Source organism: Lichenostomus cassidix, chromosome 1 (assembly GCF_008360975.1).
Source record: "Lichenostomus cassidix isolate B80296 chromosome 1, HeHo_3.0, whole genome shotgun sequence".
In the NCBI taxonomy this organism is placed as follows: Eukaryota; Metazoa; Chordata; class Aves; order Passeriformes; family Meliphagidae; genus Lichenostomus; species Lichenostomus cassidix.
The window spans coordinates 115,204,218-115,338,192 of record NC_139479.1 but is presented as its reverse complement, the minus strand read 5'-3'; the positions used below and the strand labels follow the sequence as shown (position 1 = coordinate 115,338,192).

Here is a 133,975-nt window from a genome sequence, read left to right as displayed (position 1 = left end):
ACTGTAAAGTGCCCGGGACTCCAGAGCACCGGCTCTGGGCCCCGAGGCCTGCGGAGGGGGCTCCTTCTCCTCTCCGCTTCCGGGGGGCTAACCCCCCCCTAGGCTGCCGGCTGAGGGAGCACCGAGGCTCCCAGACACGCAAGCCTGCTTACAGGCCGGTCGACACCCGGGGGGCCACGGAGCTCGGCCTTCCCCCACGGTGACAGGAACGGATACTCGACACTCGACACTCGACACTTGTCAGTTAAGCCAGTCCAAGAACACGGCCTAAGGCCCAGGGGCCGGGAGCCCAGCCCCGAGGACGGGGAGGGCACACGCCCGGCCCCCCGTGACTCCTGGCCCCAGGCCCCTAAAAGGCCGGGGCCAGGGATACCCGCCTGATTACAGGGGGTCCCTCCGACCGCCCGCCGAGGCCCGGGGACGCACAGAACCCCACTTACGGGGCCGTCCCCCGTGGCCCGGCACTCCCAACACAGCGCCACGGAGCGCTCTCGTTCCTGTCACCTGCCTAGAGCAGCCTCTCCAGCCCTGAGTTACAGGGACCCGGGGCCGCTCCTGGGGACAAAGGGGCTCCACAAAATCGTGACACGTGCCCCGACTACGGGGCCGTGGCATTCCAGCAGGTCGGTAGCACCTGCAAGACGGCCAGCCGTGCAGCGCAGGCAGAGACTCGGGCCCCGGCTACAGGCGGGTCAGCGTGCCCACGCTACCACTAAGCGGCTCGGTGCCGTCAGGACTGGCAGCCGCGCAGCGCGGGCAGAGACCCGGGCCCTGGCTACAGGCGGGTCAGCGTGCCCACGCCGCCATTAAGCGGCTTGGTGCCGCCCTCGGCAAGCAGGGCCAAGGCCTGAGACTTTCCCCCCCCGCCCGGCCATGGCGAGGGTTCCTTCAGCCAAGTGCCTGCACACAGCTCCTCTTTCCCTCCTGGGACGTCTAAGCTAGGCTGGCCTATTTCTAAAGGGGGTCTAAAGCGCAGCCACACTCGCTCACGCACGCCAACTACACACTGGAGGACACGGGGGGGGGGGGGGGGGGGGGGGGAACGCAGTCCCGGAAGGGGGAGCAAGCTCTGTGCAGCCACCGGACCAAAGGAACCGTCCCCACAGCCGACCGGAAGGCGAAAGCCTCGGGTCTCGCCCCTGCTCTTCGGGGACGACACGCAGGGGCCTCGCCACCCTGAGCCTACTCAGGGGTGGCACGGGGTCAGAGGCCGTGACGCGCCCCGAGTACGGGGGGGTAACGCTGGCCAGGGGCCAGCAGACTAGGCAGAAAGCTGCCGGGCTCGGGGAGAAGCCCTGCGCCCTGCTTACAGGGTGGGCTGGGGGGCCGGGAGAGCTCCGTGTCCCCGACGCGGGTGCGGTGAGAGGGGCTCTGACCCTGCTTACAAGGCGGCCCCTCTCTCCGGGCAGCCAAAGGAGCACAACGTTGGCAAAACACCAACAACAAAGACCTTGCCCCTCTCACTTACAGGGGAGGTCGCCCAGCACGGAGCTATGGCCTTTACCCAGAGGGCCTCTCGTGCCCCCTACTTCGCCTCCAGGCCGCCGCTGCGCTCGCCTTGCCTCGCCGTTCTGCTCTTGAGCTCGCCGCTCTAACTCTTGAGCTCGCCGCTGCAGCTCTCGCCTCGTCGTCCCACGGCTTCTGCCGACAGACGACGAGACACTCAGCACCGAAAGGCTCCGGCTCCCACGCCCGAGGGGAACGGCCACCCAGCTGCCCCACGGGGAGATCCTCGAGCCGCCACCCACAGACACCAGCCCCCCGCCCCAGCTCCACAAAGGCCCCCCAGCTTCAGCTCGGCTCACCATCGCGACGTCCGGCGCAGTCCCATCCGGCGCTGGGAGCGAGGCCCTCTGGGCAAATGACGCTGGGCACGCACAGCAGCGGCCAAAGAGGCTGCTAGCCCTGCTTACAGGGGCCTCCGGCCGCTGCCTGGACTGTAAAGTGCCCGGGACTCCAGAGCACCGGCTCTGGGCCCCGAGGCCTGCGGAGGGGGCTCCTTCTCCTCTCCGGTTCCGGGGGGCTAACCCCCCCCTAGGCTGCCGGCTGACGGAGCACCGAGGCTCCCAGACACGCAAGCCTGCTTACAGGCCGGTCGACACCCGGGGGGCCACGGAGCTCGGCCTTCCCCCACGGTGACAGGAACGGATACTCGACACTCGACACTTGTCAGTTAAGCCAGTCCAAGAACACGGCCTAAGGCCCAGGGGCCGGGAGCCCAGCCCCGAGGACAGGGAGGGCACACGCCCGGCCCCCCCGTGACTCCTGGCCCCAGGCCCCTAAAAGGCCGGGGCCAGGGATACCCGCCTGATTACAGGGGGTCCCTCCGACCGCCCGCCGAGGCCCGGGGACGCACAGAACCCCACTTACGGGGCCGTCCCCCGTGGCCCGGCACTCCCAACAAAGCGCCACGGAGCGCTCTCGTTCCTGTCACCTGCCTAGAGCAGCCTCTCCAGCCCTGAGTTACAGGGACCCGGGCCGCTCCTGGGGACAAAGGGGCTCCACACAATCGTGACACGTGCCCCGACTACGGGGCCGTGGCGTGCCAGCAGGTCGGTAGCACCTGCAGGACGGCCGGCCGTGCAGCGCGGGCAGAGACCCGGGCCCTGGCTACAGGCGGGTCAGCGTGCCCACGCTACCACTAAGCGGCTCGGTGCCGTCAGGACTGGCAGCCGCGCAGCGCGGGCAGAGACCCGGGCCCTGGCTACAGGCGGGTCAGCGTGCCCACGCCGCCATTAAGCGGCTTGGTGCCGCCCTCGGCAAGCAGGGCCAAGGCCTGAGACTTTCCCCCCCCGCCCGGCCATGGCGAGGGTTCCTTCAGCCAAGTGCCTGCACACAGCTCCTCTTTCCCTCCTGGGACGTCTAAGCTAGGCTGGCCTATTTCTAAAGGGGGTCTAAAGCGCAGCCACACTCGCTCACGCACGCCAACTACACACTGGGGGACACGGGGGAGGGAGGGGGGGATGGAGGGGGAACGCAGTCCCGGAAGGGGGAGCAAGCTCTGTGCAGCCACCGGACCAAAGGAACCGTCCCCACAGCCGACCGGAAGGCGAAAGCCTCGGGTCTCGCCCCTGCTCTTCGGGGACGACACGCAGGGGCCTCGCCACCCTGAGCCTACTCAGGGGTGGCACGGGGTCAGAGGCCGTGACGCGCCCCGAGTACGGGGGGGTCACGCTGGCCAGGGGCCAGCAGACTAGGCAGAAAGCTGCCGGGCTCGGGGAGAAGCCCTGCGCCCTGCTTACAGGGTGGGCTGGGGGGCCGGGAGAGCTCCGTGTCCCCGACGCGGGTGCGGAGAGAGGGGCTCCGACCCTGCTTACAAGGCGGCCCCTCTCTCCGGGCAGCCAAAGGAGCACAACGTTGGCAAAACACCAACAACACAGACCTTGCCCCTCTCACTTACAGGGGAGGTCGCCCAGCACGGAGCTATGGCCTTTACCCAGAGGGCCTCTCGTGCCCCCTTCTTCGCCTCCAGGCCGCCGCTGCGCTCGCCTTGCCTCGCCGTTCTGCTCTTGAGCTCGCCGCTCTACCTCTTGACCGCTCCTCTCTCGCTGGCTCCTCTCACCTTGTCATCTTGCTGCTTCTGCCAATGGACGACAACAAGGTGAGACCTGAAGAACCCTCACCTCCTGTCCCTTAAGCTGACGGCGACCCAACAGCCCCATGGCGACGTCCTCGAACCACCCCTTTCCTAACTGTAATAGCGTGACATAACGACGAGAGGGAACTCACGGCAGTCTCAATGTGAGATATAAGCAAGCTCCATTTTATTTCACCAAACAAGAGACTTATATACTGTTACAGATGTTACTAACTATAGTTACACACATATCTGCAGTTTGTTCTCACACACTCAGGGATCCTCCTGGTGACTCCCTTATTCTTTCTCATAACACTTCTGACTTCCTATTCTTTCCCATGACATTCTTCTCACAGAACATTCTCAGAAAAACAAGCTACTGTAGCTTGTTAAGATTTTAATTAAGGTCTGAGTATGCTGAGGCCCTGCTCAGGTGTCTTCAGTTAGCATAAGTTTTGCTGGAAAACTGCGTTTTCCAACAATAGTGGGTCTTCTAATATACTTTTTTCATAGAATGTGTATTTCAAAATCCCTCCCTGACTGGGGACAGGACTTTGTTATTTCTCAGGTGTATTTGAAGGATACTTTCCCTCTTCATCAGTATAGCTAAGTAACATTAACTCCTACAATTATTTTTTTCACCGTTTTATATTATTGCCTCAATACTTCTTCAAAATAATGTGTTACACTGCACTAGTTTTTTCGATTCTGCCCTCTGTACTGAATACACCTGATTAAAACTTTGTTGTCTAATCATTATCATAACAAGTGACATGAATTTCTATGAAGATACTTGGTTTGCAATCTCTTCTTCCAAAAAACAAAATGTTGTACATGTTTCTTTATGCTTATAAAATCTTCTGAGCATAAAGCTTTCACAAAGTCCATAGTTAAAAACAGTTTTAGCCACACTTAATTTCCCTGCTGAGTTTAGAAACAAGGGCACCATTTTGCACATCACAACTCAAAAGACTTCTCTAAACTGCTTTTTTCTTCAGCTCCCCACTCTGGCCACGCCAGTGCTCTTCTAAAGTACCTCAGTTTTTCTGCTAAAAATGTCACCTATGTCCAGATGCCTATATAAATTGCGTGAGAGTTACAAGATAGCTTCCTCATTCGAATCACAGTGCACTAGAGCCTCAGAGCCCTAAGCGCAGCCAGCTATAGCAATAGAACCCCAAGTGCAGCTCACTGTAGCTACAGAACCTCAACCACAGGCTGCTGTATCTTCAGAACCCCAAGCACAGCTTGCTATAGCAACATAATTTAAACAAAAACTTTCTATAGCAATATGAACCAAAACTCTGTAAATACTAATATAACTTGAATTGTAAATTTTTCATGTAATGCCTAATCTATGGGTAACTAGTGGTTTATCACTGCATAGACAAAAAAGACCCAAATGAACAAAAAGCAAAAACAAGGAAAAAAAGAAACCTAAAACCAAAGAACTGATCAAGTGCAAACCCCGCCCAAAAAAATTAAAAAAAAAAAAAAAACCCTCCTCAAAAGAACCCAAAAACCCTCACAACACAAAAAGCACCCGCAAAACACAGAACAGCCAAAAAAAGCAAAAAACCAAAAAAACCAAGAAAAAACCAAACACAAAACAAAGCAAAAAAACAAACCAAACCCCCCCCAGAAAACCCTAAAAAAGCTGCCAAGCCACCCCCCAAAACCCCCCCAAATAAATCTCCTCCCCCTAAACAACCTCCAAAAAAAAGATTCCCCCCAAAAAACCAACCAAAAAAACCCCAGAAAAACACACAAACAAACAAACAAACAATAAACAAACACCCAGCTCACCAAGTGCAGAGCTTCAAAGATTGACAAGTATAGTATTAATTAGCAACTGGCAAATGCAAAGCCATTTGGCTACAAAACACAGAATTTATGCCAGTCACAACCAGAGAGAACAAGAAACACCATAAAGGTTCATCTCTGAAGACAAAGTCAAAAAGCTCAGATGCAAAGAACACCTTGAATCTTGATCACAACAAGACCCTCAGGACCACCAAACGGGGGAGGCGCAAGTGCAGTGCAAAAGATTTATAACCATCAGATCATCTTATGTAAATTCCTTGCACTGGTATACAGTGACACAGTAACATCAATATATACTACAGCATTAATATATTCTATAACATAGTGACATTAAGCAATATTTACTGTATAAATAAAGCAGAGCACTTGAAAAAGGCAGGTGAGTTAGGTGGAGAAATCCCCCTCACCTCCAGTGCTGCAATAAAGAAATACCTGCTCTATAGGGCTTTATTTTCAGCCTAGCTTTTTGGGCATCATCCTTCCTTGTTATCTCAGATATTCTGTCAAAGATGCTACCTCTGCTTTCTGTCCCACAACAGACTTTCCCTCAAAAATGCTCATTTTTCCTCTCTAAATGACATTAAATTCACCCCAAAAAATTCATATCAAAAAAAGCTAATTTCTTTGCTCTACCTTATACAAGGTTTTCTTATAAAAACATGACATTTTACCCCCTGCAAAGTACCTCAAGTTTTCTCTCCAAAACGTCCCCTACAGGTTGTCTCAGCTTATGCACCAAAAAACCCATCCTGTCCCCCTGAGACTTCTTCACATTTCCCTTCCAAAATGTTCCTTGTGCTCCGCAAAAATTATCTCAGGTTTTATCACAAATTTTTCTCTGCCTTTTCATCCTCAGCTGATGCTATTTCCCCGCCGCAGCTCTGAGGGGAGCGGCAGGCTGAGCCCGAACCGGCGAGGACCAATTTTTCCCACCCTTTTTCCCTCCCTCAGAGAGCCTCGGTGCCCTCAGAGACACTGCAAACCCGCATCGCCCTCACTGACAGCTGGCTGCAGCAACAGGAGCCGAACCACAGCTTGCTCCAGCAGAAGAGCCAGAACCGCAGCTCAGTATAAGATCCAGAACCCCAATCGCAGCTTGCTATTACTTTAGAACCCGAATCACAGTTTTCTACAGTGATATATAATCTAAACCGTAACTTTCTATATACAAATATAACTCGAATTATAACTTCCTATGCAATGTAATGGCTAAATTATGTTTAACAAGTTGCCTAACACTGAATAGAAAAAAACCACCCCAACAAAAAACCAAAAAAACAAACTGCAAAAAACCACCTCCCCCCTCAAAAAAAAACACCAACCCCACCCAAAACAAACCAAACACCACCAAACCCCCTAAAACAACGAACCAAAGAAGCCTAAAAACCCCCAAACCCCGCCGCAAAAAAAGCCAAAAAAACCCAACCAAACACCACACATGCAAAAAACCAAACAAAAAATATAAAGAGCCCCAAAAAACATCCCCAAACCCCAGAAAAGGAAACAAAAGACCCAAAAAGGAGCAAAAAAACAAAAGGAAAAAAGGACCAAAGAAGAAGGGAGAAGAAAGAAGGGAGCAAGAAGGAGGAAGAAGGGAGCAAGAAGGGAAAAAAAAGGACTCAAAACCAAAAAAACTTCTAAATCTAAAATATCCCCAAAACAACAAAAAAAACCTGAAAAAAAAGCCAAGAGGAAAAAACCCCCAAAATAAAAAAAAACACAAATAACACTGAAAAACCAAAAATGACCCAAAAATAAAAACAAAAAAAAAATTCCCCAAAACCAAAAAACATAAAAATCTCCACATACACCGCAAAAAACACCCCAAAAATTTAAACCACCAAAACAAAAAAAAAAGATAAAAACCAGAAAAAAAATTAAAAAATTAAAACCATAAAACACCTAAAAAACCCCAAACCCCAAAAGAGAAAACCCCAAAAACCCCAAAAAATACCAACCAGAAACAAGCAATAAAAACAAACAAAACTAAGAAACACCAAAGCCCCCAAACAAACAGAAACACACAAAAATCACCAATTCACCAGGTAGACAGCATCAAAAATCACAACTATAGCAGTAATGAGAAATTCGAGGTAAAGCCAGTGTAAAGCCAAAAAAAATTAAAGCTACTCGGCCACAAAATACAGAATTCATACCAGTTACAACCAGAGAGAACAAGAAACACCATAATGGTTCATCTTCGAGGAAAAAGTCGAAAAGCTTTCATCACAAGACCCTCAGGACCACCAAACTGGGGAGGCGCAAGTGGAGTGCAAGAGAACTATTTAAAAGTATCAGCTTATCTCATGCAAATTCCTTGAGGCGCATATACGACGACACAGTAACATCAATATGTGCTATAACGTTAATACATGCTATAATAACATAGTAACATTAAGCGATATTGACTGTATAAATGAAGCAGACCACTTGACAAAGGCAGCTGAGTTAGGTAGAGAAACCCCCCTCACCTCCAGTGCTACAATAAATAAACACCTGCTCTATAGGGATTTATTTTCAGCCTAGCTTTCCAGGCATCATCCTCCTCTGTTATTCCAGATTTTCTGTCAAAGATGCTTCTTCTGCCCCGCAAAAATTACCTCAGATTTTATCACAAATTTTCCTCTGCCTTTGCTCCACAAATTACCTCAGACTTGTTCCCATTTTTCTCAGCTACAGGGTTTCCCTCAGGTTTTCCCACCAACAAGGTCCACTGCACATGTCCTCCACAGATTACTGCAGCTTTTGTTCCGACACTGCTCAATTTTGCTCCAAAATGCTCATCCTGCAGCCTACAGGTGCATGCCAGGGAACTCTAACATTCCTGCCCTGTGGAAGCTGGTGCCCTACCCTCACAGTTCTCACAGTTTCCCCTCACGAAGTGAAACAGTGATGGAGCTGTCTCTTCCCCGTGGGGCTCCCCTGAGGCGATTCCCACAGCGCTTATCTATCCCTCCCCGTGCCTCGCCGACAGGGGCGGGCAGAGCCGGTTCGACCTCCAGCACTCCCCTCCCTATGTACTGCTCGCTGTACCCTCCCTCACCTCCGCTTTTCCCCTCACAACCTGGAAGGCTCTGGAGTTCTGCGATGATGCCGCCCCTCCTTCCTCGGTGCCACAGGTCGGGGTCTGCCCGAGGGCGAACTCCCGGGCGGCTTATGTGTGCCCCGCAGCGCCTCCCTCACAAGCACGCACCGGCAGCTGTGAGGGGAGAGGCGGGCTCAGCTCGAGCCGGCGCCGACCGGATTTTCCCACCCTTTTTCCCCTCTCTCAGCGCGCTCCTCTCAGAGAGCCTCCGAGCCCTCAGAGCCCCAGGGCAGCCGCAGCGCCTGACTGACAGCTGGCTGTACAACTGGAGCTGAGCCACAGCTTGCAAAAAAACCTACCTCTCCAAAAATAAAAAAAACTCTTAACCCCCCCAAAAACAATCCAAAATGCCCAAAAACCCCCAAGCCCCCCCGAAAAAACCAACGAAACACCACATACAGACCCAAACACACAAAAAGCCAGAAACAAAACCCAAAAAATTAAACTAAAAATAAAAAGTGCCCCAAATCCCGCCCCAAAAAACCCCCAAAAATAAAAAGCAAAAAAAAATTAAAATCCAAGAAAAAAACAAAAAAAACCCATTAAAAACAAAAAAGAACTAAAAATAAAGAAAAAAATGCCCAAAAGCGAAATCCATAAAAAACTCCTTAAACTCCTCCAAAAAACACCCCAAAAATTTTAACCCCCAAAACCTAAAAAACCCCAAAACCAAAATAAAACAAAAAATAGCCCTGAAAAAATGAAACAAAACCCAAAAAAATTTAAAAACCCAAAAAAACTACAAAACAAAGCCAAAACCGAAAAAGCCCTGAAAAAACAAAAAAAGAAACAAAAATTAAAAAACAAACAAAAAATTCCCCCCACAGTATTTTAAAAAACCATAAAATCCCCAAAAACACCCAAAAAATTTTAAACACCCCAAAAACAACCCCCCAAAAGATAAACAAAACCCCCAAACAACGAAAAACCTCTAACCCCAAAACCAGCCCCAAAACGCCAAAAAAACCCCCACCAACCAGAAACAAGCAATAAAAAGAAACAAAACTAAATAACACCAAAACCACCAAATAAACAGAAACACACAAAAATCACCAATTCACCAGGTAGCATCAAAGATCACAACTATAGCAGTAATGAGAAATTCAATGTAAAGCCAGTGTAAAGCCAAAAAAATGTAAAGCTACTCGGCCACAAAATACAAAATTCATACCAGTTACAACCAGACAGAACAAGAAACACCATAATGGTTCATCTGCGAGGAAAAAGTCAAAAAGCTTTCATCACAAGACCCTCAGGACCACCAAACTGGGGAGGCGCAAGTGGAGTGCAAAAGAACTGCACCTAAAACCATCAGATCATCTTATGTAAATTCGTAGCACTGGCATATAGGGACACAGTAACATCAATATATACTATAACTATATATTTACTATATACTATAACTATATATTTAACACATGCTATAATAACATAGTAACATTAAGCGATATTGACTGTATAAATGAAGCAGACCACTTGACAAAGGCAGCTGAGTTAGGAGGAGAAATCCCCCTCACCTCCAGTGCTGCAATAAATAAATAAATAAATACCTGCTCTATAGGGCTTTATTTTCAGCCTAGCTTTCCAGGCATCACCCTTGTTATTCCAGATTTTCTGTCAAAGACGCTTCTTCTGCCCCGCAAAAATTACCTCAGATTTTATCACACATTTTCCTCTGCCTTTGCTCCACAAATTACCTCAGACTTGTCCCGTTTTTCTCAGCTACAGGGTTTCCCTCAGGTTTTCCCGCCAATAATGTCCACTACATGTCCTCCACAGATTACTGCAGCTTTTTTTCCCACACTGCTCAATTTTGCTCCAAAATGCTCATCCCGCAGCCTACAGCCAGGGAGCTCTAACATTCCTGCCTATGAAGCTGGTGCTCTGCCCTCACAGGTCCCACAGTTTCCCCTCACGAAGTGAAACATTGTATCGAAGCTGTCTCTTCTCCGTGGTTGTCTCAGCTCAGGGGCTGCCCTGGCGATCCCCACAGCGCTTATCCATTTCCCCCCCCACCCCGCCCCCTGCCCGGTGCCTCGCCGACACGGGCGGGCAGAGCCGGTTCGACCTCCAGCACTCCCCTCCCTATGTACTGCTCGCTGTACCCTCACTCACCTCCGCTTTTCCCCTCACAAAATGGAAGGCTCTGGAGTTCTGCGATGATGCCGCCCCTCCTTCCTCGGTGCCACAGGTCGGGGTCTGCCCGAGGGCGAACTCCCGGGCGGCTTATGTGTGCCCCGCAGCGCCTCCCCCACAAGCACGCACCGGCAGCTGTGAGGGGAGAGGCGGGCTCAGCTCGAGCCGGCGCCGACCGGATTTTCCCGCCCTTTTTCCCCTCTCTCAGCGCGCTCCTCTCAGCCTCCGAGCCCTCAGAGCCCCAGGGCAGCCGCAGCGCCTGACTGACAGCTGGCTGTACAACTTGGAGCTGAGCCACAGCTTGCAAAAAACCTGCCTCCCCAAAAAGAAAAACTCTTAATCCCCCCGAAAACAAACCGAAAACTCACATCCCCCCAAAACAATGAGCAAAAAAAGCCCAAAAGCCCCCAATCCACCCCAAAAAACCAACAGAGCACCACGCACAGAACCAAACACACACAAAAACATAAACAAAACGCAAACAAACAAACAAACAAACAAAAAAAAAGCCCCCCAGAAACCTCCCCGACCCCCCCAACCCCCTGAAAAAATTGAGACAAAAATCCAAAAAGAAATTTAAAAACCCAAAAGCCAAAAAACCCAGAAAAACCGAAAAGAAACAACAAAAAAACCCACAAAAAGAAAAAATAACCCCCCCCAAATAAACAAAAACCCCAAAAAGAAACCAAAAAATGCCAACACCCCCCCAAATATTAAAAACCTCCAATGTAAACATATAAATGCAAACATGTAAATACAAAATACAAACAAAAAACCCAAAAACACAGCAACCAAACAAACCCTCCCCCCCAAAAAAAAAAAAAAGAAAAGGAGAAACAATTAGGTTTCATTAACATACCTAGTTAGATAGGAAACTGAATTGTGGATGGCCTAAATCACGAGTTTATTGTTAAAACATGTTGTACACTGTAGATTGGAGTCTCAGAAGGAATAACTGGTCTTACCGTCTTCATATGGGTAGAACAGCATTCTTTTAAATTAGCTAGGAACTTGGCCATGTTTAAAAGTGATTGAAGCCTTTGGCTTGCATTCATAAATCAGCAGGAAGTTGTTTGTTCTGTGGCAAACTCTTTAATGAGGGAATTAACAAGTACACAAGGTCCCAGCTTTAACTGTGCAATGGAGATACTCAGTGTCTGGGATAGGGAATAGTATAGGAGGTGCAACACTCTACAGAAACTGTAGACAGAACATTCTGTTTCCATCTAGAGCTCAGGAAACACATTTTAAATATCAGTTACTCAGTTAACATCTAGAGAATGATCAAAGAGATGTTTTTCAAATTCATGTATAGGTAGTCCTAGCATATAGGTAGCAGACCTGTCAAAATGGAGCTAAACCTAGGTAAATTTGGGTTTTTCTTATTGTTAAGTATTTTCATTTTATTACAGTTGCAGAATTGGTAACAGCAATAGAAGTTATCTCTGCATTTCCATCTCTTATCAAAGCTCTTGCAATTTCAAAATATTTGCCTTAAAACAGTGATTCTCAAACTGGGATTGCAATCCTGGGGAAAACATTAATTTGTCTGAGGTATGTGAAATTATATAGGGAATACGCAGGATTGCTCAGAATTATCAGCTGTAATTGTAGTTACAGTATTAGTCACAGGGATTGAGCTGCAGGTAGAAACAGTCAAAGGGAACCATAGATTTATGGTCTAGTGTTGCTCAGGCTGGCTTTTTTTCTGTCTGAAGGCTAAATGTTCCAGGGAAATTTTACGGGGAAGTGTTTGAAGCATTTTTTTCCTTAGGATAGAGCAGCAAATATGTTTGGCTTGTTGATCGTACTTGAATCTCCCGAGAACAGTTGCACTGTTGAGCCAGGTGACAGCTGTGGGATGGCTCAAGAGGTGAGGAGACCTGGGGGTTGTGGGGCTGTTGAAGGGGGAAATGGCCTCCCCCAGCTGTCAGCTCCTCTGACCCACTGTCAGCAGCCACCTTCAGCTGCCAGCTTGCCTAGTTTAGATCCTGCCTTGGCACTTTTCTGCTGTTTGGGCAGCGCTGTGCTCTCTCCTCTTCTTCAGCTGGTCCTGCATTCTTGGATTGCATCTGTCCTGAGAGTCTCAGATTTCCTTGTCTGCAGAGCAGCATTGGCAAGAGTCCTTCTACTGACTTCGTGGAAGACCCACATTGGTTAGAATTCCAGAAAGAACTTTTAGGAGGTAGTCAGGCAGACAGGGCTGTTAGATACAGCAAAGTCAATGGCTGGAAGGAAACAGAAACCGTACGCTCAACTCCAGGCCAGTAGATGTCATTAAAGAAGAATGAATTACTGAAAATCTATGCAGCTCTAGGGCCGCGGTGGACTTCGGGAGTGGGATTTATTTGGGTAAGTATAGACATAGCCTTTGCATTAATTTATATGTGAGCTAGTCACTCTCAGCTCCCTTCATAATTGAGAGATGAAGTTGGTGCAGGCAGTGGTGGTCGGGGCATGGTTCTCCTCGTACAGAAGTGATTGTTTAAAAGAATATAGATTAAAAACACCCTTAAAAATGCCTATTTCTCTCCACTGTGTAAGCCTGAGACAGACAGTTGTGGGCATAAACATCATTTTAAGACTGAGACGATTTTCATCGCAAAGCTTGAACCAGGGTCTCCTGACTGAAAGAGGGATGGGATTCATCTCACGAGCAAAGCTCCTACTCCAGGTCCTGGCACCACAGACAGTACTTTGGTCTCCCCCGAACCAGAGCCTGTCATCCAGGGACTGTCACTCTTTTGCAGTGAGCTGGTGTGGGACATGCAGTTTACCAGACTTGTGTATAGTTGCAGTTTCCAAACAAAATTATCTGCTCCCAGGTTCTCAATCTTTAGGTTAAAAACAAGTAGTAACATCAGAATATCATCATAATGTCACTCTCTCTTGTTTTGTGAATTGAGATTCTTTCCCTACTTTCAGGTGTTAAGGTGACTGAGGAATTGACATCGGATTGTTGCCAGAAAGCAATTTGTATTTTTACTGAAACACCTGTCTTGTGGCATAATTTTATGTGTTCTGCTTTTTGCATTGTGAGATGGAAAATGCAAGCACCTAATCTTCTTTAATCAGTCAATGTTTTAAACATGTTTTTCAGGTTCTTTAATGTTCTCTTTTCTCAGATAAAAAATTCATTTCTCCCAATCACTGTAGAAGAAAAATTTTCAGTGCACCTGGCTTCTCCTTACCTGTCATTATATGACCCTTCATTCTCTCCTGAGAAAGTACAGTCTACAACTACCAAATAAGCTGCTACAGCTGATTTTGTAGACTACTGTGCATACTAATGTCCATTTTATTCCTCTGTAGCATTCATTTCACCTCTTTTTGAATTTTGTTGTTGTTGTTTATGCTTTTTTAGAACTCTCTACAAACGTTTTCCATGTGTCGGTACAATTTTGAACTCACTAATTATTGTCTTGTTCCTTTTATTCATGATACTCGTGTAGTCTACCAAGCCACTGATTTTTTTGCTTTGGGTTGGCCATTTTAAAGTTCTTGTCCATTTTTTTTCAGGAGTTACTTACTAATTTTGTTTCCTCTACAAGTTTTGACAAATCTTGCTACTGCTCTGAGTTACAGATGCCTCTGTATTCCAGTTCTGATACAGGCACTCTCTGAGTCTTTTATAATGGTCAGACAGTGGTCATTGTTTTTTCTGTCTCCTGATTTTTAGTCTCCATGCTACCACTGTTCATTTTGCTTCCTAAAAAGTTTTTTTTTCTGTGAGACCAGGAAACAGTTACTCTATATGCAAAGGCAGAAACACAGATTTTAATCTTTTCTGTGCTTTCTGCTTGAGGTTTTTATGCTGTGTTGAGGTTCACAGAAATTCACTGTTAAGATATACTTAGAGAGGTCTTAACACAACACTGCTTGTAAGAATGGCTGACAGATTTTCTCGAGTCAGTGAGCAATAGACTATCTGCTAATAACTTTGTTCTTTTCTTTGAAATGCTGAGCACAACCTCCGTGGAAGCATCCTGGAGGTTTTGTGTCTAGCCTGAGAGTTCAACGAAGGAAACTTCAACTTCAGCAGTTGGTGGAGATTTGTCTGGGGGATAGCACACAGATCCTGGGATCATCAGTTCCTTACTTCCTGATTTGATTTGTTAGGGATTCAATACTAATGGAAACTTTAAAAAAAAAAAAAAAAAAAAAAAGTAACACTGTAAACCAGGGTAAGTTTTCTGAAGGATTTGACAGATTTCCAGCATTTCACCCATTTGCTTGAACTTAAAGCAGTATTGATTTGTGTGAAGTGACATTGGAGAACTTGGAGAAAGAGCAAGGTGTAGCTGTGCTGCTCCACCATTCCTGTCAACCTCCCGTTCAGATCTATTTGATTTCACGTGAAGTCTCCCAGCAGCTGTGCTGAGACCTTTGCAGGGCTTCATTGCTGACATGACCACTCATCTGTCCCATATGATTATTTTTTTCCTTTTCATTTTCTCAAGGAGAAATTGTAAGTGAAAGACAATGGTTTTAGGGGAAAGCTTTTCATTTTAATACGACTTCTATTTAAAGTCCCTTTTGCTGAAGCCAAGTCAAAGACCTGTATCTTACTCTTGGGGAACAAGGAGATCAAGCACTTACTGGTTTTCGGACAAGAGATTATTTGATTGGCAATGTTGATCGAGTCTCTGTGAAGTTCCCCCTTCTTAGCTTTACCTTTGTGGGTGGTAAAGTTCCGGTGTGTCGGAAGAGATGAAGTGTCATGCTTTCCCTTTGTCCTAGAGGTATAAGTCATCTCTTCAGTTTTTGCCCCCAGCTCCTGGGAATCCTTTGGTTGGTTGCTCACCTGTTCTCTGAGAATCTACCATACAGAGAGGAGAACAGATTTGAAGTCTGTGTGATAAAGTGCATGGCTGAAAATTTGCAGAATTTATTAAGGGGCAGTGGCTTCTTGCCACTGCTTTATTTAAGCTGCACAGCAATCAAGTTGCACATAACTTTTATCGTTTCTGCTTGGATGAGACGGAGTTCCTCAACTGGAGATGGAAGGCTATGTCATTCCGAGAGCCTTCAGGATATGAACTTGACATTATTGTGGAATACAGGGGTACTGAAAGGGAACCAAATACAGTGATTTTGGGTGTGTGTCATCAGCCAAAGAGACTTTACCGTCTGCATGGTGACACTAAAACCCCATCCGGCTCCATGTTAGTGTTTTTCTTCCTTGAGTTCAGTTTTGACTGCCTATCTCATCTCTGAACTGGCATCTTACAAGACTGGACATCCTTATGACAGCAGTGTAGCTGTGCATGCTGGAGCTGTTACTCACCGGATAGATCCCTTCAGGTAGGATTCAGACTATACTCTTGGGTCTCTGCCAGGGTCTTGCTTCACAGGCTCGATGGTAGTTTGGATCAGCTGCCAGGAGAATAGTCATGGTAGGAGAGAAGGAGCTTGAGAGTCCAATGTAACTGTTCCTGTCTGTAGAGCCATGGTTCTGAAATTTTGCTAGGGATTTCTAAATTTATTTTCTTTAAATGTTATTGCACAAAGTGTGCATTACCACTGTTGGTGATAAGTGTATGTAGGACAAGTTCAAGTGCTGTTGTCTAGTTCCTGGACCTGGGAGAGGAGACAGTCAGCCTCCCAAAATGTCTGGGAGCAGAACCATTCCCAGGGAGCTCTTACAAGGAGCCAGGGGTGCTGGCAACACTGGACACGTAAAGAAGAGGTGGTGGTAATTCTGGAAAGGGCAGGGAAAAAAAGGAAAATGGAGCAGCAGCAGGGAAACATGAGAAGAAATGGAGGAGCGGCAGGAATCAAACAAGATGTGGACGTGATGGCAGCAGCTTCAGAAGGGTAGTTGAGGCTTGGATGTGTCTGGGTCAGTACAGTGCTGTACAGAGCATGTTGGGCTGTTGAAGCAGTGGTCATGGACAGATGCCTCTTTCACAATTTTTTATATTGCTTGCCAGAACATCTCTGGCAGGTCTGGCTGACTCTGCAGGTCATGCCTAAACCCTGGAAGTCACAGAATTGCTGGAATAAGAGCAAACCTGAAGAAATGAACGATTTTCAAGGAATGTGAGCAGAGAAAATTTGCTTTACGTATTTTTTTTAAACTTTATGTTAGCCAGCAGATGTCGTTTTCCCTTTTTTATGTTCCCTTATTCTATTTGGTGTTCTAATAAAGATTTTGATTAGACTTAAAGCCCATTTGGTGTTGGAGTATTCTCGCAGCTGTGTAGTTGCCCTACCTGACTGATTTCTTGAGGAGTCAGAAGCAAGGATCTTTCTGTGGTTGCATTTAAGAGGTTTTCAGTGCCTTAATAGTGTTGCGAATTTTCAGTTGCGAAATTTCAGCGAATTTTCTTTTGGGCCAAAATCTGAAGAGAGCCCCCAGGGTGCAAGTTGCACATTTTGTTGTCAGATAGAATGTCTCTGCCCAGCAGAGGCTGGAGGCACAGCATGCCACAGTACAGACAGGTTGTCAGTACTGTCTGTGTCACGTTGGAGTCTAAGGCTAAATGGTTTTTGATGGAAAAGCAAGATACATAAGAAGTCAGATAAAAGATAATTTTAGAGATAGCCATTACGTGGCATTTTTAGTCACAGTTATTCTAGGTTCCTTTCTGATGTGGAAGTCAGATCATTTAAAGACGTCACAGTCAGGAAAGAATTAAATCCAAGAAAGAGAATTGGTTGTGTAAAACCAGACACTGTAAATTGAAGAGAGAGATGCAGGGGAAACAACCAAATGATTTGCAGACTTAGACTTTGGCAGAGCAGGGAAAGTATAGGGAAGCCAGCAGGAGACCAGTTCTGAAACATAAGCTGCATCCAGCTTGTGCATGACTTGAAAGAGGAGTGCTAAGGGGCTATCAAAGGGAAAGAATGAAAGCATGGAGAATCTCAATACTTCACAGTTGAGTTGGGTGCTGTTACTGGCTTGGTTTTAGGTGGACTGGACAAGAGAGAAAGGGAGACATCTGAAATACTCAGATTTGAATGAGGATGTTATGGCAGAGGATGATCTCAGTGACGAAGTGTCAGACTTCTGAGGAAACAGATGCACTTCCTATCTGGATATGGGGAGATATGAGGAGAGAAGGAGTTTCCGGGATAAATGTGAGAATGAAGATACTGTCTTTGGAAATAGAAAGAAGAAGAAATGGAATCAGTTATACGAGCCTGAAATCTCAGGAGAGTATCTACGAGGAACTATTAAGTAAAAGCCTGCTTGTGTGTGTCGGTATGATTCTGCAAGTAATCCAGGTGGGGATAAAATTTAGGGATGGTGCATAAAACGTGCAGGGTAATTAGAAGAGTTGTGAATTTAGAAATGTGAAGTCCTTCACAAGTCTGCCACACCATATAGAGATTTTGGGTCATTAAAATAATTGCATTATGAAAGAGCACTTTGGCAACAGAAATCCTGTGGGAAAGGATGGAGAAAGAACATGGATTCACAGGAATATTTTCTGCCTATCTGCCTATTCTTACCTGTGTAAACCTGTCATTTTCTGGACCGATGGCACTTTGGAAAATCCTGTTCCCTGTCAGAGCCTACTATTGACACTTCATTTCTATCAAACCTTTCTGTCACCGTCTTCTCCAGATTTGGCAAAATGTACTAATTTTCCTGTTCCTCTTCAGCCATACATCTCTGCCTTCCCCATTCTTCTGTGACAGATTATGCTCTATAGCCTGCTGTGTGTAACTTCCTTCTCTCCTCTGTGTAAATGTGAAAGCTTTACAATACTGCTCTTTATTTTTTGTTGTGCCTGCATTAACTTGACGACTGTAGCCTTTTTTTCATTGTATTATACATAGGTATTGGAGATTAGAGTCCCAAAGTAATTGTTGGTAGTAATCTTTTCTGGAATCCGTGCATCAGACTCAAAGGCTGTGTTTTCCACATCGTGCACGGAAGGAAGGGTGCTGAGAAATGACACAGCCACGAGCCACTGCAGTGATTGGGAAACCTCGCGCGCTCTGTAAAAATAACAATTGTATCTCTGACAGACTTGAGCACCTTGGGTCAGGAATGAAGCAGGGTGCCCTCCTGCACTCAGCTCTCCTAGCAAGGTGGAGCTGCAGCATCTTTGATGGGAGTGAAGGCAGGTGGGGCGAACGGGAGCGTAAGGCAGCCGGTGTGTGTGTGTCGGTGTGTTGAGGTGTGTCTGCAGGAGATTATTACCAGGTACTGCATGATGGTAGAATGCAGATGGGCAGAGATGTGCCTGGCAGGTAGTTTGCAGCGTGAGCTGTATTTTTGACTGCCATTTATAAATCTGAACTGATGCAACGACGAAAAATACTTACGTCGCAATAGACTTGTAGCTGAGTTTTAGCAATCTAGCTAGGCTGAAGCCAGCAAGGACATAATAGCTTGCTTTTCTTATAGTGATTTCTCTAATATCTAATCCAGAAATACAAGATGTATCACCACTCAGGCTTGGCAATCTCCCATCTTCCTCCCTTTACAGTAAATTTTAGCATATATAGCCAAGAATTTTTGAAAGGAATTTTTAGATTCAGCTCTTCAGTGTATTTTCTTACATGTAACAGAATCTTAAATTCTAATATAACTGGGTGCAACTGTACAGAACATGGAGATTCTCTACTAAGTGCATCATTACTTCAGATCTTGAACTTAAACTGGATATGTACTTCCCCCTTCTCTGTGTTTATAACAGCAAAAGCAGAAACTGAGACTTTACATCTCCAACACATTTAATCCTGCGAAATCAGATGCTGACGACTCTGATGGCAGCATTGCTTCGTGGGAGCTGCGTGTGGAGGGAAAGCTCCTGGATGATGTATGACTGATCTCTTCCCCAAAGATTCTTTATTGGAACAAAATGGCTTTTCAAGTATTAGCATTTTTAAATAAAATACTTTCTGCATTAAATACGAAGAAATAAATGGGAATCATATAGCCTATATTCTGTGGAGAGTCAGATTAGGTAATCATAGACCTTCCAGTTTTTAATGTACACAGTATAAGCTGTGTAGTAAAGAACGAATAGTGATAATTACATGGAAGGACAAAATGTAAAATGAAATAGTTCTACTTAGTGTAGGACTTAGCATTCATTTAGTGATGAATTAGCATTCATCAAAAAGCTCCAGGCTCTTAAAATGAAAGCTGTAGAGGCCTTAGGATCAGAGAACGGTTTGGGTTGGAAGGGACCTTCAAGACCATCTCGTTCCATCCCACTGCCATGGACAGGGGCACGTTCCACTTGCCTGGGTTGCTCAAAGCCCCACCCAACCTGGCCTGGAACCCTTTCAGGGATAGGGTAGCCACAGCTTCTATGGCTTTCAGGGATAGGGTAGCCACAGCTTCTGTGGGCAGCCTGTGCCAGGGCCTCACCACCCCTCTGAGTAAAAAATGTCTTTCTTATGACCAGTCCAAAACTACTGTCTTTCATTTTAAAACCATTGCTCCTCACTTTGTCACTACAGATCTTGGTTAAAAGTGTCCCTCAATCTTTCTTACAAGCCCCCTTTAAATACTCCCTGGAGGCTGCTTTTCTCTGGGCTGAACAACTCCAGCTCTCTTAGCCTGTCCTCACAGGAGGGGTGCTCCAGTCCTCAGATGATTTTCACGGCTGTTCTCTGGACCTTTCTCATGGGTGCCACATTCACCTTACAAGCCAGTCCTTTCCAGCAACATTAAGGGTCAAGGAAATCGTCCCTAAAGTATGCACTGTTCCACCACTGTTGAGGTTTTTGCATCTTACCCTGCATTTGTCAGAGGGAGAACTCAAGTTAGATTGGTCACACTTGTGGCTTACAGGAGACTGAACGTTCAAGACAGAGAGACTGAGAAGGAAATCTAGGACACAAGCTTATATATGGAGCCTTGTACATGCCTGATTCTTCTGCTTGCACAGCTCAGCAAACAGAAATGGAAGTTTTCATCTTTTCTTAAGAGTTTGGTTATTGAACTGGACAAAGATCTTTATGGACCTGACAATCATCTTGTGGAGGTGAGAAGGTTGTGCACCCTTTGCATACAAACCAGTTACTGGCACAGATAAGCACCCAGTGCCTGTTGCCTCCTTTGTTTAAGGGACCTTGCATTACTTATCTAATTTATGGTATTTTCAAAGTTTTCAAAATTACATTCTTCTTAAGAATGTTTGCTAAAGAAATCTACTTTAAAAACAATAGATGTATTAGTGATGTTGTGCACATCTTAGAACAGAATGTATGAAAAGATGGAAAAATTGTGGACATTTTTCCTAACAAGTAAAGCATGCTAGCAGCAGAGCAGATTCTTCACTAAAGCTGAATTGAAATGACTGGGGGTGTGAAGGGATGTTGTGGTTCCGTTTGGTTGTTGTCGGGTCTCTTTTTTAAATTGCCAGATGTTCAGAAAGCTTATACTTGTCTGATCCTGGCATGGTGTACTGTGCAAGTTGCACCTCCATGGACATCAGTGAAAAAATGACCAACCATTTTGCTTTTCCCTTTGTCAGTGGCACAGAACTGCCACGACCCAGGAAAGAGATGGCTTGCAGGTGAAGAGACCCGGGGATGTCGGCGTGCGACGCACATTACTCCTCACGTTGGACTACCAGGTCAGTGCACTGCTTTCAGCATGGAAAATACAGCCATTGGCACCTAGTGCAACAGAGCAAATTCATCTTGTCACATACATCAAAACCCAGTATACTTGGACTTGCAATGTCACGTGGTCCGTTGAAGTTAGGAATGATAGCAAACTGACATTATTTAAAATTTAAAGGGGACAAATCAAGTGAGTTTCTAATATAGTTTCACAAAAAATTGGTCTTGACATTATGGTAATCAGTATTTTTATTGCTCACCTGCAGAAAAAATAGGCATTTCCTTCTCCAGCTTCTTAGAGAATAGTCAGATAAGTTGCACACAAGTTAAGCGTGTGGTTCTTTAAAAAATTTCAAAGGAGTAGCTTTTGCTAATGTAAAAGCAAAAAAAAACCAGCTGTGTAGCTGTGGCAGCCTTAGCTTGGTACAAATGATGGACACTGCAGTTGTGGAGCTCACTAATCTGACTGAAACCGTCCCCAGAAGAAATGTTGCTGCGTTAAGGAAACTGTTAATGCACCGCTGCAAGTGGATGGGATCCCCCTTTCCTATGACAGTTCAGGCTCAGATGCATTTTGATGGTACAACTTTAAGAACTTGTTCTCTGCCACCTTCTTTCCCCTCCACGCAAATAGCATCTATTCAGGATAAAAGCACTCCATTAGCAAAGAGAAAATTTATTAATTTTAGGGAGCATATGGACTAACTGAAATACTGATATAGGCAGTGAGAATTTTTACTGTTAAGACAATAGAATGATGTTTGCTATGCTCACCGTTATTATAAATTTATGCTTTAAAATAGATGTTCTTTGATCCTTAAATTTTGATTTGCTGTAAAGCTAGCTTTGGGTGACCTGGCACCCATCAGAGTAATCCTTGCCTAATAATGTGGCAAACACTAAACTTGAGTAAGAGTACACACTTAAAGAAGCATCAAATTGCAAATTATCCAAGGAATTTGTATTACTAGAGATGCCGAACAGGGAAGTTGAATTGTATCATGGAGGTCAGGAAAAGAAATATATTCCATTGACTGGTTGTGGTTCGGTAAATGTTCTGGCAAAGGTAGTAGCAGAGGTGACCTGAGGGTCAGTGGAGCATGGGAGAAATTACAGAATATCTGCTTTGTTTTTTCTGTCAGATTCATGAGACGATTGAGTCCATAAATCAGCTAAAAATACAACGTGATTTCACGCTGAGTTTATCCAAGGATCCCAAAGGATACATCCAAGACCTCCTCTGGTCCCAAAGTAGGGATCTTAAGGTGAGCAAAGGTTTGGAAAAGAATGAATAGTGGAACCACAATGGAATAATTTTATCTAAACGTACATAGAGTGGACAGCCAAGGATGGATCATTGGTGGAAGACAGACATTGAGTGGACTACCATAATCCAGAGTAGACAGTATGCAGGAAAGACAGATTAGGTTGTATTCCAGCTGCCGTGGAGCAGTGGTGCTTCATGCCAGTGCTAGGTCAGTTTGTGGCCAGACAGTAAGATCGAAATGCAGGGGTTTGCTGATGTAGTCTGTAAAATCAAAGCTGTGTAAAACTCAGCAGGAGCATCCCACACTACAAGAACACGATTGTGTTTTGTTGGTTCGTAATTGAATTTTATTTGCCGTCCTTGAACTTATCTTCGAGATAGGCAAGGAATGGAATATAAAGAAGCTTGGTTGGTTGCTAGCAGAAATGAATAATTTGTTCTCCATAAAGTTTCACATTTTCTGTCTTTAACTGAGATGCCTCAAAATCAGTTGTATTAATGAATCCATGAAATTATTTTAATAAAATCATTGCTTGTTTCTTACATAAATGCCTAGTTTAAGTCAACAGTCTTCCAAAAATTTACTGTTAAGAGTATGGTTATTCTTCTTTATGTTGTATTCAAAGAGGACAGGCATCTGAAAAATGTTTAAATAAAGCAGACTTTGACTTGAGCAACTTATAACCAAGGGTGTTGTGGAGCTTCTCTAACTATATAGATGGAGTAGTTGTTCAGAGTTTTCCCTGACTGACAACTACTCCCATAAGAGCCTTTTCTATAGTGTTCTGCCCTGCTGGCATCAGAGTTGTGATTCCACGTCACTGCTTTGCTAAATATATCAATAACTATATTTACCTGTGCTTCTGTGATGCTGGAGACATAGTCATTAGAATTCTATTTTTTTATAGAATGGTTCCAACCCCCAGCTGCCCTGTCCCTGGAGGCAGATTGGACAGGGCTTGGAGCAACCTGTTTTATTGGAAAGCGTCCCTGCCCACGGCAAGGGGTGGAACTGGATGAGCTTAAAGGTTCCCTCCAATGCAAACCATTTGATTATTTTGTGATCCTGTTTTCCCAGTAAGCACACATTGTCCATTTGCTTTGAGCTTTGAGAACAGTTCTGAACATTTTTATGTGTAATGTAGATAAATTTTCACGCTGGGTAAATCTGAAAGTTTCTATATTTGGTAGAAGAGCTACGGTGAAAAACGTTTTTTTGTCACAGGTGATGACTGATGTGGTTGGAAACCCAGAGGAAGAAAGCAGAGCTGAATTTTATCACGAGGTCTCAAGAAGCTGTGAGCAGATATTTCTACTGCAAGGTATGAAAGAAATACCTGCAGTGTTGACTTACAAACACATCTCCTGTCAGTGAGTAATTGAATCTGCTGAACTGTACAGTGTGTCTTTTTCTTTCAGATCCAGCAGCGCCGACAGGAATCGGAACAATCTCTGGGAGTGGGTAACACATAAGTACTGCTCCCAAGATTCCATTGGCACCATGACCACCAAACCAGTGGACTTTCCAGTGTCACTTAGCTAACTGTTACACTTGGACCTGCTTCCTGACCAAACGAGAATGTACCATCAGCACACCAATCAGAACACCAGCTTTAGAGTGACCCTTGAAAATCTTGCCCATGACGGGCGTCTCAAACCATTCCAAGGCAGAGAGAGCACCATACAAGCATCAGTGTAAAAGATGTCTAAAGGTTCGCTCATCAACACACACTGTTAAGTCTTAGTGGAAAGTTAGACACTAAATCAGCAAATCCTAATGGGCTATCCTTAGTCATGGGTGGCACTGAATGGGGGAGGCTGAAATAGGTGTTCTAGGAGACTACAGATTTAGAGAAATAAATGCAGTTCTTACCCTATGGTACCCAGGAGTCTCAAACAGTAAATTCTCTGGAATTAGACTAGATAAGATAGTCTTTCTTATAAATGTGGAATGCTTTATACTCCTGAATACTGTTTTTATTCCAGCCAGACCAATGCAAGAAGCTACCTCACCGTCGGAAAGAACAAACTAGGAAGATTTTCCTCCTGGAATGCAGAGCCCATTTGGAAGAAAGACATATAGTCAGGACATCTCCTCTGCAGATGCAAACCATTTCTCTACCCTTTGTCCCAGCCGTGAAAGGTAGATTGAATCACTTATCACTAGATGGCTATGATCCATGTACTGTACAGAGAGAAAGAGAATCATCCCTGGGATAAAAGCTTCTTATGCTTCCTTAATATCTGTGGTATTAGCAACATATGAGGCATTGTGAGAAAATGAAAATAATGTAATGGTGCTTTGCTGATGCCTGCCTTTAACACAGCAGATATTAACAGTAAGCACGTATGTAAAATAGCAGATTACTTAAGTGTTTCTCCATGTGCCTGTAGGGTTTATCACTGGAAAGAACTTCCTAATTCTTGGTGCAGAATCCAAGGAGCTTAACTTCACATAACATGGTAGTTTGTTTCTTTACTTCAGGATGTTAACAGAGTCTCTGCCTTGGTCTCACATTTTGATCATAGGTGAGCTGCCCCTTCCTGTGAATTATTTAGCTCTCCCATACACAATATGTGGTGGTTATGTTGGATACTGTTGAACCATAAAGCACTATCAGCCTTAAACAGCACAGAGAACATATCCCTTGGAAATCATCTTCTTTGTAAATGTACGACAAATTCAGACTACGGGAATTGATTGGACAATTACTTGGGAGCAGGGACATCTTGCTTAAATCCTTCCCCTCCTCATTTTTTGTAGTGCACAGATGAGATGTAATTGAAGGCCCAACATGATTTCCAGTCCAAAAAGCAGCTGCCAAGGTATATTTGATGTGGCACTCAGAATCCTTTTCACCTCCTTTCTTTCACTTCCTTCAAAAAAGAATCAAATTCACATGTGATTTAGAAGGAAGGCAGCTCTTCTGAATAAATGCTTTTTTTTTCTCTAGTATTGTGTTTTCTGCTGTCTTTGCCAATTTCAGTCTTAGTTTAACTTGGAAGTTGTTTCTGTTCAGTCACAGCAGAGATAGTCTTCTCCTTACCCCTCTATTTAATATCTTTGTTTTCACATTAAGAGTGCCATGGCTTTTACTCTGTCCATTGCATTCTGAGATGTCCATCTTGGAAAATTTACTTTTTATTGCATTTACGTGGTGATGGCAAAACTCCACGCAAAACTTTTTCTCACACCGACAGGTAAGGCAGTACCTCGTTGCCTGAGGAATGCCTTGTACTGGGAATGGCTTCATTAGGAATTTGTCCCTTTAGTGTAAAAACCTCTTTTCCCAGAAAAACGTGAAATCCTGCAGTCTTAAACTGGTTGTACTGAGTGCTGTGAGGTCGGGTAGATGGGGAGCGGGTAGAAAAGCCGGGTAGATGGGGAGCAGGTAAAAAAGCGTCCCATCTACAGCGCCTTTTTACCCGAACCAGCGCCGTCCCATCGCCGCCGCTTTTTTACCCGCACTAGCAGCTTCCCATCTACGCCGCTTTTTTACCCGCACCAGCGGCGTCCCATCTACGCCGCCTTTTTTACCCGCTTCTTATCTTCCCCAATTTTTTATCCGCACCACCCGCTTTCTCTTTCCCCTTTTTACCCGCACTAGCAGCTTCCTACCTTTACCACTTTTTAACCCGCAATACCATCTTCCTATGTAGTCCACTTTTTACCCGCACTAACAGCTTCCCATCTACTCTGCTTATGATGGACACCTGGGTTACCAAATGATGGAGTAATGTGCTGTTACTGTGAGGGGGGCATGCATTTATGCGCCTTAGAACACATAAGTGCACCTGCTGCTCGTGGGGAAAAGTCTTACGGGGCCCCTCAATGGACACTATTTCCCACTGTGCTGCCTTCAACCCCTCACCCCACCCCCCTGTAATTCCTAACCTAGTGCCCTGCTCTCTCTCCTTCTTCCTGTAATGATCCTCACCTTACTTTCTGGAAGCCTCAGCTTTGGATGTCATCTTTGACAAGAGGCTGGTCTCTTTTTTGACACAATGAATCTAAAGAAAAAGTTTCCAGCATCACCCTTAACACAATCAGGAATTTTAGTAAGCTCCAATGCTCCTTAAAGAATAAAAACCAAAACAGAAACACAAATTCTGTTAAATTACAAAACACAAAAGCCTCTTACTGACTCTGAACATACAACCCAAAATAACAAACTTAAATACTCACTGCATTCAATGCTTTCTTCCTCATGGTGTCTTCAAAGTCTCTCTTGCTTTAGATGCCAAAAGCACCTGCTGGAAAAAAAAGCTGAGATGAGCTGAAAAAGCCCCTTACCTGGAAATGAGAGGACAGCTCTGAGTCCAGTGAATCCCAGAGAGAAAACAAACCCCTTGGCCAAAGGCTGGGGTTAATATACCCCTGGCTGGGCCCGCCTCTCGTTCCCAGCATGCCTGAGAAAAGGGAGGAGGCAAATACCATTGGGTATAAAAGCCCTCAGAGGAGCTGTAGCTCTTTGGCTCCTCAGACTTACCTTTATGGTGAGTGAAGGGCTTGTCTGAGAAGAAAACTCTTTATGGGAATTACTGTCTTTTTTTTTTTTTTTTTTAAATGCAGCTGCATCAAGCAAAAAGGCTGAAACCAGGTGAGAAATAAAACTTTGTGTTTTGGCAGCATGCCTTTGTTATTTGAGTAATTTGTTGTTAATTTGCAGGGTTATTCCTTGACAATTGCTAAGTAGTATTCCACATTTGACTAAGTAGGGTGGGGAAGATTAGTAATGATATCAATGTGTGACTCATTGGGACTCATGTGACTGTTATTGGCACCTTTAATTAGGGTGCTATGCATTATAAATAAAAGTGAGAAAAGCAACAACTTTTGTATGGCTTTGGGGTTAAGAATGTGCAAGGCTTGCTCCTGTATGAGGCTTTTGGTACCAGGGTACAGGTAGAAGCTCTTGGTGCTCCTTGGAGCGGGGTGGGTCAGGTGGAGAAAAGTCTTGCTGCTTGTTCCTGCCCATTCACAGCCTCTTGTCTGCCCCTAAAACACCAGGGTGCCAGGCTTTCTTTTCTGTGGAAAAGAACCAGCCTTCTCCCCTTCTCTTTTGAAATAGAATTCTTTTGGCGTTTTGGAACTTGGTGTCCTGGTACTTCAGAACTGGCGTTTTGCAAACTGTTTTTCTGATGTTTTGAAATTTGTTTTTCTGTTATTTTGAAACTAGCTTATTCTGGTATTTTGGAATCAGATTCTGTTTGGGGGGGGTTTGGTGTTTTGGAACCTAGTTTTTGTAGGCTGGTTTTTGGTATTTCTGTAGCCTGCTTTCTTTATTATTTTCAGGGGGGGCAGTTGTGGGTGTTTGTGTAAGTTTAGGGCTTTATTTGATTTTGGTTTTTCTTGGCTTTTTTTTGAGTTTGGTTTTTGTGGCTTTTTTTGTTTTGGATTTCGTTGTTTGGGAGTTTTGGAGGATTTTTTTGTTTGGTTGGCTTTAGTTTGGGCTTGGTTTTGGGGTTTTTTTTGGTTTTGTTTTTGTGGTTTTTTGGAGGAGGGGGGTTTGGGCAGACTATTCAATGAGACACACTTAGTGAGCAGGGGCACGAAGGGGCTGCTGGGAAGGGTGGCTATGGATATTTTCGGGACTCGAGGGGATCAGTGCTTGATACTCCTAACAGCAGGGAAAAGCAGGCTTTCCTTCCGTTTAACCAATAAAATAGCAGGGGAAGGGGATTCCCCATCCTTTGAATGCAGACAATTATGGAAAGAGAGATTTTTCTCTAAGCTTAAACCCCTCCCTTTTCTCAGGCATGCTGGGAATGAGAGGAGGGCCCAGCCAGGGGTATATTCACCCCAGCCTTTGGCCAAGGGGTTGATTTTCTCTGTGGGGTCTGCTGGAGACAGAGCTGTCCTCTCATTTCAAGGAAGGGGCATTTTCAGCTCATCTCAGCTTTTTTCCAGCAGGTGCTTTTGGCATCTAAAGCAAGAGAGGCTTCGAAGATACTGTGAGGAAGATAGCATTGAACGCTGTGAGTATTTAAGTTCATTATTTTGGGTTGTATGTTTAGAGTTGTTAAGGTGCTTCTGTAACTTTGTGGTTTAATGAATTGTAGGATTTGTTGTTGTTCTTGGTTTGGTTTTTTTTTCAGAAGCATTACAACTTACTGAAATTCCCAATTGTGTAGAGTGTGATGCTTGAAGTTTTTTCAGCGGGTTCATCATGTCACAAGAGGTACCTGCTTCACATCAAAGATGCCATCCAAAAGTGAGGCTTCCTGTAAGGAAGGTGGGGATCACGCCAGGGAGAGGGAGTGTGAGCAGGGTACTGGGCTGGAAATTACAGGGGGGTGGGGTTGAAGGCAGCACAGTGGGAAGTAGGGGGTCCCTGAATGGACACTGAGACTTTTCCTCTAGAGTAGGAGGTACACGTACATGTCCTAAGGAAAATGAATACATTCCCCCCTGGAACACTGTGTAACTCTGTCTCTTGCTGATGCAGGTGTCCATCAAAATGACAGCCACAGCCTTCAAGCGGGGATGAAGCTGGAGACTCAAGGGCCAAGGTGCACTTAGGAGACAGCAAGTAGCCGGATTGTGGGGATTTGTGCCACGTGCCACTAAACTCGTGCATTGATTTTGGTTTTCTTTATCACAGCCTACCATGGAGCTAGCCGGCCATCACGGGGCCTTCCGACAGGACTGAGGCAGACTCATTTCGTGTCCAATGTGGTTTCACACTGCCAGTCATCAAAAAGATAAGTGTGGGGTCACGACACAGAGATGAGATGATAGCAGGGTAGCGGGTTGGAAATTCCTGGGACAGATCTAAAAATTAGCATGGGGCAAGAGATGTCTTCTAAGGGACCTCTTAGTAGAGCCAGAGGCAGCAGCAGCTTTACTTTGGTTGGAGCCATAAGGGCGCACAGCGCAGAGCAGTTCCAGTCCGTCTTGTCTTGTCTGGTGTCTTTTGTTGTCTGCCGTGTGTGTCTTTGGGACGTCTCGGATCACTTGCCTCTGCCTTTTGCCCTCAAGGGCCTTATCGTAAGCGCCGCCTGTCATCTCTAAGTTCTCGAACGTTCGTGCTTCTCGGCCTGATGCCGACATCATTTGTTCTTATTCCGGTCGTCTTGGCCGTGTCTTGGAATCGCGTGTTAGAAGTATGGAGTCAGATGTCTTTTGAGGTCTTGTTCCTGGCTGTATTGCCATCCATCCTTTCCAGATGTGAGTTGTAAGGTCTTAGGGCTTTTAAGGATACGTGGAGCATTCTGAACGTGGCGTTATCTCGCAGCCTTCTTGATCGTTGTGACTGACTATTCTTGTAACAGGTTGCTCTGTTACAATCTTTTCTTTGGCTCCTTAGAGCCTCCTCCGTCCACCATCGCCGTACCATGTGTCATCTGTTTTGGCGTCGTCTCGATCCTTGCCTTCTTTCTTCTTGCCGAGAGGTTTTTCCTTTTATCATCCTTGCGCCGCACTGTAGCATGTGTTGTTTGTGTCAGTGTTTAGCCTGGAACTGCTCTGCCCTGTGCAATAGACTGGGGGGTAGGTGGAGTAGAGAGAAGGTTTGCCAAGTAATCTGTCGTTTTGCTTGGCCACCCGAGCCACGCCTGAGGCAGAGCAACCGTGGCCGGTCTATGCACAGGGTTTGGGGGAGATGGCAGGGAGTGGTACAGCAGCGTCTTGCAGTTTGTTAGTAGTTTGTCTTAACGCATGCTGTTGTGGGATCCTAGGCATTTTGCATTGAGAAATGAGAATTTTGGAAGGGTTAAGCTTTCCCTGTGTGTCTGGGTGACTTTGACAAATAATTCTTTTGCAGAGGTGGGGGAATAGGATGTATACCCCACACGAATGGAGGAGAGTATTGATTCCTGAGCAGAACTAGGTACTACCGGAGTTGTGGTGGTGATGGTTTTTTTTGTTGCAGGTGATGATTTTTGTTTTACAGGTGGTGTGCAGCACTCAAACCGCTTGTCCAATACAACAGAGACCCCAGTGGAAAGTGGTCACGGTCACTTGATTTCAGATGGAAACAACCGCAGAAACGTGATGCTCTTGGACTGTACGTCAGGATGCGCTTTTCCATTTTCTTCTGCCCTTTCTCCCCCAGGAGGGCCTTTTTGGGGGTGGTGTAACTGGTGGCTCTGTTAAAGCATTTTTCTTTGCTTGTATTTTTAGGAAGTAATGCTAGATGTCAGCAGTCAAGGCCAATGGAGTGAGGTGAGCAGTGACCAGCAGACAAGAATTCGTTAGTGTTGCTTGGTTCTCAATTTCTGGCACAGCTCCAGGCATCCATTGTCATTTGTGCATTTTTAGGTGGTCTACTTGCAAGATGTCCTGGCCCAGGATAACAGAGACCAACCGGGTGCACAGTGAAGGTATAGATGTGATGTATTTCAGTTGGAGTAGAGAGGGTGTCATTTTTCAGTGTTTCAATGTGGAGTTTTTGTCTTTGTTTCTTTGCAGGTGCTGCTGCTACCCTGGGCATGCCAAGGAATAGAGGCGACTTGGGTGACTGGGTGTTTGGATGGGGTAACTATTAGGTGAGTGCTACGTGGCAGTGTGCTAAGCTCTAAGCGTCCATTGTTGTTTGTTTGTTTTAGGCAGTCCAGTTGTATTACACCTCTCAGGGCTGAAGGCCCTCGCTGACAAGCCGGTGGACTGGGTTAGGCAACAGGTGAGGATTTGCGGTGAGTTTGGGAGGTAGGGAGGAGGAGGGAGGTTCCACTCGGGTTTCATCAATGCCACATCACTTTGTCTCTTCTTAACCCAGGTATACCCCACGATGGCAGCATCAGCCTCCGAGCGCGGCCGGAGCCTGCGTCCTCCGGAGCCAGGCGTTCCTAGGAGACGGCAAGTAGCGGGATTGTCGGGTTTTGGTTGATGTGCTATTAAGCTCACACATGGATGTTTGGCTTTCTTTATTGTAGCCAACTGAGAGAGAGCAGCTCGGTGACAGCAGGGACTTACACGACGGCAAGGACGCATACTTTGTCACTGGACACGGATTCACATCCCTGCATGTCCAAGAGATAAGTCGAGGGCTATGACCCCCAGAGGGGATGGAAGCTGGGTGCCGGGCTGGGACTCACGGGGAGGGATTTTTGTATTAGCTTTGGCAATGGGGATGTCCCAAAAAGGGTCCCTTAGGTCACGTAAAGGGAGAGCCTGACTTTTGATGACAACGCAGAGGGGCGTAGGGCAGAGCAGGCCCGGTGCATGTTGTGTCACCTGTCTACTGTGTGTTCCCCGTCTTTTGTGTCTTGCGTTGCATATCTTTTGCCTTACCCCTTTGAGGGGATTATCAAAAATGCCAGGCCATCCTTATCTCTGATCTCTGTGTTCCTCGGCTTGGCGCCGATATCTTTGAACCTTCAAATCCCGAGTTCGGGTGCGCATCGGAATCTCTGCATCTCTTTGGAAGCATCGAGTCAGATGCCTTTTACGGTCTTGTTCTGAGCTGTATCAACAGCTGTACGTGGCAGTGATCCATTATAGCAGGCTAGGACTTATAAGGATGTGCAGTCGGAATCTTCTCCCTATCTTTGCGATTCCCGGGCATCCATCTTTGCCATTTTGGCGAGCTTGTCTTAAGGTGATTGTGTTAGCATCTTGTGGCAGGGTTCTTTGGGCCTGGTTGGCTCACCATCAGTCTCACCCGGGTCATCTCATTCCGCATCCTCTTGATCATTGCAGTCATCTCACTGAGAGTTTTCTCTCATTGTCGTGTCCCCTTGTTGCGTGTCCTGTCTAATGTGTCTGTGTGTTTGTGTGTGTGTCTTTGGCCCGGAGCTGCTCTGCCCTGCTGCGGGGTCTGCTGTGTAGGTGTAACAGGACTAAGGCTGTACTGTTAATTTGTTGAGAGGCTGAGCCAGTGGAGCCTACAGATTGCAACCATCCCAAATGCCCCAGTCACTGGCCTTATGTGTGTGATCTGTGGGAGAGTTGCCCCCCAGGGGACTTGAAATTTGTGCTGTAGGGTGTAGTTAGAGTGTATGTGGTATCTGTAGATTGCCAAGAGATGTTGTTACCTTGTCACGCTTTGACTTTTGTAATGAATTTCTTTCAGATGCAGATGGATTGAAACAGTGCCCCATACTGCGAGGGTCTCAGTGGGTCCCCACAGGAAGGTCAGTCAGTGTTTGTTGTGGCAGGGGGAGGTGAAATGGTGACTTTTTTACAGGGTTATTCTTTGCCTTCTTTTTTTATTCCTTTGGAAGTATTGCCAGCTGTCAGCAGTCAAGGTTAGGTGTGAAGTGAGTGGTGACTGGCAGACAGAATGAGTTATTATTGTTTGAGTGAGAATTTCTGGTGCAGCTCTTGCAGCCATAGTCAATTTTGCATTGTAGGCTGTCTGCTGGCAAGATATCCCAGCCCAGGATGCCAGAGGCCAGTGGGTATCTGAAGGTATAGATGTGATGTACTTCAATCGCAGTGTAGTTTGTAGTAGGTTGTAGGTTTGTAGGTTGTAGTTTCTCAGTGTTTCAATGTGTTTTTGGCACTGGAGAAACAATTCACCAAAGATCACCATCGGCATCTGTGCTGGGGATGGTGGAACTGTGGTGTTCCCAGTTATAGCGTGGGTGGCTGTTGTGGGGACGCCAGGTGAAGCATGTTCCATGGCTGCTAAGCACGGTAGGAAGCCACCTTTTGCACAGATCTTAAAAATTTTTATGTCTTGCAGCAAACCTGTTTGCTACCTGTGCGAGTGGACCTTTTGTGCCAATGCACAAATAAATTTGCAATGCAATATACCTGGCTCCAACTATGCCTCGTTTCATTATTAGGGAAATCAAGGGATACAGTGGAGGGAGGTTAAAAATACAGGTGCAATGAGAAGCTAAAACTCCCAAGGCTCTCCAAAATCACAGAAAACTAGATAAATAAAAATGAAGAGATAACATTGAACAATATAGTACTTCTAGTTATGCAACACAGAGAATTAGCCTGTGCCTAGGTGATCGTGCCTGTAAAAGAGGGTTGTGCATGAGCAAAGAAATAAGGTGGTGTTGGAAGGAATTCTAAGCAAGCGGAGTGGACATGAAAATAGACCTGCCTAATGAATTGTAATAAAATGCGTGAAGTTCTCTCTGAAGTGCTAATGGTAAGAAAAAGGGACAGGGCTTTTCTCTTTTGTGCTTGAAATTAGAAGCGTCTCCATTAGCGAGAGGAAAACAGAGCAGCTGAGTGTTTAAATGGCACATAGAGATGTGTCACAGAATGTGAAGCGTGGCACGTTTGTAGCAATGTAGCCGTGCAAAGAGATGGACTGAGGGAGCAGCCACAGGTGCGGAGTGCAACAGGAGCCACTGCTGTCCGTTTGCAGCTCCCGCAAGGAGAGCGAGGGGGGAGCGGATGCAGCTCGCAGCAGAGGGAGCATCCTTTAGTGTAAGGCGCCCCTCGCTGCCCCCTCACCCCGCCCTGTCCCTGACGTCATCCCGCTCTTGCCCTGCCCTCTGCCCGCCCCGTCCCTGACGTCACTCACCCGGCCACAGCCACGCCCCTCGGCGCCCATTTGCTCCGCCCACAGCCACGCCCCCACACCACCTATCACCACGGCAACGATGGAAGCTTTTTCGGCACGTTCTCAGCACTTTATTTAGAGTTTCTCCGTCATTTTTACAGCTGTCTTGAGACAGGGGATTTTCAGGGGATTTTTACATGTTTTGAAACCTTTTCTTACCACCACATATCATTTCTTAAAAGGCTCTTTGGGCTCTTTTCCACTTTTTGCTAATATTTTTTTAGGGTTCTTCACAAGTATCTGAACAGCTTTTCCTCAGCAATGTACAGCTTTCCCTGGCTGAATGTTACCCTAAAACGTCTAAGGAATTAAAACTGCTCTTAATACATGAATGTATCTTTTCCTTTTCCTCTGCTCTTTTGCCCCCTCAGCCAAATCTGTACCCAAGTTTTCTACCCGAGTGCCCTATACCCAACTTTTCTACCCTCGAGTTTTTTTCACCTGTGGTTTTTTTTTTAATTGGTTGCACTCTAAGTAAAAAAAGCTTCAGGGGTGTAATAGAATAAGGTTCAGGGGTTTTTTTTTGTTGCATTCTATAATAATTTTCTAAGCAAAAGGAATGAGGATCTGCTTTAATCAAAGCCTGATAAAAGCAGGTAGATGATGGAAGTTACCAGTTTCTGAGGTTTTGCCTTGCTCCCATTGGGGATGGATTGTGTTCGCTTGTCTTGTGAAAGCTAAATGTCAGGAGTGGTGGTCAGGACAAGGGAAAAACCTTTGTGATCACAGGAGGCAATCTGAAGTTAGCTTAGAGGAGAGGACTGTAGGGGGAGAGGTTCCTCGGAAGTAAAGGGAGAGGTTTTCTCCTCAGCATCAGCTGAGCCTTTGCTGGGCAGGGCAGGGAAGCTCCGAGCCACGTCCCCGTTCTTGTGAGCTTTTTGTCATCGGCTTTCTTTGAGTCTAGATGTGATCCTTAGAGGCAGGAGCGATTGCCACAGTCATCTGGTGTTCATTGCCTCCTTCTCTAGGCCTGCTGAGCTTCTTGAGCATCCTTTTAATAGCTTTGGAAGTAACTTGGTGTCAGGATTTGCTTTTCATTATCATGTGCTATTTCTGTGGAGGCTTCAGCATCATCAGCTTCTGGGTCGTCTTGCACTGGGAATCTTGCTGGGCAGTTTCAGCTTGTGTCTGGGCTACGCTGCTTGCGCCCGCCGCGGCTACGCTGCTTGCGCCCGCCGCGGCTACGCTGCTTGCGCCCGCCGCGGCTACGCTGCTTGCGCCCGCCGCGGCTACGCTGCTTGCGCCCGCCGCGGCTACGCTGCTTGCGCCCGCCGCGGCTACGCTGCTTGCGCCCGCCGCGGCTACGCTGCTTGCGCCCGCCGCGGCTACGCTGCTTGCGCCCGCCGCGGCTACGCTGCTTGCGCCCGCCGCGGCTACGCTGCTTGCGCCCGCCGCGGCTACGCTGCTTGCGCCCGCCGCGGCTACGCTGCTTGCGCCCGCCGCGGCTACGCTGCTTGCGCCCGCCGCGGCTACGCTGCTTGCGCCCGCCGCGGCTACGCGCTTGCGCCCGCCGCGGCTACGCTGCGCGCCCGCCGCGCTACGCGTTGCTTGCGCCCGCCGCGGCTACGCTGCTTGCGCCCGCCGCGGCTACGCTGCTGCGCCCGCCGCGGCTACGCTGCTTGCGCCCGCCGCGGCTACGCTGCTTGCGCCCGCCGCGGCTACGCTGCTTGCGCCCGCCGCGGCTACGCTGCTTGCGCCCGCCGCGTCTCATAGGGTTTTGCTCTGTCGTGATGCTTTCTCAGCATTGCTCTGAGCCGTATCGGCAGCAGGGGTCTCTACTTGCGTACTTGCCCAGGTGGGGCTCATTCTGGCATCTTGACACTTTTACTTTTTGAGATCAGCAGGTGTTGTCATCCATGTTGCTTCTCAGCTTTGGTAGTACCTTCTTTTCATGTCCAATTTCCTTGGAGTTCTGTATGAAGGGCATTCTCAGCTGCCAGACTGTGCTCAGAGAAATCCCAAAGACCTGGAATACGTTCCTCCTATTAGTTTAACATGCAAAAATAAAAGAGTTGCCCCAAGCATACTGTGAGTGGGAGGTGGTCACAGGACAACCTGTGTCTTAAGGCATTATCCACACCCTGAAAACTGTGGATACACATAGTCTTTGGGATCAGCTGAGCTGTGGCTCCATTGAAAAACCTGTGTTCTTTGGGTCCTAAAATTTCTCGGGTTTGGATGGGTTTTTCCCCAAAATGCCTCGCAGCCCCGTCACCTTTGCTTTTCAAACCCCTGAATCATTTTAATTAGCCATCCCGGGCTCTTCCCTGATGGAATCACACCATGGTGTTATTGCCTCATCCCTACATCATGTCCTGTCCCTCAGTGATTAGGGCATTTTTTTTCCTTCCAGGAGCAAGAGAGCAGTCCCGGTCCTTGGTCACATGTTGGTGCTGCAGAAGCCTCTGCTTGGGACTGCCTGGGTCCCGGGTGACCCGGGACAGCCGCCTAGGGATGCCACGAAGGTGCCGATGGAGACGCCGGCCACCAACCCCCCAGATGAATTTGGCTCCAGCAGGTGCCAGCAGCAGGCTCTCCAGAGCCAGAACTTCCCAGGACTGCGGGAGTGTGATTCTGGCTGTTCCCAAACCAGTATGTAATGCTACTACTCCCAGAGCTCTACAAAAGAAGAGTGACATTTAGTATGGTTTTGGTTTCACTGGGTTTTTATTCAACTTGAAAGCTGGATTTCTAGTCGTGTTCAGAGCTTTCAGAGTCTCATCCTACTCACTGGATCTTCCTCGCAGCTCCGGAGAGGAAGCTGTGCAGACACGAAAAGCTAGAGGAAACTTTAAAATACTAAACAAAAAATATCCTTGAAACTGCCTTTAGGGACTCCAAGAGAAACAAACATGTCACGAGTGCAGCGTTCCAGCTGCTTTAAAGATCACCCTTCATGGGCTAATTCCCAGACTCTGCACAGCCTCCCAGGCGTTTCCAACAGAAGCCTGGAAATTAGCAGTGGAAATGCCTTCAGGCAAGCTAAATCCTGTTTTTTTCATCTCTGCCGGAATAGCCAGCGCCTGCAGAAGGAGGAGCCGGGAGCAACCTCGCGTCCCAGGCGCTGATCAGCTGAACGCAGTGAATTTCAGGCGAACCGAGCCGAGTTCAAGCGAGTTCTGAGGCACCGAAGCGACTCGAGCCGAGCCGAGCGCAGCCGAGTTCACACGAGCCCGGCCGCGTTCAGCCGAGCCCAGCCGCACCGCAGCGAGCCAGACGAGCTCCGCCGAACCGAACTCAGTGCAGCCGAACCCAACCGCACCGAGCCCGGCTCAGGCGCACGGAAATTCAGCTGCGCTCGCATTCCCGCCTGGCTACAGTGTCGAGGAATCTGCTGAATTCCGACACACGAGCAAGAACGAGAGCAAATGCTCCACATGAGGTTCATTCACCTCCTCGGAACCGCCACAGATTTAAAAATGGTCTTTCCTCCCCCTCCTCACTTTCTCCTTCCAGGAGGGTGCAGGTGCTACTCCCCTGAGGCAAGAAAACTGCCTTTCAATTCAATACACAACCTGCCGCAAAAAAACCCAGGCCACCGGTAGCCAGCAGTAATTCCTTAGTGCTTTTGCTCACAGCTATTTTCCTTCCGCTTTTCTTCACAGGGGCTTTTCTGCTAAAGTCATTCCTGTGTTATTTTGAGCCCGACAGATGTTTTTTGGTACAGATTCGCTGGAACTTAACCTCGTAAAAATTATCTGGCAAGACTTAACCTAGACCCCGCAGTTCAGTGCAGCATTGCGCAGCTGGGACTGCAAGCAGAGCACAAGCCGTGAGCAGGAGCGACATCTCCAGCCCCTCACGGGTAACCGAGCCGCACTCCTCAGCCGGCGCCGGGGGTCCTCGGCAGCAGCGCCAGGCGCGGCGGGGCTGCACAGAGGCGGCTCGCTTGTGCCTGCACCGCCCGCCCGCCTCCCGCCCGCTCCCCGCGCCGCTGGCCCCACCACCCGTGTCCGCACACCGGGAAACGCCGCGGGAAACCGCGCTGGAGGCGTGGGATCGGTGTCGGAGCCGGGTTCGGGCAGCCTAAGGACGCCTAAAGCGCGGGGTACTTCTGGGTACCACACCAAAGATGGCGGCTCGGGCGGGTGTGGGTTGTGCCAGCAGCGAAGATGGCGATAAAGCCCCGCAGTCACATGATTCGGAAGGACAATTGGCAGATTGAGCAGCCAGATTGATTCTGCCAGCAGCCGAGGGGCTGGGGGTGCGCCGGTCACCTCCTGCTGCCCCCCGCCCGCCGGAGCCGGGGCGCAGAACAGAGATCGCTGTCCTTCGGCCGCCCTGCTCCTGCCGTGCTAGCTAGGGCAGCTGCGCCAGGAAGGACACCCTCAGCTGTCCTGAGCCAGGGATGGGGAAAATCCGCTTGGCTCGGGCAGCTGTGCAGTCTGCTTCCGAAACTCTGCACTCTTCACTAAGGCCGTGTTGAGTCACACGAGCGGCTGAGGGTACTGGGCCTGCTCAGCTGGAGCAGAGATTGAGTGGAAAACGCCCTGCAGCTCCTGTCGAGGGACAGCTCAGATCTCTGCTCTCTGTGGTAGTGACAGGTCCCGAGCGAGCAGCTGCAGCCGTGCCAGGGTAGGTTTAGGTTGGATATCAGGAGAAAGCTCCTCCCTCAGAGGGTGCTGGCACTGCCCAGGCTGCCCAGGGACTGGGCATAGCCTGAGGCTGCCAGAGCTCCAGGAGCGTTTGGACAGCACTGCCAGGGATGCACAGGGTGGCATTGCTGGGCTGTCTGTGCAGGCTGTCTGGATGATCCCTGTGGGTCCCTTCCACCTCGGGATATTCTACGGTTCTATTCTACGACTGCTGTCGGGAGGACACCGACTTTAGCCGGGATTCTGTGCTCCCACCCGAGCCGAGGCGCTGCGAGTATCGCAGCCCTTTGCCCAGCGCGGTGACTTAGTGCTGGCTCAGTCCGCACGGCTGCTCCCGAGCCCGTCCCTTGGCTTTTGCTCCCCGCAACACTCCCCCAGCGGGACTGCGCTCGACACGCGGCTCGGCTCGTTCAAAGCACAGCCCAGTCCCCACGGCCCCAGCGCCCGCCCGCTGTCCCCTCCCTTCCGGGGCGGGCGGCGCAGTGCGGAAGGACGCGGGCTCGGCAGGAAGCGGATCCCGCCGGTCCGCGGCACCGGGCGGGGCGGGCGGACGGTGAGCGGGCGGCACCGGGGGCCCGGGACTGGGGCCCGGGACTGGGGCGCGGGGGGATCGTGCGGGCTCGGGCGCCAGGCGAGGCGGAGCAGGCGCTGCCGGGCAGCTCCCGCCGCTCTGGAACGTGCCGCCCGGAGGCGGGAGCCCCGCGGCTTGGCCGTGCCCTGAGCCCGCCGGGAGAGGCCGGGGCGGGAAGGGCTGTCCGCTCTGGAGGTCAGCGAGGGCCGGGAGGGAGGGCGGACAGCCCCGCTCCGCGCGTTCCGGAGCTGTCCCCCTTCGCTGCGTTCTCCCGAGCCTTAGCACGAAAAATTTCGGCTGCTCTCGCGTTTGTTTATGGCTTGTTGCGGTGTTCGAGTTTTGTGGGTTTTTATTAAGATCTTACCCGTGTGTGACTGACGGGCAGCGTCACCAGTACGGCACTGCGATGTTTCAGCCGCCGCAGGGCAGGGTTTACATCCAAACCAAACCCTGCTTTCCTTAAAAAAAAAAAAAAAAAAAAAAAGGGAAAAAGGAAAAAAAAATCAGCTGAAAATAGCTTGACGTTTTTCATTCTTGTACGATCTTTTAAAATGCTTTGACAGCTTCAGGGTTTGAAGTATACTGTCCTTTTGTACAAGGTCAGAATTAGTAAAATAGATCTACAAATTATTTTGGTACTAGTTTGCCAGTAAAGTGGTTGTTTCTCTTCGATATTGCTGGTAGCTGGAAAATCTGCTTTTCCTTTTTTTAAAAATTTCCTTGAGAAGAATTCCTATTTATTAAGTATTGAGAAAGAAATTGCTTCAAACTAAAAGAGAGTAGCTTTAGATATAACTATATTCCCCGCAAAAGTGGGGAGGCCTGGCACAGGGTGCCCGGAGAAGCTGTGGCTGCCCCTGGATCCCTGGCAGTGTCCAAGGCCAGGCTGGACAGGGGTTGGAGCAACCTGGGATAGTGAAATGTGTCCCCGCCCCTGGCAGGGGCTGGAACTAGATGGCCTTTAAGGTCCCTTCCAATACAAACCAGTCTGGGATTCTGTAAAATTCTAATTGTCTCCAAGAAGCTTTTAGAAAAATCTGTATTTTAAAAGGTGTTTCTCTGGGTAGTTCTGGTTTTGAAACATTGTTATGTCATCTTTAGATAATCCCTGTGTTTATTTTGGAACTGATAAAATAAGTCTCATGAGGTAGAAAGAGCAAGCAGGGGTTTTTGTTGTTTTGGGGTTTTTTTCTGTACAGTCCCTAGGAAAGGACACGGGTCAACCCTGCTTTGCAGGAGGTGTCTGGAAGCACAGGGACATTTCACTAACATCATCTTGTGTTGGACAGGGCTGCCCGTGATCGAGGCAAAATGGCTTTCAGTAAAGGATATCGTGTCTATCACAAGCTGGAGCCACTTCCCTTCAGTGTGATTGTGGAAACCAGGAACAGAGAAGAATGTCTCATGTTTGAGTCTGGAGCTGTGGCTGTCCTCTGTAAGTTGATCTCTTTTGATAACTACTGTGTAGAAAGGTGTCAGACTTGACATTTTTTGAGTCATTTATTTGTGGGATGTAAAGAAGAAACTGCTGGGTTTTCCTATTTGCTGATGGAGAGGCTTCTGAGAAATGAGAATTTAAATGAGATAAGAAAAAGAGACATTTTCTTATCTTTATCTGTTGAGAGAATTTGACACATTTAATTACATTTCATTATGCATGTCTATTCTCATGTCCACTAAATTTTCTTAAAATTGTTTCCAACATCGTCTTATTTCTTTGGTTCTGAACAACTCTATTTTGAACACATGATAACTCATTGACAAGCTAAGCCTCTGTGTTCCATTTCATAACTATAAATTCTATATTCTAAAATGTTATATCATAATTGGTTTGAGATTTTTGATTTTTTTTAATTTTTGGCTTTATTTTGTCCCTGTATTTTTAACTTCCTCGAGACTCTGTATTGATTTGTCTTGTCATAAAATGAGTAATATTTGGAGCAAGATGTCTTGCATTGCAGAGTTGTTTTTATGTGTTTTAAGTGAAAAATACATGAGATATTTACCTAAAATCTTGCCCTCTTTTTTTTCCTTTGTTGGAGGATACTAAAATGAGAAGTGCAGAGGAGAACCATAAGGCCTATACATAGGCTTTAAAAATACCTAAATTATAAAATGTTTGTGTTCTTGAGGAAGTCAAAGCACCTGGTTGTACAGCATTCCTAGGCTTGATTTTGACTCTTTTGTAGAAAGCTTTCATACCATGGAAGTAGTTTTCTCTAGACAGCACCTGTTAGAGGCCTGGCAGTGACTGATGTGGTTGCCACAGCTGTATGATGGTCCAGGTGAACAGTGGATGCTTTTCTCCTATTTTTGATTTTTTTTTTCTGGTACAGTTTCTTCTTACTATGTGTTTAAGTAATCTGCTTGACTTTTGTAGCAGTATTCACAAGGCACTGTGTAGTGTGGATTGGGAATAAGTGTGCAGTCAATAAGGTAGTGAACAGGTTTAGTGCCACACATAAAACCTTTTGAAGATTTGTGGAAAAGGTTGTTTTAGCCTGTGTTCGGTAATTGCGGAACATGGTTCAGCTACTTCAGGGCCAGCAAATGAAAAATTATTTATTCCTGAAAGTTATGCTCAGAAAGGCCAGTAAGTCACTTCTTGTGCTGGGATACACCGTGGGCACCTGGATAAACATCCTTCCCTAAAAATTCAAATCCATGTCAAAGTTCTTTCCCACTTCTCTGCCCTGTTGTTACCAAGCACAGGAAGCTGCACCTGAAGGAAGTTTGAAAGCCTCTCTCCTTCTAGGCTCTGTACTTACTGATAGCTCCTTGTTAATCTGCAGAGCATTGTCCCGGGAATTCTAGTTGGTCGGTTATGTCATAGCAAATGTTCATACTCAGCTGGAAGGAGTTACTGGGTATGGTTTTCAGTAACCTTAATCAGGAAACTGCTTATTGTTTTCCTGTCTGGTACACAGGCATAGTTTTCAAGTGAACGTTTACAAATGGCATTTTACTTTAATTCCGTCTATTTTATAACCATTTAATTCCCTACATTCTTTAGGAACACTGATACTTTTCTTAATGGTTGGAAGATCACAATCTTAAACTGACAGCAGAAAAAGCCTGGAGTTCCCTAACTCAAGCTTTTTCTTCTCTTTTTCTGCTTGCTGTTTCCATCTGGTATCTATTCTTTTTAATGTGTGTTTAAAATAGTGTAATTATTAAAGCTCAGGGAAGATTTGTGGAGTGCTGCTTCTCCATCTCGCTGGTCATGTCACAGAATCTAGTCTGAATATTCTAGTCTGCAGCTGTACAAACTTGCAGGTATGGGTACAAGTAATAGGGAGAGCTAATGAAATACTGTCCCTTGGGGAGGACTTCTCATGTTTCTAAAATCTGTGTGAATAGACAGAAAAAGGGTCAGATGAAGTATGTATCAATTTAAATCCAGAGCTGTGTCACTTTAAACTGTCAAAAACTTCTGGGTCTTGATGATGGTACCGCTTTTTAGACGACAAAAATTGATGAAACGGACCTCAAAACTGTTACACATTTTTCCAAATATTTTAAGAAATACCGGAGATTAAATAAGGTGTTTAGCCTTACACCTGATGATAGTTCTTACACATATGTAGAATGTATAATACATGCACAGCTTAGTGAAATACATTTTAGCGTTGAACCCGGATCATGTGGCTTGGTTCTGAGAGCCTTTGTGAAATGCACCTCCTGGAATATCCATGTACAGAAATTTGGCTTTGAAATGGGCTCAGAGAAAGCAATGAAAGCTTACTGATCCTTTAAATGTCATCTTAAAGGAAGCACATCTGTCATTTTGCTGAGGGAAGGATAACTGCATTAACCTTCCTCCCCTGTGCCCTCGGTGAGGCACTGCAACATGATTCAGAGGATTTAGTTCAGCCTCAGTAGGAAATGCTGCACAGCTCAGATGGTGGCTGATTTTCAGTGTGTGTTCCATGTGCTGTTGCAGTCAGAGAAGTTAGAGGGAAGCAAGGAGGAGGGTCAGAAGGATGGTTCAGAGGTGGTGGTTGTGCAACTGTTTGGTCTGAACATGGGCCCAGGCCATGCTTCTGCTGGAGCTGTTCTGTGTGGATTAACTCGTGTTGCTGTGACCAAAACACCTGAGTGACACTTTGCTTTCCTTGGTGCATTTAACACCTCTTTGGGCGGCACAGCCCTGCTGTTGGGTTAGCCCGAGACACTGCAGTCTGAGGGGATCCTTCTCAGAGCCTTCTGAGAGCACTTGGGTTTAAATGTCAGAAGTTTCACTACTGATTTGTTTAGAATTTAGTGGGAGGATGTCATAGATATATTTTTCTTATTTGCTGTATGAAATAGGCAGTATATTTATTCTTTGAAATAGGCTCTCTGAGATGTCTTACCTGGAAAGGTTTCCTTAACCGGGCAGGAGCATGTTCTCTGTCCCTCTTCCTGCTGGTGAGTCATCCCAAAATGAGTGGGAAGCTGTCTTTACTCCTGTCGCCTGCCATGAGCAAAGGAGAACATTCTGTCTGGGAAAACACTGAGCCGTGAGTGACCGAGCCAGGAGCATCATGCACAGCCTTGGACTTCAGTGTCACAGGAAAGCTGAGGAGACAGCGGGTGTGAGCAGGAAGCACAGTGCCCAGCGGGGCTCTCTGGAGCTGAAGTAAGAGCTGTAGTAACCTGTGTGCAGCAGACACCCTGGTAGCTCTTCACTGCCATGGTTAGCAGTGCTATTCAAAACACTTCATAGTAAGAAAATTCTTCCGCATGTTTAAACCCAGGTGGTCTCACCAGGCCTTGAAAAGCAATGTGGCAGGGTCCCCTCATCCCCAGCATCCTGAGCTGAGACTAAACTAGCAGTGGGTCAATCAAAGAGGTATCAAAAGTAATAAAACTGTTCTGTGGTTAGTTAATTTAATAAATGGAGGTGGTGACTCCATTCTGATTTTAATGTCACCTGTGTGACATTAAAATACTCAAGTGTTAGCTTTAATTTAAATACCGAAAATGTAACTGTCCCAATTTGACAAAACCCTAGAAAACCTCAGTCTTAAAAGCTCAAAATCAGATTGTATTCATACATTTCTCAGATTTTTTTTTTTCAGAATTTTCAGATTCTAAATCTTTTAAAGCAACAGTAGCATGGACATTTTCTTGTCTAACATAAATGAGAAGTTTTGGGTCTGAAGGAAATGCATATAATTTCAGGACTGTGATTTTGTTCGTAGCTCCACGTCCAATATTCTATTTGGAAATTGTTGCCACTGACTTAAAATATGTTGTGTCATGGCTGTGAGCTCACCAAGAAGAGAAGCCGTAGAAAGCCTCCATGGTGACTTTCTATGTGTTCTGAGCCTTTTAATTATTAGAACTGGGAAACTGATTTCTGGATCTGGAATGAAGCGGAATACACATTGCACCAGATTATCCTGAAAATAGGGTTGTTGATGGGGTTTCATTTGTGGAATGCTGGGAGAGCTGACATATCCCCTTTGAAATAACTGAATTGGTCACCTTTCTTAGATGAGTCAGCGACTGATAAGGTGTGCTTATAACAGATGACGTTTTAAAATGTTGTTACCTGTTAATCCTTAATAGATTCTGACTGGAAATTTTGTTGTCTTCCTCTTGAAACTTCATATGGGGCTTTCTGGCTTTCTCCACAGGTACATTACAAATTGATTTTTACTTATAAGTGCTGAGGTTTTGTGGAGATTTTTGTTAGTTTGGTTTGGGTTTCTCAGTATTACTTAATAGTGATCATGAAAGGATAAAATTTTTCAATTTTTGGAGGACTGTGGGTGGGGGTCAGTAGGCCTGGTGTCTTGGGCTTCTGGAGAGCAGACTTTGGCCTGTTGTGGATAGAGTCCCATGCGAAGAGAATGGAAAGGAGTGTGGTGTAACTGTCTCTTGCTGAGTTCATCTTGGTTTTCAAAAGCTTCAAGTTTTTGATGTTGCAGCACTCCTGACCAGTGGAATGTCCCTGTTGTGAACTACCCCAAAAGCAGAAGCCTGGGATGGGTGAGCATGGACCAGGGCAGGATGGAGGATGGAATGCCATATTGGACATTTTCCCATGTGAATTTTTGGCATTAAAAAGCAAATCAAGGTGGAAAAAGTGCAGGCAGTGTGAGATAGAAACACTTAGATGGCCGCTGTGGAAAAGCTTTGCTGAGTTCACACTGAGTTATGTCCAATGTAACTGAAACACACAGCTTGAAATGCTTTTGGTTGCTTTTTGGGAACTTTAAGAAAATGATAATGGACTAGCCACAGTAAGTTTCTCTGGTTTTGTTTGGTTGGCTGGTTTTGTAACCCTTTGTTGCTTTATTAGGGTTTACTTGCCTTTTTTGTTGGTCTGAATTTGCAAAGCCCATGTTACTGAATTTGCTATGGGTATTTACTTATTATGGCTTACAAGGATATTCAGCATTCTCTGCAATGGAAAAAGAGAATAAATCCATAGAAGACAGAAAAGGCATTGTTCTGACATGTCATTAAATCCCAGTGGGCTGGGATTTAATCCTTTAAGAAAAATTCTGCAAGAAGTTTGAAATGAAACCTGATCTTTCCATAATCATTTCAAATGTGGAGGAAGAACACAGCAGCTTTCAGGTTATGGAAAATTGAGTTTAGAAGAGTACATTGGCATCATTACACCCTTTCTAAAAAATGGATTGAAAGAACCAAAGTTTGAAGTTCAGAAATTTTTTCCAGCCCAGTGTTTTTTTGGTTAATGCTGACAAAATGTTTTTAGGCTGACTGCAGGTTCTTAACACTTGTCCTGGGTGAGAACTTAAGAAATGAATCCTCATGCTGCTATAACTCTTTTCATTACAGGACTATTAGTGCAATAGGTATCAGAGCAATAAGGTCAATAAACTTTTTAAAAATCCACTTAATAAAACATTGAGTGGAGTTGGATTTCAAGCTCTGGTTAAATAATTGTTTCACCTACATTAAATTGTCTGATCCGCTTTAATAAAAGAGCTGGCGGGTATTTGAGCAGAAGGGGTAGGATTGTGCACAGGCAGGGCTGTGCTAAGCTTAGGGAATACTTGTAAGGAAGAGCAATTCTAAGTAAAATAAAGCTTTTTAAAAAATTTAAATACAGATTTTATTTTAAATTACATAGCTAATGTGAGAGAGAGGGAGCACAGCCCAATGCCAGGGCAATAGGTGTTTTGATTTACTCGGCTTCATGTCATATTCTGAGGGTTTTAGTGTCCAAGTGAAATGGTGCTGATCCTTGGTAAACACAGAACCTTGATCCCTGTAGATCCAGTGGCAAAGCTGGCACTGTCAGTGTTGTCCTTGTGGTGCAGTCTCAATCATGAGCAAAAGTCCAGGACTGGTGGGATCCTGCTGCTCTGCAGCATCTCTCAGCAGGCTCTGCAGCCAGGCTTCTGGCTCTGGCTGTTCAGGTGCTGACGAAAGGGTTAAAATGCACACTTAACTCCCAGGAGAGCAATGGCCAGATGTACTTTAATTTCTTCTGAAATATGACAGGGTTCTTTGGGTTGGTTTTTCTTTTTCAAATCTGTCTGTGGAAATTGTGTCTTCCTAATTCATCCAAGACTTGGTTTCTAAATTCCAGTTTTTGCAGACCTGCAAGGGTTTTGATTTGCTTGGAATATATCTAAGATAGCTAAAATGCGCTTGTGATAATCTTGTTCAGAGGTAATGCTGTCACATCACGGTTTTATTCTTGGAGAGAAAGGGTAATTTTTTTCGTGAAAAAAGCAACATTTAGCACTAATTTTGATTACAGGAGAGCATTTTCAGGCATCTTATTTGCCTGTGTTGTAGATGCTTTTTATAATAAGAGATGATGTTATTAAAAATGCCAATGTTCTCCTTTAATATCACTTGGAGTTTTTGCAAGTGTTTTTTTATTGCTTAAAAACACTGTCATAGAATCAAATCCTCATTTTCCATTATGAAGCGCCATATGCTCATACATTTTGACTTCTTTCCAGAAGGCGTCACGTAAGTGCTGCTTTTGTAATCCCTCGGGTTTTCAGTTTGGAGTGGCTCATTCTCTCTGCCATATTATCGGGGTTTTTACATCATCAACTCTTATGCTTTCTCTCCACAGCTTCCGCAGAAAAAGATACAATCAAGAATACGTACTCCAAAGTCATGGATGCGTATGGGCTCTTGGGTGTTTTGAGATTGAACCTCGGTGAGTCAGATATGTCAAACTTGAATTTTGTATATGGGAAAGAATACTGTGCTGCTCCTGTAAAACTGGATCTTTACAAAAGGAACCGGGTTCATTTTTTGAATTTGCTTGTTTGTTTTTGTTTTTTCTTTGCAGAGTAACTCACAAGCTTAGAGCACTCCCAGAAGTGAGGAGTGGACAAAAATAACTTGTGTTTTTAAAAGCCCTGTTCTTTGCAGTCTAGTTGCTCCTTTTCTTCTGTAGAACTTGGGAATGTGTTCTTGATGTTGGTTCTTTTTGTACTTTTTTCAGGCAAACTGGGGTGGGCTTGTGTGCCTTTAGCACATAAATGAATCAACCTGCTCTGCTAAGATCCATTCTGCTGCTAAGGTGAATTCTCTTAACTGTGCCCTCTCTTGTTTTGCAGGCGACACACTGTTACATTATCTGGTTCTAGTAACAGGATGCATGTCTGTGGGAAAGATTCAGGACTCTGAAGTTTTCCGAGTTACTTCCACCGAGTTTGTGTCACTGCGACTTGACCCAACGGACGAGGATCGTATTTCAGAAGTGCGCAAAGTGTTGAACTCTGGAAACTTTTATTTTGCGTGGTCTGCAACTGGTGTCAGCGTAGACCTGAGTCTCAGTGCCCACCGCAGCATGCAGGAGCACACCACTGACAACAGGTTCTTCTGGTGAGTTCACAATTGGTTCAGCAGGCTTAATAGCTTAATGAATCCTTCTGCAAACTAATGCCTGGCAAGTTTTTATCCTTGTCTTTCTCCGCTCTTACGTGTACACCTTTCTCCCACAAATCTTGAGGAGATAGAATAGAATTACTTGAACTCTACAGGCAGAAGTATGTTATTAATGACATGATGTTTCCATGACCACTTGGAGTTTCTTAATTGGAAGACGCAGGTTTTTCACTGCTTATATAGTGTTTTCATCTGAACATCTGCTGTGATGTTGTGTTTCAGTTTTGGTGCCTCTTAATTCCTCATCAGTTGTTTCAGTTTTTGAAATGAGTGTGGTAATGAAGCTGCAAAGAACAAAAAAATTACTATTTTCAACATTCTGAATGGTGTGGTGTTTACAGATATATTCCAAGGGGATTTCCAACATATGAAAGCACTTCAAAAGTTTTGCTACTCAGGAAATGGTGATATTGCTGATTTTGTTGACACAGCAGGTAGGCTCTGCTACAAAGTGCGCTTTACTTGGCTGCTGAAGTTACTGTCCTTTTACTGGATATTTTTAAATAAAGTATAGGTTTTCACACAAAAATTCTTGGTAAAAGGATTACTACTGTTTCTGCCAATCAGCACCTTAAATGATGCCAATAATTCACACTATCACGTCAGAAATTCTGGTCCCTTCTCTTCAGCAATTGTTAAAAATGCTCTCTGTGTCCAGAAGCCTTGGAAGGGCACTGAAGACCTGGCTTTATGGTTTTAGAACAGGTGGAAAGCTACATCCTTCCTCCTTTTCTGGCCAAAATACACCAAACCAGCTCTGGCATATGAGCCAATGCCTCTTCAGTCTTTCCTGCTGTTTAAGTCAGGTAGAGGAATTTGATCAGAGTGAAGTATAAGACAAAACTATTAAGGTAGGAAATAAACTCAGGTCTTCAGAAACACTACTTTCTTGATGTAGGTTTAAAGGATTTGTAGAAACCTTGGTGTTTGTCTCTGCATCTGGAAAAAAGGCTTGGCTCTCCATTGATCTGTCAGTATTTCAAGGCTTGAGAAATGATGCCTGTTGACAGTGTCTGAATAAGCTGGGCTGGGTCTGACCCCTGTTGTAAAACTTCGGAAGTTACCTGGTTCTGTTTTTTTCAGAACCAATCCTCACAGGAGGTAGGTGGAATGTCCAGTTTCCAAGATCTACAAATGTAACCACTAAAAGTCATGAACAGGAAGTATTCTGCATATGCACTTCAGAATTCCTGGGGATTTTTCTGTGACAAACTTCCAGGCTCAGAGTGCCCAGGAAAAGAATATTGTTTGCTTTCAGTGACCTGTTGTAAGGCACCTGTATACTTAGGTTTAGGGTGAAAAGGCTAAAATTTAAAGAGCTTCCACCGTTATGACAAATACTCTGTTTGCAATTGCAGTACTATTTTCTGGGCAGTGACACAACCAGCCATCTTCCTGGAGTTTGCTTTTCTTTGCTATGCAGAAAATTTGGTCCCTTTTTATACAAGTGAATGTTTCCAAAGAAGATCGAAAGCCAAGCCCCACTAGAGTGAGGCTCAAAAAAACCTCACAAGACCCAAACTTTATCTTACTTACTTAATAGGGCAATAATTAGTGCTGCTAAATGGACAGGTACATTCAAACTGTAGATCTTCTTTTCACGTGAGCAGTAATTGCTATTAGAGAATGATACATGCTGTGTGTAAAGTACCAACACTTGACCCTGAAATTGGTGTTTAAAGAAGTTTCAGAATCAATTGGCTGGAAATGTATTCCTGGAAGCCTGTCTGGGGACTGATGCATTATGGTGGCATATGATGAAAGTATTCAATGTATATTGATAAGAATTTGTTTTCTAGCTGCATTTTGTGGTGGTGTGAGATTGAATGGTGCTTTACCCACTACGAAATAACCCTGTCATTGCAATTCTGTCTTGCTTTTCCCAGAGTCTGTGATCTTTGGCTTCTCAAAACAAGGCTGAGCAGAGAAATATAAACAAGCTTGGATTGTTTTTTGCTGGGTGACATTTGAGGGCTGTTAGGGTTATTTTTTTAAGGTCATTGAAATTCATAGCTTCACTCCATCTTCTTATTGTGCAAATGTTTAAGATGTTCTCTTGAAAACTTTGCTATTTCAGGAACATTTAAATGAGAGTTACATCACAAAACTATAGCATGGTTATTTTCCTGTTTTTATTTGTGTTAGGTGTAAAATGCAAGGAATTAGTAGTTGGCTTAACAGTTTGAGCTGGATTGTGATTCCTTCCAGTTATTTGATGGTTATTTTTTCCCTGATAGGAACCAGTCGCTGCATTTACATCTGAAGCACTACGGTGTGAACTGTGATGACTGGTTGTTACGTCTCATGTGTGGAGGAGTGGAGATAAGGACAATTTATGCAGCTCACAAGCAGGCAAAGGCTTGTCTCATTTCACGACTAAGCTGTGAACGGGCTGGCACCAGGTTTAATGTCCGAGGAACAAATGATGATGGTCATGTTGCCAATTTTGTTGAAACAGAGCAGGTATGTTATGCTCCAGTGCCCATAGCTGGGTGGACAAGTCAATATAAACCTGTGTGTGGTTAGATTTTTGCTCTAAATCAACAAATCACGAGTCAAGCCTGCCACCAACAGATATTGGAATAGTTTCTTTGATGCTAAATTAGGAAGCTAAGTAGGTTATGTAATTTGATGATCTTGGTTTTTAGTGTGGCTTATGGTCAGGGCATGCCTGGGTCTGAATTGCAGTTGCTTAAGAAGGTGCTGAACTCCTGTGGGTGGCTGTGCTTCCCCTGAGCCCCTTGAGCCACGTGGTGGTGTGTGGCACTTCTGGCCTGAGCTAATTTAAAGTAAAAGAAACAAGCAAAAGGATGTTTTGGCAAATACCAAAACAGCAGAGCCTCGTGGCTCAGGAAAGATAAAAATGTTCCACTTTCATGGGCACTTTTTAAGCACAGTTCCTCTGAAAGGCAGCTTGTAAAGCCACTGTAATTCTGCTGCCTTGGGTTTCATAGCTCTGCCCGTGTTACACAGCAATGTGGGAACCTGCTGAATTGCTCTTTGCTGGCCTTCCTTGGCTCACTTTTCATGATAACCTATTGCCAAGGGGTTGTTCCTGCAGCTGTGTCCATGCTCCTGGGTTTCTTTGTCTGACTCACTGACTCCTTCCAGAACCCAGGTGACAGAAGGTGGGCTTTGTCCAGGAAGGGCTCTGCTTGTACACCTCCAGTTTCAGGAGTTTAATCAGAGCACTCTCGATGCGCTTTCTCTACCCGAGTTTCCTGACGTGCCAATGTCACTGAATGGCTGTGGCATGTTATTCCACTTCAGGTGTCCTTTCCTAGATACTTCATGAACTGTGATATGTTGGTTTCTGATGCCGAAAATCTGTGTAAGTTTTCTGAGTAGGCTTCATGGTGATTTTCTGTGCACTGGTGTTCATTTTAATTGTTCCTACAGGAAAGTCTTACGAAGTTGTTTAAAACATACTCCTAGCGCAGAAGTTGCTCAAGCCTGAATAATAAAAGCTGAATTTTCTTACACTTTGCCAATTGTGATTTTGCGAGGGAGCATTAGAGCACTGGAACATTTTGCAGGAATTGTTCAGAGGGGATAAAGGGAGGTCTAGGAAACACAATATTTAACTTGTAGTGTGGAAAATATAACACGTAAATATATTTTATTTGCTCCATGTTTAGCTAAGGCTAAGAAAGCTAAAATCTTACTGTGTGGTAATTATTACTACTATGCTTTACTTTCTTTAACAGGTTATATATTTAGATGACTCTGTGTCATCTTTCATACAGATTCGAGGATCTGTTCCATTATTTTGGGAACAGCCAGGACTGCAGGTAAGCAGGAGATAGATTTAATTATACAGATAATTCTTATTCATGTTCTCTTAAACATCTTCTACTAGCCTTTGGGCTCTTCTTTACAGTTGCCTGTTAGGATGAGGTGATCCTTTGGGACCATGTTGGTGCTCTTGTGACTCACCAAGCCTGCTCCAATTAAGTCTAAAAGTTGCTGTGCACACGACTTGAATGTGCATTCTTTTTTCCATGTCTTCTCTCTGAAGTTTTGACTTCTTCCTCTTTTAAATGGGTTATCTCAGGGCATCCAAAGATAGATGTTTTCTTCTGAATTGTTCTTGAGAAGTCTTTTCAAGAAGTCAATAAGGATCAAGTTACTGTCATAGAATTTCATCACAATTTTCTTGAAAGAGGAACTGGTTCAGCAGCTACTACTGTGACATTTTTTACAGGAAAGGTTAAAAAAAGTTTGTGCCTTACAGGGCCTCTACGTTCTTTAGGCATATCAGCATTTTGCAGTGGAACTGCTGAAACATTTACATGCTTTTTACTCAGAACAAGACAATTTAATGTAATCTTGGTGTTGTAGGTGGGATCCCATCGTGTCAGGATGTCAAGGGGTTTCGAGGCGAATGCACCAGCTTTTGACAGGTGAAAAACATCTACACTTTTTATTAATGCACTACAAACCTCTGATAACTTCTGCTGCATCTCAGAGATGGGATATGTTATTCCAAATGGGAAGCTTTGTCTGTAGAAATGTGGGATTCAGCAAAGCTGGGAACTGGCTGGGGATTGCTTAGGCTTTTGAATGCTTTGTTAGAAAGTATGAATAAAATTGTTACTGAATACTTTGCAACATCTCACTCAGTGCTGCAGGTGTTGCTGTTCATTTTCTGCATGCCAGAAGATGACTGTGGATTTTTTTTTCTGTTAACAGACATTTCCAAACTCTCAAAAATTTATATGGCAAACAAATTATTGTAAATTTACTCGGGGCAAAAGAAGGGGAGCACATGCTCAGCAAAGCTTTCCAGGTGAGTATGATGTTTTTTTCCCTGGGTGTATCCTTGGAATTTGCTTGTTTGCAATGAAGCTTTTACATAGTCTTTGGAAACTAAATCCCAGGTGTGCTGTGCCCTGGGAGCTAAGATTGGATTTATCATAACAGCATTGCTTAAGATACATGATGTGAAATGAATTGTTAAAAGCTCTCTATGTAATTCCTGTTTGATTCTGTTCAGATTGGTTACTGTACTGAAAAATTATGACAGCAATGTAGACAATGTTGAGGGATTTTAAGTTATTTTTATGTTGCATGCTTACTAGTGTCTTATTGAAAATGTGTTTTTTACACTATAAAATTCATGAATAAATACATGATACCTTATGATATTTATTGCTGTGATGTTTCTTTTATGGATATTTCTTTCGGAGTTAATTAATATATCCCTTAATATTTTTTTAAAAACACAACTTACCAATTTAAACATGGATGCTGTTCTGTGATTAGCGGGGAATGCTTGGTCAGAAGATGTTAACTATAAGTGGCTACTTTCATTAATTCCCATTGGTTAGGTTAAAAGAAAACGTCACATCGCTGTTCACAAATACCAACCATTTGAGGAGTTCTGTCTGAAGCCAGAGAATATGTCAGGAGCCATCTGTTATTTCCCTCTCCCTTTTCCCTTTGTATTGTAGTGATTGAATAGCTTGGGTCATTCACTGGGATATTTGCTGTATCCATCTCCTGGTAGGAGAAGTGAGAGTTCGCAGATGTGCATTGATACCCAGGGCTTTGCCAACAAACATTGTGTGGGCATTTAAGGGTTTTTCAGGGAATATTAGGGAAAGTTTTGCTCAAGCCGCTCTCCACAGCAACCTAAATAATTTGGGTGGCTTTTTTGGCAGTAGTAGTCGATGAAGTGTTTACTCAATCACCATTGCTGACAGGCATGTCAGTGACTGTTGGTGAAAAGGGATTTCACTGAAACAACCTTTTGCAAGTGAAAGCATTTGAACAGCAGAAGAGAGGCTGTGGGCTGCCTTGGTGACCCCTGGGCTAGTAAGGGAAAAGCCTGACTTTGTTTGTGACAAGGAAAACAAAAATACACATGAAATATTAAAATGTTCTGAGTGATTTGTTGAACAGTGATAAAATGTTTCATTTTACCTAAGAGAAAGCTAATAAAACAGCTTTTAAAATATTTGTAATCTCTTGTTTAGCTCCTCATTCTGTATGTTTAGGTACTGGTATATTTATACTTTTTTTTTTTTTCCCTTTACAATGCCAGAGCCATTTGAAAGCATCTGAACATTCAGCTGATATCAAAATGGTGAACTTCGACTATCATCAGATGGTTAAAGGTGGAAAGGCAGAAAAACTGCACAGTGTACTTAAGCCTCAAGTCCAGAAATTCTTAGAGTGTGGATTTTTTTATTTTGATGGAAAGGAAGTGAAAAGGTTTGTGTGTATAACTTCTGTGCATTTCCTCAGATTAAATTGTGGTGCTGGGGTGTGTTTCACCCCTCAGAAAAAGATAAGAGAAAGAATATTACTTATGTTATTGTGGTTTTAGTGTATCTGGGTGATGCTTAACAGCTGAAATATGAGTTACCTGTTTTACTCTGGTAAGATTTTTGTCTCATTCTGAGTATGCTTTAAAAATCTTCAAGGAAGATCTCTGTAAGACATTCAAGGGGCAGGAATTAATTTCAGGCCTTTAACCTCATGATTTTGTGAGAGTGGTGAACTGTAACTGTCCTTTTTCTAGCAGGCAGCCACAGCAAATTAATGACTGCTTTTCCATTTGCCTGTGTAATGTGCTGAATATTCCCCTCAGCGATGGGACATACCACTTTGTGTGTTGTGAATGTGTGTGTTCAGGGCAGCGTTTTTGACTGCACCTGAATCCCCCATTTGAGAGATTCCTTTCTCTCAAAGCAGGATTGAGATGCATTGTACTTTTTCCTGATTCCTGGAGCAAAGGCTGCACTTACCACAGCAGGAAAAGAGAAGCAGGGCTAGAAATAGGCAGCATTCTTTCTCTTCTCTTCTTCCTTCTGTACCTTTCCTTGTTTTAACAAATGCAGAGCAAAGTGGTGAGTGAGGTTCTCTCTGAGAAAGAGTTACTGAATGATGAGGGGATGAGCTCCAAAATGCTTTAGAAGTGGCATGGGTTTTTTTGTTGGGGGATTCAAATAATGCCATCGCAAATCAGAATGCAATGGATTGAAAGCAAAATAGGTTGTGACTTGTGACAGCTTGAAGACTTGTGGTTATAAAAGATACAATCATACTGCTTATGAGTTCATGGACCATCTCCTTTGGGAAATGTCAGGCTTTTTGCTTTGAATTTGAAATCAAATGCAGAGATAGTAATGCCAAAAAAAAAGCCTCTTGAACAAAGTTCTTCAGAATTTGCTAGAGTTTGTGATTAGTTCTCCAAGTAAAGGTGCTGAAACCATACTGACTTTGGTGTAGCAGGAATGACAAAAGTAAGGGATAAGTGTGTGTCCTTGGGAGAGTCAATGGAATTTTGTACTCCTAGCTGAGCAAGCAGCACATGGATGTTACCTAACATGATCCTTTTGAGGGCTTTCTAGCAGGAGTTACTGGGCTTCTCCCAAAGGAAGTGGAGCAGTTCTGAGTTCAAACATCCCTTGAGCTAAAGGGGTTTTTTTTATAAGGGTTCATTTTTATGAGCAAGTAATGAGGAGTTGGAATTGGCTTTAGTTATATCACAAATTCTTGTTACTTTTAGTTAAACAAATCCAAGAACTGTCTCAGTATTTTTTTTTTTTTCATTTTTGTTGTAACTAAGAGTTACTTCTCTCTGAGGTTATTTGGAAGTGTGTTAGTTGAATTGTTTGAAAAGAAATTTTAATTACCTTAATTCTGCATAACACTTTAACCAAGCAAGCAAGGAGGATTGAGAGAAACTGAAGCAGAATGTTATTTGACTAATATTATTTGCAGACTAATGTTATTTGCAGAAAATGCCTGAGCTGTGCTGAGTGAGCCCTTGAAACGCACCCTCTGTTGCTGACACGTTTATAATGTCCTTGTGGGGCAGGAGTGTCCTGCTGACAATGCCCTGATGTACTACTCTGGTTCAGATCTCCCTGTGTTAAATGAGTTATTTCAGTTGTTTTCTCTCTTCCGTTGTCCTTGGCGCAGATCCCAGAGCGGCACTGTCAGAACCAACTGCTTGGACTGTCTGGATAGAACAAACAGTGTGCAGGCCTTCTTTGGCTTGGAGGTAGGAAAACCACATCCAGCTGCTGCCTCTGGGGCACTTATGCTGTCAAAGTAGTGTCACCTTCCCTAGGAAAGGTGAATGAACTTTCCTAGGTCGATTTCTACTGCGAGATGTTTCTTGTTTCTGACTTCCATAGCGAAGACCTTCAGCTTGTTTGAAAATGAAAAAATATGGGTGCTGTAGGGTCGAACTTAGGAAAATCATTATTCTTCTGTTTTCTGAATTTTATTTAGTTAAAATGCTCTTGTGAAGAGAGATTTCTGTGAGAACTGTACAAAGCATTGCTTGTAGAACAGACATAGCTGATTCTGGAATATGTAGTGCTTAGCTGCTGCATTAACACAAGTTTTCTATGGCATAAGAATAAATCTTTCTACATTATTGATTTCTACAGTACTTACATTTCAAACTTCGCTTTCTAGCTGTTTTTTCCTTTCATATCCTTTTAAGAACTGGATAAATATAACTTTTTTTTAAAAAACAGCTGTGCCAGATTGTTCAGCAATGAGAATTAAATTACGATTTCAACTAAACTATGAGAGCTAAAAACATAAAACTAATTAATAAGAAGGGAAATGGTTAATCCTGAAGTGCTGCTTACTCAATTATAAAACTCTATTAAATGAGATATATAAATTCTTATTTTATTTAACACAGATAGTTAAAAAACAAGTACTGATCTCTGGATGACCCTCTAAAATTTGAAGAGCAAGCACCCAATTACTAAAACTTCTTGTATATTTCTTCTTAATTTTGTCTTGCAAGTTTCCTATTGTTTCTTTCGTTGATTCCTGCCCAACCTTTAGAATTTTGCCTCTGGCATTGTGTGTCCATTATTTTAGGCTCCTTCTTCTTGCTGTCAGACACCCTAAGGTTTTAAAGGTTTTTGAAAGCACTTGAAAACAGCTTTTGTGTTTAGTTTAGTGAACTTCAGGATGAAAACAGCTATATGATTATTTTTCTATTTTACTACCAATCTTCAAAAGAGAATTAAGCTCTGATGATAAATTACATGTATGATGCAGTCTTTCAAGGGTGACGTGGTGACAGTTTGCTCAGAATGATACATAGAAAGGCAAGATTTGTGGGGTTTTATGCGTATGTGCTGAAAAATAGGATGTGTCTTTCAACAAATATATTTAAAGATGTACTTTTTTTTGCTAATGTTGTCTTCACCTGTTGCAGATGTTAACAAAACAGCTGGAGGTATTAGGATTAGCTGAGAAGCCTCAGTTAGTTACTCGCTTTCAGGAAGTTTTCCGATCCATGTGGTCTGTGAATGGTGATTCTGTCAGTAAAATTTATGCTGGAACTGGAGCCCTTGAAGGAAAAGCAAAGGTAAAGTACATCTTCTCAAATGTTTTAGCAGTGTTCAGTGTGGGTTTTAACAAATTCTGCTGTTAATATAGCAATGATGAGAATTTTCTCTTTAAAAAATGTGCTTTTTGTAATCCTAAAACAATCCCAAACAAAACCCAGCCAACCAAAAAAATTTACTTAAAATGGTTGGTTTTGTTGATAACCAACAACTCGTGTTCCTGTACATCCCTTCCTAGCCATGCTCCTGCCTCCCAGCTAACACCATTTTGTATTAAAGGATAAGGCTCAAATCTTCTATTTCTTTAGAACATAGTTCAGAAAAATGTATATTCAAATCAGCTTTAGTTTCTTTGAATACTTTCACTTTCCTCTCTGTACCTCTCCTGCTATTATTTCAGTTTAATTCACTCTATCTCCTTGTCAAGTGTGTTTGGTGGGATGTTGTTCGTGTCTTCAGTGTTTAATAGTGTTGATACTAAACACGTTGTAGCCGGTGGGTTTTGTTTGCATGTTCATACAGCTTTTTCTCTTTAGTTTTTCAGTTACTGAAAAAAGCCCAAATTTTGTTTCTACCCTGCTTTCTAAAGCTGTGAGAACAGTTCTGTGCTCCGTGACAGTGTAATGTTCCTCTTCAACTTGTTTTGTTTTGATTGATGTCTGAGTTGTTCCCATTTTCCAATGCTGTCTTTAGTTTTTCTTCTCACAATGTTGCTTTTTTTTCTTTCCCTATTCTGTCCCTAGCCAGGTGATGCCTGTCAAGACACATGTTGAACGGTAGCAATTTTTGCCCTTAGTTCTTTCAGGCATGTCTTTTCACACTGTTCTTTTTTGCCTAAGAATGTGCTGCTTGTCATTGCGTGTTATATGCAATGTACCCATAGCCAACAGTTTTGGATTTTCCATTGTTTGTTCATTCACCAGGGTTTGTTCATGTGCCAGGGTCCTTCTCTGCTCATGTAGGAGGTATCACAGCAAGACACATAGAAACAAAAGAAGTCAAATAGACTTGTTGCTTTTTCTGCCCCTTGGCTGGTGCATACAAGACTTGTTCATTTGGGAATTGCTTGGATTTTACTATAGAGTGCAATTTGGTTCAAGATGTTTAGTTTTATTTTCTTACAAAAATGTCACCCAGACTGTCAGGAAAACTGCAGTAAATATTTTATGGAGTGTCTCCCTTTGTCCTGACTTTTCCATTCACCCTTCCTCATTTCTTTTCCTAAATTAATAGTTTTCTGCTGTTCGTTTGGCTATTTAATTTTTTCCCTTTAAAAATGTGTTTAATGTATTTATGTTTCCATTTTTAATTTTTAAAACACAGTAGATGTCCTGGTTTCAGCTTGTGAAATTGTGACAATACCTTTACTCCGCTGTCTTTGGAATAATGCTGGATCCCTGCTCTGGGACAGCTGTGATTAGTACCACATCTCAAAAATCAAAGCCAGCATCTCTGACACAAGCCCTGTCTGTTCAAAGTTAATCTTTAATGCTTGCAAAGCCATTCAACACTTGGTCCTCTTTCAATGAAACCTGACTCAGTATGCTCTCGAGTACTTTGGTTGTACATTTTAAAGTGTAGTTTTTAAGTTGCATTCTCATTTGTCAAATGAAAAGTTTGATGCTTGAAATTGTTCCGTTTCTTACTTGTCAGTTTGATTCTTCAAAGCCCAAGAGTTCTTAGAAGTAAAAATATAGAAATGTGAGATAGGAGAAAATTATTTTAACCTTGAATGTGTTAATATACATTTCTATACTGAAAACCAGTTCTTTTTAAAGTATTATAATGCTAGTTACATCTAACTCCTTACCTGCTCTTTCTTTTGCTTTCTCTGGGTTCCTTTCAATTAATTGCCTGGTATGTGAATGGTGAGTGTGTTTTTGGATCATCAGTTGTACATTGTCTGCCAGGAAGGGAGCGCATCCTATCAAAATCCTATTGCAAGAGAGTGCTCCCTACACCTCATCCCCACTGTCTGCCAAAAGTCATGCTGTCAATTTACTACCACTTAGCCTTGCCAAAAGAGTAGTTTCTGTCTTGTTGCATAGAACAATTAGTAGAACTAAATCCTGAGGTAGTTTTGTTAAGCTTTTGCCTTCTTTACATGTGCATTTAGGAGGCTTTTGTGGACAATGCAAGCTGTAAACTTGGGAGTACTTTTTATAGTAACACGATCCCATGCAGCATCCCTGATGGATCACAGTGTGTATTTCATGTACCTGCAGCAGTGTGTGTTTACAGACACCTCACAGGCAAAGCGCATACAGCAACACGTGTAACCAGAAAAGTGTTTTTGTGCCCAAATCAACACTGCCAGGTTTGGAATCGAGTATGAGACCACCTTACATGTTAGTCACATTATCATTTAGGTGTGTGTGGCCCTTGGGTACATCTGCAGCAGCAGCACATTTTTCTGGAGACTGTTGTTTAGCCCAAGTAATTGGGCTAAACACTGTTCCTCCGGAATGCAGTTCAGTCAGGTCAGATTGTGCAGGGACAGTGTCTGGGTGTGTCTGTAGCCATGGATTAGTGCCTGTGTTCCCTCTGGGATACTGCATGAGACTTGCATGTTATTTCAACAAGTTAAGGGGGTCTTAAGTCGAAGCTCTCTCTGTTTTTAATATGGATATTTCAGAATGTGAATTCTGAACTCCTGTGTTCGTATACGTACACATTCATGTGTCATGGCATTTGGACTCGAGTGCTTGCTCATCTCTCACTATTTGGGGAAAAGCCCAAAATCCCTGTCATGATCTAATCATGGCACTGTATGAAGTTAATTTTTGAAGATCTAGGGTTTAGGAAAAAAACACCACATTCCCCTCCCTGCAGTATTTTATTTAGTTTAGTTTAAATCTGCTTTTTAGATATGCCTTGTGGGTATTACTGTGTTGTTTAGCATTTGGGGGTGGGGGGAAGCACGTATAGCACAGTAGGCTCAGAAGACTTGATTTAACATTTAAGGAAGGAAATTGCCTTAGCCCTTGAAATCATTAACACCGTTTACATATATGCTACTGAATATTGCCAATGTGTTGTGAGCAGTGTCCAACATAAAATATTTTATACATGTTCCTCCCTAACAGGCTGGAAAGCTGAAGGATGGTGCTCGTTCTGTGACCAGAACGATCCAAAATAACTTTTTTGATAGCTCCAAGCAGGAGGCCATTGATGTTTTGTTATTGGGAAATACCCTAAATAGTGATTTAGCAGATAAAGCACGGGCTCTCTTAACCACCAGCAGTTTACGCGGTATGTGTCTTTCAGGATTTTAATCTCTGATAACTATTTGGTGTAAGAAAGCTGTATATAGTTTGTTTTCAAAGCACTGTTGGAAAGTATAAATGCTATTTTATGTTCTCTTGGCTTACTAGAAGACGAAAGTTAATTTTGCTTTACTAATAGTGCCAAACTAACATGCTGCAGAGATTTCTTTACCTGTTTATGATTTGTGGGTAAAGTTCTACATCAAAACCAGAGAGATTTTGATAAGAAATGCTGCTTGTGCAGAGCAGTCACGTGAGACTTGGGGGTTTGGTACCAGGAAGGTGGTTTCCCTGTTCAGAACAGGGTGCTGAGCATCATCCTGCATCCCCAAAGAGGGGTAGCCTCTGTGGTCCCCAGGATTGTAGTCAATCCCATCCTCTTCGGATCTGGTGGACAAGAAAATAGTGCATCAGTTGTAGGGCTGTGTTCAGTCTTCTCCTGGGACCTTGAAAAATACAGGAGGTCATATCTGGGAAAAGAAGGAACTTAAATTTGCATTTTCTTTCCAAGATCCCAGGTAATAATGTTTAGGGTTACTGCAATTTTTAGGGATTAATAACATTCTTAAATTTTCCTGTTCATTTCTTTTTCCTTTTCCTGGGCACATCTCAACCTAGAGTGAGGAAAAAATATGTCAAAGCTTCAGTGAAATTCTCTGGCTTAAGAAGAAAATCATTGTCCAGTTATAGTCTTCATCTCGATGGTCCACATCTTCATACAATGTGGAATCTGAGGAAATGTTTTAATCCCATTTGTTTAGCACAAGGTTTCATGTTATTGTAACTTTCCTTGTGTCTGAAACCTGCTAAATCAGCCTCACCTCAAAATTAGTTAAAATTCATTTTCGTTTCTTCTCACTTGCTCTGGGAATGCAAGCTGTCCTTTCCATATTTGCAGCTGAGGAGCATTAATCCCTCTTCCCTGAAATGTCTCAGCATTCTCTGCTAGGCGGCAAATTAGCTAGTGGGGTACTTCAACATTTGTGAATCCATTATTAATAAAGGAGGAAAATTTGCTAATCCTGTTGTGAAACTTTGTAGATTTTGCAGTGTAAAACGTGTGCTTTAACTGATGCAAATGTTTATGTGTAATAAAATGTGTATTAACAGCATGTTTGCTGGAAAATCCTAAAAGCAGTAACCTATTTGACTAATCTTTTCTTGTTTCCCTCTTACTGCATCCGTAGTTTCAGAACAATCATTACAATCAGGTATAGTATAGTAAAATAAGCTGTAAATACCTGACCAGCTGTTGTTCTCTGGCTTTTCCTGTGTCTGTTGGTGTAACATTTGGCTGTGGGCTCACATTTTTCTGATGGTGTTTGGATCTGGCATTCCAGTGCCTTAACATCCTTTAATTCAAGAAAAGTGAGAATACTAAGAGATGAAAATGTTGCAGTTGAGCTTGTGTGCAAGTTAGTCAATGAGGTAACCAATTCCCAGGGGTTTGTTTTTGCAAATCCTCTGGCAGTAAAGGAATTTGCCTTTTTATCTGATTTGGAAGCTTCTGGATTTTTGCTTTGTTTTGAATAAGAGGTAAAATTCTTCAGTACAATTTGTAGCTTCATCTTATTTGCTGTGAGAAGGCTCCACATGCTTGTGTTTTTGCAGGAAACTTGTCAGCTGTGCAGCACTTCATATTCTTGCTCTCAGAAACCATTTTTTGAAGTAAAATATTCCTGATGCTCTTCTGTTCAGATTTTATTGTGTTGAGCAAATTTAAATGGCCTTTACATTTGCCAACTTTGCTTTTTCTATGTGTGTTTTACTCTACCTACTTAACTCTTAGTGAGTATCTAAAGAATGAAATCAGAGTCACAAGTAATGTATGTCTGAAATTAAGTGATTCACTGGCATTTTGTCAGTGTAACCAAGTGCTTATTGGACTGATCAGTCACACTCTCACTGATGGTATTGTCTTCTATTTTATAACTCCAGAAGAGAAGTCAGCTACTATTATTATTATTATTAATAATAATAATGATAATCATACTTATCCTCATCATTATTATTATTATCATCATCTGTTTTTTATTGTTTACTGGAATACCTCTTTTTGTAATAGTTGTAAATCAAGTGGGTTTTAGCATTTCAGGGTTTCACCTGGTTCTGAATTGCATATATTGAAATATTGCTGCAGGAATTTGGATGTTGTTGTAAAACAGTTCCATCAAGTTCAGTTGCTCACAGTATCCCACACAGAATTTTAAATTAACGGTCCCTTTGTAGAACTGATTTGCAAGTTCTGCTTGCCTAGTAAGAGCAGCAGTATTTTCTAGATTAGGATTTGCTGCAAAATAACAGAAAATGTAACTGATTTGGTTTCTGATGTTGCAGAGTAAGGCTGAAAAGATAAATAACTGGAAATATATAGGATCATAGTTTCAGAAGGTTCGGGAGCTTTGAAAAGCAATTGGTTCACTAAATATTTTGGGAAGCAGTAGAAATTTTTTGTTACTCTAACTTACCAAAAGAGTCATTCTACAATTTATAAAGACTGCTAGTTTAAAGGTATAATATTTTTTCTTTGTATTAAGATTGTCATTTCACTTCTACAGTTAGAGTCTACCCTGGTAAGGCTTTTCACATTTGGGTCTCATGACAACATCAGGAGTTAAATGGGCAGTAATTCAATTTCACAGCTTTTCTTAAAAGCTGCTGAGTAGCAACTGAATGATTTGGAGTAACTAAAATGAAGCTGAAATGCACTAAATTTTCAAAAGAGAAAGAAGGAACTGGAGACGAGAACCATCCAGATTCTGCTACTAAACTTGCTCAGAGAGCTGCAATGGCTGATCTCTGCAGGCCTGCAAAGATGATTTGGGTTCTTGGATGTGTTGTGGCTCCAGGGTTCCTGGGATTGTTTCCCTGCCCTGGCTGGGTGCTGAGGTAGCTCCTGTCCTGTGCCCTCGGTGCCTTTTGGGCAGGGCTGGACTTGCTGGCTGGAGACACCTGGGCTGTGGGTGAGAAGCACACTCGGGATTTGCCTCTCGCCTGGAGGGCTCAAGTGTCCTGTGGGCTCCTTGCTGTTTTCTAGACTTCATTTCCCTGGATTTTGATGAGGAAAGCACGATCCCAAGCATGATCTGCTTGGAGCACCCCAAGGAGACACCAACCAGTTCATTGTCTTTTGTATGTGATTAGCTCATTTATGGATGTGTGATTTGTTCAGCAGGGAAGGAGTTCACAGCCAACAAACACAATATATTTTCTTCTCTTGCTTCCAGTGGTTTTCAAACCCAATAGGGATAGAGAATATCCGATTATTACTCTGGACAGGTAGCCAAGATGATAAACTTAAAAAAGAATAACTGAAAAGACAGCAGCAGCTCACTAATCATCTTATTTGGGGGGTTTAAACGAAAATACTGTTCCCAGTAACTGACTATTTTTCAAAACAGCAACAAGTGAAGGGAAGGATTCCATCAAATATTGTTTATATTGTTCTTTTGGAGTCTGATAACCATGAGAACATTCAAAATAGGTAAAATACCTGACCATTTAATTAGCTTTTTTCTTTCTCTTGTTTCTCACAATGTCCTTTACAGATGAGTCATTCCTCTCTCTTCATCTGGCAGATAAAAACAAGGCACAGGGAAAGACTGATGGGACAGAGAAATGAGTTTAATTATTTTGAATCCCAGCTTACTGTCCTCAGAAAAGCAGCTCTTTAGGAATTCAACTGACTTTAAAATAATTCAGATTGGTGATGTCAATAGACATACTCTCATATGATGAAGTAATGTACTTTCTCTGTTTTAGTACTTGTAGTGTGTCAACAATTTTTACATTTCCAGAAATGAATATATCTGCAAGTTTATTCTGTAACAGAGATTGGATTTCATAAATTTAACCTCTGCAAATGAGGTAGATATCCTTGTTGGTATGTACAAAATATGATTGTTTCCTTAGAGAGTCACAGATTAGGTGAAAGAACAACAGATATTTATAAAACATGGAAATTGTTTCCTTCATGTATTATTTCTCTATTTATAATTTTGAACAAATTGCTGCTGTTTTTCAGTCAGTCAGTGTCTTACCCACGCAAGTAATGTGTCTCTAAGGGTACTTTCCTCTGGGAAAGCTGCATTCCTTGTGCTTTCACATTTTAACTTTGTCTGTGCATGTACATTGGAAAGATCTCACTGCCGAGTTTTCTGAAGATACAATCTCTATAAAAATAATGTCTTTTCAAATGTTTTTGCAGCATCTGTAAAAGTGCTGAAGAGCATGTGTGAGAACTTTTATAAGTATGCAAAACCAAAAAAAATCCGAGTCTGTGTTGGGACGTGGAATGTCAACGGCGGGAAGCAGTTTCGAAGTATTGCCTTCAGGAATCAAACCCTCACTGACTGGCTTCTGGATGCACCAAAGTTAGCTGGGATCCATGAATTCCAAGGTAGGATTTGTGTTCTGTCATTAGTTTTTCTTGAAAACTCTGATTTTTCTAATTAGATCACAAGCATTGAAACAGATATCACAGAATTGTAGAATGTCTTGGGTAGGAAGGGACTCTAAAGGTCCTGTCCCACCCCCTGCCATGGTCGGGGCCACCTTCCACTGTCCCAGGCTGCTCCAAGCCCCGTCCAACCTTGTCTTGGACACTTCCCAGGGATCCAGGGATAGCCACAGCTTCTCTGGGCATTCTCTGGGCATATATTCTCTGGGCATCACCACCCTCACAGGAAAGGAATTTCTTTCTAAGTAAGGAATTTCTTTCTTAAAAAGAATATATTTCAGGTCTTGGTTCTTCAGTTAATTAGAAACAAGAAGTAACTTTTTCCCTGTTTACCTTGAGATCGCAAAAGCAAACCTGTGGACATATTTGCCATTGGATTTGAAGAAATGGTGGAGTTAAATGCGGGAAACATTGTGAATGCCAGGTAGGTGATCCAATCCACACAGCACTAGCTTGGCTGATAATCACCTTTTTTGAGTTATATGGTATTTAAAATTTTGGTTTCTCCACTGCTCAAGGTGTTCTGCAGTTCCTATGTCGTGTATTGCTGGGAACAGCAAATGCTGTGAAAATCTTTCCAGGAACATGTGCTGTTGTATGCTATTATGTATCAGGTTGTGATTTGTACAAAGGAAGCCTTCCTTCCATACTCTTAGTTTGCACTGCTATTCCACATATTACATAGATATATTATTGTGGAGTTGGGGTTTTTCATTCCGAGCAGACTGGGTTATGGAAATACATTTTTCTCAGTGGTGGGTGATACCATTGATAAATGTGTGTTTAGTGCTAGGACCCTATTCCCTTTGTCCATTGCTTTCTCTGCCTGCTTTGCATGTTTCCTGGTGTTAGGGAAGGTAAAATTGGGAAGAGCACCTAAAGCCTACAGTGCCATAGTCTTTGTGTAGATTTTTGTCTTTTTTGTTCCAAGTGTCAGCTTATCATCTCCTAATTTCACCCTATGTGTAGTTAATGCTGTTTCCAGGCCTGATATTTTTCATTCCTATCCAGTGATGGCTCTGAAAACCATAGTCTGTTAGGCCTCTAAGGACATTTCTTCTTGATCTAACACCGTGGACGCCTATTTTCCAGTATTGACTGAGCTCTAGGCTAGGAAGTAACTCCCCAAAAAATTCTTAGGTTTTGCTCCTCTAGTCTAGGCTCAGAAATACAGGAAAGATAGCCATGGCTCCTAAAGCTGTCTGTGGTGTTAGGAAAAGTAAGGCAGCATTTGTAGAGGCTGAATTTGAAATGGTGATGTCATGACAGTCTAGAGCCCATGTCTGTGCTGGGAGGCATTTGAGCACCATTCCCAACTTGGCTTTGGTTTATTGCCTCAAGGTTTACTAGAGGTTCTTGGATGTAGTTTAGTCAGCTCAATCACCAGCTACAAACCTGCTCGTTTTGGTTTATTTTGAACCTGGTGTTTTTAATCTCACTGCCAGCACCACCAATCAGAAGCTCTGGGCTGCTGAGCTGCAGAAGACCATCTCCAGAGATTACAAGTACGTGCTGCTGGCTTCAGAGCAGCTGGTGGGTGTCTGCCTCTTCGTGTTCATCAGGCCCCAGCACGCTCCTTTTATCAGGTCAGTAAGCACAGCTGGCTCCAGCTGGGTCACCTTCAGCTTTGCCTTGTGTTGCAAGATAACACCCAAACATCCTCAGAGCCATGTGGGGCTCTGAAAGAGCTGTTCCACCTTCTGGGGAAGTAGTTGCTTAAGTTCTTTTATCTTAGTTTTTAAATGCCTCATCAGTCACCCAGAGAGCTTGAAAAGCTGAGGTTTTATCCTGTTACTGCTCAGTGGCTGTTGGAACTTCTTAAAAGTAGCCCTTGTGGCTGGAAGAAGGATGTGTCCCTCCCAGCCCAGTGTCACTCAGAGCCATCTGTGCCAGGTTACTGGAAGGTTTAATAGCTGTTTCACTGTTTCAGGGATGTTGCTGTTGATACTGTCAAGACTGGCATGGGGGGAGCCACTGGGAACAAAGGTGCAGTGGCCATTCGGATGCTGTTCCACACCTCCAGCCTTTGCTTTGTGTGCAGTCATTTTGCTGCAGGGCAATCCCAAGTCAAGGAGAGAAACGAAGACTTCGTAGAAATATCTCGCAAGCTCGGTTTTCCAATGGTAAGCATGGTGTTCAAATTCCATAACAAATGAGAAGTGATACTCTTGGAACTCCAGCAGTGGCATCCCAAAGCTCCATTTGCATTTCCACTCCCCAGATTTGTGTGGAAATCAGATTTACTTGGGTTAGAGATCTCAGAGATAATTAAGTTCCCACAATGTTTATTAAAATAGAACAGTGCAGAAAGAATAGACCTTTCCACTGCAATGACTGAGATGAGATGATGAAGCATGAGTTCAGTTGCGTTCAGAATCAAAGACATAGCGTAGGAAAGAGACCTTGAAGATCCCTGACATACAGTAGAACTTTTGTAGGCACAGGAGACAATCACCTATGAGAAAAAAAATCACTGGGAAACAGCACTGTTTTCAGTACACAGGAACGATTTTATGCCATGTTCTCAAAGGATTATCAAACACCAAGTAAATACTTGAAAATTTTGCCAATGCAACAAAATGCTTCCTAGAGACTTAAAGCTGTTTTAAATTTTGTCATCAGACTGTCATTTTTAATTTCTGTAGCACTGCGCAGGAGTCTTACATTTTACTTTAGAGGGGTTTTTTATATTCTAAATTTGTCCCCACTGTCATGTTTCAGTTTTCCTAGCAAGTACTGTATCCAGCAGTTTCCTAGATGCTGGTATTTCAATCTGCCAGTGTATCTGCTTGGTTTTACTTACGGACACTGCAAAAATCAAAACAAAGAGGGAGGTAAAAGTTCTCACTATAAACCCTGGGCTTTGTTTAAACTAATAAAACCCTTATGTCTCTCTAGTGATGAAAATTGGATGTAACTGAAAAGTCTTCAATTAAATCTGAATGATAAAGCCTGGATTTGCAGTTTGTCAGGAGACTGTGCCACAAAAATCCTTGGGGGGATGTTTTGTTCTCCTTTGATGCAATCACCTTTGAGCAGATTTCTGAAGCAGGAGTAGGAAGATGAAGAATTTTAGAATCCAATTCCTTTGATTTGTGTTTCTTTAGAAATGGAAGCTTCATAGGCAGTGTTACTTCTCTTGTGCTCCATGTGTAAACACCACACAGTTGGTTGTGTTGTTCTAATCATGCAGACACTAAATACTAAAATGTGTTTCAGTTTTCTTCATCAGCCAGAAATTATACATAATTCACAGCTAAAATCTGAATTTCTGCACCTGGAAGTAGTAAATTTGTCACTCAATTGTTTTTAACTCCAGTGTGTGCTGCTGTTTTACAGGGAAGGATGCTCTTTTCCCATGACTATATTTTTTGGTGTGGGGACTTCAATTATCGGATAGATTTGCCCAATGAGGAGGTGAAGGACCTAATAAGACAACAGAACTGGGATCCCCTCATAGCAGGAGACCAACTTATCAATCAGAAAAATTCTGGACAGGTATGTTCAAACATGACCATACTTGAGAATGCTTTATTTTTCTAACTGGTTTTAGCAATTCTGTGATGCTCCTGTAAATCTGTATCCTCAGCATGGAGTTTGCTAATTATAATATTGTTCTTTTTATCAGATGCAACGGTTCAAAAAGAATATTTGCAGAAGTTCTTTTGGTATTGTTACTCTTTAGTTAAATTGTAATAGGTCTAATGCCATTACTGTTGGGAAAAGGAGTAGTTCAAATGGTAGCCTTTATATTTGCAAAGAAAACGCAGAATAACAAAGTCTGAAGAAAGCTACAGCTTTTGGATTTGTAGGGTTTCTGGTTCTCTCTTTGCAGCTCTGTGTGGGAAGGCTGGAGATGGTAAATGGAGACACAATCATGTAGTGTTGGTTCTGTCTACTTGCCAGCACTTTGATCACAAGCAGAGCTTTTGCTGATTTAGAGTTCCCTTCCATTTCTGCTGGTATCATGTGCACTGGAACAGGAGGCAAAACACTAGATATTTTTACTCTTTTTTTTTTTTTAACAGCTGTTTCCCAGAGAAAGCAAGATTTACATTCACAAGGGCAGACAGCCTTGATTGTCTGTTAAGCAGACCAAAGCAAGAGGTTATAAAGCTGGAGAAATCTATGGAAATTTCCAGAATATTAAAAGAACTCCTGGCTGGAGTAGAATTGCACTGTTGGCATGATATTCCATGATTTAGGAGCTGCTGGCTGGGTACCAGCCATGTCCCTGGGGGAGCTCCACAGCTGTGGCAGGTTCACCCCTGTACCTGCTGCTCAGCAAAGGTGTTTATGTAGCAAAGTGCTCTGTCAAATTAAGTTAGAAAATAATTACTGAAGGCACACAAATTCATTGTCTCAGAAGTTGTGGAAGGTCTAGCGTTCTGACATTGATCTTCTGACATTGGCTTTTTTATTGACTGGATTTCAACTTGTGTTTCCAAATGAGAAAAGCAGGTCAGCCTGTCACGTGATGGAGATTTGACTGTAAGATCCAAATTAGATTTCTGTTGTACGGATCTCTGAAGTGAGGGAAAGCTGCCCACACAAGGTTGAACTTAAGAATGGAGCTGGCTGAGTTAGCTAAAGGGTTTTAGTTTATGTCCAGTTTAAACACTTAGTGAGTGAGAAGCTCACTTTGAATACATTGAATGTATTTAAGGACTGTATTTCTGTATTTTCTCACCTTTTTTTTAACACCTATTTATTTGAGGGGGCATCTTGTGTCAGCTTTTCCTTGGAAGTGTTCAAGGCCAGGTTGAACAGCTCCTTGAGCAATTTGGTCTAGTGAATGGCATCTCTGCGCATGGCCAGGGGTTGGAACTGGATAATCTTTAAGGTCCCTTCCAACCCAAACCAGTATGTGAGTCTGTGAATTTGTGAAAACATTTGGCATGTTCAGATAAATAAAATATAAACCTTAATTCCCAACATTTGCTGACACAGGAACAGCTAAGGACCAGGTTAAAATGCCCTGTTATAGCATCAGTGTTCTGGGTGACCTCCTGTTTGATGACATTAAAGGAACAGTAGGTTGCTCATGAGCCTGGGCTTAAAGATATAACTGCTGGCATACTTCTGTTCATTGGTGATTCTCTGGGCTACTATTTAGTCATATTGTCAAATGTTTTCAGCAGATAAAATGTGAAGAATTCGTATTAACAAATGACGGGGGTTTTATTTTATTTTGAGGTGTTTATGCAGGTTCTCGGTGTTAGAATAAAGAATTCTGATTAGATTCAAGCAGTTTCCCATCTGTTTCTGTCTTCTGTCATGACTCATAACTGCTTTGTTTCTCACAGATTTTTAGGGGATTTCTGGAAGGGAAAATCAATTTTGCTCCTACATACAAATATGATCTGTTCTCTGATGACTATGACACCAGTGAAAAGTGTCGCACTCCAGCCTGGACAGATCGGATCCTTTGGAGGAGAAGAAAGTGGCCCTTTGATCGATCAGGTTTGAGGCTTTCCTTCAATTGTGTAAAATGCTCTTTGAGGGACTTAGAGGATCCATTTAGTGATGTTCACAGTGCCAGTGATGCTGAGCTCCTGTCCCTGGCTTGGTAGGAGCAGAAGACTTGTTACAGACATTCAGTAAATGCAGTGAGGCTGAACAAAGGGCCACAAATCAGATCCCAGTTACTGACACTTGAGGAATGCAGTAGGAACTTTTTGGGGGGGGCAGGGGGGAGTGTGTTCTGTAAGAAACTTGGTTTGGGTTTACCTTCTGTGTTTTTACAAATAGCACATCCTTGCAATCACTGTATTTTCCCCCTGTTGTTCTCATTGCTGATTGTAGCTGAGGACCTGGATCTCCTGAATGCAAGTTTTCACAGTGACAGTAATGTCCCTTATACGTGGAATCCTGGCACTTTGTTGCACTACGGAAGAGCAGAGCTGAAAACATCTGATCACAGGTTCTAGTTTCATTTTATACATTACTTCATAAGATTTAATATTTGTGCTGTGTATTTTGTTGCTCAGATAGTCTGCTGACAGGATTTTCTTGTCTGTTTTTTTCCAAGGCCCGTGGTTGCACTGATTGACATCGACATATTTGAAATTGAAGCAGAAGAGAGACAGAAAGTGTATAAGGAAGTGATTGCAATGCAAGGACCACCTGATGGTACTGTGATGGTCTCCATCAGAAGTTCTTCAGGAGAAGAAAACTATTTTGATGATAACTTGATTGATGATCTTCTTCAAAAATTTGCAAGCTATGGCGAAGTTATACTTATAAGGTTAAAAAAAAATCTTTTTATTTTAAATCTCTACTTTTAGAATCATGGAATTGTTTGGGTTGAAAGAGCTCATGCAGTCCCACTTGCTGCTATGGGGACACCTTCGACTAAACCAGGTTGCTCCAACCTGGCCTTGGACACTTCCAGGGATGGGGCACCCTGTGCCAGGGCCTCCCTACCCTCCCAGGAGAGAATTTCTCCCCAGTATCCTATCTTACCCTCTGGCAGTGGGAAGCCATTCCCACCTTGTCCTGTTTGGACTTGGACCTGTGTGAGCAAGTCCAAATTTCATCTTCATTGTTCCCACCAATTTCCTGAATAAAGTTATTTCCTTAGCTAGCTTTTCAATTATGAACTGTTTCATTTTTAACATTTGGATTTCAACTTAGATGTCTTTTACATACCTGCGTTCCTCAGTTTTCAGACATGATTTTTCCAGGTACTCTTGTTTGTGAGAATTTTCTACAAATTCGGTACTCTAGAATTTGGTTAGTAGTTTTAAAGGAACCAAAAATTAGAATGTTGCATTTTCACTAAGCTGGCAATTGTGCTACTAAGTGTTGTGGTATTTTGCTCATTATTGTTTCCAATGAACTTTGCAGGTTTGTGGAAGACAAGATGTGGGTAACATTTCTGGAAGGAAGCTCTGCTTTGAATGTTATGAATTTGAATGGTGTTGAGGTAATGTAGAAATGACTGAACTTTCATATAGCGAGAGAAAATCCAGCTTTATAAATATTCTTGAGTGGGTTGGATTTTTTGTTTGTCTTTAATTCTTAGTTTTTCCTGTTCCATGCTAGACTGTTCCATCTTTCTTTTTTGTCCTTTTGATAACCACATACCAGTATGTTGAGTTTCAAAAGCCATATAAAAGAAATATCAAACTTAATTTATTTTTAAGAGGAATAGAGTTAGAGAAATGAAGATCTCCTACTGAGAGGCATCTTCATCAAATGAGGGTTTGGGGTCTTTTTTATGATTTAAAAAGCAGAGTTTAGTTTCTAGAATGAACCAGTTTAAATATTTATAGCCTGCAGTTATTAAAAATTTAGCACTTCTGTACTGCAAACTTTGAAAATTGTCAAAATTTCAGCTTGCATTGACTTCTATGGGGCCAGTATTTAATCTTTGTGAAAATTTAACTTCTGATGTTCAAATTTTTACTTGTCTGTGGCTGTTCAGACTTAAAATATGTGATGTTTACAGATGGATCCTTGGATCTGCCAAGGTGTCACTGGCAGTTCAGATGGGAAAGGAGCTCAGGGTAGAATGGCAGTTTGCAGAATGAAGACCAGCTCTGTGCCAGTCTCTAAAAATTACTTTATTCGTGAAGTTTATAAGGGAGTCTGTTTGCCTTTTAAAAAATAGCGTCTCTATCAGAGTAAAGAAAACCAGGAGCTTCCTGATTCACTGAAAAAGAGAACCATAGGAGATGAGTTGTTAGTTTTTGTACAAAAAAAAATTAAATGTTTGTAATGAACAGTTTAAATTACATAAATGTAGTTACTTACCAAAAGGAATTGAAAATCAGAATTATTGTTGTTTAGTCGCAGAAATTCCGATAACTGTATTTGTGACATTTTCAGGAATTATTTTTTTCTTTTTAATAAAATGCTGAGCTTTAAGTTTTTTTACACTTAATGATTTCTGTTTGGTGCATACCTTTTTTTTGGCAATTCAGCTACAAGGAAGGATTATAAACATCAGCTTGAAAAATCCGGATTGGATCAGAAGTTTGGAAGATGAAATGAATCTCGAGAAGATTAATATTGGGCTGCCTTCGTCAGCAAGCTCCACTTTGCTTTGTGAAGATGCTGAGGTTACTGCAGACTATGATATGGAAGGTTTGTTGAGATAAACCATTCCTCATTTTGAAATTCATACTGTCCTAAATGATGTGGTTAATTCAATGCGTATATACTTAGCAAGTTTATGCCCATTTAAAACAGATAGATTAGAAATCACATTCTTTCCAACATTATCTTGACAATCCACTTCACTCTTGTCAACATTTAAATATAGTCTAAATTGACAGTTTACTCTTCAAAAGCACATCCATGTTGAGCCTTTTTTTTAAACACCGTTCCACCTTTTGCAAGCAGTTCTTACAAATAGCAGATATCTTGAAATCCACTGCCCAGCCTTCTGCAGAACAAGTGAAGCTTCCCATATTGCAAACCAGGGAAATAATGTGTAAAGCTAATTGTTTCTTAATCAACTTTACAGCTGCCACGCTGTTATAATTACCTTTAATATAAATCTATAATATATGTTATGCATTTGAAGTATTTTCAAAGGGTTTGAATACATATGCATTGTTCATGTGAAATTTTGGGATGCAAGAATGATACTTTGGTGGTTGGAGCTAATTCCTTGGAACTTCAGGGTTTTATTTGCAAAAAATCCTGTGCCCAGGACCAGTCTTTACATGCTTTTCTTTTCTGGGACTTGTTCTTTAGGAGATATTGATGACTACAGTGCTGAAGTAGAAGAAATCCTTCCTCAACACCTGCAGCCAACGTCGAGTTCAGGGCTGGGAACGTCCCCAAGCTCTTCCCCACGTTCCAGCCCCTGCCAGTCCCCGACGCTGTCGGACGGACCTGCGCTCCCGGTGAGACCCAGCCGAGCCCCAGGAAAGACTCCTGGACCACCTGCTTCCACCCCTGGTGTGTATTCTGTGCTCCACTGCCTCTTGCAACGTGGCTGTAGAATCCAGGTTCACTCCAGTCATGCCCTTGCAATCCCTGCTCCTGTCAGCTCCAAGATGTAAACTGGAGTCAGCACATTTGTAAATTGGGAGCACAATGTGAAAGCTTGTTAAAACACAGCCTTTTTTTAAATGATGAAGTGAACACGTGAACACAATGATGGTGTTTGGAATGGCTTCAAATTGAGTTTATTTAACTGCTCAAATCCTTGAGAATTCCCTTTGTAGCATTTTTTTCCAGAGAACTTAGTTAACAGATAAGGGTCAAAATCAAAATTTGGAATACTGCAACTGGTAAGGTTGTTCAGGAATTCATGAAAAGCACAAATTTATTAAAACACGTGAGACAAAAGTTTTGGTTTAGGAAATCTGCTTCTTTTCATCATTGGTTCATTCCTCTTGTTCTCCCTCTCTCAAAAACTTCCAGTTCATTGTTTCTGAGGCTGGGGACTGACTGTCCTCTCTATGAAAAGAACTTGCTATTAGAAAAGCTATGCTGGGATTAGAATGCCAAAGAGATGAATTTTTGCACTGTTTTCTGTCGCATCCTTCAGCTGAATTCCAGCCTGGTGCCCAGCAGAAGGAGCCTCCCCAGAGCCTGGAGCCGAAGCGTCCTCCACCCCCTCGCCCCGTCGCTCCTCCTGCCCGTCCTGCTCCTCCACAACGGCCACCTCCCCCCTCAGGTAATGTGGGCACCTTTTCAGGTGCTCAGGAATATTTGTTTTCAAGTCTGTGAGATGAACGTGAAAGTGCAAACCCAAACTGCATATTACACTTGGGGCTCACTGTTTTTTAACTGGAATGTTTAATTGGTACATTTAAAAGCAATAACAGCATGGGAAATAACTGTATTTTTGCCATTTTAATATTGTTAGTGAATAAGTTTATAAAAACTTATTTGCACAGTTTTAAAAATGTGTAATTTTGCAGCTACATTTACTCATCATTTTCATTTTTATAGCATCTATTTTAAAGCAAAATAGAAATAAACTTGTGCATTCTTTGATTCATTGCTGTTCCTTTAATTTTAGCATCAGTATATAAGCATTTTATCATGTCCAAGTTTTTAATGTAGACTTCATTTGGATCATCTGACAATGTGAACAATTGAGCACTAAGAGAAACTGGATGTTCAGAAGCATTTGGGCAGCATAGTTAATAGCAAACTGACCCTTGTGATTTTTAACTTTCTCATTCTTTTTCTTCCCTCCTACTATACTGATATTTTTCATTATTGCTGCACTCATTTCTTAAATACTGTCAGGCGGTAGGAGTCCTGCACCTGCTAGAAAAGAATTTGGAGGTAATGATTTTAATTGTTTTTGAATATGACTGCATAGCAAAAGTTTCGTGGTGATCTGTTGTGACAGTACTTAATGTGATGATTTCCAAAAGTTTAAAAATGGGCAGTTCTCAAAGTTATAGAATTGGATACTTCATGGATGTCAATGTCATTTCTTTCTTCCTCCTCTGAATTACATTTGACTTTTTGGTGAAATAGTATTTCTTCAGAAGTTGGTATTTTAGAGATGAAAGTTGTTCCAGGTTTTTATTACTTTTTCCTGGGTGTATATACCCAGCTAACTTTTATGTGAAGTGCTTCTTCAAAGTAATCTTGGTCCTTCTGTGACATTTTGCTGTCCTGCTTGGACTTTAATCACTTCACCAACACATGAGAGACAGTGGGAATTGTTAGTGGCTCTGAAATGCTTGCGGGGACTGCCCCTCAGCTGGTAGGAAAGAGGGTTTTTTGACAAAATGCTTCAAAGGTTCTGAGGAATCTCAGAAAATACCTGAACTATTTTACATAGTCTGTAACTATCAGCTACTTTTGCATCAGGCAAAAATGTACTTTGCTTTTAGATCCTGGTGAGATGAGGACTTTTTTATGCCAAAGGTGTAATATTTCTTATGAGTTAAAATGCAGAAGCTTTAGGAAGCAGTTTATAGATCACACTCAACATAGGTGAGATTTAATTCATTGTTCTTCAGTCCTGTGTAATTTTCTGTGCACTGACACAATCCTGTTTGCCTAGTTTGTCTCAATTGTGCCAAGACTAGTCATCTCCTTTTGTCCTCTTTCCCAACATAGTTTTCCACAGTTGTAACTTGCATAGAACTTGCTTTTTATGCAATCATTTGCAACTGTAGTATATTTTGTCATGTATTATTCCAACCTAAAGCTCTTCACTTTTCCTCTGCTCTCCATTCTCCACTCATGGTGTACATGTATAAGCATAAATACTTTGCTTTTCAGTGGTACCTGAGCTCAACTCTGAGCAAGTTAGTTAGGGCTGGAACCATAATGAATGTCCTTATGGATTATTCCAGTGCGGAAAGGGCACTTGTTTCTCTTCCCTAGAAGGAAGGCTCCTAAAGCTGTGGGGAAATATCCCTGTATAGTGTGTAAGTGGGGCTGACTTTGGGTTTAGACTTCTGTAGCACATGCAAAGGGACAGGGATCACGTCTTTAAAATGTTGTGCCTTTTACAGGCTACTTTTTTTCCTCACGTTTTGACCTTTTTTCCCCAAGTCCTTCAGTCCCTTCAATGCCCATGGCACACGCCCACGGCACTTTTTCTAATGGCTCAGTATGCTTTGAAGGTGAGAGAAGGACTTGGGCATCTAAGTGTTTCAGTTTGGTCATATTTTACATCAGAAGTAGCTCAGAATTCAGGTGAACAAGGCTTTGCATCCATCGCAGGGCTTTGCAAAGTGTAGACCTTTTGTATGCTATTACCAAAAAGAATTTCACTAAGGATTCTGTAAGCTCCAGTTGTTTATAGTTAAAAATTAAAATGCTGCACTCTGTTTACCCAAGATTTTTTTAATACATTACAGATTAAATTTTCAGAGAACATTAAAAACTATAAAGGCTGCTAATGGTCAATTGAAGTTAATAAATAACATTTGTGGGGTTTTTCCTTTAACACTGGTCATCAGAGTTTTCCTGATTGTTGTGGTAAAGGCTTTTATCATTGGTTTAAACTGTTTTTCACTGTCCGTAGGAGTAAAATATTCCTATGCTGCCCATTGTGATAGTGTTATCACAGCACAATAATTTTGCTTTATCACTATGGAAGAGTATCATGAGTAAGTGAAATCTCTTTGTGCCATTTCTCTCCCATGCAATGAATATTTTTAAACCTGCCAAATCCTCGTGCCCAGAAATCTTGCTCCCTCTGTCTGGTGCACCAGTTTAAGAACGTGTCCCTGTGTCTCCCTTCTCCTGAAAGGAGCTGGCTTTAGTCATCATCCTGCATAAAACAAGAGTGGTGGAATGTTCTTGGGCAGTGCTCTTTCTACCCTGTGCAGCTTCACTGCCGGTCCCCTCACAGAGCTGGTCATGATCAGGAGCTTGTGATGGGAATTGGCAGAGCCTGGATCAGCCAGCACAGATAACACACGCTAGGATTTGGCATCTTGGACACAGATGTTCAGCCTAAGCATAGATCTGACATCTCTGGAGACAGTCCCATTTCAGCCTCTTGTGCAGCCTTCACTCTGCCCACTCTGTGAGAGAACTCACAGATCAGAGAACTCCTGGGCAAATCCCACACATGGGCACATGGTGAGAAAGCAGGAGGCTGTATCATAGCTAAGGGATGCCTTCAGTATTTCTCCTTGCATCCTGTCTGTGTCGTGCCATGTTTTTCCCATACTATTTTAGGAACCCAGTATATGCTTGATGATAAGTAATAATTATTTCTTATTCAGCATGGTTATGCATGATTGAAAATCATTCTCTCAGTCTGAACTGTTAAACCAGCTGATAGAGCTGTTCTAAGTGCACAGTGCTGCATGGAGATAATTTAGTGATACAGTTCTGCGGGATACAATACATTAGACTAAGAGGGAAGCATTGCTTCCATCAAATTGCTTGTTCAGATGTACCGTGGCAGAAACAGACTACTCAGTGTTTTGAAGGACAGGGATCAGGCTTAATGTTGCAGGGTGTAAGTGCTGTGCTCATTTATTCCCCAGTGTTTGAGTTCAGCTCTGTGCTCTGCTTTATGAGAGGTTCGAGACCAGCATGTTGGGTCACACGGGGTAGCCAAAAGTTTGTGAAGAGTGAATATTCTGAAGAAACGAAATTCTCTTTCATTTAGTGTACAATTAAAATAATACATGTAACTAAATATGATTATACTTGCTGATTTGTAATTCTCACCAGTCTGGTTCCCCATGCTGCTACAAACAGTTATTTCCTACAGGTGACTGTAACCTATCTAGACCAGAGTTAAATTGTGTAAAGCTGTTTTGTGGCAGTGTTCTTTCTGGTTTTTCTTTCTCAATCTACTGCTTTTCTTATGCAATGTACAGCTTCTCTTCTTTCTCTGAAAAGGTCTTGGAGCTCCTCCCAGTCCTGGGGTAGCTAGGAGAGAAGTAGAAGGTAACATAACAATTTTTGTATTCTAGAAACTGATTTCTAATTTAACACCTGAGTAATGTTATTGCACTTGTAATACTAAAGGTGGTTTCATGAACCTATTTATCATCTAGGATCTTTCTTTTATTTAACATAGCTTTCACACAGGCAAGTTGCTTCCTGGTTTTCAGGGATGGTGGGAATTGTTACAGAAGGCATTTATGAAAAACTACGTGAAAACTTAGAATGCCCTAATCAAGAATGCCTTTAAGGCTGACTCTCAGAGGAAGCTATAGCTGACTGGTCATCAGAGTGACTAGTATACCTGCAACTAAATCAGGAATCTAGGGAGCCGGGCTTTTCATGAAGAACTACATATGTTCATATATTCTGGGGAGTGAAACTTCCATTTAAACAATTTGCTCTATAATTTAATATTCTGGCTCTTTCTGAAGAGCACAGTGTAGGTATTTTGATTCTTCTAGCCAGCTGTGTGTGACACACAGTTATGAGGAGCATCTCCCTTGCACCATTCTGGTTGTAGCACATGGGACTACTGCTGGATGGGTCCTGCTTTAGCCATGCCAGCAGAGTCATGGGCTTGGGTTTCTTCCTTGTCCCTCAGGAATGCGTCCTTTACAGCAAATAGCAATACAAGTCCTAACAGAGTCACCAGCAGGGTTTCCTCCTGTATGCTACAATTAATTTTGGCTATGTTGCTGTTTCATTTTTCTGAATCGGCAAAATCACTCTATGCATAGAATATTTGAGGTTGGAAGGCACCTTTGGTGGTTATCCACTCCAGCTTCCTGCTCCAAGGAGGGTGAACTGGCACCAGGTTGCTCAGGGTGAGAGCTGCATTACTGAGAACTGTACCCATAAACCCATTCTGAATGGTTCCAAGGTAATGTGATTTGATAAGCTGTGTGATGCACCACAGAGTTCCTTGCACTTACTGTCACTGACATGGTGACTTTGCCTTCCTGGGAAATAAGCAGCAGAAACACAAGCCAAAATCCTAAACCTCTCTGCCTGCTAGAAATTGTGCACTTGTCTGAGCTAAAGGTAATTTTTTCATCTCTTGCACTTCCCAGTTTGATTGTTGTATCTGAGGTTGTCATCAGCATGGCCATGGTGAAGCTGGTGCTCTAGCAGATTTATCCCATAAACGCAGAGAGTGGGGTCAGGAACTAACACATCAGTTCTCTCTGTTTTAACACTGCTGCTGGACCACAATATATACCACAAAATGGTTCTGGGATATACCACAAAACAAAACAGCTTCTAACATAACTGAGAACACAGGGTACCTGTACAAGTGGGTGTCTTTAGGTTGCAACAAATAGGACGTGATTTGACTTAATTTGTAGTAAAAAGAGTCAAATTACTTCATGTGTGCCATGGAATAAGAGTGTGTTAGTGACAGCTGGTAGATATGTAATAACTTCTGAAAAATTCACTGGTATCTCCTTGCTTCCATTCTCAGTAGTAATAATGTAACATTGCCATCTAATACCCGCTTGTGGTTTATCTAACACAGATAATCTAATTTTTTTTTCCATGCTTCAAAGCACAAAAAAGCCCTGGAACACAAAGAAAAGATAACTTAGGTAACACATACATGCTTTGTACTAATTATAATACAGACAGAAGTTGATTTTGAAATAAGTTCTAAGTCAGTAATCTCTAATATCTGTTGCAGTTCGTAATCAGCCTCCACATTCAGCGGGTACAGCCAGACCGGTAGGTATTGTTTGAAAATCATTTTTCTGCTACGTCTGCTCTTCATTACATCAAAGTTTCTGCAAGTCTTAACAGGTGTAAGAAATCTGCAAAATGTTCTGGTCAATTTACAGCTTCTGTGAGTTAATTATCTCAGCAATTCTTGTCTATTGAGTAAAAATACTACAGGGGGGAAAAATCACCACATATATACTAAATGTGATTTGATTGTTTTAGACTGTGCAATCACATAATAAGCTCCCAAATACACATTTTACATCTCCTTTCAAATAACTGCAAAGTTCCTCTTTTCTTATATGTCCTTACTGATTTGGTGTGATAAAGTGCATTATCTCCTGTACTGAAATGTAAATCCTGATGGCAGGTAATTGCTTACAGGCCGTTAATGGATTATATAAGCAGTTGACATCTTACATTTTGATGTGTTACTGAGTTTTGTGCCTTGCTTGAAAGATTAATTTTCATAAAGGTCTTCATGTAAAAATGAAATGTTCAACTGTTTTAGCAAATATTTGTTCTATGTTTCATTCCTTCATTTGTGGAACTGAGGTGAAGCAAGGGAATGAAGGGATTTATGGGCATTCCACAGATGAAATCACAAGATGGAAGATACCTGCCTAATTTTTCTTAACAGTAACAAGTAGGAGCCATGTGTGAGGGAAAAGTGTTTTAATAGCTCCAGGTCTTCCTAAAGAATTACTGAGAAATGGGATTGTTTGTTGATAATTCTTTGACTTTGCAGCATATTCCAGTATTGGAACTGCTGAAAACTACTGTTGAAAGTCTCCATTGAAACAAATTTTATTGATTCATTTTTCTCAAAGAGATTTGTTCCCACAGTGAACAATTCATGATCTTGGATCTTTTTTTGTTACTTTCTCAGACATATAGAATGGCCTCTTAGAAAATTTTGATAAAGAAAAATTGATATACACAGGAAATAATGTATTCATTTATCACACTGTGCTTCCCTTTTTTAATCTCCTCATAATCTAGCACAGAATTTGCCATTTCTAAATCAGAACAAAATCTAATGTACAGAAGAGACTTCACCAGTGTCTTGGAACTGGCATAAGAGCAACATTTCTTGTCCATATCATCAAAACAGGAAAAGCAAAACAAACCAAAAAAGTCTCCAAAACCCCAAAAAACAAAACATAATAGAAGGCCTGAAAAAACCATCTCCTAAGATGCCTTAGCTCAACCCTTGTTTGGATTTTTTATCTAACATTCCAGGACTTGAAGGGAGCTACAAGAAAGATGGAGAGAGGGGGACCATTTCCAAGGGTCATTGCTTGTTTCTAATTAATTTTTGTGTACAGTTGGGTAATAGGGTTCGCTCTGAAAACCATTTCTAGAATGTCCTCTGGTATACAACATTTTACAGGAAACAAATCTTACAAACTATCTTGTCTCACAATCTTGTTCCCTTGAACTCTGTCATTTTTATCCCAGGGCCTTTTATTCAGCTTTCAGTGTGGTGTTTGTAATTTACTTTGTTTCAGCTGTAATCTAGAATAGCTTCCTATTTCTCTTTAAATACTGATGTAGACTTTTAAATTTACATTCCCAGCATATTAACTTCTATTCCATCGACTTTAGGAGGACTTTAGCCTTCAGATGAGGCAGAATGTGTGTTTCATTAGTACTGTTTGTTGAGAAACAGGAGACCTCCAAATAAAGTAGTTTCTCTTGCTGATTTTGTTGCTTACAACAATTCAGAGACTTAGGTAAATTATCTTACTAATACTAGCAAAATAGTAGCAGTTTCTAACCTAGTTGCATAGGTAAATATTTATATAAAGTCGAAAACTGTTGTAAAAATCCTTTGCTTTTAATTGAACTCTCATCACGTTTTGAAAATATATCCCTTGTTTTTGCATGTTCTTTAAAAATAGTTCAGCAACTGTTGTCAAAGAATTTATTTTTCACAGAATCGTGATTATCCTGAATCATTTGGCAGTAGATGACCTAAAATACTTCCTTTTTACCAACTTTCTGTCAGACTGTTCCTCCTCGAGCTGGCGTTATCAGTGCCCCACAAAGCCATGTCCGTCCCTTGGGGGCAAGACCAGCACCTGAAATTCAGACCAAACCAACTGAACCACCAAGGGGTAAGTTTCCTTCAGAAGTTAAGTATAAATGTCACTATTCAGTCAAGAGCTACAGTCTATGGTTTGAATGCTTTGTTTTCAACAGATGTCTCCACTTCCCACTATAAACTAAGATTTTTTAATGTAATAACACCTGACAGTTTATGTTAAGCATCCACAAGTATTGCAGAGCTTTTCTAAATGCTAATCTCAAGATCACATGAGATCTTGACCCATAGATGTCATGGTATCAGAGAAACTGCAGAGGTTGTGGTGCTCTGATCTGAGCATGCTGGTGTGGCTGTTGATCACCAGACACTCCGTGCATTGGATGTTCTGTAATCATAAGATTTGGAGTAGCATTTATGTCTGACTCTCAAAGCAACTTCCTAAACTTACCATTAAAAAAAAGCCCTTATCTTTATAAATATAAAAATATACATTTTATATCAGTGACTTCCAAAATACTTCTCAATACAATTGAAGTACATTTAGGAGTGACGTGGCTTCTGGTTCTCTGTTTTGTGTAAAATCACAGCATGGTTTGTGTTGGAAGGGACCTTAAAGATCATTTAATTCCATACCCTGCCATGGGCAGGGATATGTTCCACTATCCCAGGCTGCTCCAAGCCCTGTCCAGCCTGGCCTTGGACACCTCCAGGGATCCAGGGGCAGCCACAGCTTCTCTGGGCACCCTGTGCCAGGGCCTCCCCACCCTCACAGGAAGGAATTTCTTCCAATATCCCATCTAACCCTGCCCTCTGTCAGCTTAAACTTTGGTAACAATTTGCAATGGAGATCTGCTGAGTTTTTGATGATTTCCAGTCTCATTGCCATGAGTGCTTGCTGTTCTTAGAGCTTGTTCCTCTGCTGTTCTGTCTGGTGCGTCGCCATCATGCCATCCTTAAGATTTGTTACAATTCCTGACATGAAAGTCACTGCAAATGTACTTGCAGGCTCACCATTGCTTCCTGAACCACTAAAGCCTCAGGCTGCAGGAGCTGCTCAGCCCAGCACTCCTGTGCTAAGGATGCAGGAGCCCCTGATCCCTGTGGCATCGCATCCATCTCAGGCAAGTGCCCCACAGAGTCTGGAGCCCCCCCAGCCGCCACCTCGTAGCCGCTCGTCTCACAGTTTGCCTTCTGAACCTGCTCCCTCCCAGCAGCAAGTAAGTACAAAAAACCACTTGTAGATACTTTATTTCACTATGTAAATTAACACAGCTTGTCCTGGATGCTGCAGACTTGTGAGGCGCCCCTAAAGCAAGCACAGAAACCAAAATAAGGGTCCAAAGATTGGATGCAGTGGTCGTGGGACTCTAGGAGAGTAATAGTTGCTTATGTATTGTCCATGAATAACTAACATCTGAAATACTAAACATTTAACTTAGGATTTCTTATGATTAGCTTACAACTTAGGGGCAGCTCAATCTTAAAATGATGTTGTCATTTGGCAACTTTGGATGGACAAACACTCAATCTAAGAAATTTAATTTTATAATGATATGTGCATGACAAGCTGTATAGTAGGTAGCTAACACAAGTTTTAAAAAGTTATTGCATGATGGGGTGCTTTATGTTGGTGATCATTCACTGAAGGGAGATGATACTGATAAATAAATTAATAAATTAAATATATTAATAAATACTTTAGAGAAATAGAATTCTCCCTATTCCCCAGTGTCAGTTAAAATACAGAAACCTATCCAAATAATGTGAAAATTTGACACAGTAACATTAACATTCTCGTCTCTGGGACCATTTAGACTGTAATGATAAAAAACCCACCAATTTTCTAGAAAAAGCCATAGTTTCATAGTACTTTTTTAAAATGCAAAACCAGGTTTTCGGTGCTGCTCAGGTTTTTCCTTATGCTTACCTCTGAAGCCCTTCTATGCTACAGCAGTTAATGCCTATTTTGTACCAGCCAAATTCAGTCCTCAGTGAGTTCATGTTTGAATTCAAATGGAACAAAATCTTTAAGTGCTTTTCCTTTCTTTCTCCTGAATCTCTTTGTTTGCCCATGAACTGCTTTTCATTTTGGAAACTTAGACCAAAAAATAGTTTTTGGCAGAGAGGTCTTGAGAGAAATTCAAGGTCTTTTAAGAGGTAGTGAATTCCAAGCCCATCCTTCAATGCAAATCTTGATTGTGATATTGAAGAGCCTAAATCTCTCCTTACAAAAATAATTGCTTGTACAGTGTGAATATTCAGGACTCTATACAATCCATACATCGAAAAAGAGAATTAGTTACTGTAAGTAGATCTGCTTTATTGTAAAGAAAGGCAATTCTAGTTTTCCACAGAATGAGAGGCATTATGGTTTTTTTCAGCTTGCAAAACTATTACCATAGATGAGAGATTATACCAACACAGTTCCCAGAATGAGAGCCATGGGGCTTTTCACGTTACTAGATGACTAGAATTAGACCATCCCTGCTCAAATTCTTATCATTTGTCTCCACCAAGTAGCACAGTCAGCTGCACAATGAGTTTCTGTACGGATATATCATTAGAATGGACTTGAGTTTGTTTTTTATGACTCTTAATGGTCGAGCTTACAGTAGAATACAACAGAAACTGAAAATTTAGTGTAGTGTGTAGTAAATACTTGTGGTTTGTGTTCATGGTTTTAAAATGGCTTTGTGAAAACTTCTGGAGGTATTTTTAACATGAGGTTGCTTTGTTACTTGGATTTCCTTCCTAATTTTCTTTCCTTTGATGTCTGTTTCTCTTTCACAAGCAGGAGCAACCATCAGGGTAACAGGTATCTGACTATTTACCAATCTTGTATGTGGTCTCCATCTATTCAAGCAGAAAAGATGTATGAATGTTGTTTTCATACATCTTCAGTCCCATCCCTGTTAAAAATCACTTGTCTGCATTCATGGATTGACTGTCGTACCATAGTTTGCTTTTCCCTTTCATAATGCATTTAAAAATGAGATTTCATTTATTAGTGCCAGAGCAAATATTTTGCATCATCCTCTTTTATGAAACAATTGGACCCTCATCTGTGTTGCTTAGTCACTGCTGAATCTCCTGGTCTCAGACTGTTCGGGGAAAAAGATCAGTGTTGGCAATAAATGTTCTCTTTAGTGCAAATATATCCTGATGCAATTGCACTGTCAATTTTTTTTTCAAAATTAACCCCATATTTCGCATTTCTCAAGGAACAGAGAACTTACTGTGACCAAAAATAAAATAACCTGTTTGTTACAATTTTAAAAGCATTTGGTTCCATAATTTCTCAGAGCTAATTTTTACCTATAATAAGGAGCAATTTGCATTCATAGTTTCTTTGGTGTCTTGTACTTTTAAATGACCACAGGACTTAACCAGCTGGTGCCAGGCTGCATGTGATTTCTATTCCTTCTGCAGTTCAATTTTTCACATTTCCCCTGCAGTTACTCGATGCCTTTGTTCTAATATTATTCTGCAAAAGACTTCAGCTATAGACAGCCAATTCAACTGTTTGGCTATATTATCTGTTAGAAGCATAAAATCTTTTTGTGACATTTAAATTCTTAGAAGCTGTTTTAACTTAAGCTTAATTCATTTGATAAGAGGAAGCTCCAAGCACTGTTCTGTCAGTGTGCATACTGAACAAAGTAGATACTCCACCTTTTTGGACAGTTTGTGCAAGGTAAAAAAGTTGCATTGTTGTTTGAAGCAGTGTACAAAACCAGGAATATTTCATTTTAAAAGCTGAGGAATTTTGTGGAGAAAACTGTCTTCTCCAAAGGTAACTTGTCTTTTTAAGTATGAAACCAATGATTGTCTCTTTCCATGCCAAGAAGTACTGGAGATGCCTACGGATGCCTGTCTGCATAGAAATGTCTGACTGCATATATTAATACCACTAATGTTTCATTTCATTGTGTTGCTTTAATGCTGCTTGTAACATCAGCGTGATAAACTCCCAAACAATGCAACATGGAGCTTTTCATTTGGTAGTTGTGCTGGGCTCTGCCTATCCTACTGTTTAGAATACAGTAGCATTTCCCAAATATTTTCTCATCCAACTTTCCCTTAGTGTTTTTCACTGGACCTGCAGGAAGTAGGTTCCAGCTGCATCAACCACCGAGGGGGAGAAGTTGTGTTTAACAACTTGAGGCTTTTTACTAGAGAAGGGTTCAGGCTGCTGTTTCCATTCTAGTTAAAACAAAACTGGGGTGAAGTTTCAGCTGAGGTGTGAGAAAGGGGGAGGTAGGAATAACCTGGAACCAGCTGCGTGATTCTTAAGCATGTTGTTTCCTTTGCAGCTGAATCCCAACGGGACGTATGGCACTAACCCTGAACCCCAGCTCAACAGTGACCCTTTTGAAGATCTGTCATTTCAGCTGCTCGTGTCCAAGATGCAGACGTCTGTCCAAACATCACCTGCTCCACCCTTAAGCCAAAAGGGGTTGATCCAGTTGCCTTCAGCAACGCAAAGAAATGCTGATAATTCGAATACTGTAAATCGCATGCCAGCAATGCCTCCAATTCCAACCTTTCACTCATCCCAGGAACATGAACACAGCTCTCCAAATCCATTTATTACTGGGCTGAACTGCTCAAATCCATTCACTGAAAGAACTCCTAATGCTGGGAACCCATTTAGGACGGAAAGGCAGGAGTCCGGGATAACCTCACAGGCACTGGTAGGACCTGCTGCTTCCCACCCATTCCCTCCTCTGCCCCCCCCCAGCTGTAACACAAGCAAGCCTGTATTTCCTGTGGATGCAGCTGAAAACACGGTTTGCTTGCGAAGTAAATCTCTCAAGGTAGAAAACATCCAGCCCAAAGGTTGGGTGACGTTTGACGAGGACGAGAACTTCAACGTGAAGCTAAAGCCATCTGCGAGTGTTCCGGATTTTAAGCAACTTGGCTCTGGGAAATCAGCTGGATGCCCAGGTTTGCTGGGAGCTGAACAAAAGACTTTCCTTGGTTCAGACTTTAACTTTGATGGTGACTGGAATAAAAGTTCTACTGATTGCTTCTGTACAATGCCAGCAAGAAAACCACCTGCACCCCCTGTACCATCCAGAGCAACCAGCAACAGGACCCCTGCAGATCCCTTCCCCTCCCTGGCACCCAAGGTGTCACCAACTCACAATTTTACAGAAAGATAGATAGTCAGAGATACAAGAGGTTATATTTGTTGCTACATTTATCCAGTAGAATAATTGGGCATTTGAGATTATTCTGTGTGCAATAATTAATTGTTAAATGCACTGAAACTTAACTCTGCTCATAAACAGCCACTACTGCTTGTGTATAAATTTTGAATGTGTATATATGGTAGAGCACAAAAAATTGTCTGAAGTTTATTAAAATCCCAATGTAATAGTATTTGAATAGACAAAAAGGGAAGGGTGAGCTACTGTCTCACTAAAACCTATCAATCCTGGACACAGATTTTGCTTAGGGAGCTCTTTCATTTCTGTTCCCCTTTGTGGAATTTCACAAGAAGAGGCTCCCTGCTGGAAGCCTCCCCCCTCCCTTTTGACTGTTTTGTTAGTTGATATTTATAAGTATTTACCAAAGAGCTGCCAAAGTTTATTGAGATTTGAATGTCGACAAGTATTGTTTAGAAGCTGTCTTATTTATAACAGAGGCTATGGATATTTGTAAGGCTTATATTTGAATTTGAGGCACAACAAAAATAGTTTACTTTCAAAATAGAAACAAAACTTTGCATATTAATATATTCAATTAATCTCCTGTGTCAGTACATTTCATTTACTAAATTCTGTTGTGACATACACTCACTAGCACTAATTCAAAATAATTGTTCCATATCATCCATTTATTCATTACTATTTTAACTGTACTTCTTTTTTTTCCACAAATTGGAAACTGCTGATACGACAAGCTTTTCCTCAACCTCTGGGAAAAAAGGTCCCCTTGGCTTTTGAGATACAAAGCAGTATTTACCAGTTGCAGACTATGTAGTCTGCCACCCAGGGGGTAAAACAACATGCTTAGATTGCATTTAGAATAGCAAAATATACCCCAGGGCAACACGCTTTTTAAATGCTCAAATGCTCTCAAAACATGATCCATGAAATAATCCACTATTCCTTCGGACAGCCCCCAGTTAGCCACGAGCTGCAGCTGCCTAGAGAAGTGATAGTGAGTTTTCTATTGCGCTTTTTTCCGTTCAGGTCATTCAAGTTGTACATTTGGAACAGCAGTGGTACTACTTGTGCTTCAGTGTGTGAGTTACCTTGTTTTATGCTGTTGCTGCAAACATCTGTGTGGTTGATGTTTTGGTATACTCTTATATTAGCAAACCAAACTCGGGGGGAACTTTTGCTAGTGGGAGTCACGTGATAAATATATTGTCAAATATTTAATTGCAGTGATTAAAACCTGTCTGTCTGAACTGTACCTGGTGTGCGGCACCTCTGCACTTCACAGGACTGGGGGGACCACAGGGAATGCTCCAGAATCCCTCTGGTGTGTCTGTATAAATATACATATATATATATTCAGTGTATTTATATATACAGCTCACACACATAGATATGTATGTATATGTGTGAGTGTGTGTATATATATGTGAGCTGCAGTAAGGCCCTGCTGTGTGTTGACAGCAGCAATGAGCAGCAGCAGAAGCTCTGAAAACACAAAGGATGGAGGTGGGACCCACTCCCCACCTCTCCCCGTGCTCTGTTCTGCTGTTTCTGCTCACCTGTCCATGGCTGTATCCCCAGGTATCCATGAAGTAAACGTTCCCTTGTGGTCCAGCTGCTCGTTCTGTCTCTGTGCCAAATCCTCTGGGGTCGGGATAAAGAAAACCTTTGAAGATTTGTCTTTTTAGTGTCAGCGAATCAGGCATTACTTTGTTCTTGGCCGAGGGATGTGGCTCACAAAATTCCAGCCTCCACACAGACACTCACACAGAGCTTTTTCACTTATTTATACATTTTTAGTAAACAAAGAAATTAATGTTCATTGGTTCTAAATCACATAATTATCTTTAATTAGTATTCTATCCTCTACTGGTTATTGATTTCTCACTACTTGTGCTAATTAGTCCATATTTTTAGTCTTTCCATGTCTTTCCCTTTAGTAGGCAATTTCCAGTGCATATACTGCGTATTTGTGTGGTGGTTTCTGCAGAGTGCCCTTGTAATCCATAAGTTCTGATCACCACCAGTCCAACCTCAGCACTCCCTGTTTCTCCCGCGGGCTTTGATCATTGCAGCAGATCCGAGTGAGTTTCTCAGAACTGAGAGCTTCAGTACTTTTCCCACAAAAGTAGCTTTGGACAGCTTTGCTAAATGCTGGCTCAGAGTAATTTAAGCACAGTCCACTATTTGTAATTTATAGCCACATCGGTTTTGATTGATTAAAACAATTAATTTAAGAGGTAATTAAACTCCTTAACTCCGATTTTTCAAGCCGCTCTATGGTTTAACAGGGCGCGGGCCCTTTAAGCAGCTCCCGTGCCCTCACGGGGCGGCCGGAAGCGGAAGCGGCCGCGGGGCGGCGGAGGCACCGGCGAGGCACCGCTGCGGCGGCTCGGCAGCCTCCCGGCGGATCGCGAACGATCCCGGTGCTGCCGACCAGGGCGGCAGCGGCCGCGCCGCGCTTTCAGGGCGTCCCGAAGCGTCCCGGCAGGTCCCACCTCCCTCCCCGCCACCGGTATCCAGGGACGCGGCCCTGTTGCTGAGGGGCCGCCGCGGCCCGGCCATGGTGCGGCTGCACGTCAAGCGCGGCGGCGAGAGCCACTTTCTGCTGGAGGCGCCGGGCAGCGCCCGCCTGGCCGAGCTGGCGCAGCTCGCCGCCCGCATCCACAACGGGCGGCTGAAGGTGCAGCGGCTGTGCTTGGGTACGGCCTGAGGGCTGCTGAGGGCGGGAACAGCCCCTGTGCTTGGGTACGGCCTGAGGGCTGCTGAGGGCGGGAGCGGCCCCTGTGCTTGGGTACGGCCTGAGGGCTGCTGAGGGCGGGCCGGAGCGGCCCCCAGGAACTGCCCGGGCGGCGCTTAACGGGGCCGCGATCGCACACCGAAACCGTGTGGGAATTTCTGGCTGTGGTGTTTTAGTGAGGGCGCTGCACAGCGCTGAAAACTCCCGCTGCGTGTGCCTGTACTGGCTGCTTAAAGCAGGGAATCGGGGAATGGTTTGGGCTGGGAGTGATCTTACAGTTTATGCAGTCCCACCCCCTGCCGTGGGCAAGGACACCTTCCACTAGCCCAGGTTGCTCCAAGCCCTGTCCAGCCTGGCCTGAAACACTTTCAGGGTTCCCGGAGCAGCCGCAGCTTCTCTGGGCACCCTGTGCCAGGACCTCCCCACCCTCACAGGGAAGAATTTCTCCTCAGTATCCCATATCACCCTGCCCTCTGGCAGTTTGAAGCTGTTCCCCCTTGTCCTGTCACTCCAGGCCCTTATCCAACGTCTTCCTTCAGACACTGGGAAGTGCTCTCTCGTGACCAGCAGTGCCCCTACGTGTGTATGAGGTTGTATTGGCCACCACGTGCATCACCTGGAGTCAGTGATGTGTCTGAATTAGTGCTGAGTTCACTTCTGAGGCAGCTTTAGGAGACATTTCCTGCCCCACCGTGGGGCTGTCACAGATTCCCCTCAGGCAAGCCTGGCCTCAGGGTGCAGCCCACCCGCAGCTGCTGTGCACCAGCCACAGCGTTTGTGGCATGTCTCAGCCCGTACTGAGGCTGCTCTCAGATGTAAAAGATCTACCTAGGGAAATACCAAAAAGCAAAGGTTTATGGCCACTAAGTGCCATGCAGGTTTGCATGCCCTGCATGTCATTTGCTTTGTTGTTTTACAGGTACGTGCAATGTATACATTTCAACATTATTACAGCATCCATATCTATATATGTGTGTTTATATCCCGTATTATCTCTTCCCTACTCTTCCTTGTTGAAAAACTGAAAGCTAGGGGCAAGGTTTACCTGCATGTATATCTTGTGAAAGGCTTTTGTAAATGGACTATAATAACAGACTCTTAATCTTGTTCTCTAAACACTCTAAAGAGATGGAAGAGCTGGCAGAGCATGGTATTTCCTTACCTTACAATATGCAAGGACTGACAGATGAGCAAATTGAAGAGCTGAAGTTAAAGGATGAGTGGGCAGAGAAGTGTGTCCCAAGTGGTGGAAGCATCTTCAGGAAGGACGAAATGGGGCGAAGAAATGGATTTGGTAAGTCAAATGTAAATGCCTAGTTCTTTTGCTTCCAACACAGATAATCCATACTATAACAAACAGGGAACAGCAAATCCCTAATTCTGGAATGGGATAGCCAAACTATAAGTTACACACAGAAATTCTTTCTTGGGTTAGAACCTAAGGTAATGCTGATTTACAAGCCTAAACAGCAATATCTCTCTTCAGCACATAAACAATCACCAGGAGCATGTTTGATTGTTCCAGTTTAGTTTATGCTCCCTATTTGTAAATGTACACTTGAGAACTGGTTTTCTCCAGGGAATCCAAGATACATTTTCGGGTTGTTTTTGTAATATTTCTCCTTTTTTCTCGTTGACTGGGACTCAGATTCACTGAGCATGTGTTTGTAAGTGGGAGGACAGCCTTGTGATATTGACAAAGTTAGAATATCGAACACTGTAAATGTGAGCCAAACCAAAAGCCATCAAATGAATCACTTAAGTGGGAAATAAGCTGGGAATGAGTATGCTTTAGCTGGATTTTTGGTTTTGAGGACAAGCTTTTTACAACAATTAAAATAGATAACTGTGATGAAATGCAGTGTATTTGCAAAACTGTCTTTGTTGTTAGACTGGGATTTTAATTAGAAGAAAAGTCAGAAAACTGCAAGCTGTTGTGCCTGGTGAAAGCACATCTGCCAATACAGCCCATGATAGTCCAGCGGGGAAGGTGCCTTGGTTTATATTGTGGAGGGTATGGGATAATGGTTGTTGCTTTCTACTGAGAACTTTTGACCCAAATGAAGTTCCAGGCCATAGAATTATGGAATCACAGAATGGTTAGGGCTGGAAAAGACCTTAAACCTCATCCAGTTCTATTCCCCTGCCATGGGCAAGAACACTTTCTGCTAGACCATATTGCTCCAAGCCCTGTCCAGCCTATCCTGGAGCACTGCTGGGGATGGGGCAAATAGCAGTCACATGTCTTTGGGGAAAAGTAAGTTTATTTGTCTCATGAAAAATACTGCTTGTTTCTTAAGTTAGTAACAAATAGAGGGAAGAACTATCTGACTCGTAAATAGGCTCCAGCTTAGTGGTGTTTCTCCTGCTTTATGATTTAGTACTGTTTCATTTGCTCTCAGTGGAGTCTGGACAAGTTGTGTGCTTGGTTTCTTTACAGTAAGTGTAGACTGCAAAATATGTTTCTTACTTTTAGCTCCAAATGAAAAAATGCAGCAAGTTATAAAGAAGACAATAGAGGAAGCCAAGGCATTAATCTCTAAGGTAGGTTTCCTCAAGTGGTGTGTGGGGCTTTCCTAGTAAGTGCTGTGGAGTTGGGCATCTTAAATAAAAACAGACGTTTTTCAGTGCAAGGGCTGACAGTTGTAGAGAAATGCCATGAGGTGATGTGAACAGTCTAATAAAACCTGACATTTCTGTTAATGATTTTCTTTAAGGCTTTTGGCAAGTGGTTCAACAGGTTAAGGAATCAGATACTAAACTCCAAGGGAATGCTGGCAGCCGAGCCAATGTGGAATGATTAAATCACGTTCAGTTTTATCCATGCAATTTGCTGTTGATGTGTTCTTTGGGTGAATGCTTGTGCTTTCTGGTGAAAAATTAACTGCATTCTGCACTGTTCTTGGAGTTAATGAAGTCTTTTGGCTTTTATGTGTAATTAATTGAAAAATGTGTTTTAATCTCTTAGACTATCACAGAATCACAGATGGTTTGGTTTGGTTTGGTTTGGTTAAAGCTCATCTAGTCCCACCCCACTGCCATGGGCAGGGACACCTTCCACTAGACCAGGTTGCTCAGAGCTCAATCCAACCTGGCCTTGAACACTTGCAGGGATTAGGCCTTGGTTTGACAAGCACTTGGACTCATGCTCAGTCCTGCTGAGTGTGTGTGTTCAAAGACAAGCACAAGGTTTGTCCTGATGGGATGGTGCTCTCAGGCATTTAAATTCACTTTGCCAAATCTCTAGGTGCTCTCTGTTGTGTTTCAGCTTTTGTACAACTTTGAAGCACAAATTTAGTAGTATTTATGAATGGAGTTAAGGATAGTTTGGGAAGTGGTTTTTTTGGTTCACCACTTTATAACGACCCCAAAGAAGAAATGTGCCAGTGTATTTGAGGTTGTACTGGCCAGTTAACCAGATCAAGAATGTCCACAAGGAGGCAACATTCCCTTGCCTTGGCACTTACAAAGCTGTTAAATCTGTAAGGAAAGAACTTTGCTTCTTTTCTTCCAGATGTGTCACGTTTCTCCTTTATCCTTGCAGTAGGGTTCTCAAGTACTTGGTCTTGCAGATCTCTGCATGAGCTTTGCAATTTGCCAAGCTTTACACTTCTGGTCACATGTGCTCTATTTTTTTCTTAAGTTTTAAGCCCCTTCTCTATCCCCCACTTGAATTCTGCTGGCTTGAATCGTGTTCATGAATCACAAGTGCTTGGAACCAAAGCATCCCTGTCTGGTATCTGTGGTCATATGTGTCCTGGTTTGTTTAAATTGCCAATGATCCCTGTCTGTATTTCAGAAACAAGTTCAGGCCAATGTGTGTGTTACTATGGAGATGGTGAAAGATGCATTGGAGCAGCTCCAAGGGGCTGTGATGATTGTGTATCCAATGGGATTGCCTCCACATGATCCAATTAGGATGGAGTTTGAAGATAAAGAAGACTTGTCAGGAACTCATGTATGCAGTAATGTATTCCCACTATATGTAGTCCCTGGGTTAAACATGGGTTGTGCTGTTCTACAACTAACCAGTGAGGGTAGTTTTCACCTCCAGTATGGAGAATTTTTTGCCCGAAGTGTTTACATTAGATCATGATTGAATGGAACATAAATAAAAATGCAACGGATAAGTATGAGGAGAAAGATGTAGAGTGTAAAATTACACTTTAGGTTAGGAATTCCAGAAAGATTTTTTTCCCAGAAAAAAAATTCTGGTTTTGAAAAAAAAGCAAGAAATAACACCCCCCAACTCTTCACCTTGTTTATTTTGTCACAGGCTGGAACTGAAGTTATAAAAGAATCGGAAGCACAGCTGTGGTGGGCAGGAAAGCGGTTGGAAGAAACAAAGTTGCTCTCTGACTATGTGGGCAAAAATGAGAAAACAACCATCATTGTCAAGATCCAGAAAGTGAGTATTGCTGGGAGATTTGTCTTCGAGTTCCTCGCCCTTGGTTTTCTGATCTCTGTGGAAGAGCATTACCCATAGGAGTATAAAATGCATTAGATTAGTTGCAGCTTGAGCATCTTAAAACTATATCTGTTTTAAGGTTGGAACATATTGTACTCTGAGTTTTTCATTGGTAATTCCTTAGCCCGTCAGTAGTTGTATTTGGTTGCTATTACTTGGTCCACAGTATTTTTGTGAAGTACAACAAAGAGGTATTTCAAGAATAGATTAAATGCAAACTGAAAAATTTTATGGCAAGTCTTGACACCTGCAGGTTCTTCAGTGCATCCCTGGGAGGTAAGTCAGGTGATTTATGTGTTTGTCACTTAGAAGACCAAGTTTTTGCTTTCTCTTTCCTCTCAGGGTTGCTGGAAAATGGTGTGGTATCTCAACAGTCAATGAAGTGTAGGCTCCAGGGGAAGTTGTCTGTTTAATTAGTTGAAGAACCTGCTCAAAGAATGCAGAGCAGTACAGGGACTTCTCTGTGCCCAAACCACCTCAGACCCTGTTTGTTGTCGAGAGCATCCACCATCTCCATGCAAGATGCCGGGTTTGCAGTTGCTGGCAGCAGCTGTTTTCTGCTTTGTCCATCATTTCTTCCAGGAGCACATTTGCCTGGATAAGAAATTCCCTTTTATTTGTAGTGGTTTGTAACTCACTTACTTCCCGGCTTTACTGAGCCCTGTGTTTTCCTGAGTCTGTATTAGCAGGGGAACTAAAGATGTGGGCCCATCCTGAGATATCTAGAGTGACCTTAAAACAGATTTATTATGTCTTTTAGAGTGGAAATTTAAGTAAAATAGACTCAGTCTTGTTTGTGTCTTCCATTGATGTCCGCAAAATTGACAGCATGATTCAGATAGAGAGATGAAAAAATAAACCTCACTTGAAAAAATAGCCCTCACTACCCTGTGAGGGTGGTGAGGCCCTGGCACAGGGTGCCCTGAGCAGCTGTGGCTGCTCCTGGATCCCTGGAAGTGTCCAAGGCCAGGTTGGACAGGGCTTGGAGCACCCTGAGATAGTGGAAGGTGTCCCTGCCCATGGCAGGGGGATGGAATTAAGTGATCTTCAAGGTCCCTTCCAACACAAATCATGCTGGGATTCTATGAATGCAGCAGCAGTTTCTCTGTGCTTATTTTCCTGTTCTGAGGGACCTTATTAAATCTGAGCAGTGCAGTTGTCTGAAGAAAGTTTTTGATGTCTTTGTGTAGCAGCTTCTCCTTTGTACCCCAAATGCCATCAGCAACATTTACCATTTCCCTTCCAGAAAGGACAAGGAGCTCCAGGGCGGGAGCCTGTGATCAGTCACGAAGAGCAAAAAGAGATGATGCTGTACTACTACAGGAAGCAGGAGGAGCTGAAGGTAAGGGTTTTCTTGGTGCCCGAGAGCTGAGCTGCTCCGACAGAGCGCAGGCTGCATCCCTCACTGCCTCCCTCCCCTCTCTGCCACAGAAACTGGAGGAGGAGGACGACGACTCGTTTCTAAATGCTGAGTGGGCTGACAACCATGCTCTGAAAAGGCAATTTCACGGTGTAAAGGACATCAAATGGGGTCCAAGATGAAGCTCTGCAAACCCCTTCTGAAGCTGCTCGGTTGATGCTCTTGGTTGCAGCAAAGAGTTGTGTTGTGTGTGGTAGGTTCTTCTGACAGCAGCTGAAATTGTCACTTCTGTGGCCTTAGGTGTTCAATAAATGTTCATACTTCTCTGTGACTGCAGCAGCACTTTTCTCTGCAAAGAATTGAACCAATTCTCTTGAGGTTTGGTATTTTTTTAGAAACTTGTGATTTGAGTATGGAAATGTCAATCTATTTCATAGATAAGAGATCTAGTAAATATGCACTGGAGTTTTTGGTGTTGTTCAGAGTGGTCTTTATACTCTCTTCTCATTCTTGGTTTACTATTAGATGGTGTGCTCTGTAGAAGGTAATTTATTTTATAAGAAATCACTTTCCCTAGGCTGATCCAGGGAAAATTAATGTTTTTATGTGCTTGTTCACATTTCTACATAGTTTTTTCCTAATTGTCATTTTGCAGTGAGTTAACCTCTTAATAATTGTTTAAAGGAAGTATTTTTATATAAACACAAGTAACATCCTTAATGTGGAGTGCTTAATTTTCATTCTTTGCGTTTAGTTTTTATTGCTGGTGTATGAAGGTTGACAGAAATTTGTATACAAAAGTACTAATCATTTGCAGGCAGATTGGATAAATAAAACCAAGTTTTATAAGACCAAATCTCTAAGATGGAAGTAAAAAAATCATCATTTTCTGTATTAGTATGGTGGAAGAGACACAGATCAAGTTAAATTCGAGTGTTTGCTGAACTCACAGCTTGAGGATTGGATGCAGAAAAGATAAACTGATGCCATTCAGTGAACTGCTAATGGTGGTTTTACTTTGATCACTGATTTTTTTACTTTTAGGGAAGTTTGATGTCTGGTAGTTTTTCTTGAATCTCAACTTTACAGTAACATGACTTTTTACAAAAAAAAAATCAGCATTTCTGAGTTGCAAAACTTCAAATATTTCTTATTTAAAATTTATTTGGGATAACTTCTACATGGCAAAAAAGGTTTTTAACAGAACACTTTGTTCTACCACTTCCTAAGAGGAAAATCAGTGTCCTGGAGCTTATAATATTGTCATTTCCTCTCTGAAAGCAAGGGAAAAGCAGGCATAGGAAGTATTTAACACAGATTCTGCACCCCTTTGACTGCTGTTCTCTGCTGTAATTGGTGCTGGTTTTTTTCTTTAGCTGAGCTGATTTTCCATAGCATTGATACTTTTTGGAGTTCTCACAACAGTGTTTGTGGATCTACCGGATTAATTTATTATGGTTGAAATTTAATGAACTCACTGGAAGAAGATCAAAGTGTACAGGAACCGAGGAGAGCCTGTAGGTATTTAACTATCCGAGGAGATGAGTCAGGAACATCACGCGTAGGTTTGCAAATTTGCAAAAGTGTTTTGTCTTCTTTTAAACCACTTATTTTTGGAAGTTTGAGGGTAGCCATGCCCTTCCAGAGGGAAAATCCATTCTCTCTCAAAGGACACACACAGCAGAACATTGCTAAAATGTTTGTTTTGTGGCCATATCACTATTCTGATGAATGGACATGGTTTCCACACCTGGTTGCATTCCTTTTCTCCTTTTCATGGTTTTGCTTTCCCGCAGTGCTCCATTCTCTACCTCACCCAGGATTCAGATGGATTTATTTCTTGCATCCTGCAACCTGCTGGGGTTCCTGGCAACAAACTTGAGATTATTTTCAAGGCAGGAGTGGGGAGTTCAAACAGCCACACCAGCATTGTATGTTGCCTTCCAGCAAGTTCAGATGTTGATGGTGGGTCTTATAATTTCCAGCTGTGTGTCATTCCCACAGCCGTGTGTGGGGCATGAACCAAATAGTTCAAACAACTGGCAAGCTCTCCTTTACAGCATTTTCTCCTTAGGCTGCTCTTCTGGGAAATTGCAGAGATTTTACTGCTGAGATTCCATCCAACTGGCAGTCCTGAGTGTCCTTCCCGTAGCATTGCTCCTGCTGCCCCTTGGCACCCTCCCTGAGGATACATCAGCCCTCAGCCTGGAGAGGGAGTAGATTCTGGCTATGGCACTCCAGCTGCTGGCTTTTTCAGGGCTTGGGGCAGGTAAGTGTATCCCTCATTAATTTTCTGTTTTCTCTACTGGATAACTTTTTCTGCAGAGGGTGTTGTTTCAGAAAGATCCAGATAATTCAATGTCTGTTTATCAGGTTTTTCCATGTTTGTCTTCAGTCTGACTTTCAGACTGCTGTGTACAGTGAACATTTGGGAATGAGGTTAACCACTAATTGACAACTTTTCCCAATTATATTTGGAAAGTTTATGCAAAAAGAATAAAATAGCAACCCAAACTCAGACTATAAATAGTTCAGCCAAAGGAACAGATCCTGAGTGAAGCTTGACCTCCCAGCCTAGAGCAAAAGCTGCTTCCCCTGCCCTGCTGAATTGCTCCTGGAGTTGAAGTTTGGACAGGGTTTGTCACTATGTTTGAGGATCCATTTAAATAGGGATGCATTATTAAGCACTGCACTCTCTCCAGGAGGGAGTTTCACCAGGACTTAGAGTTTTGGGGAGCCCACCAGAGCAGGGCCCCCTGGAACCCCTGCCCTCAGCCCTGCAGGTCAGAGCCCAGCATGCTCCAGTAAAAGGGAGAGGATCAGTTTTTTTTTCACTAGAATGTTCTGGCAGCAGGGGGAATTGTTGGGATCTAGATCTGTCCCTTTGTATCTGACCAGGAAATGGGTGGCACCTGCCCCATGAGTCAGGAGGAAGGAGCCAGCTCTGGCCCAGAGCCCTCCCCAAAGGCAAACTTGCCTTCTTCCACCCTCAGGGCCAAGGCATGGGCTTCTCTAGACCAAAAGCTGTTAATCAAAATCATGCTTAGCAGAGGTGATGACGACTTCCTGCTGGAAAGGGGAGAGCAGTGTCCCAGCAGGAATGCAGCCAGGCTCCTGGGCTATGCCCAGCCTCTCCTGCAGTTTCCCAGTGCTCCGGCTGACCTCAACCCTCAGTCCATCTCCTTAGCCTCTCTTCCTTCCGCTGATAGGATGCTAATTGCTGGTGAGATTTTTCCAGTTGAGCATGGGATTGTGCCTTAGTCATCTGAGCAAGCTCCCTTCCTCCCTTTAAAGTTTTTCCAGGCTTAATGCGACTTTGTATCAGTAGGAAATGACAAGTCATGTCACTGTTTTCTTTCCAAGTGTTTCATACTACTTCACTCTACCTGGACATACAGCATCTGAGTGGGGAAGCACAATGAGCCCATGAAGTATTCCCAATAGGAAGTGACATTTTTCCTCCTTTTGTTTGGTAAATTCCCTCTGGGCTGCAGCTGAAATATTGGAGACATTTTTAAGACAGGAAGGCTCTTGTGGTTTCAGCTTAGATACATTACTGATTTAATTTTCTGTCCAACTGAAACCAAGTCTGACTAGTGTACCAATTTTCAAGTGACGATTGTGAACTGATAAAAAATCCTGAGAATATGACCTGCGGTCAAGTGCTTTCTCTAACCCTGCTTCAGGATCAGAAAAATGAACCCTGTGTTTCCCTTTCTTAGCGTGTGGTGACGTCAAGAGCCTTTTATGACGCAGCAGCCATTTTGGAGCTTGTCCTTCACAGATTTGCCAGCAGCAGGAGCACATCTCGGGCAGGTCTGTTCTGATGGTTGAATATATCTTCTTAATTATTTTCCACCTTTTTTAATATTCCTAAACATGCATTTGGCAGTTTGTCCCAAATTACAGTGAAAATAATCTGTAGCATGAGTTAAAACTATAGTTTTTCACAGGAGAATTTATAGACAGTCAAGGGTATGAAACTCTCTTTTTATCGCATATATTTCTTTTTATTTTACAAATAATTATATTTACTGATACAAATGTTCCTTCACAGAAGGTACATTCTTTTTCTTTTCTTTTTTTTTAAAAAAGGGATAGAGTGTCATCCAAAGTAAGCCATTTACTGTTCATTAATATAAAATGTATTCATATTTCTAGGAGGTGTCATATCCAAACCACTGTTCATCCAAATTTCCTGTATGATCTGCTCCCTGCGCTCAATCCTTTCAGCCAGTTCCGCTGCCTCTGCTGAGTTATAACCTGAGTAAGAAGGTCTGTAAAGTCTGTCTGTCTCGTCCTGGGGGTTCGAAAGGGAGGAATCCTCCCCCTCCTCTTCCTCCTCCTCCTCATGTTCCCTGCTGTCGTAGGCTCTGGCAGCCTCTGCCACCAGCTGATCCCTCTTCTTGCGCAGCTTGCGGATGTCGGTGGCACACGACACGCGGATCACCAAGGCACACAGCGTGAGGAATAATCCCACGCAAATGCTGGATACAAACAGCAGAGCGGCTCTTTCGGGGTGATCTGCAGGCAAGAACGCCAGGGCTTAATCACTTTACAAGCTGCCAAGGCTGCTTACAAACCCCCAGCTGCCATTCCCGCAGCATTCCATAGCCATAAGGCACCCAAACCTCCTGACGCTCACAGCTCAACCCTGCCAGCTCTGCCTCTCCAAACTTCTGGCCAAAAATCCAGCCTGGTTATAACGTTGTAAAATAACAACATGACCCCATCCCTCTATGAGCAACTCACTGCTGTTGTCAACAAGCTACCAGAGCTCTGCACACCTTTTCTGGTTTTGCCAGCCATCCTGCCAAAATGGGCCTTTCCCTCACAAACAGTGGGCACAAGAATAGTGACTCGGGGCTCCACAGGGCCTTGTCAGCCTCTCCAGGCCAGGCTGAGTAGGAAGCACTTTTTTTCCTTCACAATTAGCATTGCTAAGTCACAAAACCTGCTCCGTCTCACAGCAGAAACGGCTGGGTTTGGGATGGCTTTTTTCTTTTTTATTCGCTACTCCTTGATGATCCATGTATGTATGCAACCCAGCATTTCCAGAGATGGATTTCTCTAGTGCTCTCACAGGTCAGGGCCAGGTTTTCAAAGCTAGTGAACAACCAACAGTCCCCATTGAAAATATCAATTTAAAAATATCTTGGCTGCAGTTGCTAAGAGAGTTTGGATTCTTCAAGGTAGGAAATGTTCCCTAAATACCAATTATGACGGGATTGTCCCATCCACAAGAGTGTGATTATATTGTAATAATATCATTACCATAAACATGGGATTACTTGTTGTAACCTTTGGAGTTGATCCTTCCTTTTCCCAGCCTAATTTTCCTACCTCTGATGTATGCAAATGTAGCCAAGTAGTTAGAGCTAACAATAGTTCCATCTTTCTTTGGAAGTCTTGATTCCCTTGGATCAAGGTCGACACCTGTGACATGAGGAGGTAAATTCAATGAAGCTATTAAGTTGATACTCACCCAGTAACTCTCCAGCTAACAAGTCTGCCCAAAACACAGACAGGCCAGTGCTGTGCTGAAGAAGCTGTAGAACACTAGATCAAGCAATGGTTGCTAAGTTAAATGAAGTATAATTAACAAATTACTGAAAATATCAAACATCTAGAAAATGGTAAATTCATTTAAAAGAGTCTGTTGCAAAGTGAAATCCCTTGTGCCTATTCCATTGAGGTTTCTGAAATAATTTTACTTCATGAAGCTTCACAGTTCTCCAGTGGCCTTCCCAGCTCAGCCATGCCATGAGCTCCTGTTACGTCAGCCTCGTCCTTAACTTTGTGGCATTCGAGAGGAGCAGGTGTTGGCATAACTTGTAAAAGGTTCTTCACCCTGAAACAACTACAATTTCACTTCTCTTCCCTGGATGCTGGCTCTGGGCAGGCTGGGCAGGCCACTCTTCCTGCAGTACTGCTGGGATTGCAGGACTGTGCTCACATCCTGCTGCCAGCCTGTTCCTCTGCTCTCCAAGGGGAAGAGCAGCTCTTTCAGTAGGGTTTCCACTACCTCATCCCAAACCCTGTTGCTGTGGTGGTACATACCATTGTTCTGTTTGACAGAAGTCTTGTTATCAGGGACCAGGGTGTTGATGGCCGTGAGGATAAGTTTAGGAACTGCAAAGACAAAAGACAAATTGAGTTCTGTTAATTTTAGGAGCCCTCTCCCTAGTTAATTACGAATCCCACTGCTAGCTGTAGGTTTGCTAACTGGGTTTCTGACAGTGATATTGAAGGCTGGACTCAATCTTGGAGATCTTTTCCAGTCTTAATGTTTCTTGCAAAGTCAGGGCAGCTCTGGGCCTGTGGCTGGATTCACACACCAGCCTGCTCCAGGAACATCAGTGCAGCTCACACCCAACCCCCCCACCCCCAAACCAACCAACCAAAACCCAAACACAAAACCCACACCAACACACAAACAAAAACACAACAAAAAACACACAACCAACACACAAAAAAACAAACCCACCCACAAAACCCAAACACCCCAAAAAAAAAAACACAAACACATCCATGCAGCCTGGCAACCTGCCCCTTGTTTTCAGCCCCTCAAAGGTGTGCCAACCAGTTGATGTTGCCAAAATTGGCCTCTAAATTCAGCATAAACTGGCCTACAGCCAGATGCTATGTTGCATCTAGATACTGGGTTTGGATGAGGATAATTCACTGTAATTCTAAGATAAAGTCTTGTGTGATGTCATTTGCGAAGCTTCTGAGACAGGCAGTTGCTGAGGAGGAAGGTGGGGAGGATGGGACTAGATGAGCTCCATCTTTCTCATTTCATTAATTTATTCCCTTGATAAGTGTTCACGGTCTTCTTCAAATAATTAAAAGAACTACAAACAGGTGCATTGTACAGACATTGAGAGTTCACATATTCTGTGATGGATGAATGGGCCCTTCAGACACTCAGATCTTGGCACCTGTTCCTGTACTATGTGAAGGCAGATTGATTTTCAGACTGATGGGGGGAGGAAGAAATTTCAAGTATGAAGCTCACCTCTATCCCTCATAGAAACATTTGCCAAGAAATAGTGTTGACAGAGTTAAATGGAACAGAGGAGACTGAGGTTTGTAGCTTAGCATAGTTTTCATTTGGAAAACAACTAAAAATAGCATTTCTGTCTGAGCAGAACTTTTCTTTCTGTGTGGGCTCAAAGTCAGAGCTGTTTTCTTTCCTGATGAAGGAATACTTCTGGAACTCTTAGCTCCTGTTTGCAGTGGAAGGCCAATAGATACAGGGGTAAATAAGCTCATTCCTATTTTGTCTTGTACCTCATCGTAACTTGTAGCTATTTTTCAGCAGCAGAATATTTTCCTTGGTGTGTGGGGCAGATAGGGAGCAGGATTGTTTCCAGCCTGCAGTCTGCAGGACAGGCTGTTGTGAACAGTGTGCCTGTGCTGTGACCAGCGTCCTGGGAGGATGCACTGTCTCCAATGCCAATGTGGGACCCGAAGCTGCTGTCACATGGCCTGGGACCCCTTCACCTGTGCTGATGTTCCTCCTGCTCCCCTTCCCAGGGGCAACCCCCCAGGGCTTTGCTTGCTCTTTTTCTCCTATGCCATTGAAATATTTATTGTAGGGTAATGTTTAATTCAAAACTACATGGACAGAAAGAGCCCTGGCTGATTGCATTTCTCATTTTCATGATGGTGCCTTTCCGATGCAAGGACTTTAGCTAAGATACGCTACATCAGGTTGCTGAACAGAAGAGCTGGTATCAGCATGAGGAATTTTGATTAAGATAATCACATCTGTACTGCGACTTGTGCCAGCACTACTTTATCAAGTAGGAGTAAGTCACCCCACAAAGGGACTCTGGCATGCAGGGAGTGCAGATACCCCGTGGGGCTGCATGGGCTGTGTTTTCTGTGAAAAGATTCCATCATCCTGAAGTGCAGCCTCAGCAAGAGCCAGGAGGTACCACCTCACACAGACAGGAGATGATGCTGAGTGGATCACTGGGAGCACTGAGACTTTAAGAAAGCAGCACCTCCCGGCTCCTGCTGTGTTTTTACTATCAGCAATGAACTGCAAACCTAAAAATGCAGCCAGACTCACTACCCCTAAACAGCTGCTGTCCACTAAGTGGGGAGTATGGATTTTTTTCACATCCCTGACCATGATAGAAGTACTTTGAAATGTGGCACAGCCCTGAGAACAAAAGTGCTCTGCTCTGCTGAGTTCCTGTCACTACAGGGGGAGGTCTATTTGCATTATCTTGGGAGGCATCAGATTAGCAGGCATCTTCTAGTGAGGAGAATGAATGTATAATGTCATTCTGGAATATGCCAAATTCTTCCCATGTTCATGAGATGATCTGTAAAATAATCAGATCTGTAAATCATTGGCTAATGCTTTAGATTGCACAGCTCAGTAAGATTTGGCAGAAGAAAAACTCTTCTAAGTGTGCCAGCAACACACAAGAACACTATTTATTACCCACGTGTTTTTGCAAAACCACATCCCTAAATAACAGAATGCATAACTGTGGTGCAAACAAACTCACGCTGCTTTTCTGGTACACAGACATGCAAAGAGGAACAACTTCTTGTAATTATCCTGTGGCTAATTAGAGAGAATTACATTAACTCTTTCCAAAAGGCAGCTGCACAATAATATAAGGTATTGGTGCAATGGCAGATTCCCAGATCTCTCCAATAATAGGAAGCTGAATTACTGCACCGCCTTTCACAGCTGACAAGCAGTTCCTGGGGAGACTGAAAAGCTCTCGGGGCTCATTTTCCTCTGATCTTCAGGTAGAGGTGATCTGGCCATCAATCCTACACTGCTGTTCTCAAAAGCGTGTCTCAGGTAACCTGTGCCCTTTGACCACTACTCACTAGGGATATAGCCAAAGGGCTCTGCAGTGTGTACCTGTGGAGCTGCTCCTATTAAAGTATTGTAGGGAATTCTGCTTGCCACTTGTCTATAGCAAACAATATGGAAAACTGTCCCCTCTTGTCTGAGGAATGAGCTGAAGTCCATTGCAGTCCTGCAAGGGATGTATAACCTGAAGCCTTTACTTTTCATAAACCTTCACTTCCCCTTCCATGAGAAAGGAAACCCCTCTGTGAGGAAGAAGCTGTAGATGTGCTCACATGAATCAGGTTTCAGGACTGGGCTTGTACACAGTGCTTCAGTTATGCCGTACTGTTTTACCTGCACTGATGCCAGGCAATGCTAGGTTATTTTTCCTAGCTCTGTTGCAAGTGAATTCCGTGGGACAGACTCTTACCTTGATAATATTTCTCAAAAATATTGAACTACATACTTGATATTTTATTGTCAGTTGCATTTTTTAGAGAAACAAAACAAAACAAAAAAACCCTTAATGTCAGAGTCTTTGTTCGGTGCAGCTCTGCCCAGGGTATTGTTCACGTATTTTGTGTGGCTGTATCACAAACCTCCTATATCAAAGGGAAGCAGATATTTAGGAAGGCTCAGTGCCCTTATGTGGACATGTGTGTGTCTTTGCAAGCAGAAATGAGGACTTGAAAATGATTGTGCATTTGCTCTTACCACATGCATAGCTGACATTAAGGTATTTTGTCACTCCAGGTAGGCATGGACTTCCAAAATCCCGGCTAGTGACAATGACTTTGCATCTCTGTTTCCCAGAACACCTTTTTGATAACACTTCCAGTGCTGTGTAAGACAAACAGTCTGAAAGAAAAAATACATACAATAAATATACAACCCTGGTGTTATCCAAAATGAGAGCTGCTGGATGCATGACTAGAGATAGAAATCTGCATCTGATCTCAGGTATAACTCTGCCTAAGCAGGATTTCAGAGTTATGTATTAAGATTTGTCAGTGCAAGAAAGTCAGCTGCAATAAAAATGTGAACTTGCAGCGAGTTAACTCTCCCATGTTGCTTTCCAGGTGCATATTAAAGCTGCAAGAAGAGTCTTGTCAAGCTCCAAACGGGTGCCCAATATAAGGTCTTGATGTTCCATTCAGGATGTCTTGGAAAAAAGAAGAACATCCAAATGGCTCTCCATCTATTCCATCTCAAATCAAGAGAGATGAAGTGCTGTTTCCAAGTCTGTCTCTCAGCCCTGGGTTACTGAGATGAGTCGACTGGACACCCAAGTTCAGTTCAAGTCAGGTGAGATCGATTTTTATGTGTTGCAACAGCTCAGGCTACAGGGAAGTTCAGGATATTAAAAAGTAGCTCTTGATTTACTGTGAAGAGGTCAAAATGGGCTCAATATTTAACCAGGGAAACATGTGGCTTTCAGAAATGGGTTTTGCACTGGAGCTGAAATTATTTGAGTGGGAAAGTGTGTGAGTCACACTCTGCTTTAAAAAAAAAGAACGTCTCTAAATATTATTAGGTTCTCTGTATCCACATGTTCTAAACTTCAAGCCACAAAGCAAAAAACATCCCGTAGTTTTGGTTTCTTAAGAGAAAGGATGCAGAAGGGACAAGTCTGGAGCAAGTAATACTTCTCTGAATCTTTCTGCATCACCCCACACATTGTGGCTTTCTGTGTATGACAGATATGTTTCACTCCAGGCTTCTGAGGCAAGGGTGCTCTAGAGGTGTGAAACAGTTCTCTGGGAGTTAAAACAGTCCCTCTTCCTACAATCAAAGATGGCATCCAGCCATCTGCCAGCTGCTAAAGCTTATTTAGAGGAGGGACAAACACTGTTTGCAAAGAGACTCCAAAGGTTCCCCAAATCTGTTTGAAAAGAAGAGAAGGTTTGAGACTGAGTTCTTGACATTTAATGTGTGAAAATGGGGCAGATTTGTCATTTTTGGAGTTAACTCCAGCACTAAACACCAGCACTAAATAAGTCGTATATGTGGGCAGAGCCATTAGGAGATATTGGGGTGATCTGTCTGGCAAAGAGCTCGTGGGTTACTTTGGACATGGATTTTGGGAGAGAGCTCTTCCTTTGACTTTTCAGAGACCTAAAATCCCAATACCTGTGTGTCCCAAGAGACTGCTGGGAAGGCAGGGAAGAGCTGACCTAAAGCATTGGGTAGTTCTGATTAAGTAACTCAGCAGTTTTAGTTTCCCCCCTGGCAATTTCAGGTGGGTAAGGATATATTTGGATGGACATTTTAGGCAGCCAATAGCTTACTTTGGCAAGAACAAAACCAACTGGACAATATCAGGAGGAATTATTGGGTGATTCGTAATTTAATGGATTGGGAGCACAACAGCAAACTGGCAAACTGAATTATGTTTTCTACAGAATTTCCTGCCCTGGGAGCTACTCTCAGTGCCTTATAAAAACAGGAGGCTGCTGTGCTGATGCTTTTCTACATATTCAGTGAAACGGCGAGTACATGTTTTATTTTGCCTTTGGTAGGCGTTTGCTCATGTTTCTGTGGGAGTTAATAGCTTCTTATCATCTCTATCCATGTTGGATTTGGCTCCTCTGCCTGAGGAGCCAGTCACTGTGTGCCTGCAGGTTCTTCACAGGCCAACTTTTGGAGAACCTCCCAAGGCTTGCCTGGTATCACAAGTGACTAAATGCAAACCACGGCTGGGTTTCTTCTGCAGGACAGGAAAGACATTAACTGGAGAGACTTCTAACATAAAAAAAAAACTATTTAAAACTTCCCATGTTCTAAAAAGATTTTGGGTTTTAGTGATTCAATCAAAAAACATTTTTTTTTTTCCTGTCTGGTTTATATGCATCCTTGCTCACTTCCCACTAGTTCTCTGAGCAGCTATGATGGGAAGAGCTTGAATAACTTACCCTCCTCCTGGTCAAACGCCTTGTTCTTGTGACTGAATGAGGAGAGGTCAGTGCTGTGTTTTGAGTAAGGGAATCCCATGGAATGGCCCCAGGGAAACCAGGAATCAAGAGATGAACATAAATACACAATATGGATTCTTTCTGACTAAGTGCCGTTTGAGCTACACAGATGTCCCTGCGGTTTGCTAGACTGGTACCATACCATCTTTTCAATAACCTGCCTCTGGAAAGGCACATTCCCAGAGTGCTAAAAGGCTGGTGGCATCCAGTGGTGGCGGACAAGGCAGCAGTGTGTGGCTGGGAAAGCGCTCCATTCTCCACGCCTTTCTCCCAAAGTTGCTTGTTACACACCAAGAGTGTCGGTGGATCTTTTGTACCAGACACTGCTGTGGATGGCACGGGACACGGGTGTCAAGACGAGGTTCTTAATGCACTAATAAACTATCCAATCTGACTGCAGCTATTTAACAGTTGGAGTAGAAGGCCTTGTTTCTGGAGGAAAGGCTCTTTCAGCTCCCTAATTAGCTTTGTTTGGGAAAGTTTTGGCATGCAAATGGCATGCCATAAATCATGCAGGCTTTAATGAGAAGTAATTTGTCTTCTGGTTTCTTAAAGCTTCTCTCAATTCAGACAGGAGGAGCTCTCCCTCCCTTTCTTTACACTCTGCCACACAAAACCTGCAGGTGATGGAACATCTTGTGCCAGGCTCTGGCGACAGCAGCTTGTCCCACCCTCTCCAAACGTTTCCAGCTGCTTTCATCCCCAACTGCTCCTTCCACCTCTTTATGTGTCCTGGGCTGTGCCCACCCACAGAAGAATAAGGAGCTCGCTTTTAGAAAGCAAACTGAAAGCAAAGATTTCACACCTCCAAATCGGGATGGCTTGTGCTTTGTGGAGCCCAAAGATCGGCTCTGAGGACAAGAGCTGACAAGGGGGAGCTATGGAGTTTGGAGCAAGCTAAGGCTGCAGCCTTCTAAAGAAGGTTGCTGAAATAATATGGTAATTATGCAAGAGCATGGCACACAGGGTCCCGCCTATGCATCAGAAAAGGGCCACTTGAACTGCCGATTCCAGCAGAAACACACAATGTGATCAGCAGCACTTCTGTCCAAAAAAAAAACCCCAAACTTGCTCTCTCTCTCCTCCTTGCACGTGCATGTGCAGAGTGGGGGATCCACCCCACCAAACACCAAGGGCAAGAGACAAGTGGGGCTCTCTGCTTCCTGGCAGCAGAAACCAGACTCCCTGCTCCTGCATGTGCAAAGGCAGAAGTTTCTTGGCTCCTTTTAGACTTGAGGACCAAGTGTACTTTTCCAAACCTTTCACAAATTTGAGCCGTAAAAAATAGACCCAAGAAACTCCTGAACTGCTGGTAAAGAAAACATTTGAACAGTTGAAGTGATGTGTGTCTCAGAGTGCTCCAGGCAACTCCCAGCAGCTGAATCTGATCTTCCCTGTGCATCTCAGAAGTAAGGTACTTGGACTCTAAAAATGGTGGCTGGTCTCTTCTTCCCTTCAAACAATCACTCCTCATCCTGCCACTGCTCTGAAAACCTCTTCTTTTAAGGGAGTTTTGTCTTGACAAGATCTGTGGGGGCCAAGGGGTGCAGTGGCTCCTACTGACACCTCTTGGGGCCCTAAACACCTGTTGAGCTTTCTAGTTTGCTCCAGCTGACCCAGGCAAAGACCTTTTCATATCTGATATCTGCACACAGACAGCGCTGACTCAAGGGGGTTTGGGAAGCAAAATTGAACTATTTTATCCTTACTTTTGCATCCACAAAATTCATTTAACTCCCGTCTAGCATGCCCAAAGTGCCAAGGCAGTGTGGAACCATTTCCAGATCTGCCTACAGCTGCATGTGCCTTCACTGCAGTTACTCTTGCTCTCAAGAGACTTTCTCAAGGGACTGGCCCACACCAGGCACAGAGTACCTCTTTTGTTAAGAGACAGAAACCAGAAGCTTTTCAATCAGTCAGTGAATAAGAGATGTAAAGCCGTTCAAATTGGCCACAATATCCAAACACACAAACAAAAAAGCATCACAGAATCATATTACATTAAAAAAACCATGACACCTGGTTGGACTGGAAGGAACTGACAGGATTTTGAAAATCCCCCCTTCTTGACTTGCTCACCCCTTCCTCTTATCTGAATTCCACTGGGAAGACGAGACTAGGACTTAGCCCAGCCCCAGGGTATGTCATGGCACAGTGCAAGCTGTGATGAGAGTTTGTGAATTCTCCACCTTCCCTCTCAACCCTTCAAAAGCGTGACCAGGTACCAGAGAGGGCTCTACTGGACAGAACTCCACCTTCCAGCAATGAGAACCATGTGTAATTCAGGGCTCTGCTGGTCACTGGTGCACGAGGAAGTGCACATCTGACCAGCCAATGTGCATCCAGAGGAATTTCTGGGAAGGATTTTTGCAGTGTTCTAGCTTGCAAGTTGAACCTAGACCCACTACCAAGCCTTCTTTCAAGTATTTTCATGTATTAACAAGAGTAATTTATTATTGGAAAGGTGCTTGTTGACCTGAATCTTCCTTGTGCTCTCTATGGTAACCTGTTCTGGCACAATTCATTAACTTATTCTAGCCAATAAATTTTCTGTTTCCTCGTGTACATGTTAGTACAAATATAAAAGAGATAATGGGTCAGAAAAGGCAACAATTCACACAGGAACAAACTGCTACGGTTTCCTGCTTTGGTGTTGGGCACAATGGATTCCTCTAGGCAGAATCATCGGCTACAAAACCACACCCAGAATTTTTTGTGAAGTTTTTGAGAACCTTAGTAAAACAGGGAAGTTGCTTACTGGAAATTCTGTACAATTTTAACAGTGCCAGGCATTTGGACAGCTGCAGAAGCTGCTTTTTACTATTAAAGTGGCTCAGAAAACCAGTCGCGTGAGTAGGTAGTCATGCTAAATGTGGAGCTGAGGCTCAGGATCCTGCAAGTGCTCACCAATATCTGCCATAGCAAAGGTGGATTTATATGCTTTATTTTCTATGTGGAGAAGAGCCTTAATGCCAAAGAAATGTTATGTTTTCCTGGGTTCCCTTTGAAGCAAAACTCTGAAAACCTGTCTGCTGATTTGACAGGTGGTTCACAGAAAAGTGATGTTTGAGAACACATCTGTCCCAACCCAAAGCTGCGGTTTGTCACTGCTATGTTTAACACCAGATAGCCAAGATCATGAGGAGCATCCAATTCAATACCCAGTACACCTGGCAGGACCATATCAAGTATGGAGTGATGCAAAACTTTTGAGCTCGCCAGAGACTTTCTGTGCCTGTCATTAGGACCTGCAGATGACTTCTCTTCTGCATAGTGCTAAAAAAATCACCTCACAGTTTTTCTGTGATGCAGTGAAAGACCTGGAAAGGCTTGAGAACTGCCCTTAGGCTGAGTTGCACCAATGTGAGCAGAAACACCAGGGGATGTGTACTGGAGCCGATGTAGCTTTTGGTGCAAACACAAATTGGTACATGGGCTCTGATTCAGGAAGCAAGAGCTGTGTCAGGTTGTTACATTCAAATTACTATTGTTTTCCCTGAGACAAAGGTACTCAGTCATTGCAGAAATCCAATTGTGCACCCACTTACATCTGTAGGTGCTTAAATAACCACATCAATGAGATTTAGGCTTGAGAGAGATAGATCTGGAGTCAATTGGATCTGGCTCGCAAGTGCCAAGGCTTTTGTGATAACTGAATGTGAACTCCCATCCACACAGGAGCTTTTGGAAACTCCACTGCCTGCAGATGGCCACTGGTACCACGCAGGAAGAGGCCAAGCACTTCCATTAAGTACTACGAAATCTATATGAGGATCTATCTTCAGTAGATCTGCTTGGTGTTTGTCTCAGGTTTTATGCTCTCTCCTATTACCAGTACTTAGGCTGTTTTATAGAACACAAAACCAGCACCAGCCAGGGTGTTGTTCCACAGGTGCTTGTACACAGGGCCCACAGCAGAGCTTGTTGCTGTTTCAAATTCCTTCTCTTTGTCCTGGGAAACCTTATCCAGTAGGAAAGGTTTGCAGAATTCTGATTTGTGAACAGTGAGTGCTGACATTAGAAGCAAGGGAATGATTTCAACAGGTGAATGAAGTGCAATATTTAATTGTGGTTGCAGCCTCTCTTGATCAGCTGAGCCATGTCTGCCCTGTCTTGTGTCACCTGTTAATGCCACCATCATAAGGGATGTGGGGGCCTGTCAGAGACCTACTAAAATGTTTCCTCCACAGAACACACAGGCACTGCTAAGTCTGTGTGAAGACCTCAGAGAGTTGGTCTGAAACACAGACCTGGCAATATTAAATAGATTGTCTAAGAACAGATTACAATTTTCAGTTGATAAATTTTTAGTAATATCTATGTAACTAAATAGAAACATTGGCTTGCAGACAAAGGGCTCTTGAGATTAATCATTCTTCTCTTCTAGATGTTCAGAGATGTTTCTCGTAGATGACACTTATAGCATATTTCATAGGAGCAGTTAAGCCTTTGCACAGGGCTGGCATCAGTCACACAAGCCCTTCCCTGTGTAGTACCAAGGATCTTGAACAGCAAACTCATCTCTTGTTGGCCTTCTCCATGGCGTGAAAAGTTCCCTTCATGCCTTCAGTGCCACCACTGAACATATTACTCAGTTTAGTGCTATGTACATAGGACATTCCTGACTTGGTGCCAGAGAGAAGTCCCAGGAGCATTTAACTTTCTAGTGTGCCACCACAGCCTTGGAGTTTGGTCATACAACAGCATCTAAAGCAATGGCCCTGCCTCCTGGACCTTCCCCTGACAGTCTGCAGCTAAGGCAGGGAATATCTGGCAGAAATAGGTATCAGAGAAGAAGGAGCAGTCAGACACAGTATCCTGACACTCGGGTCACCTGCTCATTGTCAGAACCTGGAAGAAGAGGATGGGCAAACAGCTGATAATTTAGTATATAAATTCAAGACAGGCAAGAGAACTCGTTTTTGATGCTAATCATACTAAAGACTGATGAACTGTATAGAAGTTTTTATTACTTCACTGCATTTCTTACTCTGCGTTCCTCCCTCATATTGGGCAGTTTCTTTGAGTTTCAGAAATAATCTCTCTCACATTGCAATCACCGATGCTTTCAAAACACCATTGCTCTTGCCCCTGACGTTTCTCCCCACCTGTGTACCCTCTTCCCTGTGCTCCTGCCTGGAGAATGTCCCTCAACGGTGCCCAAACATACCAAAGGGGGGTGTGTGCTCCGCCTTTGTTGAGCAGACGCTCTCCTCGTGGGCCCATCTGCCGTAGGTGGCCGAGTAGATGATAAGGAACTTGGATTCCTGACAGTGGAGCTTCAGTTCCTGGTTTTCACATGCTGATTTGGTTTTGTATTCAGCTAAAGTAGAAGCAAACAGCAATATGGTAGTGTGAGGCAATTTATTAAGCTGGACTGTTAATAGCAAATGGCAGCAGAACAGAAACCAGCTTTCCTGCAAATGCTGTTGCAAGTGACATGTGGCACCAGTACAGCCAGACACAAAGTTAAGAGCAGAGAGCTTCTTTCAAATGAATTGATCCCAAGTGACTATCTAGAGCCTGTTTCTCCTTTTTGAACAGAATAAAACCCCTTAACTTTTGCCAATCTCCTCTCCCAGTGGAACAGCCTCCACACTTCCTGCCTGGTTTCCTGGCTTGCTTTCCACTCCTGCTCAATAAGAGAAGCTTCATCCTTCCTTTTTTTCTCTCCTCAGGACACTTGCATTCTCCGCCTGCTTCAGCTGCCTCTGCACACTCATCAATCACAGGCAGGGCTGGCACTGCTCAGTGACAGAGGGACAGACAATGGGAGGACAAAGCCAGGATGGAGTCCCCATCCCAAGCCACACAGTGCTCTCTGCTCTGTTTGCACAGCTCCACCAAGGTCAATGGCTTTCCCTGGGCAGCCCTGTCCAGCAAGGGCTCATTTGAATGTTTGGCTTGGAAAAGTGATGTGAATTGGGAGGCTGAGAGAAATTCCCCCCTCCCTTGCTCAGCTGGCACAGGCAGCCTGGCAGCACCCTCAGCACAGAGGTGGGGAAGGCACTGAGCTCACCTTCATGCTTCTCCCTCCTAGGGAATCCCTTCAAATCTGCCACCTGGCCAACAAGGCTCTTTCTGTTTGTGGCATTTTACCTTCTTGAGCTTTCCTGGTTGAGATATGGTGCCAAACCTTTTTACTGCAGGTAAGACCAGGGAGAGGAGTGTATTCTCCTCCAATTTTTTTGTTCTCAAAAAAGTGAAAACAGGAAAAGGGGATTCTGAGCTGAGCAGAAGAAAAGGGAAACCTTATTGTTAGCCAGTGGTGTCCCTGTGAGTGGAGAGTGGATGTTGCTTCTTGGGGAACTGGAGAGAGAGAAACCTCCTATCCACTCACAAATAAAACCATCATTGTTTCATCTGAAACAGAACAGATAAAACAATGGGTAAATGTTCTTGCTGACAGTCCAGTTTCTTCCATTCGAGCTCATCAACAGCCACAAGCTTAAATCTAAAAATAGTGATTTTGAAAAATATTTGACCTGCTGCAGGTTGTGACTTCTGCAGAAGCACCTGCCATACTGTGCACCCATAAATGGGCCAAAAACCTGGGGTCTCTGCCCAAAGACTGACAGCCTAAAGCTGGGCTCTGAGTCTGCCTGGCTGTGGTGGTGAGGCTCAGGAAGTACATACAGCCCCGAGTGGTATCAGACAAGGAGAAGACACGAAGATAAACCTCTGCAGAGATAGGGCAACAATAATTCTGAATAAGTGAAAAACTAAGGGATTTAGGCAACTGCTTAAGTGCCCACTTGAAGCCAAGGAGACTGCAAAATACACTTGAAATTATCCTGAAGTGATTTCCTGAGTAAGGATGTTTTGCACAGCCAAGACTAACAATATTAGTATCTTACCTACAAATGCAAATTTCCTGTCACAAGAAATCATGTAATTTGCACTGGAATTGGACTGTTTCTCAATCCTGAGGGCAGCACTTGCTGCTAAATACACTTTTAATCAGCTTTTTTAAAATCTGAGTCACAGAAAATACTATACACTCAAAGAAGCTCCTCTCCCATGGGAAAGAATATTAAGCATCTTCTGAAAGTAATGAACAGGATCCCAATTCACTTTTGATTAGTAAAAAGAGATTTCTAATGACACAAACACTGCTATGATATTCAAATCCATCTACTATTAATAATGCACTAATTGCAATATGAAAAAAAATTAAACTATTTATACTATAAAACAGATCATGAAAATTTTACATTTCAGGCCCCTTTCTTTCCCCTAATGCTTGGTCCAGTGTATTTCCCTGGGAGTTCTCGAGTCAGTGCTTTGCTAAAGGTAACATCTGCCTACTCCACTACATCTCTCTGCTCTGACTTCCACTTTTCAATGTGAGTTGACCTTCAGTTTGATTTCCACATGTTCTACCACTGATGTCTGTCTTAGTGCTCTGATCAAAGAACCCCCTTAGTGCTTTCTCCTTTGCTTGTGGGTTGGTATTTCTGAGTTGTCTGGTGAACCTACCCATAAATCATCATTCAGCTGTTTTCTTTGGGACCCATTTCAGCTGCACTGGGGATTCCCTGCCAAAAGAGCTGAGCCCCCAGGCTACTGGAGCTTGTTCTCATATACCATAGCAACAAGGAAAACAATTAAAAACCATCAATAAAGGAAACCTCATGAGGACTGTCTTAATTGTTCTTCCACTTTCTCATGTTTACAAAGTGGATTCTCTTTGAGGCAAGATTTGTCCCTTCATACATCAGCATCAAATGCCTGCACAGAGCACAGGTGACTCTACAATAAAACCCTGTAACAAAGTCAGCACATGTATCTTCTGGCCATTATTCCATAAGCAGGAGGTATTGTTGAATCTTTGAAAGCTTTGGGCCCAGCTCTTGAAGTGTTTTTGCATATTCCTTCCTAGGGTAGCTTCTTCATCATTTGGATCCTTAGCCCAAACATCTGGTTTTGCTGTTCAGCTCTGTCTTTCTAATATGTCATTATCATTGCTGTCTCACTAAAAATAATTTCCTAAACATTTTTCCTTTTCAGTCTGATGTCTGACATCTGCCCTTGCCAAACTACACTGGTCATGAAATTGGCAGCAAGCACCCTGAAGCCACAAACACAATGGAGAGCTAAGGTAAGGTACAAAAGAACAATTTGTTATCAATCCAAGAGCCCCAAAACTTCACATAGATTTATGCAAAGCCTCGTGCAGTGGCATTTTGACCAAAACAAGCAATAAAACACGTAGAAAAACACATTTGCCTGATAAAGGTTACTTACTAGGTTTGCATTTAAAGGAGACAAGGAGGAATTTAGTGGTCCCTGGACACAGATCAGGCCCAAAAACCCGACTATTGACAAGGAGTTGGCAGGATCTCAGGTTTTGGCATTCATCCAGTACTTTCTAGAACAATGGGCAGAAAGGATAGTCTTGACAACAAGGTATGAAACTATACAGCAATGAAAACACTTTGTTGTACTTTGTTCTACACAGCAGAGAAATCACAACTTTTTGGCTATAAACATGCAAGAAACATCTGTATCATTTGATCTAGGCCATAGCTTTACTGAACTTGGAGTCATGGCCAAGTTTATGGGAACACATTCATCACAGCCATGCTGGTGGCAAATTAGGATGTTACCAATTGTCTGTTGTTTGTCACTTTTCCCTCTGCCCCTGGGGAGCTTGGCCAAATTCCCCTGAGTGTCACCACAGCCTCGATGGTGCAGAGCCCAGAGCAAGTGGGGACACACTAAGCCCCCAGCTCTCTCACTGACATGCTTTGTGCACTTGTGTACTCCTGAGCACATTTATGGGAGTGCAGTGTCCAGGGTAAGCATGGCAACTAAAAAGGTGTCTTTTTAACCACTTCTTCTTGATCTACTTCCATGTACCTAAACATGCTCTGTAATAATCTTCACTTGAAAGAGTTCTGACTAATAACAAGCACAGCCTGAGCTTTAAGCCATGTGTAGGACCTCTTGCTCAAAGAACACTTCTTCCTCACTTGCAGTTACACACATTATCAGATATCTTCTTGACTTGCTACGAGCCAGTTTCAGAATTGATTTGATTGGATAGCACAGATCTGCAAGTCTATCCTCAGCCTCCTAGTCTTGCTTTGTGGGGTGTTTTTTGATGATGCTCTAAGGCCATATCTACTCCAAATTTATTGGCCCAGCAATATATACTGGTTCTTCCTGTGCAGCTTCCCTGGGAGTGGCAACAGAGGACAACAAACAGGTCAGCAGTGTTATACACAAAGGGTTGTGTGGGCTCTATCCCACTCTGGCAAAAGGACTGAGTGCTCCTACTGCTCACACTGGTGCTCCCACTCCAGCTTTGGAGCTGCTGGAACTCTCTTGGAACTGTAGCTGCAGAAAATATGAAAACATTGCCAGGACAAGTCTGCCTCCAGTTTTTAACACAGTCCCAAGCCAAAGCACCTAAAAACACCCAGTTTAAATGCAGCAGTGTATTTAGGAAATTCTCATTCGCCTCCAAAATTCAGTTAAGAGATGGCTTTTCTGACACTCTTTTTGGACAGTCTGTGTGGTTGTGCACAGGATTCTTGATGTTTAAAATCACAGCAGGCTGTGACAAGGAGGGTGTTTTCTCCAGGTCACCCCACTCTTTAACAGGAGTAAGATACCATTCTGATAGGGTTTTTTTTTTCTTTATTTCTCATCAGAAGAGGTCTCAGTCATACCAAGAGGCCAAATCACGAATCTACCACAGTGATGGCACAAGCAGCATTCCTGTTTCCAGGCTGAGAGAGTTGGCAGTAGCTGGATCTCTGCTGTCATCACTGGAAACCTTCCCTCCCAAGCTGCAATGACACGCATTGGCAGCACATTGCAGTGATCCTACAGCTCCCATTGGCAGAGGAAGAGGACGTGCATCCAACACTTTTTGAGCATTAAATGAACTCTAAAGAGTATAAAAGGGAAGGGAAGCACAGCAGACTTAATTTTATCAGTCAATTCTTTTACAGAATTGCAAGTCAAACACATAACTCCTCCTTAACTGGGATGGTTCTGGAAGGGACCAGTGAAATAGAATTACATCTTTAGTAAATGGAGATAGCTGTCCCCTGCTGAGTCACCTTCTGTTTGCACCTGAGCTGAATCATCTCCTGTGCATCTGTTTGTATTTTCTCCTACCTAATGCAGACAGCAGTCACATTTTCTCTCGCGTTGCCGTGCAAAAGCACGCAGCCACAAAAGCGAACAATGATACTCAAAATAGCACCAGGCTGTTACTGTCTCTAGCCAGATCCAGCTTTGCAGTGATCCCTCTAACAGGAGGTCTCTGGAAAACATGCTTGTGATGCTTCCTCCCAGCTACAGGGCATCATCTTGCCTGCCTGTGCAGACTGCAGATCCACTTGTAAAGGGAAGGGGAGGAGGGATGAGGTCACTGGTGCTCTTTTCTAAGAAATCAGTTTACAAGATGTGTCTTTTCTCCTTAACAGAACCGGAACTCCCTGAGTTGCAGGGCATTTGTATCTCTCACATTCATGGCCTTGCCAAAATGCTTTCATGGCTTTGATCAGCCGCAGTGCCTGAATGATGATGGTAGTTTATACAACAGTTATCCCATGCTGTGTTTATTATATTCAAGGGAAGAAACTGCCCGTGGAGATCTCACAAAGGCACTCACAAGCCCAAAATAATCATTGATGCCACTTTGCTGCAGTCAGTAACATAACATCAAGTATACATCTGGCCTGCTGTTTTTGGTGGAGAGATGTACTTTCACATGGCCCATAGGTCATGTCTGGAATGTCCTTAAAAATTGCAGTACATCATGGGCGAGTCACACTTATAAAATTGCCCTAATACTGTTTCTGGAGAGAAGATATTACTGCCAAACCACTCCATAATGCTCTTCAACTCACTAGTGATGGGAACGGGCATTCCCTGATGTTTAAAGGGAGCACATGCTCTACAGACACAAATGTTGCAAACTTCATCAAGGCTTCTGTAGAGCATTTGCAACAGTTTAACCAACAGAACACCTTCAGATACCACTGACTACTCATTTTTGCAATGATTTACTGAATTTGGCACAACACTGGGTATTTTTCACTGTGATGAGACAAGCCTTTGACAGCAGTGTAAGTCAGACCTTAAAAGCCTTGTTACAAAAGTCTCCAGAGCAGAAAGTAATAACTGGTGAAGTATTAATCATTTTAACATAAACTGAAGCAGGCCCAGCAAACAAACTGTAGAATGTTGCTAGTACAAGTCAGGTAGTCACAGAAATGCAGCTATCTGCAGAAATGCTTAGGATTTGCTGTTTAGTTGTTGCTGTGCCTTTTCAGTGAGGGAAGTCAGGCATGGAACAAGGCAAATGCCAACCAGAATGTCATATTCACTGGATTGCTAACCCAGCTCTGTCCAGTGCTTGTGTCCTCCCCTGGAGTCAAGGAGGGCCTGTGTGATAGATTGAGACTGGTCAACTCAGTCATGACCAGCCCTTGAATGGAAAGGAGCTGACTATTTTAGGAAACTTTGAGAGTGGGGTTTCCAAAGCAAGGCTCATCACAATGGAAAACAATCTTCAAAGCTCTCACAATCCTATGGTAACACCCTGCTGGCCAGACAAACCCTTTCAGTTGTAACACTTTTGGTGGTAAAGTGCCACAGGTACCAGGGCATCTCATTCAAGGCTGAGAACACTCACATAGAAATGGCAGGAAAACCATCAAAACCATTCTGTACCTTAAGAACCTTCACAAGGTGCGGTACCTGCAAAGAGGTGGGTGCCACGCAGTTCCTGGGTTCTGTCATCCTGCTTTCAGGCTCCCAAGTACTGCACATGTGGGGGTCCTGCCCATAAAATGCTGACTGAACACTGATGGTGGAGTGCCGAGGGCAGTGCAGGCTCAGGTGCTGCCCGTCGCAGGCATAGGCGGTGTGATTCTGCAGCAGTTTCGTTAGGTAACCTAGAAAATATTCAGCTCTGTTACAACTAGCACAGGAAATGACAAGCTCCTTAGATAATGAGAAAACCACAATCACTCTCCGGAAAGGGCATTGTAGTCAAGGTTATAGGTCTGGCCTGCAGCCACCCAGTTCTCTGAATGGGTCACCCCTGACGTGCTCGTAGCTGGAAAACACGAGGTGTCGTGGCAGGGAGTCTGAGCCCTCCCAGCACTCACGGGACGTGTTGGACAGACAGCAAGTGGTCTCAGACCTTGCCAGTCATGGCTGCTCATGATCCCAGGGCGTGTCTGCAGAAGTCAGAAAGGTATTGGTTTTGTGGGCCAGGCTCTTGCATTCCAGCTGCCTAAGGTATTCCTTACACCTCTTCTTAAAAGGATGTGCTGCACTTTTGTGCTCATGGACAGTTGTGTTTCACATGCTTTTAAGTATAATAGAGGAAAAAAAACCCTCACATTTTCTTGTGGGAACATTTTCTTCTTGTGGCTGAATCAGGGGCTGTTTTGTATCCTTAAAACAAAAATTTCTCAAAGAAAATACTGAAAAATAGTTCACTCATTTTTATTATATAAATTTGCCATTTAAATAAAATGTGCCTTTGAATTTTCACAATTCTGCCCTTCATAAACTTTCCCCAAAGACAAGTGATTTTCAAAAAGGTTTTTAAATAGAAACTTCAGTACTCCAAGCAAAAGATATGAAAATCATATAATCTTAGAATGGTTTGGGTTGGAAAGGACCTGAAAGATTACCCAGTTCCAAACCCCCTGCCACCTTCCACTGGAACAGGTTGCTCAAAGCTCCACCCAGTCTGGCCTTGAACACTTCCAGGGATGGGTCAAACATTTCAGTTCTCTGGCATCTTTTCCAGCTCCAGCTGTGCATCTGGATAACAAAAATCAGCTTCCCTACCAGTTATTAAGTCTGGAGGAAGGAGAAGCCTGCTCCACTGTCACCTTTGCTGTTCCCCACCCGGAGCCCAGGGCAGAACAAGAGTCAGGAAGATGCACCTTCCAGCACAGCAGAACATGAGTGAGTAGGTGAGTTCCCCACCTCGCTGACTTCAGTCTGAGCACTGGCACTGGAACTGGGCCAGAAAAAATGTCATGCCCTGCATTTGCAGTCTGGGTCTCAAGGAGACCAGTCTAGCAGCAATCCCCACAGCTTCTCACAGGTTAAAAAGAACAACCGAACCCAAACCAAATCCATCCCCTACATTTTCTGTGTAATTGAGATCACACAGAATTGAAGTTCCCTGCCAGAGCCCCTCCTCTGTCAGCCTGCTGCTGGGAGGTGCTGAGTGCTGCCGGGAAAACGGGCTGAATGCCCAGTTGCACCCAAGTGACTTCTCTATGGCCCATGCTGCAGAGGGGCCTCCTGTGGCATTTGCTGAGCACCTTTGGCATCACTATCCAGGCATAAAGGGCCACAGTGTCAGAGTATTCAGCCCTTCATGGGTTGGGGGCACTCAACACCCTCAAAGATACGACCCAATATTTTTGATCATTTCAGTTCTTCAGGTTTTAAGTTACCTGGGGCCAAGAGTGCTGTATACAAAACCATCCAGTATTCCCTAAAGAATATCAGCTATGCTGTGATTTGGATGAGTTCCCTGGCATCTTAACTGCTACTTTGATCCTGCAAATTCCTAATCCAGCATCTAAGCACCTTCCTCCAACAATTGCAGCTATTCAATCCTTCTAAAAAAAATGTCTTCATAAAAACCTTGTTCTGATTCTGTAGGAGCAATACGGTTCACTTGTAAAAATGACATTAGGACTGGTGAAAATAAGACATCTTGCTTTCCAGCCTTCCAAGTGGCTTAAACATGACTCTGCTGTTACTAAAATCCTTGTGTATTTGCACACAGTAAAGGATAAAAATAGTAAAGGATACTTCTGAAACCTAATGTTCTCTGATAAGAGGAGTGGTGATGTAGTATCTAAATTGCTGGTCTCACATGGCAGACCACGTAAACCTGCATTTTTCATTGCTGCACACACAGACACACATGGAGCAGTCAGCCCTTTGCAGCTCACAGCCCATGCTGAGGAAGGATTCCCACTCCAAAAGTCACGATTTCCTCTTGCCCTCCTCTGAAAAACTCCAGGTTCTTTCCTGTCCTCCTGCTGGCCCTCTCCTCATAGCAGAGCACTGCTTGCCCTGCACTCAGCAGTTTTCTCAGCAGCTGCTGCTTCTCCTCCTTTCCTGGTCAGTGTGGCCTTGTAGTCACCCTGGCAGACGCTTGACCTTCTTGAGACTGTGAGTATCCCTGTATTGTGTACTGAATTCTGTCCAGAAGCATATTTTCCCTGAGGGAGCAAACTCAAGCAAGCAACAGTGTAGAGCTGGGGGAGAATCTGGTGTGATCTCTACAATTAATAACAGCTGCAGTGGTCAGGAGTGAGGGCATTGTGAGGGTTGAACTCTTCCTGGGATGAGGAGGACTATAAAGTTGCTCTTTTTTCAGAAATAATAAATGTCACTCTTTGAAACAATATGAAACTTCCTAGGAAAAAAGTTAACTGCCATAATAATTGCCTAAATTAGAAAACCTTGACAGTACTGCAGTGTCCCAATAACATCTGTACACCTCTGTGTGAAAGCCCCACTAGGCACTTTCCCATTTATCCGGGGCACACATTCATAAGCAGTGTGTGGGGTGCTCTGCATATGGAATCATGTACGAGACGTTAGAGACTGGCTTAGAAGTTAAGCCTGAAGCACACAGGAACAAAAAGATCCCATTGATTTGAGGGCCAGAAGGTATCATCCCATCCAACTGTCTGCCTAACCCAGACTACTCACTCATTGTAATCTTTTACTGAGACTCAAAACACCAGTGCAGAATCCAAGCGTAATCCTTTCTTCCAGAATTAGCCAAATTAGTCACAGCATCCAATGTGTTGACAAAGACCTTCAACTAAAAAAACCACAGCACCAGAGAAGCACACAAAACACTGAGGCTGAGCAGCTGAACAAAGCTTTAAGCCTTATTGATCACTTCTTGCTGCAAAGGAGGACTGATAAACAATAAAGAAAAAAAATCTGACAAAAATAACTGGCATAGGAAAATAATAGATACCTCTTTGTGTGAAAAAGAACTCTTAAGAGGTTATAGCTTTTCATACTTACCACTTGCTCCTGGCATTACCACTTGGAATAGCAACAATAAAGGTACCAGTGGACCTGAAGGCATGGAAATCCAGAATTTTTTTCTCTCTTAAAAACACAAAAAGTCTGGGAACTTAGGAAGTTCTGTGTATATTCAGTCCTGCTTCTCTGCCCTACCATGAGGTCCCCAGAAAGAAGGATCAAGGAGAAGAGCATTTCAGGCTGTGAGCCCAATGCCCAGCACGCACTAAATGCAATCTCAGCATTGGCTCAGGTAATGTCTTCTGGGTAAGACAGCAGCTTTGCAATGCAGTATTTTTAGAGGCTGAGGCTGAATAGTCCACAAGCTATGAGGGTCCTCAGAACTGGGCCTTCATACTCAGATTTAGCAACATCAGTTCCTGTGCATTGTTCCATTTAGCTTAATTAGCACAGAAAATTGCTGGCTCATTTTAAAGACATACCAATCTATTTTAGATCAAGATAGATCGAAATAGCACACATATTGTTGTGGGAGTCCCAGAAGGCTAATCCATCCAGTAAGTCTCCATCAGCTCCCACAGTTCTGTTAAGAATTGTGCCAACACTCATTAAAAATACACAAGCCAGACTGGTAAGTTTGAAGGAAGAGATTTCATGCAGTGATAACAGAATTGCTAATAAACTCCACTACAAACACCATTAGAAGCAGCACTCTGATATTGATTGGTGTTTGGGATCCAGCTGCAGTGCTTCTCCAGCAATACTTTCTCGCTTGGTTTGTGAAGGAAGCATTGAGGAGAAATTAACTGCTGAGTTTCAACCCCCATCCCTTCTGCCATAGCCTGTGCTGGTCTCCCGAAGCAGCTACGCCACAGATCATGCTGTGCCAGGGTTACTCTGTCCACAGGCACGAGGAGCAGCCTCTTGGCATTCCCTCTCACCTCAGTTGTCTGTGAGTTTTGCCTGCGGCAGCTCTTTTTTAGGATTGGTAATTGAGGCGGGCAAAGTGTTACCCAGGAACTACACTGTTTCTAAAATTCATGACACTATGTTTCTTGCTTCATCATTTTTTTATTTTTTATCTAAGTACCTTGTCAACATCCTGTTTGACTCATTCTAGCCACAGTCACAGATGTCACAGTCACAGTCTTTAATCAGTAAGAAACACACTTAGGCAGGAAGCATTGTTTCTTCTACTTGCTCTCCAGAAATTAGCACAACAGCTCTACTCAGCAGATGCACATAAAAACCTGTAATTCCTTAACACATATTTTCTTGCACAGTCACCAATCTGATTTAATTTCCCTCCATGGCCTGTTTTTTTTTCCCCATGTGCCTTTTTCCACTCTTCCTCTCAACCCTTGCTCTCTTTGCTAGTGACTACTATCCTACCAACTGCAACCTTTCACTTGTACTGCAGAGATGGCATGAAAAGGTGGGTTTCTGTGCAAGGAAAATGGTTTTCATATAATCACTCTATTTTTTAAATTTTTTTTAATTATCTAAACCTTTTTGATGCAAGGATAAATGTTTACTTGGAAAAACTAGGGATAATCTAGTTTCACTAATAAGACAGTGACCACAATACCAGGTTCCATTTCCAAATGCCTAGTTTGGTTTCAAAGCACCTAAAGGTGTTGCTTTTCTTAGAATTGGTCCTTGAGAGTTTTCAGTTGCCCATTTCTAAAAGAGGCAAAGCTTATGAGATCCTGACCTTTGTCCATCTGCCATTCCCTTATTCAATTCAACAACTTTTAAGCGTAATGGCCAGTTTCAAACCTGAGGGGTGCAGGACTGAAAGAAATAAAGTTTCTGCAAGTTTCATGGAAATTGAGACTGCCAGTTCAGTCTCAATGGCTGAATTGAGACTGCAAGTGAATTGGCTGCTGGGGAGACAGGGTGGTTATCCTGGAGAGCCATCAGCCTGATGCCACTGGAGCCATTTGTTTCCACTGGCCTTACTGACAGATGAAGGCTAAGTCTGAAAGAAGGAAATGTTTAAGTTAGTAGTGAGGACTATTCTGTGCCACTCAGCTCAGACTTGCAGTTGAGTGTGTTACATTTTTGCAGAGTGGGAAAGCCCATGAATTCTGCACTCATGCACTACATGCCTGTTCTCTGTTCCTCACATCCTCCCACAGGCGTTCTCTATCCTTCAGATCTACACTTTCACATTCCCTTGTGTTGTCTCCTAGGAGTGATGCCTGGTTTTATTGTATCCCAATGGCTTTCTGAGGAAATTGGAGAGATCCCTGTGCATTTCCATTTTCTCACTTGCTTTCTGTTTTTATTTCCTTCTTGTGTCAGGAAGAGACAAATTGTTCTTGATCCCCAAAATCTTGAGTCTGTAGTAAATTCCACTCTACAGTCAGTTGTACTTCTCTCAGCTATTCCATGAAGCCAGAATGTCCTGGGACCTAATATGGAACTACTCCAGTAGAAAAGGAATATTTTCTCCATCCCATCCAAAGAAGCTGACAAAAGGGATGGCTTAATGGAGACTTTAAGGCTCTTTTCTGCCCTTGCCAAAAATCCTTCTTTTAACTGGAGACAGAGTAGCTTCTTCTAGTGCTATTATCAAGAAGTAACAAGAGAAAGGCTCTGTGAGCAGCAACTGTTTCTGGAGACAGAATGAGAGACTCCTTATGCCCAAAGACAAAAAACTTGTAATAGTCCCAAAGACTGCAAGTAGCAGAACCTTGGGGACTAGATGAAAATGTTTCTCTGAAAACTCAGGTTTATGAACATGGACCTCCATGTTCATGCTCCCCAAGAGAGCTAGGGGGCTGTTCATTGCCAGCTCAGAAAACAGAACATAGGTTTCATTTTGCAAACAATACTGTGACTCCACCTCTGCATTTTTTTGTATCCCCACTTATATCTGACATTCAAAAAACACTAGAAAATCTGAAAAAATTAGAAAAAATCAGAAACCTGGCAGCTCACAGATCTGCAGTGCTATGAAGGTTTATAGTGCAGGAAGTCCAAGTTAGAAAAGTGAAAATACACCCCCTTCTTCACTCCCAGTCCTTGATGATTTTCTTTACAGCATTTAATTTCTTTGTCCTCAGCTCTGTTCTAGCCTGAAGAAATGAAAATTCAGAAGATTGCAAAATTGTTCTGAAAGAGTAATTCTTGTCTTCCCATCCAAGACTAAATGCAATGAAGAAAAATAAACAGATACTTGTGGGTTGAGACCCTCATCCAAAGCCCAGTGAAATCCTTGGGAATCCTTCCAGTGACCATAGGCTTTGAATTAGGTCTTGTACAGTGAGTGATGTTTTAAAATTAATTCTAAATTAAGAGCCAAACCTCACTGGTATTTAATTTGTTGCCAGAAGCCACACAATAGACCTTTGAAGCAAAACTCTTAAAATGCCTAGAAATTCAGATTAAATGACTCACCAAATGCTGAACAAATAAGGCGCAACCACGCCTCCTTCTGCTCTTCAGCTCCCTTAAGACACTATTTTCTCTGTGTTGGGTAACATATGATAATATTTCAATTTTTATTGTAGATTATGGCTGGCAGATGACAGAATTCTGGTAAGTTGTGACTGATCAGACAGCGCCTTCTCTGTCTGGGGACACTTCCAACAAAAGCCTGGTTTTTATCTGGAACAAATCTGTATCCCCATTCTCTAATAAAGTTGAGACTGGAAGCCCTGCCTTACTGGGAAGGATATCAGCAGCAGATGGAACAGGAAGGCAGCAGGGAGCTAATCCCTGCCATTTATTTTGAATAAAAATAGCATATGGTGTGTCAGGTACCAGCAATCTGCTGAGGGAGAACAGAACACCTGCCCCAAAGGTGTGAGAATCTGACAGACTCAAACATGCCTCTGAGAGGTGGAGCTCAGGAACTCAGGTTTGGTGTCTTGTGTCTGAATCCCCCAACATCTTTAGGGGCAATGCTATCCCTTCACTCATTTCAGGAGAGCTTTGGGGGCAGCATCCTTTCTTGGGGATGAAGACCTAGCTTACTGTAAAGGCCTCACAAAATGGGGAAGAACTGGACAGGACCAAAGCTCTTACTTCTCTAGCAAGGATAATGAAATCTCATCTGTAGATTTAAGAAAAAATATTAACACATCTAAAATGTGGTTTCATAAGTTCCACTTCCTCAGAAAGGCAAAAAGAACTGCAGGGACAGGCCTGAAACAAAACCTTGGGTCTCAGTACTGTGATCTAAACTAAAATCTCAGTTCTGACACACACCTCTTTGTTCCACAGAACACATCACAGACCAAAGCCCGCTTCACTTGGAGAAACTTTAAACCAGACTTAGAGGTTTAACTCACATATTACTGAAATGAAACACATTTCTCAAATGAAATGTTTTTTCTTTAAACAAATCAATGAACACTTTCACTTGACTTTTCCAAGGCAATATTGAGAAGATGCATCATTGCATCACTCCTTCTAACACTTCCTTTAATATCCTGGTTGAAGGACATGCTACAATTGCCACGGTGAGTCAACAGAACTGACTCAAGAAAATTTATATAGGATTTTATCTGACCAACACAAAGCCAACAAAAAAAACTCTGCATCATTGTGGTTGGTAGTGATTGATCCTGCCACGTTACTACAAACAAAGCATTTGCTCAAAGCATTTGTTTGCTTTCCTTTTACCTGGGGGAATCTGGGATGGGTGAATGCCACAGAACTTAATGGAAACTTTTAATGCAGAAAGGTCACAGGAGCAGATTATATTTCTTGGGTGAACTGGCTTGCTTTTTCATTAGATCCACTTGTTTCTATGGTTGGGTCAGGAGATCATGTCTATGGAGTTAAAGTGATGCTCAGTTCTGTCGGAACTGTTTTGGCGAAAATGACAGAAAAGTCTGTGGACAGTGGACAAAGATTAAAAGGTTCAAACTAAGCAGCGGCTCCTTTCTGTTCACATCCAGAAAGTAATTCCTCAGCCCAGTTATGCAATCACAATTACTTCATTTTTAATCTTCAGTTACAGCCACATTTCTTGAAAGCTGCCCAGAAAACCTGGCTGGGACTCAGGTAAAGAAAGGGAGATTGGTGAGTGAGCCAAGGGGGCGAGGTCAAGCCTGAGGTCAGAGCAGCAAGGAGAACAGAATAAGAAGGAAGGAGCATAAGAAAGGTGAATGGGTTTTCCTCAGTGTTGCCAGAGAGAAGGAGTTTGTTCCCAAATAAGGGGTCAGTTCACTTTGCCAGCAGACAGGGGAAAAGTGGGAGGAGTAGGATGGAGAGCTGAGGCCTTTTCCCACTGCCAGCATGGAGGGTGAGGGGATGAGAGGAGATGAGGAGCAGTGATCCCTGCTGTTGAGAAGGTACCCAAAAGCGCCACTGTCCCCAGCCAAGCCAGCTGTCCCTCAGCAGCTGGGCTTTCTATAGCACACCTATAGTGTGAAACATTGTAAAGAAGTTTGCTTGTTTGGCCAGCTCCTTATTTCGCCTGTTTAGGGAACTAGTCCTTGAACTGAGAGGAGAAGAGTTGTGAGGAAATGGCTGTCATGAGGCCTTGAGGTCCTGAAAAATGACTCTTCTGACTGTCTCCCAGGAGCCCAGAGTATTCAGGATTTTAATTCCCAGAGACTGGAGAACTAGCAAAATTCACAGCAGCCCCCTGGAATGGGACCTGATCTGAAATGTGAAAGCTCTGAGTGATCACTGAGAAAAGCAGTGTGAGGACAGAGCTTTGTCAAGTAAGAACAAATAAAGGAATATTTTAATAAAATGTGTGTTTTGAAGAACAGGTATGAGGGAAGAAGATCCTCTAGTTGTAGGATCACTCCTATATTCATGAAGGTCTAAGGAAAGAACTGTGGATTAAATCTATCTTCTTCCAAATCTTCAGCTTGCAGTTTAAATTTGGGCATGAATACTTGGATTCCACTTTGAAAAATTAATCACACAAGGGACTGCAGACCTCAGAGCACATCTCCACTGTCAGTAACCAATGGAACTACTGAATACAGTTTCATAGAATCATTAAGGTTGCAAAAGACCTGCAAGGTCATCAAGTCCCACCTTTAAAGTTTTTGTTTGTTGCTCCAAACTACTAGAGAAACATAGATTATACAGATCTTTAAGTACTGTATCAACATTACTACCAATAAAATAAACTATTGAGTTGTTCTCACAGAGTTGAATTTTGAACTGCTGAGGGTGTCTTGTTTCAGAACATTTTTCTTCCCTAGAAAATACCAATCCACAAAATGTTATTGCACAGTGAAGAAATGTCTCTGTTAAAAAAAAAAAAAAACCTACATTTTTTATCTCATAGAAGCTGAACAGATGAGAGCAAGAACCTGCAGTTCTAGATAGTAGAAAGAAGAGAGACCACAAATGCAAGTCAAATTTATAAATAAGGTAATAGTAACCTTTTACTACATACTGCTCCCTGCTCCCCTTTCCAAAACATCCCACAAATCCCACAGGGGAGCATCTTTGAGTTCTTACAAGCAAACTGAGGTCTGGTGATGAACAAATGGACTCTGGGCACAGTGGAATTGCTGGCAAAATGTGACACTTGCATTAAGGGAAGAACAGAGATTACACGGGTGGGTGTTGGAACCTGGCAGCAGTCTAGGAGGGAACGCTGGAAAGCTGTCAGAACGGTGGGGAGAGGAGGAGAGAGGAACAGAGTTTGGGCTGTTGGGTAGAGGGCTGATTGCACCTGGCAGCTGCAAGGCACTGCCCCTTTACACGGAGCAGGGTTGTGGCCATGTATATTCAGCAGAGTTTAGGGAAATCGAGTCACTGCTCCTGCCGAGGCAGGGAGCAGACCAGGGAAATCAAGCAACTCCACGAACTCATCTCAAAGCTGCTGTTATGGAGCTTGTAATTCTTTAACAGTATTAAACAGCCTGGGGATGGCACTGCAGGGTGTCGTCTCACCTCTGGCAACCCCTGGTCCACAGCACCTCCTTTTGAAACAGCTAGAGACTTCTCCCTATGCTCTGGATACGTTTTTTAAAGGCTCCAGTAACATTTTGGTCTTTTCTGTCATTCTGGATTAGACCTCCATATTAAAAGTGAAATGTGAGCAGAATTTGTTTGGGTCTGGGAACTTCCCAGCCTGGTAAGAGTTCTAGAATCTGATTTTCTTTTCTACACCTTATTTACTGAAATGTCTGAATGCCATGTTTAATACTGATCTCTGGGGTGAGATAGCTTTTTTTTCTCTGGTCATTCTACCTATTTGGAAAGCTCAGTGCACAATGAATTCAGAAGACAGCTGTACTTCTGAAATTAACCTTGGATAACCTTATCTAAATAACATCATTTGAAAAATGAATGGATTTTTATGAGAGGAACTTTTCTAGATAAAGAGATAATTTTTAACTCAGTGGCTAGTTGAAAGGGGAAATTTGAACATTTGTTTTATGTTATTGAGGAGATCCACCATGTGATTCCAAAACTAACATCCCTGACCAGCAGTTAAGCAAAAAAACCCACTACAGAATGAGACAGCAAGCATTTAAAAGCCTTTTACATGTGAAAGGAATTCAATGTGAGAAATGTAGCTTATCCAAGTATGTAATTCTAGTCTTTACGTTTCGTGGCTGCTTGCTTAAAAATTTGGCTTGTGGAGCTGAACACAATTAAAAAAATGAAAAACTATTTATTTTTTCAGTATTTTTCAGTTGCTGAGAAAATAGTTTCTACAGAACCATGACCAGCATTTTGAACGGTATCAACACAAACTATATTAAAATGCATAACAACACATTTTAGCTATTAATTATACATTAACTTTGTTCCAGTGCACTCGACTGGCTTTTGGGAAGTTCTGCTCTCTTCAATACCGGTAAGGTTTGCTTTCTGCCCTAGAGGCAGTTCCTTAAGCTTCCAACTGCCAGGAATATGCTGTGCTCGCTATGACACATAGAAAGGAGAGAAACAGCTCTTCTAAATAACTTTCTAACAGCAGTGGGATGCCCTGGAGCACTGGAAATGTACAGGAGAGCAGTTTTCACAAACAAAGTGTAGAGATTGCTTCTTCATCCTGATGGAAACAAGAGTATTCTCCCAGTTCCTGCAGTCACGTCACTTTGCACTGGTACAGCACCCTCCCAGGGATCTCGTCTGTGATTTCTGGGTGACAGCTGGTGCCTCCGCTCCCCGGGAAGGGACAACCCTCATCCCGGTGCTCCGAGGCTTCCCGCCTAGCAGAGAGAAGTGCAGCACTTGTTCGCTCCCTCAGGCCCGACTCCAAGTCTCCAGGAGAAAATGGGAACTTTTCCAGGGACTTCCACGCACTTTTGCTCAGGCCCTGGCCGATCCACGCACGGCATTCCCACCGCGCAGCGACAGCTCAGCTCCTGTTGTCCCTTTGCTTGTAGGCAACCCGGCCCCTCTGGAAACCTTTCACCCTCTCCTCCTCCCTGCCTCCTTGCCGGCACATCCGAGCCGCTCTCCCCGGGGTGCAGGCCCGGGACACGGCCCCGCACAGGGGGTACGGAACGCGGAGCGCTCCGGCAATTCCGCGGCTCCGTGCGGCGCTCCGGCCGGGAGCCCGCGGTCCCTGCCCTGATGTGGCGTGTCCCCTCGGGGCATCGCGGGGGGCTGCCAGACCCTGCCAGACCCTGCCAGCCCCTGCCCACCTCCGCCCTGCCCCTCGGAGCCCCGCAGCCCGTCGCTTGCTGCCCGCCCCCTACCTGAGAAGTCGGCGAGCGCCGCGACCTCCGCCCCGCACACAAGGACCACGCAGGAGAGGAGGCGGAGGAGCCGCCCGGGCTCTACCTGTGCGCGGCGTGGCTGCTGCCCTGCATCGCCGTCCCTCATGGTGCGGCAGAGGGCGGCTCAGCCGGGGGGGCAGCCCCGCCGCTTCACATGGTGCAGCCGCTCCCCCCGGCCCGAGCCGCCCTCGGGGCTGCCCTTGTCCCGCGCGGCAGGGGGAGGAGGAGGAGGAGAGGGAGAAGGAGAAGGAGGGCGAGGGCGGAGCAGCCCTGCCAGCGGCCCGGGAGCGGTCCAGCCGGCGGGGGCGGCGGGGAAGGCACGGAAGGGACGGCAAGGGACGGAAGGGACGCGGGCTGCCGGCGGCGCCGTGCCGGGCACTGCCCTCGGCGCACATCGCGCGGCTGGGCTGACTCACACCCGGCTGCACCTCGCCCGCCCTCCCCGGCTCTCCCCACCCCTCTCCGGGCACTTCGCGCCTCCCTCCCGGTCAAGAGGCTCGATTTCACCGTCTCCCCCCTCATTCTTGCTTGGCAGCGGTTGGAGGACTGTCACGGACTTACTCACAGCCCGCGACTCATGTGACCACATCTCCCTGCTTGTGCTTTTCCCGAGACAGGTGCAAGGTGCTGCCCATCACTCCCTGTCTCTCGCAGCCCAACTTCCCTGCTTTCCCTGCTCCAGACGTCCTCGCCCCTCGTGCCAGACCCTGCGAAGTCTGCTGCTCCAGCCCCGCTCCTGCCCTCACACCTTGGCTCACGGGTCTGTGAGAGGACCCAGCTGGGAGCTGTGCCTGGCAGGATCTCTGGATGAAGGATTTCAGCGGGCAAACAGCACTCACTCTTCCATGTTGCACAAGGACTTTCTCTGTTTCCTCACACTGACGGTGCGTGACACCAACATACTGCAGCCCCGCAGCTTTAAGGCTCTAGTTCAGCGTACCAGAGTTTGAAGTGTGCAGGCTTGGCTTGAAGCTTTCACTGCAAAGTGAGGAAACATCTTGAAGTTACTTTGAGAGAGTTCAAGTTGTTCCCTGAAATCTTTGGTGATACGGAAAAGTAAAGCAGTGAGAAGTTCAAACAAATTGTCATTATGACCTGCTAAACTACCTTCAAATGTAATTCGGTGCTTCTTTTAAGGCACGACAGGCTCAAGGAAATTAATCAGGACACTCATTTCCCAGTTCCTGTAAGACCTGTCCTCAGGAAAGGGAGCTTAGAACCAATGCTGGAAATGGGGCATGAAAGCATCTTTTTTCCTGGGGCTGTGCTGGAGTATAAAGTGGGTAAACATGTATACCCAGCTGTTTACATCCTGCCACACATGTTCACACTGATCTTTCTCTTGGGAAAAAAAAAACCAAAAAAACAAACCCCACGAGTGAGTAGGTCAAAGATGATGGAACCAAACTAATTGTGTTAAATCTATTCCTCTCCTCCTGTTCCAACTGAAGTTGGAACACATCCAGATTTGAATTTCCAAACTTCGGCACCTCTTTCTGGATGTTATGATTATCTTTGGCCAACTTGGTCTTCATATTTATATGTGAATCCACTTTTGTTCCTCACCCTCTCCCTCTTCACGCAAAGAAAAACAACTGGGTAACACAAGTATCAGAGTACGTTTCCTTAGTCATGGCAGATAAGAACAAAACAAGTTTCACATGAACCTGTCTGAGGTCAGGGGCATTCCATCAAGTTTTACTGAACTCAGATAAATGGGATCAAAGATGCCGAAATAACAGTCTAAAATCGCTCTGAAACATCTGCAACTGCAAACACAGGTGGGGAGAGAGAACAGTAGCACTGCAGGTGAAGCCCTTGCTTCTGGCTGCTTCACATAAGGACAGCGTTTGCCTCTGAACTCAGCCAGTTACCCTCTGCCTTCCAGCTGGAGAACTGAAAGGAGACTTGTGGGAGTCTCCCCCTACTCCCCTCATTTTCCCTTGATCTTGCCATACCTGATCATTCCATATGAAACTTCCTGCACTTGCTGTCTCAGGACAGTCCCACCAAAGGCAGATGTGAATGCTGGGGAACAAGTAGCACAGATTTTTATGAAGAAAGCATTTGGAGGCCATACTTGGATCCTCTAGAAAGGTGTTTAGATGACTAGGTTGAACTTACCTGTCTATCCCAGCTTCCTACCTTCCATAACTACATATCTGCCATAACTTCAGATGAGTACCATGAGGCCATCTGTGGCTTCAGGATGCCAAACCTCCACTCCCTATACAGCCAACTGAGAGATAGCTCATATTCAGGCCACCTGCTCCAGCTCTAACAGGAAGTGTTTCACCTCCGTCTCTCAAAATTGCTCTTTAATCCCTGGAACACTGATGTCAATAACGACAACTCTGTCTGTTGTGAGTGACTGAATAGACAATGGCTCTGTGACAAGTACACAATCAATGCAGAAGAATATATAAAGCATCAAAAATGGCTGGGAAATTCCCATACTTGTTCTTGAAAAGTTTTGAATCAGAAGGTCTGCCAGGGTTGTTACCTGGTGAGAACTTGTGAATCTTCTCTTCCTGGTGAGATAACATTGCTTTTCTAGCCCGGTGGTGCTGTAAGCAAAAGATCATCCCAAAGTGCAGGAATGAGCCTGGTATGCTTTTGGCACTGTGCAGGTATAACCCAAAGGCAAAGG

General features: G+C 43.6%; 4 protein-coding genes and 4 long non-coding RNA genes across 45 annotated transcripts; 6 read left to right on the top strand and 2 right to left on the bottom strand.

Moving 5' to 3' along the window:
* Positions 1 to 1,557: 1,557 nt before the first annotated feature.
* On the bottom strand, positions 1,558 to 3,618 carry LOC146445670 (uncharacterized). Its single transcript, XR_014855789.1, has 2 exons — positions 1,806 to 3,618; positions 1,558 to 1,641 (listed from the first exon to the last, which is right to left on the bottom strand). It is a non-coding gene; the product is annotated as an uncharacterized LOC146445670 (long non-coding RNA).
* A 15,666-nt stretch (positions 3,619 to 19,284) lies between these two features.
* LOC146445669 (uncharacterized) lies at positions 19,285 to 21,297 on the top strand. Its single transcript, XR_014852774.1, has 3 exons — positions 19,285 to 19,402; positions 20,483 to 20,578; positions 21,071 to 21,297. It is a non-coding gene; the product is annotated as an uncharacterized LOC146445669 (long non-coding RNA).
* Positions 21,298 to 22,278: 981 nt separating this feature from the next.
* On the top strand, positions 22,279 to 23,948 carry LOC146445668 (uncharacterized). The gene is made up of 3 exons (XR_014855788.1): positions 22,279 to 22,426; positions 23,654 to 23,750; positions 23,848 to 23,948. It is a non-coding gene; the product is annotated as an uncharacterized LOC146445668 (long non-coding RNA).
* A 2,982-nt stretch (positions 23,949 to 26,930) lies between these two features.
* Positions 26,931 to 38,063, top strand: LOC146445667 (uncharacterized). 16 transcript variants are annotated; one of them, XR_014855775.1, is made up of 10 exons: positions 26,931 to 27,029; positions 28,340 to 28,407; positions 28,528 to 28,655; positions 28,878 to 30,441; positions 30,554 to 30,595; positions 30,692 to 30,753; positions 30,842 to 31,052; positions 31,149 to 32,505; positions 36,253 to 36,491; positions 36,647 to 36,908. XR_014855775.1 is itself a non-coding variant. In XM_085078567.1 (10 exons), the coding sequence occupies exons 4-8, from the start codon at positions 30,567 to 30,569 to the stop codon at positions 31,257 to 31,259; spliced, it is 321 nt and encodes a 106-aa protein (XP_084934693.1). In that variant the 5' UTR covers positions 28,238 to 28,407; positions 28,528 to 28,655; positions 28,878 to 30,441; positions 30,554 to 30,566; the 3' UTR covers positions 31,260 to 32,505; positions 36,253 to 36,491; positions 36,920 to 38,063. The 16 variants fall into 16 exon arrangements, 7 of the variants coding, with proteins under 7 accessions (XP_084934693.1, XP_084934683.1, XP_084934701.1 ...); XR_014855776.1 differs by lacking the exon at positions 26,931 to 27,029 and adding an exon at positions 27,311 to 27,334; XR_014855772.1 differs by lacking the exon at positions 26,931 to 27,029 and adding an exon at positions 27,973 to 28,220 and having other exon boundaries at positions 28,343 to 28,407.
* Positions 38,064 to 38,105: 42 nt separating this feature from the next.
* On the top strand, positions 38,106 to 88,538 carry SYNJ1 (synaptojanin 1). Of its 18 annotated transcripts, none has more exons than XM_085078517.1 (33): positions 38,106 to 38,474; positions 40,355 to 40,500; positions 47,122 to 47,208; positions 47,615 to 47,882; positions 50,183 to 50,408; positions 51,653 to 51,736; positions 52,287 to 52,348; positions 52,638 to 52,734; positions 53,992 to 54,161; positions 55,878 to 55,959; positions 57,145 to 57,297; positions 60,373 to 60,529; positions 61,731 to 61,754; positions 64,751 to 64,942; positions 65,342 to 65,426; positions 66,448 to 66,588; positions 66,933 to 67,125; positions 68,342 to 68,500; positions 70,309 to 70,465; positions 70,808 to 70,925; positions 71,034 to 71,249; positions 71,852 to 71,930; positions 72,931 to 73,093; positions 73,709 to 73,915; positions 74,511 to 74,639; positions 75,221 to 75,259; positions 78,302 to 78,349; positions 79,897 to 79,935; positions 80,028 to 80,068; positions 82,074 to 82,182; positions 83,118 to 83,329; positions 84,904 to 84,927; positions 86,426 to 86,563. In XM_085078517.1, exons 2-32 carry the CDS (start codon positions 40,377 to 40,379, stop codon positions 84,922 to 84,924), a joined length of 3,882 nt encoding a protein of 1,293 aa, XP_084934643.1. In that variant the 5' UTR covers positions 38,106 to 38,474; positions 40,355 to 40,376; the 3' UTR covers positions 84,925 to 84,927; positions 86,426 to 86,563. The 18 variants fall into 18 exon arrangements, with proteins under 18 accessions (XP_084934643.1, XP_084934527.1, XP_084934653.1 ...); XM_085078512.1 differs by lacking the exon at positions 38,106 to 38,474 and adding an exon at positions 38,931 to 39,047 and having other exon boundaries at positions 60,364 to 60,529; positions 84,907 to 84,927; XM_085078503.1 differs by lacking the exon at positions 38,106 to 38,474 and adding an exon at positions 38,931 to 39,047 and having other exon boundaries at positions 60,364 to 60,529.
* A 1,080-nt stretch (positions 88,539 to 89,618) lies between these two features.
* On the top strand, positions 89,619 to 96,321 carry CFAP298 (cilia and flagella associated protein 298). Of its 2 annotated transcripts, none has more exons than XM_085078362.1 (7): positions 89,619 to 89,985; positions 91,150 to 91,317; positions 92,500 to 92,567; positions 93,823 to 93,993; positions 94,300 to 94,431; positions 95,738 to 95,833; positions 95,923 to 96,321. In XM_085078362.1, the coding sequence occupies exons 1-7, from the start codon at positions 89,847 to 89,849 to the stop codon at positions 96,031 to 96,033; spliced, it is 885 nt and encodes a 294-aa protein (XP_084934488.1). In that variant the 5' UTR covers positions 89,619 to 89,846; the 3' UTR covers positions 96,034 to 96,321. The 2 variants fall into 2 exon arrangements, with proteins under 2 accessions (XP_084934488.1, XP_084934497.1); XM_085078371.1 differs by having other exon boundaries at positions 89,620 to 89,985; positions 93,823 to 93,981; positions 95,923 to 96,182.
* A 3,501-nt stretch (positions 96,322 to 99,822) lies between these two features.
* EVA1C (eva-1 homolog C) lies at positions 99,823 to 131,738 on the bottom strand. 4 transcript variants are annotated; one of them, XM_085078323.1, is made up of 8 exons: positions 131,305 to 131,735; positions 119,345 to 119,568; positions 115,898 to 116,021; positions 112,821 to 112,973; positions 105,393 to 105,536; positions 101,912 to 101,983; positions 101,195 to 101,287; positions 99,823 to 100,375 (listed from the first exon to the last, which is right to left on the bottom strand). In XM_085078323.1, exons 1-8 carry the CDS (start codon positions 131,429 to 131,431, stop codon positions 99,975 to 99,977), a joined length of 1,338 nt encoding a protein of 445 aa, XP_084934449.1. In that variant the 5' UTR covers positions 131,432 to 131,735; the 3' UTR covers positions 99,823 to 99,974. The 4 variants fall into 4 exon arrangements, with proteins under 4 accessions (XP_084934449.1, XP_084934460.1, XP_084934469.1 ...); XM_085078334.1 differs by having other exon boundaries at positions 119,372 to 119,568; positions 131,305 to 131,734; XM_085078343.1 differs by lacking the exon at positions 105,393 to 105,536 and having other exon boundaries at positions 131,305 to 131,738.
* On the top strand, positions 100,015 to 130,264 carry LOC146445664 (uncharacterized). Of its 2 annotated transcripts, none has more exons than XR_014855731.1 (5): positions 100,015 to 100,126; positions 105,758 to 105,983; positions 107,081 to 107,166; positions 115,661 to 115,751; positions 120,438 to 130,264. It is a non-coding gene; the product is annotated as an uncharacterized LOC146445664 (long non-coding RNA). The 2 variants fall into 2 exon arrangements; XR_014855732.1 differs by lacking the exon at positions 100,015 to 100,126 and adding an exon at positions 105,518 to 105,638.
* Positions 131,739 to 133,975: the final 2,237 nt, after the last annotated feature.

Excerpts from the sequence above, each read along its gene's own strand:
- LOC146445667 (XM_085078567.1), top strand. The coding sequence starts at position 30,567 with ATGTCAGCAGTCAAGGCCAATGGAGTGAG. Across the intron at positions 30,596-30,691 it reads GTCAAGGCCAATGGAGTGAG|GTGGTCTACTTGCAAGATGT; the intron begins GTGAGCAGTGAC and ends GTGCATTTTTAG. Across the intron at positions 30,887-30,978 it reads AAGGAATAGAGGCGACTTGG|GCAGTCCAGTTGTATTACAC; the intron begins GTGACTGGGTGT and ends TGTTTGTTTTAG.
- SYNJ1 (XM_085078401.1), top strand. The coding sequence starts at position 40,377 with ATGGCTTTCAGTAAAGGATATCGTGTCTATCACAAGCTGGAGCCACTT. Across the intron at positions 47,209-47,614 it reads TGTTTTGAGATTGAACCTCG|GCGACACACTGTTACATTAT; the intron begins GTGAGTCAGATA and ends CTTGTTTTGCAG. Across the intron at positions 74,640-75,220 it reads ACGGCCACCTCCCCCCTCAG|GCGGTAGGAGTCCTGCACCT; the intron begins GTAATGTGGGCA and ends AAATACTGTCAG.
- CFAP298 (XM_085078362.1), top strand. The coding sequence starts at position 89,847 with ATGGTGCGGCTGCACGTCAAGCGCGGCGGCGAGAGCCACTTTCTGCTG. Across the intron at positions 91,318-92,499 it reads GGGGCGAAGAAATGGATTTG|CTCCAAATGAAAAAATGCAG; the intron begins GTAAGTCAAATG and ends TCTTACTTTTAG. Across the intron at positions 93,994-94,299 it reads GAACTCATGTATGCAGTAAT|GCTGGAACTGAAGTTATAAA; the intron begins GTATTCCCACTA and ends ATTTTGTCACAG.
- EVA1C (XM_085078323.1), bottom strand. The coding sequence starts at position 131,431 with ATGAGGGACGGCGATGCAGGGCAGCAGCCACGCCGCGCACAGGTAGAG. Across the intron at positions 112,974-115,897 it reads CTCCTTTAAATGCAAACCTA|CTGAATACAAAACCAAATCA; the intron begins GTAAGTAACCTT and ends CTTCTACTTTAG. Across the intron at positions 105,537-112,820 it reads GGAGCACACACCCCCCTTTG|ACTGTTTGTCTTACACAGCA; the intron begins GTATGTTTGGGC and ends TTTTTCTTTCAG.